Source organism: Pseudopodoces humilis, chromosome 2 (assembly GCF_049639895.1).
Source record: "Pseudopodoces humilis isolate 2021_Gansu_Grassland_sample_001 chromosome 2, ASM4963989v1, whole genome shotgun sequence".
In the NCBI taxonomy this organism is placed as follows: Eukaryota; Metazoa; Chordata; class Aves; order Passeriformes; family Paridae; genus Pseudopodoces; species Pseudopodoces humilis.
Window position 1 is genome coordinate 71,091,141 of NC_142201.1, and position 142,863 is coordinate 71,234,003.

At 41.0% G+C, this 142,863-nt stretch overlaps 5 protein-coding genes across 12 annotated transcripts in view; 3 read left to right on the forward strand and 2 right to left on the reverse strand.

Moving 5' to 3' along the window:
* The first annotated feature begins 200 nt into the window (after positions 1-200).
* Positions 201-49,348, forward strand: ZDHHC20 (zDHHC palmitoyltransferase 20). Of its 4 annotated transcripts, XM_088051111.1 has the most exons (14): positions 1,143-1,159; positions 1,429-1,469; positions 18,068-18,094; positions 22,928-23,022; positions 27,022-27,142; positions 28,490-28,559; positions 29,666-29,698; positions 30,516-30,636; positions 36,961-37,093; positions 38,663-38,789; positions 40,033-40,122; positions 41,235-41,350; positions 41,740-41,817; positions 43,975-49,348. In XM_088051111.1, exons 4-13 carry the CDS (start codon positions 22,963-22,965, stop codon positions 41,775-41,777), a joined length of 909 nt encoding a protein of 302 aa, XP_087907237.1. In that variant the 5' UTR covers positions 1,143-1,159; positions 1,429-1,469; positions 18,068-18,094; positions 22,928-22,962; the 3' UTR covers positions 41,778-41,817; positions 43,975-49,348. The 4 variants fall into 4 exon arrangements, with proteins under 4 accessions (XP_005516318.1, XP_005516319.1, XP_087907237.1 ...); XM_005516261.3 differs by lacking the exons at positions 1,143-1,159; positions 1,429-1,469 and adding an exon at positions 201-373; XM_014250167.2 differs by lacking the exons at positions 1,143-1,159; positions 1,429-1,469 and adding an exon at positions 2,518-2,651.
* An 814-nt stretch (positions 49,349-50,162) lies between these two features.
* On the reverse strand, positions 50,163-51,798 carry MRPL57 (mitochondrial ribosomal protein L57). 2 transcript variants are annotated; one of them, XM_005516260.3, is made up of 2 exons: positions 51,705-51,798; positions 50,163-50,637 (listed from the first exon to the last, which is right to left on the reverse strand). In XM_005516260.3, exon 2 carries the CDS (start codon positions 50,630-50,632, stop codon positions 50,321-50,323), a length of 312 nt encoding a protein of 103 aa, XP_005516317.1. In that variant the 5' UTR covers positions 50,633-50,637; positions 51,705-51,798; the 3' UTR covers positions 50,163-50,320. The 2 variants fall into 2 exon arrangements, with proteins under 2 accessions (XP_005516317.1, XP_014105647.1); XM_014250172.2 differs by having other exon boundaries at positions 51,581-51,712.
* Positions 51,799-51,837: 39 nt separating this feature from the next.
* On the forward strand, positions 51,838-62,629 carry SKA3 (spindle and kinetochore associated complex subunit 3). Of its 4 annotated transcripts, none has more exons than XM_005516757.3 (9): positions 51,838-52,026; positions 53,561-53,625; positions 54,517-54,682; positions 56,594-57,014; positions 58,642-58,745; positions 59,452-59,633; positions 59,836-60,051; positions 60,186-60,298; positions 61,134-62,629. In XM_005516757.3, the coding sequence occupies exons 1-9, from the start codon at positions 51,921-51,923 to the stop codon at positions 61,165-61,167; spliced, it is 1,407 nt and encodes a 468-aa protein (XP_005516814.2). In that variant the 5' UTR covers positions 51,838-51,920; the 3' UTR covers positions 61,168-62,629. The 4 variants fall into 4 exon arrangements, with proteins under 4 accessions (XP_005516814.2, XP_087908363.1, XP_087908361.1 ...); XM_088052237.1 differs by having other exon boundaries at positions 59,839-60,051; XM_088052235.1 differs by having other exon boundaries at positions 59,455-59,633.
* A 5,877-nt stretch (positions 62,630-68,506) lies between these two features.
* Positions 68,507-71,600, reverse strand: SAP18 (Sin3A associated protein 18). The gene is made up of 4 exons (XM_005516259.3): positions 71,487-71,600; positions 71,157-71,266; positions 69,647-69,769; positions 68,507-68,979 (listed from the first exon to the last, which is right to left on the reverse strand). Exons 1-4 carry the CDS (start codon positions 71,598-71,600, stop codon positions 68,823-68,825), a joined length of 504 nt encoding a protein of 167 aa, XP_005516316.2. The 3' UTR covers positions 68,507-68,822.
* Positions 71,601-98,113: 26,513 nt separating this feature from the next.
* LATS2 (large tumor suppressor kinase 2) overlaps positions 98,114-142,863 on the forward strand; it is a 48,719-nt gene continuing 3,969 nt past the window's right edge. The window contains exons 1-6 of the mRNA XM_005516258.3: positions 98,114-98,188; positions 102,348-102,920; positions 134,536-134,668; positions 136,558-138,095; positions 140,814-141,396; positions 142,011-142,193. Coding sequence (XP_005516315.1) covers positions 102,582-102,920; positions 134,536-134,668; positions 136,558-138,095; positions 140,814-141,396; positions 142,011-142,193 — 2,776 coding nt within the window. The 5' untranslated portion in view covers positions 98,114-98,188; positions 102,348-102,581. The remainder of the gene's footprint in view (positions 98,189-102,347; positions 102,921-134,535; positions 134,669-136,557; positions 138,096-140,813; positions 141,397-142,010; positions 142,194-142,863) is intronic.

Genomic DNA, 142,863 nt, shown 5'->3' on the forward strand with positions numbered 1-142,863 from the left:
GGTGATCGTGCTTTGGCAAGGGGGAGCTGGACCGGATGATCTCCAGAGGCCCCTTCCATCCCTAACCATCCTGCGATCCGCTGAGGCGTTCCGGCTCCCCGAGAAGGAGGCGGTGGCGGGCGCTGGGGCCGCCCCTCTCCCGCCCACTGCGGCCCGCCCAGGCCCGCCCGGGGCCGGCCCCGCAGCGGCGGCCGGAGCTGCAGCCGCCGCCCGCCCGTCGCAGCGCCGGCGCTGCCGCGGTGCCCGGCAGGGAAGATGGCGCCGTCCCACGTCCTCAAGTGCTGCCAGAAGGTGCTGGCCTGGGTGCCCGTGGCCTTCATCGCCCTGGTCGTGGCCTGGTCCTACTACGCCTACGTGGTGGAGCTGTGTGTGTGTGAGTGGACCGGGAGGGTCGCGGGCGCCGGGAGCTGCCGGCCGGGCGAGCAGGACCCTCCGCCGGCCGCCTCCTCCCCTGCGCCCCGGCGGGCTCGCTTCTCCCTGCGCCCGCCTCAGGCTTTCGCTCAGGCGGCGGAAGGAGAGCCTGCCTCGGGCGCTGCCTCGCTCCCGCCGGCCGGGTTTACCTGTTATCCTCCCGCCCTCAGGTGCCTCATGGCGGCAGGGTCCCGGCCCGGGGCCGCCTGTGGAGACGCAGGGAGCGGGTCCGGGGGAGGGGAAGGAGGCCCAGGGTGCTTCGTCTGGGGACAGGGACTTCCCGAGGGCTCAGCCCCTCGTGTCTCCTCGTGAGGAGTTTCCCCTCTATTTTACTGTTGTTCATCCTTCTGATGTATGAAATAACTCTTTAAGGGTGTATAGGAGCTTCCCCTCCCTCCTTTTCATTCAGAAGCCCGGTGCCGTTGAAGCATTATGAGGCTGGAAACATCCAACTTAAGCGGGCTGGGGAAAGGATTTAGGGCTTACGGGGTTTTGTCAGGCCGTATCCAGGCTTTCTGGACGAGGATTCGTCTTTATATAAATCTGACTTGCAGCTGATGTCGGTCAGGGTGATATTTACCCTTTGCTGTCTTCAGAAGGAAAGTTCAGTTCAGGAGGATGTTGGCTTTCTCTGGGCAGGGTAAATGGAGGGGAACCGTGATGTGCAGTATTCATCAGACTTGCTGAAACTTGGAGGCAGCATAGGAAAACTGAGGAACGGGTTTTACTGAGCATTTGACCTGTTTAAGTAAGGAAGCTGAAATGAAGAACCTCAAAAGTACTAAGAACTATTTTAAGCTACGTGTAGGTCTGTCTAGTATCTGTAGGTCCTGGTACTACTAGTTATTTGTGTAAACTACATGCTTTGATATCCCTAGCTAGGAAAAAAAAATTGCATTTACTTTATATCTGGATAAATTGGTATAGACAGCCTTCCATTATTAATAATCAGTTCATTTTTTCTGCAATGATTTAGTATTCTGGATAACTTCTCTGTATGCTGATGTTATTTCACAGTCTTTTGTATTTGGAGATCTGGACCGGAACGTGAGCCACTGGTAAAAATGTTATTTGAACTTTAAGTAGCTGTAAAATAATGCTTGTTGAGGTACTATGTGAAATGTTGACATGAGATACTTGCAAATATGTCAGTGTATCCAAACTTTCCAAATTACTTTTGTTTAGTTGTCTATGTGAATAAATAGGTTTTCTGGGAAATCATACTAAAGACTGTAAACTTTTGAAAACAAATTTGAGTCAGTTTATTGGAGGTCTGGGGCATGGCTAGCTGTAACAGTAGTCCTGAAAAGGGCTGTGTGAGGTTATAGACACATTTTACAAGTTTTCTGTACCCACTACAGTCTAATTAGTATGACAAAAGGCAGATTAGGGCTATTCTTAAACAAAGAACAAAACCTCAGGGATTAATAGACTTGCCTAGGGTCGCACAGGTGGTCTCTGCTTGAATTGGGAACGGAGCCTCAAGCTCTGAGTCCGAGCTTTGTGTCTTGATCACAGAGTGGGTCAGGACTAGGTGCTGGTGAATGATTTCTCTATCTTGGAGATAGAGAAGCTGCAAAGAGCTCTTCTGAGTTCATTAACGTTTTGTTTGTGTGAAAATTATTGAGAGGATTGGCTCCTGTTGATGCGAGAGCTTTTGCATCCGTAAGTCTGGTTTCTAGAAGACTGGCACTTTTTGCTCATGAATCAGCTCTGTTAATATCTGCACATACAGGCTCTTAAGAAAAAGCATCATTTAATAAGCAAAGTATTTACTGACTTCTGTTGCTGTCACTGAATTTTTCAGTTGTTACTTGTCTAAGTCATGCTTGATGACCAAGGATTTTATTTGTTTTGTGAGTTTTTTCTGTTGTGAGTTTGGAGGTTTTTGGCTTTTGTTTATTTTTAATTTGTTGAATTTTGTTTACACTCTTGAGAAATGTCATTTCACCAAGGGAGAGGAAAGGGATTTTGTGTTTGAGTCTTTCTGGCGTTGCGGGTTTTTTTCTTTGCATGCTTTTACTCTGCGGTTGAGCTCAAACCAGGATTGAGAGGATTTATAGCAAAATACAGGATTTTCTGTTTGTCTTGGCAGGTTTGTTTTCTTTCTGCTGGTGCTCCCTTTGATCTGTTTGTTTTGGGAACGACAGCACTGTGTACTGCGAAGAAGAGCAAGGATGTGCCTCCAGCACACGGCTAATGAATGAAGCAATGCTGGCCTTTGCCGATGTTCACATGGGGTGGGTGCAGAAGCAGGGCTTATGGCTTTGATAAGAGGCTGATGTGTCCTCGTAAAGGAGAGAGAAATGGAGGAAGGGAAGCTTTAGAAAAGAGGAGACACAATAGAAAAATTTGAGTAAATAGGGTAAAAGAGAAATGGAAGCCCCACAGACACCAGTGTTTTTTCAAAGCTTATTCTTAAAAAATCAAGAACTGTTCAGATGTGATACTAACAAGGAAACAGGAAGAGGGAAAGCCTGTATTTCCCCAATTATTACTTCTTTCTGGATTGTTTTTTTTTTTTCCTTGTAGTCCTTGGTCATTTATGAGAGGTTGGACATATATTAGTAGATCAAGTGGGAAACCAGGCTTAGTGTAGTATCATAAAGTAGAAGATGGTAAAGTTGGGGCTGCTTCTTTCGTCAACCTCACCCTTTTTCCTTTCAGTTTTACTTCTCAGTGCTGTTTGCCCCACCCTCCTCTGATGGGGTGCTCACATATTGCTCAATGTCTTTTGCTGTCTGGACTCAGGCTTCTCTGTAATTCACTCCTAATATGTATTTACTGGGTTATGCCTCTTCTATAACCCTAAATTATATTACTTACACACTGGCTGTGAACACTGAGGAGGACTGGTGTGGATAAGATGAAAGGAGACTCATGAGCTTGTCTATTGTTTTCCTCCCATGGGAACTGCCAGCATTTTTCTGTCTCTGTGAAGATGTTCAGCACTGGCTTGTTTAGACCACTGTTGCTGTGTAGTTGTGATCCATCAAGTAAATTAGCTATTATGCTAATTGGAAAGGTGAAAGCAGCCAAATGTGTGTAAATTGAGGGAATGTCAGCATATTGTAAAAATTCAGTGAATGTGTGTAACTGAAGGAACTGCAAAAGACTCAAGGCAGGTCTCCTTCAGAGGGCTTTTTTAAGTGTTTTGAAGTAGAAAAATCTGAATGAGGACTTTCTAACTAGGTTATTTCTTCTTTTCACACATAACTTGCCCAGAGCTCTGTTTGCTCTGCAGAGCAAACCCTAGCAATACATAATTGCTACACCTAGCAATACATAAAGGATGTTGTAAAATAGCTTTTTGTTCATTTAAAACCATTTCGTGTGTTCCTTCGTGTTATCAAAACATGTTTTGCTTTAAACATTGCTTTTGTAAACAATGGCTATATTATGCTGCTGCTGAATTGGACTGATTGTGTTTGCTTACCACATCCCTCAGATGCTTGGAAAGAGTGAAGTGCTTCTCTCATGGTTCACTTTCATTTATGGCTGACTTGGATCTTATTATCTATCCCAAACATTTTTGTAGGTGGTGGGCTGTAATGCAGACTGGTTAGAGGGTGGTCACAAGACACTTGTTTTGTCACATGTAGTCAGAGTTGGTGGGTGAAGTCAGCTCGTTTCTTACAGGCGATCCTTTTGCTAAAACACTTGCAGACTTTGGTAGTGCAGTCTTGCACTGAGAAAGAGAGGAGGAAGTTAACTTTGAGTTGTCTACAGCTCCCAACTAAAGTGTAGTGACTGGTCTTACTAAAAAGAAAAAAACAACTAAAAAATCCTGATCAGGTTAGCTTTTTACTTCTATACTGAAAACTACATTTTCTGAAAATCACAGTCCTGACCCTTCTGCTGAACCAGGAGTTTTCTGGATAATGACTTGTTTTATATATTTAGTGGGCTTGTGAATGAATGAGTGTTTTCATGTCTCAGGGCAAAATATGGAAAACTGATGTTGAGAGCTATGGAAGTAACTAGTTGTATTCTAGTATTCTTTTCATAGCATCTAGTTGCAGAAGGTTTGGGTTTGGTTTTTTTTTGATACAGTGTAATGTCTAGGGTTTCTAAAATCCTAGCAAACAAATCAGTTTGTAACTTAGAATGAATAACTTCTTGTTAATAGTACAAATTATACTCCTTGCTGTTCCAGGAGACTGCAATGTCTCTTGTCAGTAGGGAGTTAGCTCTGATTTCCCCAAAGCACAGCCCTTATGAGAAGCACATGGTGGTTTGTTGTAATGCTCCCATCTGAAGAGTCTGTTGCATAAACAGAGAGAAGGTAATTCCATCTGCCTCCTCCAAAAGAAATCTCTACTGAAAATGCTAATGAATATCTCTCAAGCAATGGCAAGGTGATACCAACAGCAGTTCTGATTTCAAGCTACAGAAAAAGCTGAAGTATCAGCACTGAGGTACAACATTTGCATGTTAAACATGTAAAAGGCATTCCCATAAGAAAAGAGGCTTACCTGTCAAGAAAAGGAAAGCAAATTAAACAGGTTAGATCATTAGTTAGTTAACTATGTTTACATGCCTCTCATGAATTTAAAAATACAGAAATTAAACCACTCTGCATACACTTAATTTTGTTGTAATCTCTCAGCAGAAGCATGATTATTGTCATCTTAAAAGAGAACCTTTTTTGTTACTATAGATAATTAGAATTCCTTTTGAGGTGCTCCAACTGGATGCAGATTATTGGAAAACTAAGTGCTTAGCTGAGGAGAAATACTATCTTCTATGGTGCCTTGCACTGTATTGGTCATACTAGTTTATAGGGACAGGTGGATGTGTGCTTTTTATATGAAAATGCGATCTGCTCTCTTGGCAGTCCTCTAATGAAAAAATGGTTTCAAGTGCAACAACCTGGTTTCTTGAGGAGTACCTTGTATCTGCTCTTTCTTCTGTCATCAGAAGGACTTCATCCCTCTTCTCCCTCCCAGCCTTCTATCTGCACTGCCCACCCCAGCCCCTGCATCTGCTAAACCATTCCTGCCAGCTCTGCAATAGTTGGCATCTTTCCTTGATCCCTAATTACCATTTGGTCAAAAAGAAGTGTGGTGCAGTGGCCAGTTTGGTGTTGCCTAGCTTGCTCAGGAGACTAGGCAGAAAACGAGCAGCTCTCTGCTCATAGGGAGTTTGGACTTGTCTCTTCTACTGTCCAGCAGCTTTGATGAAACTTAGCAGTACATACTTTGTGTATGTACTCATACACCTACCCTGAGCCTCAGCACTTGTCTGGTCCACGGGCAGGATGGTTTTGGAGTAGGGTAGAGAAGTGGCTTAGGGAAAGCAAGGAGCTGAGAAGTGTCTGAGCTAAAGCAGGAACTCTTCCTGTGGTTTTACTTTCTTGTAGCCATGATCACTCACTGCTGCAGGGCTTCTGATTACCTTTTAGATGCAAACTATAAAGCTTTCCTAGCTTTGAAAGGGCTTGGATAGCAAGAATATTTAATATTACGGAAAATAACTTCTCTCAAATTTTTCTCTGGTAACAGCAGTAGGAGATTTCTGTATGCCTCTAGAGTTAGAACAGTGATCTAAATATCACTTTCATTTTTAATCAGGGGGTTTATGTTCCTTCATCACTTATGAGTCTCTGTTTACCTAAAGACGCTGTGGATAAAAGCCAGAATTTCAAGCATATGTTTTCAGTAGACATTACTTTGAGGTCACTGACAGTACAGTGAACTTCAAGTTCTTCTGTCTGTTGAAATTTCAATAATTAAAAATTTGTTTTCTACTGGCTCATATTTTTATGAGTTAATGTAATATGCTCTTCATAATCAAAGAATTTAGAGTTAAAAGATGGGTGTCAGAGCTGAGTTCTCGTATACCTGTGATAGTTGAAATACTTGGGTGGCACTGGACCTGCTTTTACTCTTGGAACTCAAGACTGTGCCTGAAAATGGGAGTAAGATTCTAATTGTCTGCCTAAAATTGTGCCTGTAAGTGCTGAGGGCTCGTGCCGTTAATTTTTTACCCATTCAGTACATCACTGTTTGTTAAACAGTTTCCTCCAACTGGAAGAGTTTATGCTGGTTTAACAGGTACTTTCCTTACAAGTGTTACAAACTGTAGGTTCCTGAAACAGCTTTTATGGAGTTTTGATCTCAGTCATTAGCTTCTTCCAGCTGGTGCATAATCTTCTTGTAATAGGATAAGTATCCAATTTTTTCTCGTTAGAATGTATAAAATGTAAGAGAAACATTCAGTAAATTAAGCAGACCACTTTTTTTTTGTGTAAGCTGAATCTCCACCAAGGTTTGAGTCAGATATAAAAGGGATAATGAGATTGCAACAAATACATTTGTTCTTTTAGCTACTTGCCCAATATTACCTCCTTCTGCTGCCACTAAACTGTTTTCTATGGGATGTGCTTTACTCCTCGTCTCCTGCATTTAGAAACAAAGAAGCCAGATTTTTCCCATTCTTCTGCTTTCCTTCCTCCCAACAATCTTCTGTAGAGTACCTAATCTTTGACTGTCTTCCCTTATCTGTGCTAGAAGTTTCCCCTTTGCAGCATTTCAAGCCTCTGCTTTTCCTTTTTTCCCAAAAGACAAAATGGCTCACCTGTTCCTTTTTCAACTTTTCTTTTGACTCTTAAAATTGTCTTGTGAGACTATCAAAGACAAGTGGATCACAAGAACAATGTGCTTTGCCTTTGCAGTTTCTGCAGCAGTCTCTCTCATGCTATAGATGGTGCAGCATTGTCTTAAATACACACTGAGATGCACAAGTGAAATACCACACACAAAAGAATGCTGCTTTGAAACCCTCTCTCTGTAGATCATATGATTAAAATGGTTCCATGCTTCACATTTGTCTCCAGAGTTGGGAGATTTTTATGCATCTCTTGTGAAGTGCTAAGTACAGAGATAGCTGTTTGGTTGGGATTTTTTTCCTTTTTTTAAACCTTTTCGTGACAAAAAAAAAAGAGCTTGAAGTAATTCATCTAGAATTAGGCAAGCTGCCAGTGCAGAGAGAATGAAACATAGATTAAATTTAAGTAGCCTTGAAAGAAACAGACATTTATTTGAGGAGACCTAAACAGATAAGTTATTGTATAAGCTGGTTTGCAGTTGTGTGTGGTAGACTTAAAACTTACGTCAAGCACCTCATCTATTGCCTTGTCATGGGTGTGAATGGAGAGAACCTGTTATTGTACCATTCTTCATGACAAGTAGTCATTGCTTTTAGCTTTGTCAAGTTTGGATTTAAAAAAAGAGAGAAAGGAAGTGTATTTCCAAGTATTCATATTGCTTTGCAGTTGAAGGTTTTCACGTCCGTTGGTTTGTGACCTGCAGATCTACCCTGGACATTGCAAAGGAGCCCAAAACTTGGAGCAGAGTTTGGTTTCTGTTCTGTTTTGAAAAATCCCATGTGACTAGAACTCAAGTGGGTTTTTTTTACAGTATCTGAAAAAGGATGCAAGGTATGCATAGGATTTTTGTGGGTATGTTTTGTGTGTGTATATTTTTAATCTATTTAATCTGCTGCTCCTTAAGTTTCACGTTGGGGGAGTTTAAATAATTGTATTTTTAAAAAGTTTGACTTCAGCTTTGTAATTGCAAACAGAGATGTTATGGCTGTGTTCCATGGTAGATACCTGCTAAGATCAAGCTAAAGCAGCAAGTGGCAGAGAGTAGGCTTGAACTTCTGTAATAATTCGTAATTTAGACAAATTATAAATTTTGACAATGGAAAGCTTTAGGACCATTGACTACTAGATTCTGTTATTTTTTCTCTTTTGTGTGGGTATTTTCTGTTAACATCCTCAAAGCTGTAAACATCCAGCGTTTCTCACTACTTCCCACACTTGCAGAACCCTATTGCCAAGTTAAGAGTGGAAACGGGAATCTGTGAGCAGAAGCAATGGTCTGGGGAAGGTTTCAGGCACATGCAGAGCCTCAGGAGCTGTGCTTCCATGCCTCAGGATTTGTCGTAGTCTCCTACCACATTACAGTGCTCTCCTCTTGCTGCGCGCCTTCTCTGGAAGTCTTTAGACTTCTCTCCAGTCTTTAGCTGATGCACGCCCTGGTCCCATCCCAAACGAGGTTACTGTGTATCCACTCAAGAGACAACAGCTTTAAGCGTCTGGGCCAACTCACACCTAGTTGGAGGAGTTTAGAAGCAATGACACTCCTGATCTAACTCCTACAGCTCACTGTGGTCACTGACTTTTGTGTTAAACCATCAGCAGTCGTTTCTTGGACATCACAAACATTTGTTCCCACCTGAGTGCCACACTCGAGTACTTCACCTGCAAGCAAGGATGTTGTTGCAACTGTGTTACGGTGTGCGATAGCCTAGGGAAATGAGACAAGTTAATTCTCTTAGTAGGAACTATGCATGCATCAAGCCCTGCTTGTTTCTTGTTAGGCAGCGTGCCAGCCCTGCAGTGTTTTGCCCTGGGAGCCTTAATTCATCTCTGAGGGGCAGTAGGCAGGACTGTTCTCCCCTTGGAGACATTAGGATTTACAGTATTTCTTAGAGTCCTGATTTTATGCTTTCTAAAAACATGTGGTGAACTGTCAGGAGGCAGATGAGCTCTGAGGATTTATTTATTTATTTATTTATTTATTTGCTGGAAGCAATAGTTACTGAATGAGAACTCTTGGATGATAGGTTCTGCTCTTTTGTGTGCTTGCCTCTCTGTTAGTTCTGGACTAGTATCAAAGATTTAGTCTAGATGTTCTGAATATCCAGAAATCCCTTTGCAGTGGCTCATACAGTCTTTGTGCTGTCACTTTTTCATATTCCTAAGGAATCTGGTACTTAAATGAGACCTGGTGCAACAAAATGGTGTCTTCTGTCCTTGTTCTCTATTCAAAACTTTGTCCTTTTTTTTAGCAGTGTTTTTTTCCCCTCTGCAACACCGGGATCTTTTTTTATGTTCCTGGGGAGTTGCTGTTATTTCTTCCTTTTCGTAAAGAAACTAGAGGGTGTAGATTTAACTACCGTCAAGCTTTCCCTCAGGATGTTTCAGTCTAAGTAAGGTTTAATGTATAACATTTTGTTTCACCAAAAGAACAAGCAGCAAAGCCTCCAGCATCAAAAGATGGCATCATTTGTTATCAATCAACTTGATAAGCCATATATGAACAGATTCCCTAAATCACCATGAGCGGTCTTTAAACCTTTGTTTATACCATAAATATTTTTATAATTAAAAAAAATACTAAATATTTATTAGTATTTACAAGTCCAGTTTATTGAAGACAGGAATTCCCCGTCACTGCTCTCCCACAACTAATATACTTATTTTTAAATTATATGTTTTTCAATACAAAACTTCCTTAAAGGGCTGAGTCCAGGAGCTTGGCTTATTAATATCTTGATAGGAGTTAATGTAGATTACATTACTGCTGCTCTTTTGTCAGTGCACTGCTGGCTGAAAATTAGCTCTTATCATAGGTAGCTCCATATTTAACCTCAGGTGGCAAATACCAGTCCTGGCCAACATTGCAAACTTAAAACTTCATTTAGGGAATCCAGTGACATAATGCATGAGAGGAGGTCAGCTTGATGGGCAGTTTGATTTCTTCTGTTACTCAGTGGACTTGGTGATAGCAAAATCCTCCTCTCAGAAAACAGAGTGCCTAATACTTTCTAAGGAGATTTACAAGATCCTTATCCACAGAGTTTCACAAGGAGATTTTATCCTCACATTTGGGGAAACACTTGTTGCAAGCAGGGCCAGTAAGTAAACAAGGAAACAACTGATTTTGGAACAGTCTGAAGCCAAACATGGTGCCTGATTAGCAAAGCAGGTCCCTCCCAGCCACTGACCGTTCTCACTGCTGGGTGAGGGTTCAGGTCTGCAGGTCACAGCAGCTCTGTCTGGAATTTTTGTTCTCCTGCCATCATATATCACAGCTCTGTGGAATAGATAAAGACTTGCTTATTTTCATCTGTCTGGTGTGGAACTAAATGGATTTACTAATAATGTTGTGAGTCTTAAGTCAGTCAGCTTTAAGTGACCTTTATATTCAAGGCAGGTATTGACTGGCAGCCACAAACTGCAAATTAGTGTTCTTTTTTATCAAAAAGAATTGGTAACTTGTTAATTACTTGAAAAATACTGTTATGAAAATGTGTGTTGGTTGGGTGGGATTTTAGCTTGCTTTGGTTTTTACTTTAAATATACTGACAGTTTCTGATATTACCAGCAGAACACCTGATCTTGTGCAGGGTGTGGAAGACAGCGCTGTACAGCACAGTGTTTGTCAACACCAGCTGATTATCCTGATTGTCACTTCTATCTCTTACAAGTCTCCTAGTAGTGTCAGCTACAGAACTACTGGAATTATTCCTAACACAAAAAGTATTTTCACATGTGCAGATACTTGAGTGTAGTGTTACTATGAGCTTGATCTGGCCAGCCTGAGGATAAATACCGCTCCTTCAAGTGTAAATGTAACTAATTAGTGGTGTGGACATTAGCTAGCTCTACTCAGATGCTTATGAGTTTCCATGCCTTTCTGTCAATTCTTTCTTTTTTTCCTATTCCCTGATGTGCCAGAGAGCACAGCTCACTGACTGATGCAAGTAAGAGGTCTCTTTGTCTTTCAAGAAGAAACCAGGCTTTCTTTTGGCTCTCTCTGATAGCTTAAAGGCAATATTGGAAGCAATTTATGCACAGCACTTCCATGCTACTGAGCAATAAAGCTGTTACTGTTATGATAAAGCAGAATTTTTGGTAAAGAATTTAATGAAGTCCAGTAATATGAATAAGCAGCTGAAGAAAGTGTGTAGAAGTAATTCTAGGGTTTAAAATTCATCAAAATGCAAATAGAATAAGCAGTGTCAATAGTGATTAACTAGCCGAAGAAAATCAAGTTACATTAGGGGGTTTTTGAGCAATTATGGTAAATTGAAAGTGAGTAGTGGTTCTTGGGGAATAAAGCTTTTCAGGGACAGTAAGCTGGGTACATTGCTAGAGCTGAGTGCTACCTTCATATTTAGAAAAATCCTTTAGTTATTTGGCTGATACATCTCTTAATACTCTATAATTGGTGTGGATGCAAGTGTGGGACTGAGGCTGACCTGGCAACACTTTCTTCTGCATGCTGACCAAGCGTAAGTCTTGGTTTTTAAGTCTTTTAAAAAGTGCAGGCACCCTTGCTGAGACTATTAGGAGACCTTTGGTATAACTTTCAAAAATATTTTGTAGATGCAGAGGTAAGGAGCCATCTCTAGGATTTTGTGGGTTCCAGAAGTCAGCTGCCTTTGTGGCTATGTTTTTGAACTGTGGAAGTGGTAGCACAGAATTTACTGTTCCCACAATTCATGGCAGAAATCTTCCCAGTTGTCGTAGCTAGATTCATTGCTAAATGTAACTCAGTACCCAAGAAGTCTCTTGCATTGCTTATGTTAATTTCTGCTGTAGACTTTGTATTTATGCATATACTCTCTGCATTGAGGCTGAAAAGACCTTGGCTAAATAAAATGCTGCTTCATTATTGTGATAAGAGAGTATTTGCTGGGCAGCAAGCCTCTGGCAGTTACTTGTTCTAGTGAAAGAATAATGTTCATATTTTTTAAACCATAAATCATAATGATAGCTGGTAACAAATAACAGAAACATTCTGCAGTGCAGCTTGAACTGCCTTGTTTGAAATATTCATTCATTTTGCCCATCCCTGTGATAAATGCTTCTTTGAATCCTGTAGCAATGGGCATTGCAATCATGAGCATAGGAAATGCGGTCATAAAACAGAGCATCCCCCTTTGTACCAGTGTCTCTTCCCTGTCTGCATTTTCTTCCTCCTCCACATGCAGTACCTGCAGTGCCTTTGAAGGCATCATCTTGTGATCACTTGAAGTCACAAGGCAACTCTCTGAGTGCTCTTGCTGAGCACAGGCTGTGTGAGTTTGGGCTCTGGCTTGTGTGCTTTAAGGCATTGGTGGCCCTGGCAGCATATTTTTTCCCCTCTCATGACTGTGCATGACCCAGGACAGTGAGAGGCCACTTGCTGCCATTCTCCCTTCACTCCTGCGATGCCCTGCTGTTTGGGGTCACAAAAATCTTGTAGTGTAGTAGCTACCAACTTCATTGGTAGTTCAGACATGACCCAAAGTGTCTGCAAAGGTGAGTGCTCGCTTTTGCTCTGTTTGTCTGCCATAGGGGAGTGGGTAGATGGTTAAGAGGGGTAACTTTATACACCCTGCAGCAAGCGTTGTCCACCACAGGCCACACCTCTGAGACAAGCATCGTGTCAGACCTGGCTGATGGTGCACCCATGCTGCAGACCAGCCCCAGGCAGTGCTGCTGCTGAGGCACATGGTGTGGCAATGTGACTCTTGGTGCTGGCTCAGCACAAAGGCCTGCTGAGCCACATCTCCTGCAGCACCATTCTATAAAATGTTGCTTTCTGAATCCCCTGGAAGTGCACTGGGAGCAGAAGAACCTGTGTCCTGTTCCTGGATATCTGACACTGAAATATGTCAGTCTAGCACCATATGAAGATAAAACAATTCTAAGCTCATATGGCTCAAATTTCTGCAAAGAACATTCATGGTGGAAATTGAGTGTGTGATTCCTGGACCCCCACAGTCTTTTAGCAAGGACCTGGCAGCATCTTCCTGCGTTGGCTTTTGGCTACATGATGCTGTCAATTCAGTCATCTTGAATCATTTTTCTAAAACAACTCCCAGCTGTTAAGGGAGGAGAGCACCTAATGAGTGCCTGCCAGTTGGGAAATAAGAAATATCTCGGTGTGGGAAGGTCACAGGATTAAGGCTTTTAGAGAATAGTGCTAAGGTCTTTGTATTCTGTTGCTGCCCTGTTACAGAAGCCAAATGAGTATTTGCTCAGGGAAATTTACTCATTTTCATGCTTGTATCAGTAAATAAATAGTGTTTCTACCAGCTTCTTGGGAGTGATTGAGGTCTACATTTGCAAATAGAAATTATATAACCATAAACCTAAGTTACACTTTCAATAAAATGCCATCTTCTGAACAAATTAAATGTTGAGATGATGTCAGTGGTGCTTGCCTTTGCAGACAGGGCAGTGCCTGTGGGGGGTTTCTGTTGAATTTCAGTACTGGTAACTTCTGGAAATATGAGTGTGTGTATATATATGTGTGTATGTGTGTTTATTTATTTATACCCTTTTCATTAAAAGCTAAGAGAAGTTAAGCCTGTGCATCTGGTGAAGGGATGCAATTGCACTTTTATCACTCCTTCTTCCCACCCTTAAGGAATGTCAGCCAAAATGTGAATGTTACTTTGAAATTTATGGAAAGGCTGGAATAACCGAAGTATGACTCCTGCTAAGAGCCATCGTGGGCGAGGATGGGGAAGTAAGCATAGCACTTCAGTAACAAGATCAGTTCTTGTCCTTTGCTATACTTCTATATTAGTTAGAGTTGAATTTCTTCCTCTGCAAGAAATATATCTAGCTATGGTTGGAACATGCCTTTTAGGGGAGTAGGAAGATGTTATTGGTGGGGGAGGGGGAGGAGTTTATTCCAAGCTTGAAGGCAAATGTCTTGTCTTTTAGCATGCCTCTTGAAAGGTCTTGCGAGATCATAGGACCACTTTGCCTCAGAATAGAGAGATTTGTTTTTTTCCTATTATGCAGTGAGTTGGAAGATGCTTGAACACTTCATAGCAACCCTGAAAATAATCCTGAAACTAAAAGCAAACCAGCTCCCTAACATAATTTTCTTTCAGAGATGAGATATTCTGAGAGGTTTCCTTGAAGCAGCTTTAAGAATGCTCCAAAGCTTTCTGAAGTTGACATTTCTATCAGTTCACACTCCAAGAAGAATGCTTCCAACAAGTGACATTTTCCCCCAGTTTCATTTGTTATACAGCTAATGATATCCCTGTGTCTGCAGGATTGTTTCCTGTGATAAAACTGTAGGCTTCTGCCTCTTTCATTCTTGTGACATAGGTGAGATGAAAGATAACAGACAACAATGTGAGGAAGAGTTTCTAGGAAAGTGTAACCAACAACTGGGGTCATAAAGGAAAAAGTGTTCTTGTTGCCAGGGGTGATGCTATGTGTCTAAATCAAAACTAAGACAATTTTTTTCCTCTGTGAAAGTCAAATGTGTGATTTCTGTTTGTCCTCTTAAGTGGACAGTTATAAAGTACATTTGAATCCAGCCTAATAAAGGCTGTATGGTGCATTTTGGTGGTAGTGTTCTGTAGAAAGTGATCCCACATACTTCAAATTGTGAGCTTCATCTTGCAGGGACCCCAAAACATTGGGAAGTCCAGTGTGTAAGTAGCTCAATGGACCAGCTGACAGCGTGTTGCAGCTGTACATCTCTGGGCAAGCTGCAGCAGCCTGAAGTTCAGTGTAGGCCTGTCTACCTCTCTTTACAAGCAGGTTGGCTGCACTCCTTCCTTATACTGATTTTGGAAACCCTGAGGTAGCCAAGATAAAGCTCTGCACTGCAGTCAGACAGATAGGGCTTGTTCACTTTGTTCAACTTCCCTGGTGCTGTAGCACTGAGAGTTGAATCCTTTGAAAATCTGAGGCCATAGTGAGAGCTCCATGTGCCTGAGCATGCAAGTGCCTGCTTCTGAGCTCTTTTCAGTGAAGTAACCTGCAGCTTTCACTGTCTAGTCATGTTTTATCCTTCCCTGGCAATATCTTTGTAGAACACTTTAAGTCTTCTCGCAAAACCAGGAACTTAATACTAAGAAACAAATCCAAAGAACGTTTTTTCCTTTTGTAGCTGAGCAATAGACTGATACGGCAGTATATTTTAAAATTCCTCAAAAATCCTCAAAAGAGCAGCTGTTTTAAACCAGTTATGTTTCTGAATCATGGACAGTTTGTGTTGATTGCAGTGCTTAAGGCACTAACATTTGCTGATGCATCTATCTAGTGTATAGTGCTGTTGCATCCTGAGGTTAACATATAAATTATAAGCAGTGTTTATTTTGTTTAAAAAAAAAATAAATCAATAAGCAAAAAGGCACTGCTGCCTTGGGATTTTTCCCCCATCCCATGTCCCAGACAAGAAACCATGTTTCAAAAATGTTTGAAGTGAAAACAGTACTAATTTAGCAGAAGTTGGCAGCCATATCTAAACATCAGAAGCAGTAGAGGAGAAAAGTGATAGGGAGCAAACTTGTAACTACAGGCCAGGGATGGGGCCCACAATGGCAATGTCATGTTCTGTGAGGTTTTTTTCCCCTGATGTAGAGTTCAAAAGCAAGAATTGATTTCTTGATGGTACAAAGCTTGTTAGATTGTCTGCCTAGCAAATACTTAAAAGTCTTTTTTAAATAAAGATTGACTATTAACTTATATGAAGAAAGGCTTCACTTTGTAGTATAAAGATCCTGTAAAACTGTTCATGTGCCATCTGCTGAGTGAATTTGGACTAGTAGGCTTCATTTAATCTGCTTGACAATGGGCATTAGAACAGTGAAAAGGATAGAAGCAGTAACATTTAACTTGCATGAGCCTCTGAGACAGAAGAGAACAGGACAGCTTTTATTTCATCTGAGGACGTTAAGACAGGATGAGAATCACAAGCATTTCCATGTTGGCTTTTACCTCAAACTGCAGGTGTTTCTCAAATGAAAACTGTTCTACACAGTCCAATAACTGTGTTCTAACCTAAGGGACCTATGTGTGAAAGAGAAATTATCTTCCTGGTGCTGTGAAACTTAATTAATTTTTTGAAGGTTATTTAGGGCTCTTCTTGATGAAGTCCCACATGTGATAAAATACTATCCTTTTTTTTTCTGTCTTGTCTTGTTCTTGCTTGTAAAACTTGTTCATTATTCTAAGTCTTCAAACACCAGATTTGGCTCACAGCTTTGTTTTGTGCTGACAGCAGAAATGAGGTTACAAATTAAGGAGTACTTCAACCAGAATTACTTCCAAAAAGATTTCCTGGAGTTTTATAGATAACTATGTTCTCCCACCCCCAACAGAGGATGATTAAGAACTTTTTGTATTTCTTGTCCGAGGAAATAGGTATTTATGAATGAATGTGTGCAAAGGTGTTTACTTAAATTATGAGAAGCCAAAGTCAAAGCTAAATATAAAGTACTTTTAGTATTTTTTTAAGTTAAACAAATATACTCTGTATGCTTATTTTACTTTTCACTTTTTAAATAATTTTTATCTTCTTGCATTGTTGAAAACATTTTAGCTGGAGAAATAACACATTAGTAAAATTTTAAGCAAAAACACTCACAGGATTTGCTTTAAGAATAATTTGGCTTCTGAAGCATGCAGTGGAATTTCAGGCAGAAACATGGGAGCAGGCCGTGCAAGTATGCATAACTAATGTGAAATGAAGCTGTTCTTTAGGATTGACCTCCTTGAGTTTGAAGCCAACATCGTTATGTTCCAAATGGTAATTTCCTCCTCCTTTAGGTGGAAGGAACCAGAACCTTTTCCATTAACTTTGCAGAGGCTTCTGTGTATAGACAGAAGGTGGACATTTAATGGAAAGGGAGGGGTGCAAGAAAGAAGAAAAAAACCCTAAAACATGTCTGAACAAAAAGGGTCATCTATACATTGAGGTGTCATCTCATTATGCCTCTTGTTGCCCATAAAAAGAGGCACAGGTGCATAATACAGTTGCAGACCCTTTCCCTTTTAGGTATCTACAGAAAAATGACAAATGCCACCTCTGTAACAAAGCAGCCCTTCCAGAGGAAGTCTGCAATGCACACTCAAGCCCTCCAGATTTAAGAGTCTAGAGTGCATCTGGAAAAAGCTCTTTAGAATTTTTGCACAAGTTAATGACAGTAGAAATGTCAGAGCCGGGAGAGGGGAAGCAATGTGTACCAAGATAAACTGCAGGAGGCACAGTGTGCTCTGATAGGATTTTGCTCATGCTGGGGACCAGAAACTTAAATTTACTGTGTAAGATGGAATCAGGAAAGATCCTTTCCTCACTGAGTTTCAGTAAGTCAGTGTCCAAGGAAGAGATCAAGCGAGGGAAGGGGTATGAACACAGCAACTAACAAGTACAGCAGCTCTCCGTTCAGCATCATCCTTGAACTGATAAACTGAGAGTGAAGGTTTTGGAGAAGCCTGAGGGCAGGAAGATGTACTAGTCAGGCAGTATACAAGGTAGATCTGAACAATGGAATTTGCTGTTGGCATAAAAAGAGATGAGGCTATAGGAGATAAGGAGGTGGGAGAGGTTTTAACTATGCCTGAAAAATTCAGGTCAGGGAGAAAAAAAGCACAAAATACTATGTGACAGGAAGAGAGAAGGGAGAGAAGAAATTAAGGAAGTAGGTTATGTGTAACAGTTGCACAGGGATTTTTGTAAGAACTTTTAATTTCATTTTCTGCTTTCCAGTGGTACACCTGTTGGCCTAGCTCTTTACTCAGAAAAATTAGTTAGGTGCATATATGAAGGGGAATATGCATAAATTCTGTCTAATTATTGTCTGTGGAGTGTACTTACTTCATTAGCCCCAGGAAGTGCATCCCTTCAGCTCTTCCAGTAACTCACCAAGCATCAAGGGCTGGCAGGAGGAATATTGACTCCTGTTTTACCCTGGTGTCGGGTAGGGAGGCTCTGCTAACACCTGATGTATGCTTTGGAACAAGTCAACTACCTCATATATAAAAGCGAGATTGCTTTTAGCTAATTATTTAATTCTGTACAAATTTACCTAACTTTTTTTTTTATTTTTTCTCTTCCAGTTACTATTTCTTCAACTGCTGAAAAAGGTAATTTTAATTTTTTTTATGAAGACATGAATAGCTGCTTTGCATGCAAATCTAAGGGACATAGAATTGAAATGTACTCCTTTATGTGGAGCTCTGTGTAGTGAGTAGATTAGTGCTAAGAAACAAGGTAAATATTGTACATTTGAGTCTGTTTTGTTTCTAATAGCACAAACTTGGGATGATGACAAGACCTGTGACTAATGCAAGTAATGCAACTATGATTTAAGTTTACATTTATTTTTAAATGGGTACCTACTAAGAAAAAGGAGAAGAGAGAAGGAACTGCAGCACATGCACAATTCTGATTTCTGTTTAGGCCTATGACCTGAAAGATTTCTGGAAGAGGATGAGTTGTTGTTGTACTGCTTAGTATTTTCCAAACAGATTACCAAGTTCCTCAGAACACAATTCTTAAGGAGTAGTTAAAACTGTGCAAAACACAACCATTTCTAAAGTGGCTACACATTATAATCTTAAATTTCCAGGTCAAGTGTTTGAGGCCTTGTTTTGAGAAGTTTTAATCTTCATATTGGCTTTAGCAAGTGTATGCCGCAGTGGGTAGTAGTACACAGTGATAGAAATACAAACTAACAAAAAAAATTCTATCATATTGTTGCTGGAATATTTGTTTGGGAGTTCATTCCAGTTTAAAGGGAACATGAGCAGTGGATTAAGCATGGATTTGCACTTTAACTATCCACAGAGGCCTGTTTTGGACTGGTAAAAGCTCTTATCTCTTTATTATTTTGCAAAAGAACACTGGACTAGAAGGTAATCTAGCAGTTTTCTTCCTGCTGAATATCTACCAGAACACTGTAAAAAGAGGGAATCTTGATGGAATTTGTTGTTTTTCAATTTCCAATGGAGAGATGAACAAGTAGGAAAATCTTCAAAATAAACTATAAACCATTCAAGATGTCAGTTTGCGTTATGCCAGATCTTTTCCATCCCATTTTACAGCCGGGCTTTACCTTGACTTCACAAAATTCTGCAAGTAGATGAATAAGTTTTGCTTCCTAATTTCTTCTGGAAAGGCAAGATCCATTAAGGAAGTCTGGCAGAGCAGTGTTTGTGTTACAAAGATCTCTATTTCCAATGCAGTGCCTGTCTGACTGAAACAGGTTCTTCTGAATCTACCAGAGAAGGAAAATGCAAGATTAATTAATTAGAATGACAGTATCACTGGAACCTGTTAGACTCTTAATAACTGTCACCTGCACACAGCTTGCACATCCCATTCTGCATCATGGCATAGGCATCCTGTATGCATGAGTTGATCAACCATGAAAGTTGATTTTAAAATTACATGTGAAGTCTTTTTTTCAAAAGAAAAAAAGACTGGCATAAGTTCTCTAAAGTTCATATAAACTAGCTTGCAATAGCCAGGAATCAACATCAGAAAAGTTGAAAGACCAAAGTACCAGAAATATTGATATATAAATCAATAATATGCATCTTAGCAAGTGTGTTTTGCTCCATATTTCAGTGTAATAAGTACTGCAGTAAAATTATTTGAATATAATGGCAACTTTTGATTAAATCAGTGGTGATTTCTTCACCCCATTAAGGCTCATTTTTTTCTTTGTAATTTTATATTCTTGTCTAGTTTTATATCCATTAGGAAAGGGGAATAAAGTCAACTCTGAATCTCTGTTAACAGTGTTATATACCACTGTTATATATTATTGCCTCTCTGTAATCTGACTGTCTTGGAAGTAGTATTAATGATTCAGAAAAGAGTGTTAAGGGTAAATCTTAGGAGGGCTCAGCATATTTTTGGAGGATTCTGAGAGCATGTCTTAAGACACTGTCTTCCTGAGGCCATAAATTTGGTATAGTATGCATCAGTGCCTATAAAGAGAACTGACTTGCAACATGGCACGGAGAATCCTGGATTGCCTTAGTTTAGCCAGGATTTCCTTGTGACTGAGTTTGGCTAAACTGGCAGATACTGGGGTTTGAGGTTTTCGTTGTATTTTCCATCTAGCTTGTAATTACAAGAAAATGAGCTGACTAGGAATGAATCCGGTTTACATTTGAACTGGAAACAGATGCAAGATGCTTTAGGGAGTAGTCTGTAGAGGAGCTACTGATATCCAAAGTAGTGGGTAGATGGACCGGTAAGGAAAACTGTTAAAAATGGTTATCTTCCCTCCCTCTCATTTCCTGGGGAGCACTGACAGGACAGTTATGTGTAATCACGGTAGGAATGGCAGCATGGGAGTAGGAAAAGAAGCAAGAATTTATTCAGAGTGAAGCCAGTATGAACTGCCAATTGCAGGGTCTTTCCCTGGGTGGTGCCCATGACTGACTACTGACTAGCTCCTTGGCTTTTAATGGTTGTGACAGATTGCAAGGGCTCTTACATGAGGAGCACTTTAATAGCTGACTCTATCTAATAAATACTGGTAGCACTGGCACAGATCTGTACCCTTGACACAACCGGCCATGGTCCCTGTTAATCTATGTGTTTTAGGATCATTTACAGCCTGTGACAAAGCTTTGAGGTTCTGCTGTTCGACACATTGTGTGTGCACTAAAAATAATTCTTCAAAATAATCTGAATTCTGGGTGATTTTTATGGACAGAGTATAGCTGTTTACTGTGTAAGTTAGTTTTGCTGTGCCTTGCCCTCTCCCATATCTCATTTCCTCTTTCCTTCTATTCAATTTCTCTCGCCCTCTTCTCCACCAAAGTTCTGATCTGTGCCACTGATTCCACTCCAGTTTTATGTGCTTTTCTCCTCTCTTCCAAACCATTTTCTCATTCTTTAATGGCTTAACCACGTTGTGTTTGAATTTAGGGTATTTTTTTAATAATAGACAGCTTTAATTATACAGTGCCTACTACAGTAATATAAAAGTTCTTTCCTATCAGGAGACAGATTTAGGATGGCTTTAGAAAAGGGTTTTGTTTCTGGCAATTTCAGTCAGCGCCACAGCTGAAAATTTGCCAAGTCTGCCCATAAGGTTGGAGGAATCAGAGGCAAATGTAAAAAAAAATATTTCTCTGACGAAAGCTCAAATGCAGTTTGTTTGTTTTCATTGCAATAAACAGTGAAAATCTTGAAAGATGATAAGTTAAAGCCATGTATTCTGTGACTGTGCATAAGCATTTTCTGAGCTGTTGGAGGTTCCCAAAGTTTTAAGCCTTTTTTGCCATCCCTGAAGTACATTCTTAAAGGACTGCTTCTTAAAGGACTCCATCTGTACAGAAAAGTAGGTCAAATTTCCTACTTAACTGCAACTGAAGATAATATAAATATTTAATATGACTTCTCTAAGACTTGCTGTTCTGGCACAACTGATCTGTTTCCTCTTGACAAGTGATAAAAGAAACCATTAGAGGAAACAAGATTGGAAGGAGCTTCCTGGGTCATAAGGTCTGGATTTCTGGTCTTTAGGACAGCAATATCATGAAGACTCAGAAAATTTATTGAGCTCCCTCCTAAAGCCAGCTACATTTTATTTTCACTGTGACTGTAATAGGACTTTTCCAGCTTGTATTTCTCAGATGATTTGAAAGCAGATAGAAAATCTTTAACTTACATCTGGCATGACTGGAGTGCAGTACTCTCCATACCCCTGTATAAGGATTTTAACTGTCATTGATGACCAGTGTCTTCTGTAATGGCACAGTACTGTGCTGTTTCTGTTAGAAGTAGAAATTAAATTGAATTATGTAGGTCAGTGAGTAATCAGTTACTTTGTGATATTCTAGAACAGAATTACAGCATCATCTTTATCCAAAAAGGTTAGTCACTTACATGCCAGAAGTGAGGCTGTGAGACTGTGTTCAGTTCTGGGGCTTGGGGTTTTTGTGTTTGGGGGGTGTTTTGGTTTGTTTCTTTGGGGAGGGGTGGGTGTGGTTTTGTTTTGTGGGGGCTTTTTTGGGTAGTGTATTTTGGTTGGTTGGTTTATGGGAGGTAGGTTTTGTTGATTTGTTTTTCCTTCAAAATCTGCTTTGGAAAGTTCAGCAAGGCCAAGTGTAGGGTCCTGCACATGAGTCAGGATGATCCCAAGCACAAGTACAGGCTGGGCAGAGAATGGATTGAGAAGCAGCCGTGGGGAGAAAGACATGAGGCTGTTGGTTGATGAGAAGCCACATGTGGCTCAGCAGTGTGTGCTCCCAGCCCAGAAAGCCAAAGGTGTCCTGGGCTGCATCCAAAGCAGCGTGGGCAGCAGGGCCAGGGAGGGGATTCTGCCCCTCTGCTCTGCTCAGACCCCACCTGCAGGGCTGCAGCAGCTCTGGGGTCCCAGCACAGGGATCACATGGACCATATGGAGCCAGTCCAGAGGCAGCTACAAAGATGATCAGAGGAATGGAGCACCTCTCCAGCTGAAGGGAGCTTAAGGGAGCTGGGGCTTATTATCCTGGAGAAGAGAAGGTTCCAGGGAGACTTAATATCACCTTCCAGTATCTGAAGGGGACTACAGGAGTCTTGGGGAAAGATGTGTTATGGGGACATGGAGTGATAGGACAAGGGGAGAATGACTTCAAACTGAAAGAAGTTTGAACAAATTAGGTATTAGAAAGAAATTCTTTATTGTGGGAGTGGCAAGGCAGCTGTGAAGGTTGCCCAGAAAAGTTGTGGATGCTCCATCTCTGGAAGCATTCAAGCTCTTCTTGTGTACATATAATAAAAACATTATTTCCTTGAGGAAGAGCAGCCATCACATGGGGGGAGTGAGGGTGGGTGTTTATTTAATTTTTTTTAAGTGAACAGTCCTAGAGTGCAAAGTGTAGTTGTTTAGCCCTCCTCAAAGATCAAGTGGTTTATTTCTTGTTCTTTTCAGCTCTATTCACCAAATTCTTATTTGTATTTTATTGCAGTTGTCTATCTTGTAGTTTTTCATCTGTCATTCGTCATGTTTGTATGGTCCTATGGGAAGACAATTTTCACACCTCCTGCAACCCCCTCTAATGAGGTAAATATAATGTTAGGAAAATGTCAATGCCTTTTTCATAAATAGCTGAACTGTTTTCAGTGATGAAATTTGTTTGCAGTACTGCATGATTCACCTTTCCCTTCTCATTGTCTAAAATAGAACAGCATGACTGTATCATGAATGAAAATTATCAAGTTGCTCTTAAAATACCATATGCTTTGTGTAATGATATTTCCTTATACGAAATGTGTGTTTAAATCATCACAAGTTTGGCAGTCTTGTACAGTGCTATGCTATGAAGCAGCTTGCTTGACACTTGGAACTTTAAAAACTGATAAATGAAGTGCTGTGACAACATTTTTGTGTCCTTTTTAGGCAATTTTGACCATTGTTTGAGTAAGAAAGGGTGGTAATGCAATGTATACTTATGACCTGGAGGACTGAACCCACTTATTAGTCAAGGGTTAAGGTTTAGGAACATTGAGATGTAATTACATAAGGAAGCTTTATATAATAGCAAAAGAATGCATCATGACTGTAAGAAGTTTTGTTTTGAAAAAGAACCATATTCATTCCAATAAGCCTGAGATGGATTACCTTGTTTTCTGTTTTCTCTAATGTGTGTGTATGTAAGATTAAATATGGGCACTGAATTTAAAATATTGCACTTCTCTTCCTTGTTTTTACAAAGTTTTTAAACTGCCTAAACTGTTTGAGGTGTTGGTTGCTCTGTGGGGGTTGAATTTTTATTGTTTTCATCAAGATTGACATTCAGTGCTAATGTCAACCTTCAACATTCTTGAGACAAGTTATTCCCATGCTTTGAAGAAAAAGAAAACACTGCTCTGTAGTGCTTAATTATGGCTTAGAGATCTGTATGTTAAAGCTATAGAATATAAAGTGTAAAAAACAAAACACTATTCTGCTTTTTAGCTAAGGAAAAGTCTAAATATAGCTGTTGAAGGGTCTGGGGCACAAGTGCTGTGAGGAGCAGCTGAGGGAGCTGGGGGTGTTTAGCCTGGAGAAAAGGAGCCTCAGGGGGGACCTCATCACTCTCTGGAACTGCCTGAAAGGAGGGCAGGTGGGGGTTGGCCTCTTCTCCCAGGTAACAAGTGACAGGACAAGAGGACATAGACTCAAGTTGCACCAGGGGAGGTCTAGATTGGATATTGGGAAAAATTTCTTCACTGAAAGGCTTGTTGTCACAAGCACTGGAACAGGCTGCCCAGAGAAGTGGTTGTATCCCCATCCCTGGAGGTTTTAAAATATGTATAGATGTGGCATTTGGGGATGTGGTAGACTTGGCACTGCTGGGTTTATGGCTGGGCTTGATGACCTTAGACATTTTCCAACTTAAATGATTCTATGATTCTGTGAATTGCTACTCCTAAAAATTCAAAGGGACTTATCTTCAGGGTAATTTGGTCTTGCTTTTTTTGGAGGGATGGTTTTGGAGGAAAATTCTAAAGTTAAGCGGTTTAACTAGTTAAAATATGGTTGAAATGGTGTTATTCTAGATTTTATAAAGCTGTATGAACTAGAGCTGCTCCTAATGTGAATGCCTAGTAACTTTTACTGTCTGCTTGAATTCTTCATTAATAGCAAACTTATTCTGGCAGTACTTTTCCTGTAGATAGTGTGATGATGTAGCAGGCTTTCTGTATTCAGCAAGTGAAAGGGATGCCTTGGGCATATGGCATGTAATGAACTTTTTGTATATTAACTGTGGAGATAGATCAGATTTAATAAAATTTCTTCTACAGCTAGCTTTAAATGAAAAAAAGGACAAAAAAACCTCTCCCACCAGGACAACAGAAAAACACACTCAAAAATTTTTAAAAACCAAAAACCAATCAAATTAAAAACCCAGCACCACTTTTTCTGTTTCTGGGCAAATCCCTTCTGTTCACGTACTAGTGAGTCATTTATGCTGGTTGTACTTAAAAACAAACATGACTTCAGAATCTTTCCATTGTGTGAGAGTGTAAATGTATATATTTTTAGTTATTCAAATTGGCCATTCTTGCAAAACAAATAGCATCCTGTGATCTTACTATTGAACTAAAAAAAAGATTCTGCAGCTGCTGTTGTCTTAGTGTAATCCCTGTACATTTGTCCTAAGAAAGAACAATCAGCATTATACAAGATCCAGAAAGAGGAAGGAAACAAAGGGATTCTTTCTGTTTTCAATAAGAACTGCTGGAACCTCATTGGGAATTCTGTTTGCTGTGTGGTAACAGACAACTTTTGATGTCTTTGAACATATCCTGCTATTGTCCTGAGAGACTGTGGTCTCATAGCCCTATTAAGTTCTGAAATTAGAACAGAAATGTAGCTTTTCAGAAAACCAAAATCCTATCCAGGATTTTTGGAGTAATGCTATGATGTTATGTGGACAAATGTAAAAACTTTTAAATCTTGTCATTTGGTTCCTTTTCTGTGCACTAATGGTTTGCCTTGAAATGTCTTCTGGAAGGAGTGCTCATGTTTCTTGCAACATCTGCTTGATTGCAGGTCACAGACACCTGGGTTACCTAGTAGACTCACAAGGGTAGCAGGGATTAAGATGTATTGCACCACTGTTTGCTGGAATGATGCTTCACATCTGTCTTAAACTCTTGATGTGAGCATCTCCAGTTTTCATGCTTGAATAAGTATCTGAGTGATTAAATTTAAATAATGAGGTCAAACTCTTGGTGCTGGCTGAAATGTTAAACTTTAATTTCGCTCTTCGAATAGAGATTAATTCTAGTGTCTGGTTATTTAAAAGGGTATTATTTTAACATGTTTCATGTTTCACCCTTGAAGGGTAGGTAGGCTCAATAACTGGGATGATACTATATGTGACAGGAGGCTTAACTAGGTGCTGTGAGACATCTTGCTTGCATTCTGAGTTAGGAAATAGCACAGAGAAATTGCAGCAATGTCTTACTGCTTCCTCCTTGCTGTAAGTGAAGTCTTCATTGTTGCTTGCCAACTGACTGTAATCCAAAAGAGGAAAAAGTACAGGATGAGGAAAATCCATGTGAGCTAATCATGCACATGTTTTTGGTAGGAAAATACGATCATACTAAACCACACTGAGCCAGATTTTGTTCCAGCTGCACACTTAGCATTTTCCACTCTCTACCATGAATGCTTTGTCTATGTGTGCTCATAAAGAGGGCTCTTGTAGTCCATGCAGGAAGCTCAGAGGTTAGAAGTGCTTCAGAACAGAAAAATATCAAGAAATTGTCATTTCAGCCCCTGCTGCACAGTGCCTTGTCAGCATGCTGGGTTTTGCAGGGCTTACTGGTAAAAGCTGTTTCAGCAGATACCAAACTAAGTGTTTCAAAAATGAGTAAAAGCTCTCCAGGTTTTTCTGGTAAAGGTTTACATTTCAGTGAGGTTGCAACAGGAATGCTCATCAGGCTTTACTCAGAATTGTAGCACACTCTCAAACTGTATAGGTTTTGCTGAAGTTGCTTTCAATGCAACCTAAGAGTTTTGAGACTAGAGTTGACTACTCCTAAGTTAAAATTCCAGTTAAACTCTTCCAGCTTCTGTGCTGGAACTGTGAAGCCCACCACACCCCCCAACCTGTCTTTTTTTTCCCCCCATCTGTTTTGTACCCCTCTCTGTGTTAGAGAGGAAGTGGGATAAGAGAACATCAGTGCCTTGTAGCAAGAAAGGACTGTTGCACTTTCTCCTGTTCACAGATGACTTAATTTATGCTTATCAGGAATTAAAGGAAAGTTTGCACCTTAAAGCTCGCCCTGACTCACTGTTCCCTTGTGTTGAAGAGAAAATACTATAGATAATAGAATGGCAATAAAGATTATTTTCTTGAAAATACATCCAGAAATGAAACACACACAGAATACATCCAGAAGCTTAGGCTTTCTAAGGATGTCCTGTAACTCCTGTAGCGTTCTTTTTTTTTTTTTTTTATGTGTTGCTTTTGGGTCAGTGGATGGGGGCACCCAACAGATCTTTTTTCTGGAAAATAAAGTAATAATTAATATCTTCCTTCCTATCCATTTTCTCCATCCCTCCTAGTTCTGCTTGTCAAAAGCTGATAAAGAACAATATGAAAAAGAAGAGAGACCAGAATCTCAACAGGAGATTTTGAGAAGAGCTGCTAAAGACTTGCCTATCTATACGACAACAGCATCGAGAGGTGAGATATAAAGATAATTCTATGCTCCTGAAGTTGCTGTTTATTTATTTGTTGCCATCGAATGAACAATATATTAAGCACATGTTACAAATGCCATGATGTTTTGGTTTTTGTTTGTCCTGTTGTTTAATCCCCCTGAGAGAAACAGCAGTCCTTTTTCTGGGGTTCTCAACATAAAACCACTACTTGAAATTTAAAAAAAAATTATCTTCTAGTAAGAAGAGAAATTACAGCAGTTACCTCCAGCCGTGGCAATTAAAAATAAACACAGCAAAGAAATATAGCTTAGATAGCTTGAAATAGGGAAATTCAAATGAGTTGCTCAATTTTATAATCACTTTTATCCCCATTTAAACTTTTCTTTTTGAGCTGTTTTGGTTCTGCGTGAGAAAGAACGTACTTAAGATCTTAACATACTTTTGCAATTTAAAAACAAATAAATGTTATTTTATTTCCCATCTGCAATTCAGTACAAATCTAGTTATGGACTATTTCTGGATTTGCTTTTAATATATGTAGGCATTTTATTCCAATTTATAGATGAATGATCTGTGAAAGTGCTGTCTTATGCATGTGTCTTCTTTAAAAATTTATGGCTTTTATAGGCATATATATATATATTTTTCTCTTTCTTGAAACTAGCAACCTCGTAGAGTTTCCAAAAACATAAACTTGTCAGAATAACCGTTGCCAAAGTTTATTGTGAGTTTTCCAAACAAAGTCTAAGGACACCTGGCTCTTTTGAGTAGGAGCCTCCATTTAAGAGTCGTAGTCTTAAGTTCCTGGAGTGGTCTGGGAAGTTGTTGCCAGCTCTTATCAGTTCTGTTTAGCTATAGATGTTGGCTTTCCTCCTGCTTTCAAACTGCCTGTGCTGGTGTCTTATTTCCATTGAGGAAATCTTGAAGAACTGTTTAAAAATATCCAGGAGATGAAGAAGAACTGATTTACTGAATAGTCTGCTAGATCACTGTTTGATGAAGTGGATACAGAAAGCCAGTGCAGAAAGACTTGCTGAAAGAGTGTAGCTTCACAATGAGATGCCTTAGTACCCTGTGCAGGGGTGAAAGGGGGATCAGTACCAGAAGATGAAGGATGGGAAGACTGGAGAGTCAAAGAGAAAATGAAAATGGACTCAGTAGAGTAGTAATAGATTCTTTTGAATACTTTCATATGTTACATTTCTTTAAAAAATCAAAACTACATATCATATGAGATTAGGTGCATGACAGTCTGTGAGAATAGGTGTGGCAGGGGGGAAGCTCTTTTAAGATTCAGTTCATGTTAAGGGGGAAAGCTTTCATAAAATCAAGTGAGTTCTACTGACCTGACCCTTGCACTTAAATACAGCAATCAGATACTGTGATCGATGCCAGCTGATCAAACCTGACCGCTGCCACCACTGTTCTGCATGTGACGTGTAAGTGTCTGAATCTGGAATTACAGATTTTCTCTTTCCTGCGGTCATCACTTTAGTGTGTTCATGCCTTCAGCGGGTCAGTTCCTTCCATTGGTGCAATATTATGGTGCTGCCCTATTATCTAATGTGGCAGAACTTTTTAGGAAACCTGCTTGTAGCTTTTTAAAATAAAGCTTATATTTAAAAATAAATTAACTAAAAAGTAAAAAAAATCATAGATTAAAAGTAAAGAAAGGTAGGTCTGAGATACCAGCACCAGAAAAAGCTTATTATTGAACTGTTTCATTGTATCTTGTTTCTCTAGCTTTGAAACAGATTCATTTTGCTAAAAGTATTTATCTCAAAAATTGACAGTTATCACATGCCTTTAACATTTCAAAAACATCACTGTTACTCCCTGTTTTCATTGTGAATCATCAGAGGAGTCTGCACAGGCACTGAAGACTGAGGCTATGCATGACAGTTCAGTAGGCTGAACTTGAGGAAATCTCGTTAACTGAAAAACCTAATACACATCTTTTGGCTAAAATCAAATTTGTTAGCAAATACAATTAATGTCTCTGTGTCTGAAATGTCTAGTATCTGTCTTTATATTAAAACTGGATTAAAATGGGATGTGAACTATCCAAATTGCCCTTTGTGCTGACCTTTCCCTCCATTAGCTTTAAAAAAAAAAAGGCAAGCAGCAAACAAAATGCTAGCAAAAACAGCCCTAAGGTAGACTTAGTTGAAGTGAATGCCAGGTTAACACACCTTATCCACACAACCCTGAAAGATCCTCTGGATTTGTTTATTCTGCATGCACATAAAACTGGTGTGGCTTAATGAGCTGGTACATGGTGTTGCTCAGTAATGCTCCCCATGCTAATTTAGGAAACTTTCCTCATAACTCTTCTGAATCTCAGTTGGTCCTTTTGGGTGAAAGAACAGCTGCTGTAATATAGAGAATTGGTATGATTGAGAAGGGATTGAAAAAGATATAGTAGGGAAAATACTTGGAAAAAATCAATCAACAAAAAACACACAAAACTGTAGAAGCTAAAGTTGTGTATCTTAGAAAGAAACTATATCTTTTGTCTTAACTTGCTGGAAATTCTCTCTTTCAGATGTGTATTAAAAATGGACCACCACTGTCCATGGTAAGTTTTTTTTTTAAAAAAAAGTCAGTATAAGAGTGATGAATTAGTTGCTGCATCAAAAATGCACTTTTGAAGTAAACCTTGATTGTCACAGAAGTTCTTTAATATGTGGGAATATTAATATGTGGGAATATTGTTCCTAATGTGTGTTGGAGCATAGAGTTGTAAGCCCAGTCATCCAAACTGTGCAGTTTCTCCCTGTGTAGAGAAACCTTGGCATTAACAAGACCTATGAGAAAAGGCATTTCTTTATTTTGTTTACTCTGGTGGTGTTAGCAGGAGAGGAGATGCCCACTGCAATGGAGCCCACTGCCACATACAATGGAGATGATATGTATGACCCATTCAGACTCTTCTACAGTTTGTGTTCACTGGCAGTCAGTAAAAATATTATCTGCTGTCACTGTGAAAAATATTACTACCAGTGGCTGACTTAGGGGTGGTTTTGTAACCAAAGCTGCATCCACTGAAATTGATGGCGAGGTTCATGTTACTTTTGTGGTGACTGCAGTTAGTTTGTGGTGGGAATTGCTTCCTGTATGGACTGTCTGTATTGTAATGCTTTGCCAGCTCGTGTCCTGTCCTACAGTATCATGGGGGGCAAAATTTATGCTAGAGGCCCAGATCATTCAGCCTAAGAAATTTCCTTCAAAATAGTGGCTTAAAATGCTTCTGAAACAGTAGTGCCAGAGTGTTTTGAACATACCACTGACATCATACACATTTTTCTCTGCAAAAGCTGAATGTATTGTGGGTTTTTTGTTTGTTTTATTTTTTGTATACCTCAGTAACATTTTTCTCTTTCCCCTCCTTCTAGGGTGAATAATTGTGTGGGATTTTCTAACTACAAATTCTTCCTCCTGTTTTTAATGTATTCCTTACTGTACTGTTTGTTTGTTGCTGCTACAGTCTTGCAGTACTTCATAAAGTTTTGGACAGTAAGTTCTAAGGCTTTTTTTGGTTGCTGTTCATTTGTTTAATCCTGCATGTGTTATTGGAGGCTGCATCAGCATGTTGTCACTCACCATTTACTCTGTTCTGTGGTTCACTGTCATTAATGACATCAATCAAAGTGACTGAAGCAGGAGAACCTTATGAATTTTGATGAATTAAATGTATTACACTGCCCGGGATGAGTAACTGGGAGAAGGAGTTTTGATGAGGACACTGTGCAATTTCTCCGCTCCATCAAAATTGAGTGTCACAGCTCAGGTTTTTATGAGACCATGGGATACAGATACATAGGTAAAGAAAGAACTGGTCACATCAAACAATTACATATGTGTAGGAGTATATATATGTATGTATATATAAAAATATTGACAATTGTAAATATAAATAACAATTTTGTATCTTCTCAGACTTGTCTGTGGATAACTTGCTGCCAGATAAGGCAAATTAATTTGTTGGGAATTGTCTGAGCTCTGTTTTGGAGTTCCTACATAGGCATGTCTGAACTTCATATTAGTGGCTTTTATGATCTGGTATGAGTAGAATGCGAAGATATGTGCAGTGTGAATGCTATACATCTTCCCTGCAACTGTTACCAGTTGTCAAACAGTTAATACATATACATACATCTTAATATGTTTAATGACATTTATGTAAAGGCAATAATCCTTGTATGTCAGTGTTATATTGCTCCTATCAGTTTTGTTCCAGTCACATTCCAGGCTGAACAGAGTGCCTTCTGTGGTTGTTCCTTTTCATCTACAGAAACTTGTACAGAAACAGAAACAGCACACCTTCCTATCTCTAGGCTGAAGTGTTAGTGGCAGAATTCCCTTAATCACTTCCATTAATGAGCATGCAAAAAATTACTGCAAGTGGAAGTGTCTCAATCACATCTTTGGGTAAATAACACCACATATTTCTTAGATGCTGGCTGCTGTCAGAGTAACTGGGAAAAGCAGTAATTATCTGCAGCAGTAGATATTGATATTTGCTTTACTGGAGCAAAAGGTTGCTGCCATGTCAGGGTAAGAGAAGCTTGATCATGTATTCAAAATAACTGTACTTTGAGACAGTTGGCATTAAATAAGATAAATGGTGCAAAAAAGTTCATATTCATCTAATCTTGTGAGTCTGATCTACCAAAGTACTGTGTTTCTCTTAACCTGTCAGTTCTGTATAGCAGTATGTCACTGGAGATTAAGGAAACGTGGGGATTGAGCTGTTAGTATTGTGAGATGAAAGCCATAAATGTGTTTATCAGTCGTAGCTGGATCTTAAAAAATATTTCAAATTAAATAGTCTGATTCTGCTGTTCAGTCTTGCTTGGCTGTAAATAGTTAAATTTTCAATCCGTGAATGTGCCATTTCCAAACATCTGCCTGGCTGCTTTCCAGTGCTTTGTGCACAATTTCTAAGGAAACTGTAGATGCACTCTTACATATTTACCAGTCAGTGCTTGAGCAAAAAAAAAAAAAATGAAACAGAAGAATTTGCTTTGTTAGCTTGCTTTATAATCATTAGTGCAACAAAAAAGGCCACAGGACAACTGACTACGATGAACAAACGTTTAATACCAACATCTGCAGCAGGACTCTTCCAAAGCCCATTGGACACAATGTTGAAGTGGACTCTTGAACAGAGGAAATAAACTCAAGAGGGATTTTTTTTTTATTATTGATTCAGTTGTTAAAAATGCTTCCTGCAAGAATGGGCTACTTCTGAAATGTTACAATAGACAACGTAGTTCTGTACTTGCTTTCAATTCCGGATGCTTCCAAGGCAGAATCTAGCGATGGCCTGATCTTATCAGTAGAATAGGTCTCTGACTCACATTACTCATATTAAGTCACCCACTCCACTAAGCTGAGGCTCCTCTGATCTTATAACTGACTTACTAAAGTACATTTCCAGAAAGAGGTGGGAGCTCCCTAATCATGTGGGCTTGCAAATTTTTGTATGTCTCATGTACATAAGCTTTTAGGCAAGTGCCTCTTGGAAGGTTCTCTCCACATCTGTATGCAAACCAAAGCAGAATGCTGCTGACACGTGCTGTCTGTAGACTGCTTCAGTATATTGCTAATGCTCAGCTTTGTCTGCTACAGCATCAGGCAGATTGCTATTTGGACTTTTTCTGCTGAGACTGTCGAGATGCACAGAACCACTGAATGTTATATGAATATGAATGACCCTCAAAGATCATTAAGTCCAACTCTTCTGTAAATGGCCCATACAGGGATTAAAAACCCACAAGCTTGGTGTTACTAGGACCATTCTCTAAAACTGAGCAAATCAGTGTTGGTTTTTCCCCCCCAAAGCTTGACTATAGGAAATGTTGCTGTATACCTTCAGGAGGTAGTGCTTATTTTTTGCTTCCTCACAGATGTTTTTCAGAGACTGTGCAACAAAAAACAGTTGGATATATCCAGTGTTGGAAAGAAGTATGGACTGCTTCTTGGGGAATGTAGCCTGGGGGAAGAACTTGTAATGAGGTTGTGGAGGTGTATGTGCTAGCTACACAAATGTAGCAATCCATTGTTTTGCACTGTTGATAATACTTGCATAGAGACACGATGCTCCTACGCAAATACTTGGAAACATTGTGAGACAAGCACACCTACCAAACTCTTCTATTGAAGAAAGCCTTTGTGTTTCTCACTTGCACGTGCAAGACTTTTACACAGCATATTTCATGCTCTATGCAGAAGTGCTGAAGTAAGGTCTTGATTCTGTGCATACAATAGTGGAACGACTACAGTGGCTGGAAATGTTTACCACAGGCTTGCACCCTGATGCTGATGTTAAAATCTGGTTTGTAGATCAAGGGAATGTGACTGATTCCTTTTCTTATACCCATAACTGCTTTTTCTGTACCCATGACATTTTTATTTCTACCTCAGAGGTTGTTAAAGAAAAAAAATACCTGTTTAACCAAATGTATTTGACACAAACACCAGCACTGGCTGGACACCCAGTGCTTGATGCCTTGCTTTCACAGTACATAGTGGTGCTCCCCAGCTTATATATGTGTCTGCTCTTATTCTTGCTGCACTGACACCTCCTTAGAACTATTAGGTTTTCCAGTCATTTTCAGTGTCTTTCACTGTCCTCTAAATTAATTTTCAATCCTGAGTATAGCTATATAAATGATGTGATACATGTCCTGGGTGAATGGCAAGTGCTTCTGCAAAACTTTTGTTGTATTAACAGTAGGAGGGTAAAAAAATAGGAGTAGTTCCACATCATTAGTTAGAACTCAATCCTCTTGCCTATACTAAGGATGTAGACCAGATCTGAGTTTTTTTCAAAGATTAGGCTAGACCCTATCTACTGAAAAATGATGAACAAACCAAACTCAGACAGCACTTTTTTGTTTGAGTGGTTTTATGACCTGGTTCCAAATGACTTTGTGAAGGAGTTTGCAGGGAACTCTTGAATAGCGACTGGCTTCAGCCTATTGTGTGCTAAGTAGTCCAGATAGTGTTGTGCAAATTGCTTCCTTTTGTAAACTCTGCAGCTCTTTCACCTGCAAGTCTCTGCTTCTGTGCTGCTGCTGCTGAGCATAATGATTTTAAATAACCAATTTCTAAAGTTTCACTCTTTTCACATGAGGAGGCATGTGGACTGCTGCTAGAACACCACTGTGAAGAAGCTTGTTATACACACTCAAAGACTGCATGCTTCTTTCCAGTAAAAAATTGGCCTTTTTTGAAAGATGCTTCAGTTCTGCAACTGTCATTCAGGAAGTTACAACTAGTGGCTGAATCTAGTCAGAAGAGTAGTCAGAAGAGGTAAATGTTCCTTGGGGATCACACAGATTAATCATGCATAATTTAAAAAATCCTCCAGGTTATAGAGCTGGTTTAGGGAGATGCAAGTGAAATAAACTTAGATTTTCTGACCCACAGAAAACACAAAGACTAAGTTGCTGCTGCTCTTTCAGCATCAGAATAAACTCCTGAGAATTCGTTGTAGAGAATTATTTTGTTTAAATATGTGATTTCAAAAGAGTCATAGGAATTAGAGTTATAAAAATCAGTTGGGCAAGTGGGGAACACAGCAGTGTGCTCTGAGGTAGAAAGAGTTATTATTGCTTCAACGTGAAGCTTAGGAATAAGCAGCAACTGGAGTATTTTGCTAGGCTGGATTTCAGTGGATCGCAAACCACAACATATCCCTACTGCAGGTGGAAGAGGAACTGTTGCACAAATTGTCAGTAAATAAAATGGCCAGCAAGAAGGAAGCTGTACTTAAATGGCAGTTTAGATAGCTGGACTCTGCTTGTCATTTGCTTACTGTAGAATAATCTGATGGCAGCCAGCACTTCTGGAAACACTGTGTATATCTGCCTGACTCTAATGTAGATGCTTGGGCTCTCACTAAGCTTTTTCACATATTAATGTAATTTAAAAGCCATACATCTTGCCTCCAACAGATTAATTAAGTGCTAGCATCATAGCCAATACACCACTCTTTAGGTATAAAGTTTGGAACTAAAAGATAATTTGAACTCAGCTTTCCTGTTTCTTCCTTTGTTTTCTCAAGTACTGGTTCAATTTCAGGTGTTATACTAAAGATGCATCCTACAAACTGATTTGTATTGAAGGAAACTAGGAAGGCTAAAAACTGCACTGATTTGTTATCTGATCTTTTTTGAATGAAGAAAATTGTGCAAAGAATGGCAATTTATTTTTTATGGTTTTGGCTGAAATTACCATCTAATGGTAATGGTTGTGTTCTGAAGTCAGAAAGATTTTGTAATTAATAAACCATTACTTTATACCTCAGGAGTATTCTGAGCTTTTCAGACCTTTATGAATGGTTTCATTATACAGAATATTCACATAAACCTTACTTGTGTTGGAAACAACTAGTAAGCAAGGAAATTGGAATAATCATGCTGTCCAAGCTGGGCAACCACTTGAGTGATCTAGTCACAATCTGAATTCCAGTACTTCTGTGCTTCAGTAGAAAGTTTCATGCCTTGGAAGTTAGTAGTGGGCTCTTGCATACTTCTCCATTTTCTTGGAGAACAGGGGCTAAAGCTGCTGATGTGCTTCGGAAATTGGCACATCCAAGAGCACATTTGCACACCAACCATTTTGTTCTTAACAAAGCCTGTGCTGTTTTCAAAAACTCTGTCTTAACATAATACCAGTGTTTAATAAATTGTCTTTCTTTGCACAAAGCTCTGCCACAGGAAAGCTGCAGAGAATTGTCCTAAGGTAAAATCCAATATTGCTGTCATTATTTAAATATTGTTCCTACTACAATTTTTCTAGTCCAGTCATTCGTGGCAGGTGTTTACATCATCACAGAAGGAAGGAGACTAATAATCTGTTGCCTATGAATATAAGCCATGTACAGGGAAAAGGATATGACTATGTACACTTGATCTTAATTGAAATGTGTTTTAGCTTAAAAAAGAAAGCCAGCCATAGATAAATGGGTGTGCTGAATGTGCTAATGGAAAAAGTAATGGCAGTAATGCTAAGTAAATAGCTGAGTAAAAATAGCCTCTCTGGTTTCATAATGTTGTTAAAGGTCAACTGCTTGAAAGTGCTGTGATTTTGAGGATTCAGAGCTGAAATAGTATTCTTACAAATCCCATTGGCCTTTTGAAAGTGGAAGTCTGAAAATAGTTTGGGGTGGAATTGACAATCTGATATGGGTGGGAGTTGGTTTCTTTATGGTGGTTATACTGAAATTGTTTTTTACATAGATTTCTGGTGATTCACTTCTACCTGGTCAGATGTGGCAAATTTGTTTTGTTAGGTACATGCTGGTTGTTGCTTAAATATTAGAGGTCATCAAAAATTGAAGATCTATCCCATGTCTTATTTAGGACTTGTTCATAACAACCATTTCCCTTTAACACTCATTATATCAATTGAGAATTAGGTTCAGTATTATTAGCTTGTGGCAGGAATTACACTTTTTTTCCCCTTCAGAGGAAGTGACTTTGGACATATTTTCCCCATGTCTCTTCGGCTGTGGCTGCACAATTAACATTTTCTGGTACAGAAAATGTTTTGCCTTGTCCCCTACTGTGCATTTGAAAACCACGAATGAACATGTGCCCTCACAGTACTAAACATGATGGGGAATGGGTACCCATGAGATTTAAATGCTGTTGTTTTCCACATTAAGGTGACATTAAAGGAAAGCTGGGCTGCTGCTTTTCTTTCTTGGTGAAAACTGAGGTGAAAGACCTATAGCAGTCTGGGTGTGGCAGGAAATGTTCAGCAACAATACTGCCTTAGTTGCTAGGAAGTGTTAACATATTTATCTCTTTCTCTCTTTCTCCCCAGAATGAGTTGCCAGATACCCATGCAAAGTTCCACGTCCTATTCCTTTTCTTTGTGGCAGCCATGTTCTTCATCAGCATCCTGTCACTCTTCAGCTACCACTGCTGGCTAGTTGGCAAAAACAGATCAACTATAGGTCAGTTCATTGGGATATGGAACTTTTCCTTGTCCAGAAAAACAAGAATTCAGTGAAAATGTGAAGCCTACATGATCTGTCATCACATATAAATAGTTTTTTTCAATACTGTGCAATAAAAAGCATATTTGGTCAAAGTAATTAAAGGTGAAACAGATGGGAAAATTAAGCCTGTGGGGCATCCTCTGCTGGAGCCAAGCATTCAGATTCATGACTGTTCATTTCTCTTGTTGGTATTTTTGAGACATCTGAGGCACCATGCCTCAAATTTGTTGTGTTTTTAAGCATGAAGTACGTAACCCAGTTGCTACTTGCCACTCTGTTGTTCGAATACTTTGAGTAGCTAGGTAACCCCAACCAAATCAGAGGCTCTGCTGTACATGAACATGTACTACATTTTGAACTAGATACGAATGAGTATTCTTAAATCCTGTGAAAGAAAACTGACCTTATTGTTGGGAAGTGGCTTGTAAAAGTGCAATAAAAATGAAAGCACTGATGCGCATTTCCTAGATAATAAGAGATTCCCATCATTTTATGCCTAAACATTTTAAATGGCATTGATCAGTGAAACCAAGCTATATGCATTTAATTAAAATATTTTAAGTTCTGCTAGGAAACACTTGTGAGAGTGTTTTTTGCAGTGTGTGGGGGGACAGGGACTGATGAGTATTTCTACAACTGAGTAAGTCAGAATCTTTTATCTTTCATTGGAATTTAAATTTCTAACCTCAAAAATAAGTGGATTGATTAAAAGTAAAATAATTTAATCTAGAATTTTTTTGCTAGAATTTTTTGATTGGCTGACAGGAGAGTTATTTGAATTCTTTTGATTTTGACGTAGCTACAGTTATGGAATATTCACAATTTCTTTTTAGCTTTGAAGAAAACTTCAGCATATTCCTTACCCAAAAGTCAGTGGTCATAATGGGCAACACAATATTTTATCTGTTTTCTGGATCATGATCGTAAAAATACAAGATACTGGTATGGAGGGAGAGCAATGAGTCCTCTCAGTTCTTAGCCAAGGGTGTAACTGGACTGAGTAGAAAAATGGTGGTGGTTTGCTATAGTTCATGGTGTGTCTGTTTCTAATGTAATAGATTTCATCTTCCTCTGATAGCACGGGATGCTCTTAATTCAGCTTCCAAACTTGGCAGATGTGAAAAAACCTCTTCTGTATGGGCTTAGGTCCAGCAGTGCTTATGATAAATTACTCCTAAATGGGAAAATCTTCTGCTCAAAGAGGGCTGAAGGGAGATCAAGTCATCAAGAAATAAGGGATGTATGTGCCTATCTTTGGCATACTGATGGTACTTAGCTTTGTCTCAGACTTTGTTAAATGTAAAAAGTTAACAAGGTAACTGCTCTGTTTACCTGATTTTCTCATTTTTCTGGTTTTTTTTTACTCTGATTACTTGAGATTATTTTTTCTTCCCCTCTGCCCCCCATAATATACATCAAGATCACCTCACCTTGCCCAAAACTGGTTCCACAGCAGAGAAGTTTGTTTCTTTATGCTCCCTGACTCCCTACTGGTTTAATGAATTGCATGTTTTTATTTTACAGAAACATTCCGTGCACCCACATTTCGAAACGGTCCTGATAAAAATGGCTTTTCTCTTGGATGCAGCAAAAATCTGAGGGAGGTTTTTGGAGATGAAAAGAAGTATTGGTTACTCCCTATCTTTACCAGGTATTCAGTCTGAACAGTAATGAATTAGGGAATTAATTGATTTCATGACTTCCACCTTGCTTCCTTTTCTACTAAAAAATAAAGCACAGTGAAAAGCCAGCTTTTGTATCCTGTACAATAAATATTGGTGCAGGCAAAATGTGCAAGAGAAAACTATCATACTCCACCCAAGGTTTTCATTCAAAGACAGTGAGCTTGTTGAAAAGAGATTTTTTAAATGCAGAAATTTGGAAAGCTTTTAGAAGCGTATTGCAAAAATTGTACGCATTTTGGTGGTAGTCTCAGTGATTATAGAGCAGAAATCAGCAACTCAGGGGAGATCAAACAGCTGCATCACAACAACATCAGTTTAAAACACCCCCTCTTGCCCCTGGAAAAACTTGACGGCTTTCCTTTTGTTGCAGATGACAAATTAGGAATCAAAAGCCATCTAAGAAAGTGCATGTAAATAAGCAACAGAGGGGGTTAAAAATCTGATATTATGAAAAATGCTGGATTTAAAATGTCAGCTGAGCCAGCATTAGGGAGTTGCAGACAAGCCTGATGAAGCAAGACTGACATGCTGCCCACTCCCAGCACTATCAGACTTCAGCAGAATGAAGTAGGAACTGTGTTTCAACACTGCTCTTGGGGGACTGTGTATCAGGTAAAAATGTTGCTGAACCTGTTTGTGAAGCTGAGATCTGGTATCAAACAGCAGAGGCAATACCAACAGCTTAAGTTGACTCAGCTGTTTGTTCAACTACCATGTGATTAAAGACAGAAACTCCACTGTAGATGGCTCCATCTGTTTTGCTACCACATTTTATCCTGATAAACTTTAAAAGAAGGCTTAGCTAATTTCAAAATTCGGGGTGAAGGGGAAATCATGGCCACCAGAATGTTATTTATGATACAGCTTCTGAGGCTGTAAATACCAGAGAGTCTAGCCATGTGAGTATGCTGGTTTGGGAGATGATTAGGGCTAGAGTCTACTGAAATACATCTGTGTTTCTGAAATCCACAGACTTGTGTTGTGCATAGAAATCCATGCTCAGTGATAAGGGTGGGAATCAATTGAGCTCCAAGATTTAATTAACTGATCATCTGATTTAGTGGTAGAACTGCCTTGCTAAAGTCTGGAGTTCAGTACTGTGCTCAGCTAATTGATTCGAGCCTGTAGCCTTTGCCTCTTTCATGGATCCTTGTTCAGATCATTTAAGTCAGCTACCAGCAGTGATTTGTGTCTTTGTTTCTCATATAGTTTGGGTGATGGATGTAATTTCCCTACTCGTTTGGTAATTATGGATCCAGAGCAATTTGCAGTCTCAAGCCAAAATGATCCTGCCAAAAGGTAACTATAGCACTTAAAATTCTGATTTTGTACTGTTTAGTACTTATCTAGAGAAAAAAAATTGTCTCAAAGTTAGTTTCTTAATTCTCTATGCTTCTTGTCATCTTCAGAGTAAGTTTGTAAGTCTTCAGTGAAGGATAGAATGGATTAAGACTAAAAACTTGACTGTGTGTTGGTTTTGTTGTAACAGAGGACAAGGCTCTAAGGAAGCATTAATACAGAAAGTAAGAGAGCTTACTGGCTCTTAACAACAATCAGAAAATTCCTAGGGAAGACTGAATAGTCATCCATGGAAAAAAAAAAAGTTTTGATTATTTGTTTGTTTTGGGTTTTTTTTTCTGAAAGGCAAGGTATTATTTGTATTTCATCTCCTTGAGCATGCTTAAACAAGTAATGTTGAGATAGTTTACAAGAGAAGTAGATCTCTCATGCTGGGAATTTTAGCTCATTACTTTTATTCCTCCCAAATTTGCATGTTTTGTATCTTCAATGTATCTCCAAAGAGACAAGAGTCTCTGTGTGCAGTTTCTGGGATGTTTACATTTGCCACTTTAGAAGGCTTCTGCATAGTTTGGTGAATTTGTAAACTGAAGATTGTTGCCAAGAGCTACTTGAGTTACCAGACATTAGAGGACTGAAGGGCAATACAGAGAAGAAGTTGCTTCCAGTGCAACATAACCTGTGGAATTTACACAAGAACAGGACCCTTGTGCAAACAGCAAAGTATCCTTTTACATTCAGAAGATTGTTCAGAAGAAGGCCCTGGCATTTGCATGGGATAAGATGGCACTTGTTTGCTCTTCCAGATGGAACTGCATAGATTTTCTTTTTAGCTGTATGGCAGTGTTATTGTCAGGGTGCCATTTTTTATGTATCAATCCATGGGTTTTTTCCATTAGAAGTGAGTGGCCTGTGTCAGGTAGGGGTTTATTTTAGACTGATGACTAGACAAGCCTGTAGAGGAATTAGATTTGGGGGCAGGCAGCCATTTCCAGTAGGCATCATAGGGTTTTTTGTTGTTAGCTTTGCTTTTAGGTAACTTCACTATTCTAGAAATGTCTGAAGCAGCTATTGGTATTACAGAATTCCTGTTGACTTTGCTTATCTTTCAGCTCTGTAGCCAATCAGTCCTTTCCTGCTCGACCACTCAGTGAATCACAAAATCGGTTGCTATCTGGTGATTGTCAGTGGGTGGAAACTGGCCCTGAAGAGGAAAATGTGAAATCAGGTAGTGGTTTTGTTTGTGGTTCAGGTTTTTTTTGTTGTTGTTGTTGTTTTTTGGTGCCTAGAAAGACCTTAGGAATTGGCTGGAGTGATATAGAAGAAAATGTGTTCCATGGAACCAAGTCAGGATATTTAGAACTTAAGGCTAATTTGCATCCTATGTTTTGCTCCAAAATTAGTTATTGTGTTAAGGTAGTGGATGGCAGATGGATAGATAATTCTCACTTTTGCACTTCAGTTCTGAGATTTGGGATCTTTTATGTTTGATTAGGGGGAGGAAAACATTTTTTTAAAGTAGTCACAACACGGTCAATGTGCTTTCTGGTTTGAAATCTTTGCTATTTGTTATGCGAATCTGCAAAAACACATAATTGAGATTCTCTCACCTTCTAGGTGCAAAAAAACATATTATAGTTTCATTGGAAAGCTGATCTCAGCTAATTACTAACCAACCATCTCAATGAGAAACAGGTAAGACTAACATAACTGATTGCTGTTTCTGTACATGTATGAATAAAATTGATGCCTCAAAGTCAAAAATCAACTAGTCATGGAATGCAGAGGAGTCCTCTGATACTGGATGAGTAATAGCAAAGTCTAAACAAAATTCAGAGTGGCTGTTGAGAAGACAAGAATGGGAGTAATGCTGTAGTGCAGGAAACATGGGCTGGCTAGGCCTGGGATGAGTAAGAATTATCCTGTAATTTAGATTGAAGTGGGTAGTGCTGGATTTGTTACCAGAAAAGAATCTGATGCTAAATGCAATTCTGAGATGAAATGCTGTCTTGAGGAAGAGCTCCTTAAATATCTTCTTCTTAGTCATATATTGGTGGGCCATGTTCTGCACTTTAGGAAATTGCATGTGCACAAGGAAGGTCAGTAAGTGAATATAGCTCTCTGCATACAGACTGCTCTGTCACATTTGGAATTGACTGTGATCTTTTGGAATGTTTTTTGCATTAAAATGCCCTGTATGCACTTTGCGTTTAGGAAATACAGTGAGTGCTGGTGTATATATAAAACTTCTCTTGGTGTATTTCCAACAACTAGATTAGACTTCTTTTATATTGACTTTCTGCTGTGGTGAGCTTATAAGCTCCCATTAAGTCTTTCTGACTGGAAGAGAAACAAATCTTATTTGGACGACTAACAGCTGTAGAAGCTAGAGCTGAGTCATTACCCCCTGCCTCTTTTGATTTTTTTTTTTTTTTTGGTTATTGTGGGTTTTTTGGTGGGGGGGGATATAACTTTTTTTTTTTTATTAGAAAAAAAACACTACATTTGAATTTGGTAAGCTCAATAATTTTAGGATTACTTTTTTTTTCCCTTTTAATTTTTTTTTAAGGAGCCTTCTGACCTAAAATTATAGTTTTGGGAGAGGGTTGTTTTGTTTTCAAGGAAAAAAAAACCTTTCTAAAAGGTCTTTGTGGGTGATGGTGTGATGCTTGGGCTGATGATGTTGGTCAGACGGCTCAGTGTAAACGCATACAAAACCAAGATTAGACTAGTTAGTTAGGATTTCTGAAAAACCTATTCAACCATGAGAACTCACCAATGGAAATTTCCCTTTCCAACTTTTCTTAATGCTATATAAATGTGCAAAAGAATATCCCAAGCAAGGTGTTCCTTTCAGCCTCCAGCTATATAAAAGCTAATCTGACCTAAACAGGTTACGAAGGCTTTTCTGTTCTTCATGGAGCAGAATAGAAGTTTCTGAGAGCGGCTCATCCCAGCAGCCTTTGATAGGGTATTATAGAAAGATCCTAATCTTTCTTTCCACTGACCTAGAGAGAAAGCATAGATGACTGTCTTAAACTAGACAATTAATTTATAATAGTTTGAGATTAATTTATTTTCTATCCTCTCTCTCTTCCTAAAGTGAGGCCAGATTTAATAAAGGAAGAATTTGTACTTTGTGTTACACTTGCCCAAACTACACTAATTTTAGAAGTTCTATAAATAAAAGTGTATAATTGCACCCAATGCAAAAGCATTTGGATATGTATTACCTTGAATTAACTCTGTAACACATTGTTTGAACCATTCTGAGTTCAGTTGGATTTGATCACAGTTTAGGCCAAGGTTGTTAATTCCAGACCTGCATTTCTAAGCAATTCTACAGTAGCTATGAGATCCAGCATCTGTTCTATGCACTTCCATAGTACCCTGTAACAAGCCAATAATTGTATTTTTAAATTTTGGGCCTGTAACACACAGCAGAAGCAAAGTCATGGATTATTCTAGTGTACAGAGCTTAATTTGCAGAAGACAGACATACCCCAGGCTCACCTAGGCAAATACTATTTGTATCCTCACATCTATCAATTTAATTCAAAACTTGAATTGCCAGTCAGGGATCCAGGATACTTTAGACACAGATCAGTGGTGATAGATAGATGTTCTTAGCACTGATAAGCTTCTAAAACATAAGAAGTGTGAAACAAAACCCCACACCTCCCAGAAAGCTATTTCTGAGTTGAAGTTGCCTTAACTACTTACCTTAATCAGAAGTCTGTAAATCATATGACCCAGGTGCATTTGTGTAATGCATGTGTTTTTTCAAAGATGTGTTTTTTCAAAGCTGATTGGATAATTCCATTAATTACTTTTTTTTTTTTGTTTCACTAGGTTTCTGCAACACATTTTGAGCTTGAATATTACTTAATTTTGTTTGGAAGAAGCTGAGCAGGAAAAAATGGAACGTGAACATTTTAGGAAGAGACAAGAAATTCAAGTTTCTGCACAGTACAATGGATTCTTGTAAGCACTATTGCAGGGAAGTTAAGACAGATGCCTTAAGATTCTTAATGTGCATTTATGCAACACTGAATTATATACTGCTACCAAAGGGCCAGATCCAGAAGTGCCCTGCTTGGATGCACAAGGTCCAGAGTGGGAACTATGCATTTCTTTTATGCTGCAGTGGTGGGGGTAGATTGCAGAGACTCCTACCTCCTCATGGGCAAACTTCATACCTTAGGCACTGCAGAAGTCACTTCCATAGCAGGTCTCCAGAGTACAGAAGGAAAGAAAAAAGGAAAAGGAAGAAAAAAAAGAAAAAAAGTCAGCCTAGAGCATGGTCAGCAAGTCTGAAGTGGGAGTATACATAGTTCAGATGCCAGGTGATGGGGAAGGGACTAGATGATATCTTCTCCTCTCCTCCTATTAACCCCATGATCACAGCTCTCCAAGTCTTGTGGGACTGAGGGTTCCTTCTACTAGCTGTGCTTTGGAGCAAGGCAATGCCAACAACATAAAAGCCTTTAACTTGGGTGTTGCTTTTTTGCTATAGGGTTGAGCTTCCTCATCATTTTAACTTGATTTATTTAACCATACCAAGGACAGAGCTCAAAGAAGAAAACTTGTGTTTTAGTTGGAAAAAACATGGATTATTACTTTCCAACAATTGTCAGCATACACGGAAAAGGCAGTACAAAAAGGAATTAAGAATTACTGTATTTTCTGTTACTGTTTGCTGTGTTCTTTGTAAGGCAGCAACAAAATGGTAAAGTACCCCTGAGAAAAATCATAATTGCAGTTGTGTGTTGCTAGAAAATAGAACCAGCAGAGTACTGCTTTTTCCATGGGAGTCTTGATGGTTTATAAATACTGTTTTATACTTTTGTTTTATCTTTTTAATGAAGGCACAAGGTTTTATTGGTTCTAAAATACAAATATCAGGTACTTACAAGAAGATTAGTGTTGGATAATAGATCTATGTTAGCACACTGAAAAATTGCATCCTTTAGTCTCCCACTTTCAAGTCCAGTTTGAGTGATGCTGAAACTGCTGAAGACTGATGGCTTTGTGCAGCAATGTACGTATTCACAAAAGGCAAAATGTGTTTCCTGTGTGAAGAATCAAGCCCATCCCATCCTCAGCTCAAGACCTACAGCAAACAACATGGTTTTTTTTTTCCCTCATTCCTCTACAGAGAAGACTGCTAACTTTTCTTTGGGTGGTATTGGAATTTTGCACCTGGAAAATGTGACAAATGCTATTTTTCTGTCTGTAACTTTTCTGATGTTCAGCTGATGCTGATTACAAATAGACATGAGCCCTCTTGATACAGACTGAAGGTAGTAGTCAAATTGATAATCTAGTCCAAAAGAACCTGTTTGGTTTGTCTCCCAGACTGATTGCTACTTGAGTTAAATATGTTTATGATGGAAATACTAAGGTATCAAGTATACTGTAAGGTTTAAAATAAGTATTTTTTGTCTTTGGATATCATAATTTTTTCTTAAATATTAATCTTCTGGAACAAGAACTCTTTGAGAATCTATTATCATGATTTCACTGTTCAGTGTTCTTGAGACAGAAGTAATGGTCCAAACTTGCATGTTTTATAAAAATTGCAGAATGTTTCTTCAAACTTTGTACAAGAAATTTTGCATTTGCTAATTCCAAAACTTACAAAAAACGTTTGCTACACATTGATCTGAAAGGTCAATTTTCTTTTTCTTCTCAAGTGTTAAGTGAGAAGTGTCCATCTTAACATAAGCTCTCAGCAGTATCGCACCAGCAAAATTCCTTGGGGAAGATAACAGAGAAGGAAGACTGCTTGTTCAAATGGCTTGTTCTGAATACCAAAATTTGCAGCCCCAAACACTGGTGGAACTGTCATGGAGGGCCTGGGATAACATCTGGCTTTTACTTCATCCATGTATTATAGCTGAAATAAAAACAACACGTCCATGCATAGACATCATCTAGCAGAACTACAAAATGTCTATCAGAGTCCTAAGTATCACTGACTCGGCAATATGATCTCTGCTCCCCCCACCCACTCCCCAAAGTGCTTCATATACCCCCCCCCTCCCCCATGAATGTATGTATCCTGGAGGCCAACATCAGGAGAATTTGTTTGATTTCTCTAGTGAGGATAGTGAATCTACAGGAAAAATTGCAAGTAAACAGGCTGGACTATTTCCATGTGCATTTTCTAGCAAGTGCTGCTTTTCTGAAATCACTTCTTTGTATATCTGATGGACATTTTTGAGGCTTTTCATGAAAAACTGACATTTCTGACATGTTTATGCAGATCACAGGAATATTTTATCCTAGATTTTTCGTATTTGAGGTAAATAAAGGAGAGCAGTGGTTTTAGGATAATCCTGAGGTCAGAGTTACTGTTGGTGTAAAAGTAGGCATTACTGAAAGTCACTTTGACAAGTACAAAACATAGTAAAATGATTGAAAAATGATTCTCCCACATTTACCACCGCAAGCCCTTTTATTTTTTTTCCCCTAGGGAACTGAGACTAAGAGAAACCACAGGCTGATTTAAAGGAATTAAGTTCTCTAAGGGAATTTTACTGCTGAACTCGAAGGCCATTGAGTGGGATGGAGGAGTTAGGTTTTCCTGGCAGGCCTGGGCTTTGGGGGAGGTATCACGGCTAAGGCACCAGGATGATATCCTCTGCCTTTGGAGTCTGTCCTGAGCATTCCCTAGGCTGTGCTGTGCCAGGAAGTCCATGAAGGGAGCAGGATGGCTCTTTGGCTGTCAGTCTGCAAGCAGTCCTACGTGTCCCTAGGGCTGCAGGAAGAGGGTTGGTCATGAGATCAGAAGGGGGATGGATCCTGAGAAAACAACTGTTTAGGGTGTTGGGCTGTGTTGTACATGCTGGTTTTGTGCTTTAACCTACTCTGTATCAGGGAGTCTTAAAAATACCTAGGATGTCATTAAAAATAGCAGCCCTTAAGTTTTTAGATCCATTAAAGTAATGACTACTACAAGCCATACATAGTAGTTGCTGTAGGATAGTTGATATTGGCTGCAATTAGAAACAGCATTTGTGTTTCTTACTGCTTTTCTCTTTTAAAAAAATCTACATACACTCAAAAAAAAAAGGTTTTAAATTCCCAGTGTGAGGACAGAAGCCTGATGTAGGGGAGGATTTCAGTGTGATTTGTTCTCCATTTTTCTGAAATGTCTTGAAATAAACCTGTCCCTGTGAATATGAGGCAGGAAAATACATCAATAGAAATTACTTGAAACTACACAATACTGGGGTTTTTTTCTTACTCACAGAATGTCCAACACACACATCATTGCTGTTCCTGACAAAGGTGTATTATGGGAGGAGGGCAGGAAGAGGAATAGGTTTCTGTCATTAATTGACTTCCTACAGTATTATTTTGAGACTGTATTGATACCAGTCAGATGTGACTAAATGTGATTAAAAATCTCCATTTTAAGTAATCAGAGGGTTACTTTAGAGGAAGTTTGGGCACTTCTATTTTTAGTGATTTGAGTAGAAATCATGGTAACCTTTTTGTTAAAGCTGCCTCTTGAGTGTGGAATTTGCAAGTACCAAGCTACTTTTGGTATGTTATTCTTACAAACTGGTCCTGTTCTCCAGAGTGCTGAATACTTTCAGTTTTCAGGTACTGTTTCTTTCCTCTGGTCTTGTGTGGCTCTTCTTTATTAATTATAAATCATCTTTTGGGTTGGGATGAATTTCCATACCACTGAGTATGCACACAAAGATTTCATGATCTAACTGAAGTATGGTCTGGCTATAGCTAAGCAGAGCCCCAGGAGGAAGGAAACTGCAGCGTTTGCAGCAGCATTAGTGTCTGGCAGGCTTACCAAGATGGGCTGATTCTGACATAGATTGACCAAATATGCCTGGATCTGGAGCACTGACTGACTAGATTTTTATTAAAAGGTATATAACAACAAAATCATGACAGTTCTGGGCTTCATAGTTTATGTTCTCCAAGGACACCCTCTAAAGTTGTGTCTGACTGGGGCATTTGGGTGTGCATTTCGAGAGGCTCCAAACAGCAGTTACTTTTAGCTCACAAACATGTATTTTCACAGTACCTAAAAAACAGCGATATGTGCAACTTCAGAAGCTCTTCTATCCCTAAATGGCACCAAAGAGAGCAGGTGCACATGAACCAATTTAGTACTGAATGCATTTGTTACACTCATTTCTATCAATTTATTTTGTATATAGAGCTTTTTATACACATTTTTCTTAATTACATAACTGTCATGAAGCTATGAGTTGTAGTTTATTTTAATGCAGATTAAAACTGGTGTTTGGCCATTTGTTTTCTGAAGCTATTACTTGAATTTGTTTCCTATTAGGTAGTGAAGTCTGATTATGTTTACAGGATCACTGTCTTTGGTTTTGGGAGATTTCCCCATTCTTCCTACCCACCCTGTCCTAAGAAACAGAGAGCTCAGGCTCAGCAGTCAAGCAGATGTGTCAGAGATGAAGTATTTGTATTACTTTAATTATCACCAAAGCAGTGGGGGTGACATGCTGATCCCCTTCCGTTTACACTGCTTAGCTAACAACTTAAGACACTTAGCATGGTCCTCTCTGATTTCTCCTGTCCCTTATCCTGTTATCAGCTTTATTGTGGGAAACTTAAATCTTCGTGAATGATGATTTACAATCATGAAGCTATCCCAGGAAGAAGCAGCGTTCCTGCTGTTAAGTCTGTTCTGTTTTTAACTTAGATGAATGAAACATCCCTGGGTCATCTCTGCAGTTCCTTTTGTATTTGCCAGCAAGGGTCATCAACATTTGCACTAATCACAATGTCCCAGCTGTTCCTACTTCCACAAAGTTGTTTTTTTTAATTGTGCTGCCTAAACTTGTAATAAGCTGTATTTAAGTTTGGGATGACATGTAAAAGATACCTGTAATAATGATGCACTTATTGTATTTTTTTGTATGTTACAGATAGGACTCATCCTATGCAGAGAGAAAATGTTTCCATTTATAGTTTAATACTTGAAGTAACTTTTTGAAACGGGCTTTTATAAATGAATTAAATACAAAATCACATTGCTTTGCCTGGAAGTTTCTTCATGTTTTAATTGTATTTGCAATTTCCCCCTATATATACTTTTCCATTAAGTTCTCTTAAGCCATTTATAACCAATGAAAGTGCATTCAAGATTTTGTACATCAGTGTTCAGACTTGTTCATATTTCTCTGAAGTATAATTCATGTTTAATAAAAAAGTACCATTTTAAGCCTCTTTTCCAAAGTGGTATGGACTTGACACTTGAATTCATCAGTGAATGCAACATCAACTTAATAAAAGTATGTGAAAGAATCTGAAAAGTGCTCAGCTGTAGCATCTGTGTATTAAATCAGGGAGAAAAACTGCCTACCTGGGAGGCACTGCACCATTGCTCTTTTTTACACTCCAGCTGCAACAAACCTAAGATTACACTCACTCCTGACACATCTTGGAGGTCACTGGGTCTTGTGGGGAAATAAAAAGCCTGACTTGTGGCTAACTCCTATTCCTTCAGGTCACTAAGCCTGACTTAGAAGTCAACTGCTCAAGCAGGAATCAGCCATGTTCCTTTTAGATGAGGAACAATCTGTGTAAGAGAGCTGTAACACCCAAGCTGACACTGACAATGACACTGGCAGTTAAAATCAACAATTCTTTCCAGAAAGTTTTTCTAAAAATGGAAAATTCTATAACATTCCATGAATTCCAGCTTCATCCCCCTGTCTCTGCAGTTCTAGTTCCCCTTGATCCTTGGATGCCTGACTGCAAGTGTCATGTCATGTCTCAAGTACTGGTGTACACAGAACAATGCCTGAGGAAGGGAAAGTGACCAGCTCAAGCCATGTGGCCAGTACCAGCAGATGAGACCTTTCAACACTCCAGGCTTTCAGAAGGCAATCACTGAAGCTATAAACTACGTTATCTATAAATCACCACCCCTGCACCTGGTAACATGCTGTTTAAGCCCTGAAGAACAGAAGGTTGGCAGATGGTAGACAGCCACACAAAGAACTTCTCTAACAAAGCAATAATAAGAAAACATATGCTGTTCCAGAGGACTACTTTTAATGCAGCATTTTGTACACCACAGCAAAGTCTTATTTGTCACCCACCCTAATTACAGTGAATTACCATAATAGGTATGAGAGCAGATCCCACGGTAGTGCATGACAGGTGCCAAATATAAATATGCTGTATTTATTCAACATGTCCACTTCTTTGACACATTTAAGTGGTTTAAATGATCGCTGATGTATCTGTGCTCAGGAAACTTGGCTTGTTTCAGGCTTTTGAAAGCTTCCCACTTCGCACGTCTCTCTTCAGCGTTGTGTTTGTATTCCTGTTCCGGTGTCAGGTAAGGTTGGCTGAGCCAGTATTCATTCTCTGCTTCAATTTCCAACCTTCGGATCATTGCTTGCTTCATTGAAGTGGTAACCTGTCTTGGTTGCCTGTACTTCCCAATCCACTGTTTTCCAGGAATTCTCTTCCGCAGTAATACTGTTGTTAAAAACATTATGCCTTAAAACATAAACAGAAATACAAAATACTCATTACCTTAGGGACAAAAATAAAATTTTGACGAGATTAAAAGCTCTGCACTCACTCCACTGCCTCTTAGCTGGCCGGTTTGAAGTTTCACGCTCAGAACCTGGTACTCACAAACCATCACACACAGCAGGCAGCACAAGGCCACGTGCACTAGAAACTTAAGAATCAGAAAAGGGGAATTGAAATCTGTGTAGCTTAAGAATTTATTCAGTTATCCTTACACTGCAATTAAAACATATCCTCCATTAATTATTTAAGAAAAATCCAGTTACAGATATTCAAGAATGAAGGGTCCGCTTCCCTCACGCCTTCTTCAAATAGCTGTGTTGTCAAAACAGAGTATTTCCAGCTCTGTCTTCTCACTCCAAATCTGACCTTTCCTCAGCATTAAGTTTGGAACTACAGTCTCTCCGTAAGCTTATTAGTATGTAATTACCTAGTCCTGTATCCTGACCGAAGGAAACCTGGTTGGTAGAGAAAAACAATATCCTGAATTAGAGCAAGTGGCGTAAGCGGAAAGCACCACGAGACTCTGACAGAACACGCCGGGTGTAAGGGGCAGGAAAGGCCAAATGACGTTCAGACTTTACGCAAATGCTCCTCGTTAACCTGTTCATTAGTCCCAAACCCGCTAACACCCAGGTTATTATATCCCAGGTTATTATATCCCGCATTACAGGGGATTCCATCAGCTTTAGAGTCACAGAAAACGCGGAGTTGGAACGGACCCAACAAGGATCACCGAGTCCAACTGGCCCTGCACACGACATCGCCAGGAGCCACACCATGTGCCTGAGAGAACTGTCCAAACCCTTCACGAACTCTGTCAGCCTTGGTGCCGTGACCAACCAAGTCAGCCAAGCACTTGTACCACAGCGCAAACCAGCACTGCCGCTAAGGGAAGCCAACCCACCCCGTTCCTACGGTGCAGATACACGCCGGCATCCTCCTCTCTGGTCCGATTTAGAAGTGAAGCCGCGGGGATCCGCGGGGGCACCACCGCCCCAGTCCCCAGCTCCCCTCCCGGCCTCACTCACCGAGGAGCTCCGGCGGCGGCGGCGTCCCGCGCGGAGGAGTCAAGATGGCGGCGGGCGGGGGCCGCGGCTCTCGCGAGAGGCGGCGGTGGGTGGGGCCCGGCGGCACCAATGGGGCTCGCGCTGGCGGCAGTTTGAAGCCCCTCAGCCGCGCGCGCGGCCCGGCCCGGTTCGGTTTCGCTCGGCGCCGCCTCGATCCCGCTGCCTCCGCTCGGAGCCATGGACGACGTGACCAGAGGCTTCTTCGGCAAGCTGCGGGACCTGGCCCTCATGGTGGAGAAGGAGGTGAAGCAGCTGGAGCGGGCCATGCGCCGGGAGGACTCCGGTAAGGGCAGCCCGCGGCCATGGGCGGCACGCCAGGGCCTGGTGGCTTCGCAATTGTTCCTCCTTGCTCCTCTTGGGGCTCCTTGCTCGGTTTGCGTTCCCGCCTGCCACCGTTCCCCTGTGCTCCCCTGGGAGTGCCTTTGGTGGGCCTGGAGGTCAGCCTGGGAGTTGCCCGGCTGGGAATTGTTTGGGATCCTCCTCGTTATCTCTCTGAGCTCCTTTGTGGGTGTGTGGCTGAGTTTTTATCACGGAGAAAAATAGGATGACTGGGATGAAATGGAAATCACATTCCTGCTTCTCTTTCTTTTCGTGGATCGATATGGGAAAACATTTGCAGGGCACGGTCTCTCTCCGGACAGATAGCTCAGGCTTCTAATTGCGCTTATCTTGTCACGTAGCAGGCGCCGTCTTTTACACTATTTGCATTAGTCTTGGTTTCTAGTGAAACAAGTGGTGATTGCTGCGTTGAGTAAGTGAGCAGTGCATCTGCCCAAGTGCAAATACGAGGGGAGAATTCAATTTTTTGCTGATATTTGTTTTTCACTGGTCTCTATATTACTTTTTTTCTGATTTCGTCCAAAGCTCTTTAACGTAATTTTAACGTAAGTAATTCTTGACAGCCCAGGGACCTACTTGTTTTATCAATATCTGTCATATACATTATTAGCTGCAACATTAAATGGAAGCCTGGGCAGTGTCTCTGTGGAGTTTAACACACTGTAAAAAGAGCAGGTTTTTGCTGTGTAAGGTACCTGACAGGAACTAGTTCTCTTTGGTTTTGTCTGTACTGACTCTCTTTCTCTAATGTATGAATCCAACGTGTCTAAAATTATAGAAACAGAATGGTTTGAGTTGGAATGGACCTTAAAGGTCGCCTAGTTCCAACCCCTGTCAAGGGCAGGGACACCTTCCACTAGACCAAGTAGCTCAGAGCCCCATCCAACCTGATCTTGGGCACTTCCAGAGATGGGACATCCACAGCTTCTCTGGGCAACCTGTTCCAGAGTCTCATCATTCTCACAGCAAAGAACTTCCTCCTTATATCTAGTCTAAATCGTCTTTCTCTTAGTTTGAATCCATTCCCCTTGTCCTGTCACTACATGCTTTTGTAAACAAAGTCCTTAAGCAGCCTCTCTTCCAGGCTGAACAATCCCAGTTCTCTCGGCCTTTTCTTGAAGGAGAGGAGCTCCATCCTTCTAAACATCCTGGTGTCCCTCCTCTGGACTGGCTCCAGCAGGTCCATGTGCTCCCTGTGCTGGGACCCCAGAGCTGCTGCAGCCCTGCAGGTGGGGTCTGAGCAGAGCAGAGCAGAGGGTCAGAATCCCCTCCCTGGCCCTGCTGCCCACGCTGCTCTGGATGCAGCCCAGGACACCTTTGGCTTTCTGGGCTGGGAGTGCACACTGACAGCTCATGGCCAGCCTCTCATCTGCTAATACAGGAAATTGCATTTCCATGTAGATTGTTACTTTCATGCTGAAACACTAAGACACCTCTTTTGTTTTCTAAACTATTTTATGTGAACATGTGTCTTGAAGACTATGAAGATGAATCTCCACTAACAGTCTTGCTTGACCTCCATTGCCAAATCAAGACTCAGAAGGTAACATCTTAACTTGCTTCCTTGTTGAAAAATTACATGTGTGTGCATGTTCCATAGACTGATGGTTCTGTTTTGATCATTATGACACAATTCAACTTTGTTAGTCAGCAATTATAGCCCTTATTTTTATTCTCTTATCCCTAAGTCCTCATAATAACCATGGATGTTGGGATAATGCCCAAAAACTTGTGGGTGACCCAAAGTAGGTTAGCAATGTTTCTTAGTTTGCAGTCACTATTGTCACTCAGGTCAGCAAGGAACAAAGGTTACAAGGGAGTTGTAGCTGTGCCAAGGTATGAGGAGAATGACTGAGGAACAGCAGCCATCAACAAAAAAGATAAGCTTGAATGTTTTCCATGACCAGCCTTTAGAACAAAACCAATCTTCACAGAAGTTTCAGTACCTTCAGCCATTTAGTTCAGCTTGTGAAAAATGTTGTCTGTTTCTTATACAGAACCAGAAAAAATGGGTTATAGAAATGAGCAATATAGAAATAATTTAGTGATATTAAAAGTGAGGTTTACCTTCTCCTCTGCACTAATTCTTTGTACATATGGAGTAAGAGTCCAAGTTAATTGTTGTTATTTCATATTTTTCTGGAGTAAAAGCATATAATTCTCTTGGCAAGGTTACCAGTAAGTAGTTATCATATTGTAAACTGTCATTACAGTTACTTTTGTAAGTTTCCATGCACTTATGCCCTTTATATTCCTGGTATTCCATAGGTATATATGTCTGATGGTTTTCAGGTATAGAAAAGACCCAAATTCACTGCTTATCTTCATCTAAATTGCAGTTGAATACTTACTCCCAAAATGCTTAATGTGTAAACAACTACCATGGGATGATTTGAAAACCAGTATTTCTATATTCCCCTCTCTGTCCCCAAAGAAAGATGTTAGTACCAGTCTTGGCAAGAGTTACTCTGAAAAAGAAGCAATTCAAGAATTTATGAAGGCAAGTGAAACCTTGATGCAAAGAAATGCAGCACATCTTGGAAAAATAAGAGAGCTGTTCCAGAAATATGGCTACAAACCACATGTCAAAGACTCTACAGGTAATATTTCTTGTCAGTACAGTATATGAAGGAAAGTATTTTTATAAAATGTTTCTCTTTAGCTATGTGTATATTTCTGTTAGTCAGGAGATCAAGTACCTCCATGTCATTTGCTTTATAGCAATATCCAGAGGGTGAAAGATTTTGTTGTGATTGATAAATTTGGTTTGTGATAAACCAAAACACAAACACTTGGAATTAGATCTTCTGGCATGCCTTTAGGTGTGTTGGGTTTTGGGTTTTTTTCAGTAATAATTATATTCAGAAAATATGTTAGCAAGTATGTTTTTATAACCCAGAGAATTACACTGCTTCAGCTTCTCATGCATGAGGAAATATTGTAGATCCACCTCATTTGATTTGTATTCACATGTGATGGTTTCATTAAATTAAATCACCCTAGAGAATATCTTAAAATATGTGTTTCACAGCACAAATGGAACAAGAGAAGAATTATAGGAATTAGATGGCATGTGACAAGCAATAGCATCTTGATCCTTGGAGGGGAAGGAGGTCCTTAATCCAGTCAGAAAGTCTGCATACCACTGTCTGAAAAATCCAGATGTGCCAAATGAGTTAAAGTACTACACCTGTCAATGCAACACATACTCCATTTGGTATCAAGGGCCCAATCAGGCTTCAAAAAGCCTTTGACAGGGTCTTAACCTTCTCTGAGCATTATCCCAGTCATTACACAAAACAAAATTATGGTTGTGAACCATATTGATGCCAAGTTTAGTTCCTATAGCTGTTTTATACAGAGAGGGCAGAAAGCTCTGATTTTTATAGTACCTTTCTTCCTATACTCCCTTTGCCTTTAAAGAAGTCTCCTAACAGAGCTACAAGGTTAAGTTATTTAAGTTGTATTTTTGAGCTAAAAGTGTATCTAAAGACATAATACCACTGCAGACCAGAAGGTATAGTACTTTAAATAGCCTCCCTCCCTCTACCCACCTCACAGAATCAATTAAGTTGGAAAAGACTTCTGAGTCATCAAGTCCAACCTGTGGCCAAACACCACCATGTCAGCCAGACCACAGCACTGAGTGCCATGTTCAGTCTTTCCTTAAACACATCCAAAGACAGTGACTCCACCACCTCCCTGGGAAGTCATTCCAATGTCTAATTACCTGTTCTGTTAAAAAATTCTTGCGAATGTCCAACCTGAATCTCCCCTGGTGCAGCTTAAGACTATGTTCTCTTGTCCTGTTGCTTGTTCCCTGGGAGAAGAGGCCGATCCCTACCTGGCTGCACCCTCCTTTCAGGCAGTTCCAGAGAGTGATGAGGTCCCCCCTGAGGCTCCTTTTCTCCAGGCTAAACACCCTCAGCTGCTCCTCACAGCACTTCTGCCCCAGACCCTTCACCAGATTCATTGTCCTTTACTTTCTACATCATGCAGAAATGCACAAACATTTTGGTTTATCTAACTCCAAAAAGGAACAAATTACACGTTTACATATTTTTGCAGTGGACTCCTGTTTTTGAAAAAGCTGTCTCCTTTCACAAGTTTTTAGTTGCTGCTTCATAACCTTTCCTCAATACTGTTTTTCTAAAGAATGAGCATTCTAGTACTGTGTACAGTCTTTGCTCTTTTCCCAAAAACCTTTTCATGTCTGTGCAGGGAGAAAAATACACTTAGGTAAAAATCTTTGAATTTCATTTTCCCTAGAAATAATATTTACCAAGAATGAAATTCAGTAAATGTGTGACTTATAAATATAGCTTAGCCATATAAGCTTTTGATATCTGTTGTAGCTTCAGGTTCAGTGCTTTAAAGTGAAAGAAGGAATCCGGTTTTTACAACAACAAGTGAAATAATTGGAATACTGGGGAAGTGTCCCAATTTATTTTATAAATTCTTAAAACAAAAACTTCTGACATAATTTTTTTTTCATTTCTTTTCTTATAAAGAAGAGGAGGATGAAGTTAACGGTGAATCAGCAGTGTCTGTCCAGAATAAATCTGACGAAGAAAAAGCAAATGATGTATCTCACCTCTCTGCTTCTACAGAGAAGCCACCGTTGCCCAAAGACGCCCTGCATAACCCCGAGCTCTCCGATTTCGGTCTCTCACAATATGCTTTCTCCAGGCCTTGGAGCGCGCTGAGAGCACAGCACACAAGTGCGCGCCAACTAAAGTCAAAGCATGAGACTCCGCTAAAACTGCGAACACCCCGGGCTTTGCCCAAAACACCCAAGTGTAAGCTAAAGATGGATGACTATGAGTCTGCAACACCAAAACTTGAACACTTTAGCATGAGTGAACATACCATGTGTCTGAATGAAGATTACACGATGTCACTTATTCATAAAACTTCTCATACAATCAAAAAGTAAGTTACTGGAGTTCAGATTGTTTCTGTACTGAATTTTCTGTATTTTCTTCTTGCTAATCTAATGTCTTGCTCCTTTTGCCCATCTCTTTGTCTTCAGGTGGGTGATTATCTCTCAGGCGCTGGGTCCTGTGTCATTGAACTCCCTACACATCTTTTCATGTACCCATTGCAGTGCCAGATGCTGACATGAAATACATCTGGATGTGCTCCTTGCCTTGACTGCACCATAAGAACCTTCCACACACAATTTATTTACAAAGAGAAAAACACAATGTGATCTGTTGTTTTCCTTAACCAAAAGTTTGAACCGGGGCTTGTCTGCTGTAGATATTACACAGCCAGTGTAAAGGTTGCAGAAGCTTTATTAATATAAACAGAAAGCAGTTTGTAAAGCATTCAATAAATTTATAGAAGCACTGTACTGTTTCTAACATAAGCCCTGCCTTACAGTATATTCCTTTTGCTCCAGTCTTCTGCTGAAAAGACTTCTCTAGATTTTCACTGTTCTAATTATAAAGAAAAATAATTGCAGCAGTGAGGTCATGTGTATAGTTAATAGGTCATGTTTTTATAGGTAGTATTAGCAATTTCCATTTTGTTCCATTTTGAAAGCTGACAGTACCTAAATATTTGATATTCAGAGAAATTGTTTGGAAAACAAGGAACATATGCATGAAAACCACTCTAAAAATTCCACTGGTTCTACTCATTGTAAAAACTAAAAATCATATGGTTTCAACTACCTCTAAGACTTCAAAGACAAAACGGACTTGAAAACTGCTTTTTTATTTAAACTAAAGTTTGAGATGTGTTCATCTAAGTAAAATATACTGCTTTTTGGGTTTTTTTTTTAGCTTAGACATTTTGTAGAGAAGATCTAAATTTGGTTATGATAGTTAACATTACTTTTTAAACATTTAAAATAATTTTCTTTAAAGACACAGACTTGTGTGCAGGTTAGGTAAGCTTCCTCTCTGCCTGGTATTGTCTCTTAACTTCACTGTTTCACTAGAATATCTTGAATATGAAAAAATATTTTTTAAAATTTCTGTTTCCAGTGTTATGGAATTGATATTAAATAGCTTGTCACTTTGAAATAACTAAATTTTATTTCAAAATAATTTTGGTATCTCTCATTTTAAGTAGTTATGTAATTACTAAAATTACTTTAAAGCTCTATATATTTGATTAAGATAAACAATCTTATTTAAAGTTAAAAATTCAATTAAAAATCTTTTTGTGTTCACAAAACCCTTATTAATTTAAAAGCAAAAGATATTTCCTCTTGTACTATATAATTTCATAGGCAACAGGCAGTTCAAAATAAAACCCCTAACACAGAATTGATCATCTGTCCAACCCTGGACATCTGGTTTGGGTTTGTTTTTTTTCTTAATGCCTTAGATTGAAATCTCAGTGATTGATCATTTGTGCCTGGACTGAACATTTGCATAACACAAATTGCAGTAGAATCACAGATGAAAAAATCTATAAAAAATTCAGATTTGAGAAAACTAAATTTTTACTTGCATGTTCATGAATGAATACTAGAAAAGTGATTAGGTTGGCAACATTTCTTCAATTGTGACTTCTTCATAATACTTGAGAGCTAATTGGTTTGCAGGTTGTTTAAAAGAGGAGATGATACTGGAGGGAATTTGCCAGAAATGACAGTCAAGGAAATCATGGTTACTCCTGCATCAAAATCAAGTAAGAGAGCTGAGAATGGTAAGTTAAAAATCTATGAAAATAATATACATATGCACTTTTACAGTATGCATGTGTAAATGCATTGTAAACACATAGTTAATTTAAATTGTGTTTCTAGCTAAATATGGTTATTTCAGGGCAAGTCATCATATGAGTAGTAATGTCTAAAAAAACGTTGATGGCTTCTGTGAGAAAGTTTCTTACTCCCTATAAATTTTTCCTCATTCTTGTACTCATACATTCATGTACTCATTTGGAATTATGCAGAGGAATTGATCATTTTGTAACTGCAAATACGTTATCCATATTTGAAATAAAATTACTGTTTTGCCTTACTTAGCCTTTTTTTTCCGGAGAATACCCATTGGATCTATTTGAAGACAGGAAAGGAAGGGGCTAGCAAGACAGCAATTTTTCAAGAGTAGTGCTAAAACTTCTTTGAGAGGAGAAGTAGATTATTTTAAAAATCTTGAGACAAACATAGTGACAATTGAGTAAATGAGAAGGTAAATCAATGCTGATTTAAGTTGGGCTTCTCCAGCTATATTCAGTAGTGGGACTAGAACGGCTACTTTGCATTTGCTGCTTTTAAGGAATACTGTAATTTGGCTCAATCAAGCAAAATATCAACTAAAGTGATACATGTTTTAGAAAATGAAACTGGAACTGGTAATAGGAATATGTGTGTGTGTACTTCTTATTTTATTTTGCTCACCCTTGATAGCAGCAGCTGACTGGATGGCTTCTCCTATGGTATTTGTGTTCTGTACTCCGGATGTGAAGGATAAAACGAATAACACAGTATTATCAACGTCACCAGAGACAAAGGAACTGCCTCTTCCCAATCGTACAGCAACACCACAGTGTCCAGATTTTCATACAAGATGGCTAAAAGCAGAAGCTAAGGTAGTAAATAGCAATTATGTACATTTTCATACACTTTGTCTTAAGCAGATTTTAATATGTCAGCTTGGGATTCTTTTCCAATACTATTTTTTCTTATGTCACTGTAGAAGTTCTTTCTAATAGTAATTCTGTAAGAATATTTAGTAAATGCTTTACCTAACATAAGTAAATTAACTGAAGGCATTTAATACTTCTTTTGCAGCAGCAGGTAATGTCAGGGGGGAAGATTGAGTCAGTGACAAAGAACGATGCAAAAGATACACCATACAAAGAAGAAAAAATTCCGTTTGCTGCGAGCTCTGATGAGTATCTTAAACATTGTGGTGACCCTTCCCCTCCCAAACTGGAACACTATGACCATTTACTCAATACTCCTCCACCTCCAGAAATAACAAGGATACCAGATAATGTTCTAAAGGTTAGCTAATATGCTTTTCCCTAGCTAATTTTAATATCAAAATACTAGAATTAAAAGGGCCTAGTTCTATCTGAAATCCATCTATTTTGAGTTCTTAGGTAATTATTTTTATTCCTGTTTAATGTTTCCTATAGATGCTTTCCCAATATAATAAGGTATACTCTTCTAAAGCCAAGGAAACAGAGACCAAGGCAGGAACTACACGCTATGAAGGCAGTTCCACTGATTACTGCAACAAAGAGAACAGGTTTGATTACATTTTACAAACTTGGTTAAGTAATTTAATTTGTGGGAAGTACAAAGAGGCTTTAATGCACTTAGAAATTAATGTAGCTGCTTGCTTTTCTACTATCAAAGCAGCCCTTGTTTCTGTGACTAAATAACTGGGGTTTGGCATGGTGTATGGCTACCTGTTTATAAAGGACAAATATTATAGCTGATGGTGTGTTTGGATCCTCCCAAATTTTAAAAAAGAAAAGAAAAAAAAAAGGAAGGCAGAATTTTACTGTTGGTTTATCTCAAGGTATACTTTGTTCTGTGGCAATTAAAGCACCAGTGAATGTTTTCTGAGTAAATTTAGGCAGTGAAACAAAATAATTTGGAGACAACTATCTAAGTGAGAAATTATTTCACCCTTGTTTTGGTAAAGACAGAATTCTTTAAATGAAAAGCTACAATAAGTATGAGTAATCTTAGAACAATTGAATTATAGTTTTATAAAGAACACCATCAATTTGAATATAAAAAAGCTTTTATGACAACTTTATCAAAGCATACATATTCCTGATTCAATGTAATCTATATTATGCTTATTGATTATCTGTTAAACTTAAGAGTCTGTAGAGTCTATTATTTAAATAAGAGGTACAAGAAATATGTAAGGAACAACAACCCAGAGTGAAACTGATAAAAGTTGGTATCTTACTATACTTGGGAGTTGGAATCCATTTGAGTCATCTCACTTTAGCTGACTCTTTTTTTTGTTGTCAAAATAAAAAAGACAAGTTTTCAATATTTCTGTCTTCTGCTAATTAAAAATATGATTTAAATAAGCTCATGATTACATCTGGGTATATTTTCAGAGGATATCATGGAGTTTTCAAGACAAACATCTGAAATCAAACTGAAGACCATGTTGAAACTTTCACATTCATGGATCTTATCACCAAACCAGAACAAGTTCAAAAAGCAAAAGGAAATACTGATGGGAAGAAAGAGCCATACCGAGAAAAGGCTTTTTTAATGGAGAAAAATTCTTTATCCATTATGTGGATAAACTTGTTTGAACTAACAGCTTGTGCTTAATTTTCTATTGACATTATTGTCAAAATGTATTGAGGAGTTTTAAACATATGGCACTACAAAGAGGAATGAAGATCCATGTACAAGGTGGTACTTCAGTTGTTTGTTGTGTAGGATTGCATTTGCAGTAGGCTGTAGAGAGTACACTCAGGTTGTAATAAAAGGTAAGTCCAGTATATTGCTTTAAAAAGAGGATATCTCTGGCTGTTCTGGTGACTGTCATTTTAGGGCTGAGGCTGTCCTCTGGTACTTCAACAGTATTTGGTATCTTCAACAGAAACAAGTAAATTGTTTTGTATTGGAAGAGTAACTCTTGCTTTAGTGTTTAAAGTACTTCTGTGCTTTTAGTCCTTTCTGCGTTGCTAAGATGTATCTGACACATTCCTGCATCAGACGGACTGTTACCGCTCTGGCAGACAGGTATTTCCCATGCGGCTTCTTTATTTATACTTCAACGTTGTATCAGGTGCTGTGCATCTGGTTTCTTTGTAGCCCTAGAAGGTGACTCTTGCTCTACTGTGAACAATTTGAAAATGGGTGATTATTACTGGTTATGTGTATCTTCAGCTGCTTGGAAGAATTTGCTGGTAGGCCTGTAGGTGATTGCTTCCTCTCCTGCTGCTGCCATGTGTATTCTCTTCAGTGCTGGTGTCACTTCTAACCCTTTACTAGCTGACCAAGCTGAAGTTCTCAGAGCTGTTTGGCACTCTTTTGGTAGTCATAGTAACTAGGATTTTTTTCTACCTGCACTTTTTCTGTTTTCCACTAGAAAACCCAGCTCCATATCCTTGTTTGAAGCCAGTTTGCTGTTTCCAGTGTCAGCTTTTCCTCTAAGTGACTGAGGACTGTTCTTAGCGTTTGCCTTCCAGCTGATGACTGAAATTCTGTCATTTCTATGAGGGCAAACATGCAACACATGAGAGACTGTCCCAGGAGATGAGAATAAGTGGGTGTTTTTCTGAACTCAGCTCCACATTTTTTTTTTGACTCTTCAGGATATGCAAACATCTAGAGATTCCCACAAGTATTTCTTCATTTGCTTAGACTTGTCCTGGTTAAAACTTAACAAGTAAAGGTGCCTTTTTTCCTGCTATTAGTAATTTTCCATTATAAGCATACAACAAATTAATTGGAGAAAGTGATTTTTTACTAGTTCTGACCTAGGCACACTGTCATCGAAATTGATAGTTTCTGTTTAAAAGTGTGTATGTATTAGTGTGTCAGTCTGTGAGCTTAATTAACACTATTGGATACTAAATAAATCTGTCTCAAATGCTTTGTGTGTGCTATAAGAACACTTATTTGCTCTACCCATCCTCTTCAGAGAGTGAAGGCCACACCTGCTTCCAGCTTTTTCATAGATTAAAAACCTGGTGGGGTGAATGCTGCTTCTGAAATTTAATGGCCTTGGAAAGGCACAAAGTATTCTTGCTGCAGAACAAGAAGGTTTCAACCAGACAGATTTACCAGCACTAAACAGGAGGGATTTCACAGCCTGCATTTTCTTTCCTGCCCTGAAGCAAGCCAGATACTCTTTTAACATGAAATGGAGCAAGCAGCACTACTGTCCCAGACCTTGATGTATTCCCCCTGCCTTCAACTAATTAAATTCACAAAGGGCTTAGAAAAGTCTCTTCCCTAAACTTGAGAACAACTCGGCACTCCACTGTGTTTTCCTCCATTAGAGAGCTGTGGAGCTGTACCTTGCAGTGCTGAGGTTCTCCTGCAAGTCACTTGCATAATTTTGCTTGCCTATTAATATTTTTTGCTACATATTATTAACTAATAATTATCTTCATTATGACAAATGAAACCTTAAAATCTTCTGGTCTACTCAAGCTATTGTGACATGATATAGGGATGAGACTTTTTGGAATCAAGAAATTAAGTTGTGTCGGTTTTGTTTTTCTTGCCGGCAATATTACTCTAACACACATAATATTGTTGTTTGTATTTGTATTCTTTTTCTATAGGCAAAGCAATGCTCTGAGATAGATATAATCACGGCAGCAAAACAAAAACTAATTTCAGTTTGCTGTACTACATCTTTGAAATTCCTTTAGGTTTCAGGATGTCCTAAACAATAGTTTGAATAATGGCGGGGGAGGGCAGAAATGGCAGTGAAAGTGTAAGCACTGGAACACTGCTGAGAGAGGCAGTGGAGTCTCCTTCTCTGTAAATATTCAAAACACACCTGGATGCAATCCTGTGCAATCTGCTATAGCATGGGGGGTGGGACAGGTGGCTGTGTGGCTGTCTGAACAAACCAAGGATGTGGCCATGGGGCTGGAAGAGGGTAAAACTCTTAAGCCAGTGTTGCTGCTGGAGAAAGTTTCATCCAGCTGCACTCTAAACTTAATAACACATCAAACATCAAAGTGGGAACAATGCAAAATAACCTAAATTTTACATGTTGGTTTTTTGTGGGGTGAATCTCTTCAACAGCATTGGCCTGTCAGGAAGTGCCATTTGGATAACCAGTAGCCACGTAAGCAGCAAACACAGTGGTTCTGTAAGAGACAGTCATCACCTGGAAACAAGCAAAATTGCCAGAGAACAGTTTTGTGTTGCGCTTTATTTAGTTTAACTGGAGGCTGCTTCCACTAGAGCCTGTTTCACCAATTCCCTTGCACAGAATCTAGGGGTTATACAGTTTTACAATGGATTTCTTCATTTGCCAAGACACTGAAAGGCTAATTATTTTTGTTTTCTAGTTTGCCCTTCCCAACAGTAATCTCAAGCTCAGCTTTAGCCTGTGTGAGTGCTGGGTCAGATGTAAGGGAAGGGTGAGAAGGGGATCACATCTCCTAGCAGTGCCTGCTCTCAGAAATTTTGTGCTAGCCCAGCACAAAATTGCTTTTCAGTATTTAAAAACATCTGGGAAGTAACCATAAAAGCATAGCCTTTACTTTTCCTTCATTTGCTATGGTTCTTAATTTTTTTTTTCTTTTTTTTCTTTTTTTTTTAAGTATATCAAAAGTATCAGCTGACAGAACCCCCCTAATCCCATTTGTTGTCAAAGGAACATCTCAATTGTTCTGCTCAGGAAGCCCCTTAATAAGGTGGTCAGTGCTTCCTTATCTGGGAAATACTTTGCCTCACACAATCATAGGTCTCTCGGTGGTATGAAACTTCTGAGATGGTTGTCAAAGGGATAATTGACAAGCATTGCTTCTAGTGTCTCCCATTGTGCTTTTATTCATGTTTTTATTAACCACCAGAGTAATAATTGGACTCCAGGCTTCCTTGTTTTTTTTAAAGCACCATGGATGCTTTAAATTTCCTTTAAAATGTTGTATTTGCTTTGTTCCCTCTTGTCCCTATTCAAATGTTCCAGCACTCTTGGCAGTTGCACACACTCCATCAACAGCTGTAGCTGGTGTTGGATCTGCCTTCTGGTTTGGGAGTACCTTGTTGTTTCCCCATGAGACAATAATACAGATACTGTAGTGTTTCTAAGGAGCAAAGACAATATCCAGTGGCCACACTGTGGAATCACACATATATTTTCCAAAGGAGCACAATTTTCTGCCAGGAAGACATTGGTGATGCTGCCAGTACCAGCTTAAATGTAAGACTTTACACCAATACCTACTTTTTTACAAAGGGGCAGTTGACATAGCAGGGAGCTGACCAGATGCAGGAATTTCTTTGAATTTGTCTTGCCTAATGCAAGTTGAAGAGTTTTTTTAAAAAGTAGCACAAATGCATGGGAAATGGTCCATGGAATAAGATGCTCTGTCACACAGGCATTTATGTGGGAAGAGGTCAAGCAAAGCATAGTTGCAGAATATCCAGCCGGAAGGTGTTCAAATTGCTTCCACAGTTTTTGACATATTGTATTCCTGGCTTAAAGCCCTGGGGTTACATTCTCTAATGATTGCTTTCAAAATTGTTGTAAACCAATCTAGGGCCTTCTGCATGTTCCCACCTTTCCTCCCCCAGCTGCAGGTCCCACACTGTAGGTTATTGCTTGCATCACAGCAGTTGTGGCTGCAGGGAAATCCATTCCACTTTCCCAACCACTGGGAGCTAATTACCGTTTTTCAGGGTTAAATTGTACAGGGACTGCACTGACCCAAATCACTGCCTGCCTGCAAAAGCCTTGGCAGTTGTTGAGGCATGAGAAGGGAAAGGATGGGTGTGGGAGCCACGATGTCCTCCTTTCCTGGCTGGGTGAATCCTATCCTGTCTATCTAGCTGCTTTGGTAAGGCTGCCTAAAGCTGTTTCTCTATAATCACTTTGGTGGCAGCTGCAGAAATTCCTCCTCTTCACTACAACACCCAACACTCCTCACCAACTCCCCTCTCACTGGAACAACTTGGGTGGTTGTGCATGAATTGGGCTGGAGAGAACAGAGCTGCTAGGACTAACCTGGCACTTGCAAGAGGGCCCTATCCATAAGTGCAGCATTGGTGTGGTTTGTTCCTGCTTGTGTAGGCTGCTGTGGCTGGTGAGACCTATTTGAAACCTTTAGTACTTCCATAAGCATGTGCTTCCTGTCTCCCTTTCTAGCATAAGCCTCCTGCTCTCCAGAAATATTGTTACGGCAAAGGCAGTGGGGATGGGGCATGCTTTACCAGCTTTACCCAACCTGGACTCTACACAGCCTCAGCTGAGCAAGCATTTGAGGGCATTCAGGGACTGCTGTGTGCCTGGTACTCTTCCTCAAATGCCCTCATGGAAACCACTGTTTTGGTTTCCCCTCCTGTCCTCTAAAGCCTGGGCCAAGTGCAGGCCCCTGTTAAAGATCCCCAGGTCTTTTTAAGTCTGAAAACACTACCTCGTGTTTGCCTGAAGCACAGCTTGGGGAATTGACAGCTCAGCCAGCAGCTGGAGGAGCTCACCCAGAGGAGCCCTTGAGGCTGTCATTTGCACTGGATTTTCGTGCTGAGTGTTGAGGAGGTCAATTTAGGTTTTGGGTGAGGTTGTTTCTATTTAAGCCTGTCAGTTCTGTGAGATTGGAAATACCCCAGGGAGGGTCCCAAACACCCCAGCCCCTCTGACCCCAGCCATTAGGCAGTTAGGACCTTGCCCCAGTATGCCAGCCAGACACCTCCTCACCACTGGCAGGTGTTTGTGGCCAGGTGCACAACACCACATGGGTGTTTTGCAAGGCACATGCCACAGGGGGAACCGATGCTGGTTTTTTTAACCCATCTGAGTCACACAAAGTCCAGACACGAGGGCTTAGACAGCAGCAGATAATTGGATTGCTTTGGTTTTGGCAGGTTGAATCTTAGCTGTTGCATTACTTATAGTGCTGCTCTTTGAACACTACCCTCCCTGGTAGTCATCATTCACCTGCTCTGACACGACAGGATTTCAGAGACCTCCTCATTTTTCCATGCTTTCCAATGCAAAAGTGAGAACTTGCTGATAATGTTTGATGTGTTCCTGCTGCATCACAGCTGTTACTGCTTTTGAAGCAGAGCTGTAAAGTAAAATTTAAGTCTTCACAACTGCTCCAGTCAGATGGCAAACACAGAGGGAAGACTATGCTGCTGCCCAGCTTGCTGAAAAAGTGTGGGAGTTGTCCTCCATCTTTACACTAAGGAGGCAATCAACCCTTACACCATGACCTCTCCCAAAAGTGTTGCAGAACTTCTCTCAGGCTTGTGCTGCCACTGCAACCAGTGCTGGCTTTCTGATGCTGTAGTCTCTGTTTGTGGCCGTACATATGTATGTACCTATACTGGAGGGATGATGAAATCGGAAGGTGACTGTGAAAACTTAATTAAGGCCTGAGTATGTGGAAAAGAATCTTTTTTCCTCCTGTTAACTGAAAACCTGTCTAATGATCAACAGTGGCAGCAATATTTAAGTGAGGCGTTACAAGGTAATGGTGTGGGGGTTGTGGAAAAAAAATAGCATTTTTTTATATAAAAAGAAGGTATTCTTTTCTGTTTATTAGATTGAAAAAAAAAAACAACATTGGCTTAGGTGCATAAAATGAGGGGGGAAAATTAGAACTAAAAGTCAAATTTGCTTGGGGAAGCACAGCAGAGAGTCCTTCATGACAGGCAGGAAAGACACACCAGAAGAGACACAGAAAGAGGAAGAAGCCCCATGTATGGGAGCAGGGCAGCCTCCAGTAGCTGCTACTTTTTTAGGTAAAAAAGAAATTAGGGGAAGTTAACTTGGTTCTGTAGCTGGGTCTATTTGACTGTGCTGCACCCCACAGGCAGGATGTAAAATGCTTCTGGCCCTGCCAGGGAGCCCAGCTCACTGGGCTTGCTGCTGCAGCCAGAGGCCAGGGAACACAGGCTGGAGACCTGCAGGAGTGATCTGGATGTTTGTCTCTTGTTGGAGGCAGAGAAAGACGGTCCTCTGAGAAAGGACAGGGAGAAGGGGATGCTCGGAGAGACTCTGGAAGGGAGGTGGGGGTCTGGTATCACTGGCAGGGCATGGGCAGGAGAAGGATTACCTCTGTGAAGTGTTACAAGTCAGGAAACCTCTTCTGGAGAGCAAAATTGCAACTCCCTCACTTAGAACCCAGAGAAGGGGGACAGAAGAGAGTTAAGGCATGGGCAGAACTACCTCAGACTGAACCAAGGGACTCCTGAGAAGTAAAAAAGAAAAAAGCAAACATAGATCCCAGCTCATGACACAAAGCACATTTTGTCCTCAGCAGACAGGAACCTTTACTTCAGTCCTAGCCTCTGCTCAGGCCTTGGGTGAGGAAGGTGGAGATTCTAACGAGCAGTTACTGCTTCTGCTCCTGCCCGTGCCTTGCTCTGAGCACACAGGGGCTCAAGGTGCAGAAACCAAGCACCTGGTCCTGCCCACACCAGCTGGATGCTCCCAGTCAGCCAAGGACAGCTGGACCCTCTGCTGGAAGACCAGAAGCATCTCCCCCTGCAGTGACAGAGGGAATCCAGCTGGCAAGCACTGAGCTAAGTCCCACCCTGCACCACTTTGCTGGGACATAGGTCACCCCTTCTTCATCCCGCTCCTTAAGGTACCAGGCAACACCAGACACACCAGTCTTCCAGCTGCCCCATGGACAACTGAGATCCCTGAGCTACCCCTTCCTCCATTTTCAGATTCTAGAAACTGAGTGCTAAACACCCTCCACACCCCCCAGCACCATTAGTAACTTCTAACACAGAGCAGCCTCAAGCACTGAAACACCACTAAACAGTCAAAAGATTAATAACATCAATTTTTATTCCAAACAAGACAGAACTACAGAACACCTGTAACCCTCCTGGTCATATTTCATGGAAGTCTTCAGAACACTGGACACACTAACTTACTACTCAGACTGTAACAATTAGGGATAGGATGATGGTGCTGCTGAAGGGGTTTCTTCTAAACAAACTAGATGTTCATGTTTAAGGGTTAACTTCTACAATGCTCAGCTTTGTCTTCAGGTACTTGGCAACAAAAGCAAAAAAATAAGCCTGCTTTAGAACAGCAAGTAGGAGTAATCAGAATATGTAATCATACAAAGAGAAGTAAGACTTTAGTAAGGTCTCATGCGGCTTGATGGGGGTGGTGCACGATTCGGAGGGGTAATTGCTATATCCAAATAGTCTCCTATCTGGAATTTCTGAGACTGCAATGTCATGGAATCATCTGTGCCCTTCCTGCCCGACATGGTGCTGCCGATCTCCTTCACCCTGTGAGTAGCAGAGGAAAGGCAAATTAGTTATCAGTGGCCAATCTCTCCAGATGTCCAAAACAGGAACTGCACTGGTTCACAGCTCCCTTCCCATGCCACCCCCTGCACTGCACACATGTGGCTGTGTACTCAAAACACTGGGGTTTTTCTCTGCAGACCTGGGTGCATCAAGAAAAGCTACACCAACTGCTCTTTTTCACAGCACAGAGGAGCCTTCTACCCTATTATGTTAAATATTAGTGAGAACCCCTTACCCCCTGCCATACAGACAAAGCACAAGACCCCACCAGATTCCAAAGCAGGGTACATCCACTGGACACTGACAAAGATTAGCTCATATCATTTTGGAGGAGAAACACCTGCAACAAGATCACTGCTGTAACTCAGGTGCAAGACCTACCAGGAACAAAGCATCATCTCAGGTTGGAGGGCCATGTTCCAGTTGCCAATACAGCAACCACTGCCCTCTAGCACACAGGTTCATAGTTTTGGGAACACATTGACAGGGATAGTCACCAGCACAATTTAAGGTTGTAGCAGTCACCATACAAAACTTCAGAAGTTTGGTATGTGGATTCTGAACTTTAAATCAGTATTAATAAAGAACAATTTACTGTTCTGGTGCCCCAAGTATTCTATTAACTTACAGAAGAAATGTCATTTACCTATAGCCAGGCCTCTTGAGATCTGTAAAAACAATTGCAAAGTTGAAATGTGTGCCCTTCTTCCGTGCTTCTGGGTAAACTTCTTTCACTAAGCTGGTCAGCTCTTTCAGAGTTGCATCCATCCTAGATTAAACAAACAAATCAAAGTGCTTCACACTCTCCAAGGAACAGTAAAGAAAGCTTCCCAAAACATTTAAGATGGAATCAATATATTGCTACAACTTAACTATATGTTTCTCTGCCTTGGCCTACCTATGTCCACAGTTACCGATTGTAACACCTGGGAGAATTCACCAGGTAGGGCACACTGGAGGCAACATGCTCTAGTGCAAATGTGTCTGATTCACTGGAATATTCAGATCAATCTCTTCATCTCTGTATACATTTCAACATCTGCATCTCCAGGCCTCTCTGAAGAGTTGCCATTTAAACAGCAGGAGCCTTTTTTTTAAATACATTCACACAAAGTACAGTGTAAGAGTTTCCTCACCTAAGCTGACATGTGTATTAGAATAAGCTTATTAACTGTTAGAGGAAATGTAAGAAAAGCAGAAAAATAAAATAGCTTTCCATTTCTGTCCTACCAGGCAGCACTCCTTTACCCAGCCTTCAACCAGAGCAGGGCTAAAGCTCATGTCTAGAATTTCAAGAACAAAAGTACTCAGTCATCACAAGTAAAGTGTCTCTAATTATACAGACTGTGCACTCACTCCATGCTTCAGGCAACCAAGAAGCAGTGTGTTGACAGACAATGCCCATTCTGACTTCTGCAGATGGGAAACAACTCAGACACCACCAGCAGCCTGGACAGAGTCCATAAATCCCACTTAGAAGTAAATTAGAACTGCATGCTTTGGTATCCACAAAAACTGATTTATTCAACTACACAACCTATGAGTTACAACTCTGGCAAACATCATGCAGGGTTTAAAAAGCAGCGTAATTCCTTTTTAAAGGCATTATTCAAAATACTACAAACAAAGCCTAACATGTTTGCAATGGAGACTAAGGCAGTTCTCCAAAATAAATCTGAGAGTGATAAAAAGCAGCTCTCTGTTAAAGCACTGCTACCTGGCCATGCAAAAAGAAAACTCATTACTCCACTCTCAGAGGAGTCCGAGTTAAATCAAGAAACCATTCACACGTTTCGAGCCTTCTGGGACAATTACATCTACTGAATAAACGGAACAAAATATACGCATTAAAGGAGAACCTCTGCGTTGAGAAGATGTGCTGTGATAACCATCGCCACAGCACAAGCCACCGATTACATGCAGCAGTAAATAGGCACTTCAGCCGCACTAAATCTCAGTGGCTGAGCGCTCACTGCCGCGCAAAGCTGCGCTTCCAGAGCTAACTCCTCTCAGCTGCCAGGGCACAGCCATAGCCGCTCCACACCAGCAGCAGCGAAAACTGCTCGGAGCCTGCACAGCTCCTCCTGGCCCCTGGGGCCCAGGCGAGGCCCGGCTGGTCCCGCGCCATGGCCAGGCGCAGAGGAGGTGTCACTCACCAGGTGTAGATCTGCAGCTCGCTGGAGGGCACGTTGCCGCGGGAGAACTCGTCCATGCGGTGGTGCCGCCCATTGTTGGTGGTGAAGACGCGAAGCAGCAGCGGGCACGTCTGCGGGGTGAGGAGGGGATGAGAATGAGGATGGGGACGGGGATGAGGGCGAAGAGACGCAGGGGTGGGGATTACGATGAGAGGTCGTTCGCCACGCCCCCCCCCCCTCCGCCGGAGGCCTCTCCTCGTCACTACACCTCACCACTCCCCCCACCCCCCGCTGTCCGCCCTGGAGCGGCCGGCGAAGCGGCGCGGCACCAGCAGCCCGCACTCGGGACACCTTCTCGCGGTCGATCGGCTTCTCCGGCTCCTTCTTGATCTCCTCCTGCGTCACCCGCGACTCCACCGCCATCTTGCCGCGCCGCTCCCGGATGTCGCGCCGCGCGCCGCCCATCTCGCGAGAGCAGGGGCGGGGCGAGCCCGGCGGGGCTCCTCCCCCAGGCCTGAGGCACCGCCCTTCCCTCAGGGAGCCGCCGGTCTCGTACAGGGGAAAGTTGCACAGCGAACCGCTCTAAGAGCCTCAGGGTGAGATAAACTAGCGGGAAATCTACTCAGAATCTAGTTTCCCTTAATATTACATTTAGGGAAAGAGCAAATGCATACGCTTCCCATTTTCTTTTTTTTCTTTTTTTTTTTTTTTCCCACATGTGGAATCTTTTATTAGGTTAAATTTGAGTCTGCAGTTGTGTCTTACAAAATAAGGGAGAATATATAATATCTATAAAAGAGTACAAAATACGTGGTTTTGTGGTAGCTTTTTTTAAAATGTCGAGAGCTGCTTGTTACTCAAAGCGATGGGGGAAGAGGGGCTCAGTTGTTTTCACAGAATTTACTTTTGGATCACTTCCACTGAATTTATTTCTCGTTTTGAGAGTAAAACTGTAAAAATAATTACAGTTCCCTGTAAAAATAAGCAGAAGCGTGCTCTCAGGTGCAAGATAATCACACATCAGGGACTCAAAGATTTGCTGAGACTGTAGGAGGCTGCCCGCTCCAAACCCTGCTCGAAGCAGCATCAGCAAGGGCTGCACGGATTCTGAGTATGCCCAAGGATGGAGATCCCTGGGCAACCTGCTCCAGGGCTCAGTCGTCTCTGCAGTTAAAAAAAAAATAGAAACTAACAAAAAAGTTTATTTCTTTTGTCAGTTTGTGCCCTTTACCTCCGGTTCTGTTGCGGGACGTCGCTGAGAAGCCTGGCTGTCAGCCTCTGCTCCTGCCCCCCAAGTATTCCCATACAGTGAGCCGTGTCTGTGAACAATCCCAGCTCACTCAACCTGTCTTCGTAGCGCACATCCTCCCATCCCTTAAGCACTCCGTTAAGCCGTATTTGATGCTATATTATTGCGGTGTGCCTGCACTCCTCACATCATTCTCTGTTGGTGCTTGCAGCAGAGAACAGCAGTGCCACCGGAGCTGTCGCAGGTTGTGCCGTACGCGCCCCTGAGTCAGGGGGCTCCGGGTGCCTTTGGGCTGCTGTCCCGAGTGTAAGTCTAGCACCACAAGTAAGTATTTTAAGTTCTCCACCATGCAAAAAGCAACTGCTTGTTTAGGTGTTTTAAGTGTTGAAGTACCTGTGCTCTAAGGGTGATGTGGTTTGATTTCACTCTTCTGAACACTGTAGATGCATGTTTCAAAGGCATTATTTATTGAAAAAAATATTTAGGGGAGAAAAATATTATTAAAATATAAAGGGAGATAAATATTATAAAAATGCATTTGCATGTTATGTTTCTCTGTATATCATAAAAAAGAAAAAGGGTTATGAGTCCATACTACAAAAAAAAAAAAAAAAAAAAAAGCTCTTGCATTTCACTCTAATATAAGAAACAGTATTTGGTTTAAAATGTTGATTTATGGCTCACCAAATACAGGACAAAAGAACCAGCAACCTACTACAGTTGACCCTCAGTTTTTATTAACTTCCTTTTGTAGTAGTCTGGATAGTGTTGTACAGTTTTTAATCTATATTAAGTTAGAGAAAATCATCATTTTGTTACCATAGGCAATGAGTCAGCCTTGCCACCATTCGTGGATTTTGATTTCCCAGGCAACAATTCAGTTTATCACTCTAATAAAATTAATTATATCTGCCATGATAATACACACTTTGGGCTCAGTGTGTGAACTACCATTTCTGAAACAAAGGAATCTATGTCAAGTATTGTAAGGGAACAGCTGTAACAAATAAAGCACAATTCTGTTACAAATCTGAGTAGTTCCTTCTGTTAGAACTTTGTGATTACATTATTTATGTGAAAATTGACCCTAGTGTGCCTGAGTTTTACATAAATTAAAGCATTAATTAATTTGTTATGCATGAACTGTATCAATACAATTTATTTTCAGTCTAAAAATCTTAGACTCTTACATCAAGTGTTTGGAAGCAAAGGTTGAAAATTATTTGGAAATTAAAATGGAGTGATGTGGCTGCAGGGTGTGGGTTTTACTCAGGATGGGGCTGTCTGGTTAAACAAGGCATAACACCATAAAATGGGTTCCCACAGGTTTAGGCTGAGGTCTCATGTGCTGGAGTTGGTCCAACTGCTCGCTTTTGCCAGAGAAGGGGGATTTAGCTCCCACTGCTTGTGACAGGTTTTTCTCTCCCTTCTGCCAAGCATAACTCTCACTAGATACTTCCAAAAATAAGTTAAGTTCCCCAATTTAAGAGAAAATTATCTAATGGAGGCTGTTTCTCTCGGTTGATTTCACCTGACACTTTCTAAACTGATTCCACGATTGCTACACCTGGTGCAAGGCGAGGGGTGGGAAATGCATGTCCAGGAGCAGCTGGGAGGTGGAGGGAGAGAATAGGACTGGAGCAGTGTGTATCCCTTCAGTGTAGCGGGATGGTTGATTGCTTCACCCTCCCCTCACACTTCCTTAGGTTTTGGGGGGTAAGAGGTCTCCTCTGCTTGTTCAGGGACACTGTGTGCTGTGCAAAAAATGTCTTTACATGCAAACACGTATATATATAGGGTACACTGTAAGAAAAATGAAAGATCCCCGCTGAGGTGGTGAGGCTGGGTAAGACTGTGCATAGGAGCAAGTCTCCAGCCTTTGTTGTTGTGAAGGTCCAAAATATGATTCAAACTTTTCCTGTAGAATACCTGTAGAGTAGGAGACAAGTGGTTTGGAAGCATGAATTGCTCCTATAAGTATTGTTAAAACATGTTCTTAAGGAAGTGGTTATTTAAATAGCAAACTGTGAATTGTTTGTTGGGGCATCTAGGACAGGCATGAATGAGATGGCGAGTTGATGCCATTAGGATATGGGACCGGGCAAAGCTGCCACAGCCTTTAGAGAGGAGCACTGTGGGTCAAGGAGCCCATTGACCTACAAAGCACATACTGTGAGTAACTTTACTGTGAGTAACTTTCCCTAACTGAAAGGGAAAAACAAAAGAAGCAGCTGGTACTGGGCAGCTTAAAACTTTCTAGGCAGAACGGAAGGATTGTAGCAAATAACAAATGTCATTGGGAAGATACAGAAAGTAACGGCACAGCTGAGCCTGGGATATCAACCATGGAGGCAATCCCCCCCAGAAACTAGAAACATTGTAGCATGACCAGAAAAAGGAGTTCCAAACGTTTCAGACTCATGAATGTATCGAACGTGAGTTCAAGGAAACTGAATTAGCCTCGGCAGCAGGTTCCCAAGGGTCCCGGGACTTCTGGCTTATTGGCTGTGTTTCTGACTTCTTTATAACCAGGACAATACACAGCTCCTTAGTTTTTCTTCATTGTATGTGTATGCCATAAAGCCTGTTTGATAGAGGACTTGATCTTTATCTTGATTGTGGGAAGTTCAACTACCCTATTCTGGCAACAGCACAGTCAACTTTCAAACATCTTTACAATCAATTGAGAGAGCAAAGTCTCAAATTAGATGGAGCTTCTACTGCAAACCAACTTTAACTGGTGGAGGAAGAGCACAAGCACAACTTATTTGCAAACACAATCACTGGTATTTCCTACCTTTTGTGTCATAGTGATGTCATGGATGTGTTTTTATGTTCAGAATGCTCTGTATGCAGTAGATTTCACTAGTGTTTTAATTTCCTGTGTTTCGCACCAAAGTTAGTGTGAATTTCAAGAAGCCTGTAGTGCTGCTAGACAATTACACTGTTTTCATATAAGCTTCAGTTTCTGTTCCCTGCTTTGAATTTAGATGATTTGGGCTCACAAAATGCACCGTAACTCTTGGGCTTCTGTGGTCCTATTCAACCTGCCTGTGAGGCAGCAAGTGAATGAGTTGGTGCAGGACAGGCTGCTGGGGCTGGGTTGTAGGAAAGGACCCTGGCACTGGATGTGTAAAGCCTATAGAAACCCCTGAGACAGCATCCTGATTCAGGAGCACCAAGACTCAGCTACCTGGGAAGAATCTGTAGTTGTATATAAGCTACATATATGTTTTTCTCTTCTTTTCTTATTTTCTTTTTTTTTTCCTCTGCAAAGTCATCAGAAGGACTAAAAGTTAATAAAAATGCTTTGAAGGTGATTTACTGTTCTGCAATATTGCAAAATGGTTTAACTGCTAATGTGACAGTAGCACCAGTCAGGCTGTGCAGGTTTGTGCTCGCTCCAGGCACACAGGTAGTGTACGCAAGGCAGAGCCACTGCTGTTCCTTGTAAACAAGCTGCCTCATACCTGCCAGTGTAAGACCTTGAATAAAAATTGAAAGTCATTTGTGATGTTGCCAAATGTTACAATTCTGCCATTCTGCTGGAACTATTCCACATCAGGTGTTTCCTAAAAGAGTATCCTCAGGATGCTTTTGTTTCAGTTTCAGAAAAAAATATTCAAAGAATAATGTATTAGGCAGATAAACATTATCACTCACATATCTGTTACTTCTCTTCAATTTAGATACCAACAGCAGTTTGTCAGAAACCTGCAGTATCCACATACTTTTGAGAAAGAAATTAAATTTGTCAGGTATGCTTACTCCTGTTAGAAATACTCTCATAAAGCAAACACACAGGATTGAACAGTAATATTACAAAAAAAAAAAAAAGAAAAGAAAAGAAAAACACCAACAACAAACCCTGTGATTTATCTGAAGTCAGCTGAGACTAATATTGGACACCTGGGTATGTGAGGGATTCAGAAGGATGTCCACACTGCTCCTGAGCTCTGCCACAGGCCTGAACAAAGGAGCTGGGAACAGTGGGGATCAGTCTTGTTTTCCTTAGGGTGCTGCTTTCCACAGGGCAGTGATAAAGGATGCAGGATGTGACCTTGCCTGCATCCCCTGAGCAGTGTGAGGAGGGAGCTGGAGAGCCACAGCACTTCAGGCTGATGCAGTGCAAAACTGCTCACAATCTAAATCAGCTAAAGAGTACAGCTTATGCAAGAGAGCATAAGCAAAAAATTCTAATGACCACTTGAATTTCTCCTGGAGGGGATCAGAACAAACTGTGAGCTTGTAGTTGTCAGCAGAGGAAAACAGACTTCTGTTTTAAGTAAAGAAAAAATAACTCCTGGTCTGTCACAAACAGATATTTTCTTCTCTGTACAAACACCTGTGAAGGTGAGATGGTAAGGTGTGCTAAATATTCTATTGATTTTTCATGGTGGAGTTGTAGACTTGGTTACAAAATATAAAATTCAGGAAGAAATACTGCCAGAACCTAAACCTGGGTTTCATTAAAATGTGTAGTCATTTCTCTATAAAATACATCTGCTACAATATTCCAGAAATTTTAGACACACAATAGAGTAATAAACTGCTTTTATAACTTGGGTAATACTCTACCATAGATTCCTGATTTCCCCCCTACTGTTTGTCTGAAATTACCTCAGTAGAAAAACGTTCATACACTGTGAGGGAGGAACAAATGGGTTGTCATTTCAATAAGTGGAAGTTTTTTAAATTGTGTATGAGACAAGTTTTATAGAGAGGACAACCAATGCTGGAAGTTGGTCAGCCTGTAATTCACTGCAGATAGTTGGGTCAGCAGTGTGAGTCCCTGCCTGCACTCCCTGGGAGCTGTGTTTCCTGGTTTTCCTTCACTGGTCATCTCCACTACTGGAAGCAGTGGTGAGAAACCGAGCCAGTGTAAAGGTTTTCATTGCTGGTGCTTTCCCCAGTTGCAGATGCTGCTGCTGCCCACTGAGTGAACCGATTTTCCCTGGGGACACAGAGGCTGCCTGACCCAGTGCCCAGTGCTGGCTGCTCTGGGGCAACAGCGCTGTCTTCCAAGTGCCCTGCACGGCAAAGTCAGCATGTTTCCTTGTAACATCAGCAGCTGGAAGAGATAGCCTTAATATTGTCTTCCACACTTCCTGTGCAGACAAATCCATTCCCTGCTTGCTTCCTGGATTAATGTGATCCTATCCTTGAAAACGACACAAGTCTGAGAAAGGGGTGTCTCCATCAGATAGACACCTTCCTGTTCATGGTTTGGTGGGAACATTTCCATGAGTAAGTGTTAACAGATTAGGTTGATGGTTATTTCAGTATTTTCCCCCAAATATTTCTTCTTTTCCCTTCCCATGGAAGAATCATATTAAAGTACTTAACCTTTTTCTCCTGAGGAAGAAAACTCCAGCTGAGTGTACCAACATACACTTATTTTATATGCAGCTCCCTGGTTTCCAGTCTGTGGCACACACTGTTCCTATTGATAATAGTAAATGGATAAAGATCCTGCATGCCAAGAACAGATACTTCCCTCTTCATTTTCTGCCCCAGTATGTCGGATCTTAACAGAAAGAACCTCTCTTGTCTGTGGTATTTCACACTGATTCTGCAGTGATGAGGGTGCTGTTGACAAGTGAATCCTCTCTGGACAGCCCCAGTAAGAGGCATGTTTTTTTCTGGCTTCCTTCTGGGGCTCACAGAGCCCCACAGAAAGTTTATGAGAGCAGTGCATATCCTTCATAAGAAAGGATGATATTGTGCAAGCCATTACATATGTCCTGCTTCCAGAAGCATCATCATAAGGTGTCAAGCAAAACTTTTCTCCAAAATAAGTAGTTCCATGTGGCCAGCCTTGTCAAACACAAAGCAAAGCCCCAGCACCCTGAGACAGTTCAGCTGCCTTGCGGAAATATATTTTTTGCTTCAACAAGAAGATCAGAAAACAATTATCTTTCTCTTTTCAGTTTCTTTTGTGGTTTTTCTCTGAATGGCCACTGATGACAAAAATTTCTGGCTGCAATAAATTACCCACATTTTGTCCACAACACATAAAACCAAATTCTTTACTGAATGCTATGCAATATCAATTAACTCTAACAATCTTTTTAGAAGAAGGGAACTGTCCATCACTGGGAGTTTACAATATGTGATGGCTGAGTCCAGAATGAATTCTGACAGCTTGGTTGCCTCAGAGACACAGTGCTTAGTGGAAACACTGAAATAATCCTAATGGTAGTGGCAGGAATAGTGCCAGGAAAACAGAATGTGCTGGAGGCACAATGCAAGGCAGAATCACTTTGGCTCCTGCACACAGTAACTTCAAAAGTTCCTAGAAAATTTGTCCACACCTATTCCTTAGACCAAGAAAGAACAACCTCTCTACATACCACTGACAATGGTTATCAGCTGTATCATATTCCATTTTGCATGTGGCAGGAGGTGCTGGGGAAATTGCAAATGTAGGAAGTCTTGCTGCAGAGCAATGAGGGTCCACTGGGGTTGTAGACGAGCAATGGTTAGGGCATGGGAAGAAGTGCACACAGTGCCCAGGGTGCTGGCAGAAGAAATCACTGCTTTTACATTTCTTGCTGTTCCTATTGGTTCTCTTGGCAGAGCTGGTCGTGATGAGCTCTCCATAGAGTTGTTGCAATGAAACAGCTTGGCAAAGGCTTCATACTTAAAGAGTTTACAAAAATCTTGCTGCTCTTGCCTGGATTGGGTGAGGAAAGGTTCACACAAGCAGCTGTGCTGGCACATCAGTGACATCAGGACCAGAGAGGATGGTAATAAAAGGCATCCCTCTTGAAGCGGTGCAGTTGGAGTCAGAAGATGATATCTGTCCATAACCTGGTGCTTTCAACTGATGGGCTGTACGATATGACAAGTTATGTGACAGCATGACAGACTGTGTCATCTCAGATTCCTGTGAGCAGCACTCTTTGTTTGTGTTCACAAGTTGTGTAAGAAAGTGCAGCACTCCAAAAAAGAAATAAGTGCCTCACATGCTAAAGGGAAAATTCTTGCAAATGAAGAAAGGGGGAGGAAAGAAACTATTTAAAAAGAAGTGTATAGGAAAAAAATCTTGAGTTAATACTTCTTTACAATTAGCTTTATGTTTTGTTATCCCTGTCACAAAGCTAAGAATATTTCAGAATATTTTCTATAAAACTTCAGGGCATAGAAGAGCATGAGAAATGACACTTCTATACCCCTTAGATTAGATTTCTTCAATGTGAAGCAAGATAAAATAAGCTCTATTTTATTTAGGCTTAAGGAATGTAAAGGCATAATAATTACCAGCTGATACACCAATTAAATGCAGGTGTTCAGAGTTCTAAAAGATAAAGCATGATTTATTTTGACACTGGCAAAGTTATTAATTAGTTTCTCATAAGAAACCATGAAGACCAGTCAAAATGAGAGATTCATGAGCATCCATCCATCTTGGGCTGCAAATGAAGTGGGAAGATTTCTGTATTTGTGCTAACATAGCTGTAGTTGTTCTTTGAGCTGTGGCCAGTGGAGGCATTACACATTTTTCATTTTATGTTTAGATGGCAGATGACATTTTTGGTCAGCCATGGAGAAGTTCCTACTGCATTTGCACTCAGGGATTTTGGTGAATGCTTTTTCATCCCACCTTCTTTGAGCTTCCCGTCTTAAGTTGGTAATTTTTGGTGGCAGAAGGCCACCAAGAACAGGCTGTGCACCTGTTCCTGGGAGTTCCAAAGTTCATCCTCCTCCTGCTCTCTTATAGGCTGTGAGTTACACAGCCCTGTTAGCTCTGTACACATGCTGACAGCTGGACTGCAGGGGAATTTACTGTTTCTTCAGGCTGCCTGAATGAGTTTTGGCTTCTTGCTAGGACAGCAATCTCATGATCCCAGTCACCAGGATTGTGAGTGGCTTCATCAGTGGCTAGCTGGCGGAGATAATAGATGGGAAAAAGTAGTTGAAAGCAGCTGGTCCTTGGCAAAATTGAAAAACATCAGGTGCAACTGTTATTGGCCCTACCTGCGTGTCACTGATGGAGCAAGGCTACAGGGGCACTGCTGAAATGTGGGAATTATACTTTGTGCACACCGTTTCCTGGCCCAACCAGGAGCAAAGCCAAAACTATGACAAACATCAATGCAGTCTTTTGCTAATGTTATAGCTTTAAAAAGACTTCCAGAAAAGATGAGTCCTGCTCTCCTGACTGTAGCAATGCATACCTAGTCCCAAACCACCTTTTCTTTTGCTGCCAAATTATAAACAAAGCCCTCTGACTTCTGCGGGTAGTCAAGCTCAATATTTGATGAACATGTGAAAACCTTCATGTGAAAACACTGTAGTGCTGTAGCAGAAGAGGAATGAGACAGACATAGTGCAGGCAGGGTGTTCTTGCACAGGGAAAGTGGCCACGGCAAGTCCCTGGAGAGTTTGAGCCAAGGCGTGTACCTGTCCAGCCACACCAGCACCGCCACAGGGAAAAAACTGGGACATTAAAGTTCTCTCACTGCACAGCTGATTCAGCTCCTGCACTGTCCTCATGCAAGGAAATAACACATTTCTCCCCTGAAATGATTTTGTATTTCCCTGAAGGGTTCTTAAAATATCCATGACACAAAGCGTAAAGGAAAAACTGCTGGAATTTGGTCCTGCTGAGGGTAAGATAACAATGTGAAGGATATGAGGCAAGGTACCATTTCATTGTGCTTTACTAGTGCTTGTAATTTACATCTCATCACTTGCAAGGCCTCTGCTGGCAATATTTCCTTCTAAGAATAGAGCTTAAAGGTATTTTAAGAATTCTATTTGTTGTGCAATTAATAGGGTAACACTTTGTTCTAAGTAAAAAGATCTGCTGTTTTGAGCAGTAACAGTATTTTGCATGTAAAAAGGGGGGAATGGGGAATGTTTTATTGCCAGCACTTTTCCTTACAGGGGGATGAATCACTTACATTCTTGGCAACCAAGCTTAAATTCACAAGAATGCTCAGTTTGATCAACTTCCTTCAAAACACTAAGCTCAAAGTACGGAGGAAAAAAGAGAGAAAGAAACTTGGATGGGCTTGGATGTGGAAGACATTACAAGATAGACATCCAAGCAAGAAGACAATAAATCTAGTGTACAGATTGTTTTGTCCAAAGCAAGTCACTGACTTGCTGTTACAAGAGGGTCCAGTCTAAATTAAGAGAGTACTGGAAGGGAAAAGTAAAACAAGGAGGAAAAGAGCCAGAGCAGAGAAAGAAAACCCCTGCCGATCTGGCAGACATGGCGGATGTTGTGTCAAACATGGGTTTATTTGCTAACAAAACAATGTGAATTTTTCACAAAAAATTACCACCCTTCCCTCAGAATAGAAGATTGTGCTGAGAAACAAAATATGAGAATACTGTTACTTTAAATGAGAGTAAAGTGCCTATGTTCAGGCTGTTGTTTCACGCAGCAAAGGCTGAGCACAGGGTGAACCAAGTAATGCCCTCATTGCTCCCCTCCACCTGTGCAATGGACCCCACAGAGGAAGGGGTGGCACTGAAAATGGTCCCTTTTAGTTTTATTCTAATGGATCCTTTTTCAACTGGATTAGTTGCCTGGGCTGGTGTACAAGCAGCCACCTGTGGCACTGCACAATATACCCAAGTGTCACTGGAGGAGATGACAAGAGTAAGGGGACATGGCAGAGAGGGAATGAAGAAGCTGGACAGGCACTGCTACTGTGCCACCTCATTTGTGATCTTCTACACAGAGCTGGTCTAAGGGACATTTGGCCCTGCTGCACCCTTGTGCTCAGGGACAGTCAAGTGGCAGCTTTAATGAGACCAGCACTATTGCTTGTTGGCTGAAGTAAAAACAGCCCAAGCAAAACCCAAAACATTATTTAGTGTGGAATTTCCCTTTCTCTAGGTCATTCTGTGGTCATGCGAACAGCTGTGTCAGTATAAAAGCACGAGGGTGAGGAGTGGTGGAAGACAAGAAGGGAAGTATTGCTGCCCAGTACCTTTTGATTTTCCCCTGCTCTTCACCCCAGTGCTCTGCCACCCATCACCTGCAGTGCACACAGTGAAGATTAAGGTGACTGTGTCATGTCTTGCAGCCAGCAGGACAGGGTGTGCTCCCAAAATATATTTGGTACTTGCTGAACCTAATAAGGGGGCAAAAAAGTAATTGGGGAAGAATGAGAATGTAGAGGCCTAGGAGGGCTGGGCCAGGCCATAAAGGATAAGTGCAACTCAAAGCAGGACCCAAGTTACTGCTGAAGTGTCGGTGTCTTAATAACCTCAGCATCACACAGTAATTTTTATTGTGTGTCTTCAGGATCCCAGTTTCAGTATGTTTCACACTTCTGTCATGCTCTGCAGTGCCAGTGTAGTGAATCCAGTATTGCTCTCCAATTCTGTAATCAGATATGTTGCTTATATGTAGCAAATCCCACACTTTTGGGACACAGAAGGTACTGTGTATTCACTAAGCAACCACATCCCATTCATAGAGTAAGATCGCTGCTTCCTGGTCTGGTTTCCTGTACACAGATTGTACAATAGGTCAGCACAGGTCCTGGGGATATGTCCAGGTTTTCCACACGTGCAGCCTTCCTATCCAAGCTGAAGTACAGACAATCCTCAAACATCTGTGCGAGAAAATTTTCTGGGCAGAAAAAGAAAATACCTAGCAAATCTGGAGAGAGGGTAGCCCCAATTCAGAGCCTCCAACACATCATGAAACACTGGACCAAGCTCCCAAAGAGAAATGTAAGGAATCTTTGCACTGGAGTTTTTAAGACTAGACAAGTATCTGTCATAGTGAAGTCAGCCTAAACTAGATCCTTCATAGCCTTATTTCCTGTAAGAAACTACTAGTTTGACTCTCTGCAGCATGAAGAATGGCAAGCACAGTCTGTTCTCTGCTCTGTAACCTGCTCTCTCCTTCTCCAGCCTCTTGCTGGAATCAGTGTGAAACCCAGTGCAGACACTTGGGGCTGGACACTGAAAAAAGGGAGATTTGTATGCAATGAGTCTGTGTATTCATGCATGAGAGAAACTATGGCAGCAGTGGTGTTCCCTCATAGTAATGCAGAGCAAGACGGAAATGGGATGAAGGTTTTTTTAAGGTTTAAAATAAGCAGAACAAGAGCCAGTTGTTGTTTTGGAGAAGAGGAAAGCAGTTGATGTCAAAATGTTTCACCGACTTGGCAAAAATGCCAAGCTGGCCCTGCCTGCAGAATACAAGGACTTCAAAGGGCTTATCTTGAATAAGAATTGAGGGAGCCAGATCACAGTTTCCTACATGTATTCAGCTGAGGTTAAATGACATGCAAGGCTATATCCCAAGGGTGTGTTTTCCTGCTGATGCCAGCCAAGTTGCTGACACCTCTACCTGCAGGTTTTTGAGATCAGTCTTACTTGAGCTGCATAAATGCAGAGGGAGCTCAGTTTTGACCCAGCACCAGGAAGAGTGGGTCACATTCTTACAACTGGTCACTTCAGGAGTGCTGGTCCACGGTGGGAACACTGAAACAGATGGCAAGGCCCTTGCTCCAGCAGTGAGCCGGTACTCAGGAGGGGCGTGTGGTTCTTAAACAGGATGCAGGCTGAATAACCCTCCATTCCTGAAGAGGGTGGTCCCTGAAGGTCAGGGCTGCCTTCAATGGTGTGGCAGCATGAGAGGAAACTGCCTCAGAGGGTGCTTTCATAATGCTCAGACTATGAATAAATTCAGCCTGTTGTACTCTGGGTTCCCAAGTGTTACTCACAAAAAAATGTGAATAAGGAGAATAAGTTTAGGAAAAGAACAATTCTCCAGCTAAACTTTCTTTACAGGATGAACAGGGGTCCTCCTCCCCCCACTCTTTGTCTGATTTCAGACAAAGGGCTTTGCATCCTGTTCTCTTTGCTGCCTGAAAGGAACATATGGATTGTAGGTGATATAAACCTGGAAGAGCTTAGCTCACTGAATACCTGGGGTTGGAAGGGACCCCTTGATGTGATTTAGTGCAAACCTCTACTCAAGCAGGGTCACCTACAGCAAATTTCTCAGGACCCTGTCCAGTCAGATTTTGCAAATCCTCACTTATGGGAAGTAGAGATTTGCAAATCCCCACTTATAGAGGCTTCACATCTTCTCTGGGCAGCTGAACAGACAGGCAATGACTAAAGACCTGATGTCAGTACGGATAATTTTGACACTTTTCACCTTTATGGTAAATTATTAAAGTACAGCCTGAATAAATGTACTTGACATTCACTCGTTCTGGTGAGACTGGGTATAAAATTATGTGGACCAAGGCTGATCCATACTTAACCCAGCTGCATAATTCTGGGAAAAAGACGCCAAAGAGACAGTTGGGTGCTACATGGGATTAACACACTGAGGTCCCATGGGAACTCTCTCAGTTCAGGACAGGAGTAGCCATTCCTCCAGTCAGTGCTGTGTTAATTTAATAGTGTGTTAATTTAGTGGAAAGATGACCAAGGGTCTCTGAACCTGTTACGAGAATAAATCCAGAAAAAAAAAGAATTTTTTTCATCCTTTAAAACACGAAGAGTTTTCTAAGAATATTTTTCCCCTTAAATTCCAGAAGATGAGGGAACAGATAGGGTCATGCTTTCTGTTCCCATGCTTCGGAGCCAACACTTTACCCAGACCATCACTGTTACCAAGGCAGCAACACATTTCTGGCAGGAGATCTTATCTGAAATCTTAACAGAGGCACATTTAGGCTATTCAAGACAGTTCTATATTGCTCAAGTTAAAGTCAGTGAAATGTTTCATTCAATTAGTGAGCAAACACAGTCTGTCAGTTTCCTCTGTGCAGTGCAGAGAAATCTGTCTGCTTCCTCCCCAAGTACAGTATAGCATGTCTGAGCTACTGGCTACTGTAATTAGGATGGGGAAACCATTTATGTGGCACTATAAAGGTGAACTGGGTGTTTTGCAAGTACAAAAAACAGTAAAGAAGTTCCCAAAAATTCAGAGTCAAACGTGGCCAAGAAAAAACACAAGGCAATTGTCTCCAGGGAATAATGGATTCTGCAGAGATAAAGAGTCACCAGGGCAGATCTGAATGGAAAAGGGAACTCCTGGGCTGAATGACTGGATGTTACTCAGAAACAGAGTGATTTCTTTCCTAATCTGCCATGGATCTCATAGGTGACCTTCAGGAGTCAAGGGTTCTGTTCATGAGGCCTCCCTGTAAAACCAGCATCACTTCAACTCACTCAGTTTCCAAAATAAATGCAGTCTGTGAAAGAGAGGCTGGGAGAAGACAAGAGGTGCTGTGGCAGGATAGTATCAGGAGGCACTCAGGAAACGAGAGAGGGAACAGGGGCAAAGAAGAGGAAAAAATTCTGAAGAGTGCGGGGTCAGGAAGCCAATGGCAAGAATAAGAAATGAGATGGGATCCTTCAAGTGTAGGGGAGGAGAAGGTAGATTAACAAAGTTTTGGTTAGGCTAAAGGGAGTGCAGAAAACCTGAAAGAGAAGCTGTCAGTGAATTACAGTAGCTAAAACAGGTAATGGTGAGAGCACAGGGAAGAACTGTAGCCATGGTGATAGAAAAGCAAGGACCAGTTCAAAGAAGTACTGAGACAGAAAATAAAAAGCTTCAGATTAGGCCTTTCATGAGACACCAGTGGTGTGAAATAAAAGGAAAGAAGATAAAAAGTCCCTCCCTGGATGCAGAAATAAATAGAGGAAGTACAGAAATCAGATTTGAGAGAACTGATCTTTTCATATCAAATTGTGGCAGAATTAATACATAATAGTAGCAAGAGCTTCAGCAGAAAAAATTTTAAAAGCCACAGGAATCTACAACTGGACAGTCATGGACTAAGTAGATAATTTACCCTCTAGAAAGGTACAGGCAGAAATGATCAGGTGCAATCAGGAGAGGAGCATGGAACAATCAGCAGTGCCATATTTCAGGGGCCACCAGACAAAAGTCTCCAACTACACATTTTGTGTCACCCACTCTGGACACACACCTCCCCTCCTTTGTCAAGATGAGGATTCAGTGAGATGTTTCAAATGGTCATGATGAGCAGCAGTAACTGAAATTCCAAGTGGCCAAGAAAACACTTCTTGCATACAAACACAGTCTTTCCTTGCATTTCACAACATTGCACAAGGCTTAAAAAGTAATCTCCAAATTTGCACACCTGTATCACTGTGTACCCAGAGAATGGCTAAACAGACCTGGCATGCATTGAAATTCATGTCATAGCCAGAACCTGCCCTCTTGCTCCATATGCACCAAGGGCTTGGCATTGCAGAGAGCGTTTGAGCGTCTGGACTTATATGTGAATCTTTGAGAAATGGAAAATAGACAGAAGACTACTTTTGTTAGGATGAAGGGGGTACAAAGGAGCATGGTGAGAAACTGCATTAATTGCAGTACTTGAAGCAAAAAATGGCCAAAGCACAGAGAAGACTTTTAAAAAGGGAAAAAAAGGAAGACCCAGAGAACTACAGGCATGTCAGTCTCATCTCTACGCCCAGCGAGACCACAGAGCAGATCCTCCTGGGAACTATGCTAAGGCACATGGAAAATGAGGTGACTGGTGGCAGCTAACATGGTTTCACTAAGGGCAAATCATGCCTGACAAATTTGGTGGCCTTCTACAACAAGGTTACAACAGTAGTGGATAAAGGAAGAGCAACAGACATAATCTACCCGGACTTGTACAAGACATTTGACATTGTCCCATATGACAACCTCATTTCTAAAATGGAGAAACATGGATTTGATGGGTGCTCCACTAAATGGATTTGGAATTAGCTGGATGGTCACACTCAAATGCTTAAGGTCAACAGCTTAATGTCCAAAGGGAGACAAATGACAGTGGCCTTCCTCAGGGATTGGTGACTGGCGCTATTTAACAGCTGTGTCAGTGATGTGGCTTAGAGTGCACCCTCAGCAAGTTTGCCAGTGACACCAAGTTGTGTAGCGCAATTAATATGCTGGAGGGATGTTATCCAGAGAAACCTTGACAGGCTTGAGAGATGGGCCCATGTGAACTGCATGAAGTTCAAAAAGGCCCACACCTGGGTCAAGGCAATCCCAAGCACAAATACTGGCTGGATGGATTGAGAGCAGCACTGAGCAGAAGGATTTAGGGGTGCTGGTTGACAAGCATCTGGGTGTGTTTAGGCAATGTGCTCTCATAGCCCAGAAAGCCAACTGCATCCTGGGCTGCATCCAAAGCAGTGTAGACAGCAGGGTAAGGGAGGGGATTCTGCCCCTCTGCTCTGCTGAGACCCCACCAGCAGTGCTGCATCCAGCTCTGGGGTCCCCAACGTAGCAATGGAGTGGATCCATTGGAGGACCATGAAGAAGATGACCAAAGTGCTGTAGCATTTCTCCTATGAAGACAGCTTGTGAAAGTTGAGATTGTTCAGCCTGGAGAAGAGAAGGTTCTGGAGAGACCTTAGAGCAGGCTTCCAGTACCTGAAGGGGACCACATGGGAGCTGCAGAGACTTTTTATGAAGGCATGTAGCAACAGGACAATGGGGAGTAGCTTTAAACTGACAGAGGGCAAGTTTAGATTAGCTATTAGGAAGAAATTTCTCCTTGTGAGAGAGGTGAAGCACTACCTGCCACAAGTTTCTCAGAAAAGCTGTGGATGCTCCACCCCTGGAAGTGTTAAAAGGCTGGGTTGGATGAGGCTTGGAGCAATGTGGTCTAGTGGAAGGTGTCCCTGTGTCTCAGTGGAAGGGGGTTGGAACTAGATGATCTTTAAGGTCCCTTGCAACCAACCCAAACCATTCTATGATTCTGTGATTTGTAATCATGGAGATAGAAAAGCAAGGGCCACTCGAGTTTCTTTGCATGTTGTCATGAGACGATAAACAATTAGTTTAGCAATTAAACAATAGGTTGTGGTTCTGTGGTTTTATTCACTTTGATTTACAGTGTAACAATATTCCTATTCATGTGTTTATCACATTCCAAGACTTAAAGAAAACTTTACTCATATAAGTTACAGATTCATTATAACCAAAAATCCATATTTTAATTATTTGCATATCACATATTATTCAACCTACAGTTTACTGACAGTTTACTGCTGATGAATAAAAGCTACCCCTTAACATTCAGAGCCTTTCTTCTTTAATCCTGGAGTTTTCATGAGCTCTAGTGGAGTATGTAAAGGTAATGTTGAGCAGAGACTGAAAGAAAGTAGCTAGAAAATTGAAAACATGTTTAGGACTGCTGTGATGCTCTTTAGATGTGGAACTTTGTATTCCTGAAGTGAGCTAAAAGCAGTGGCTGGTGTGGGAAGTTAATTCAAAATAGATGTGGGTTGAAAGACTGTGTAGAAGACTAGGAGACACACGGTGATAATGATAGTCATCAAACAGGAGCACATGGTGAAGCATTTTTGGAGGGGAAACTCAGTTTCTATGCTGTTTTCATGTATATTATTCTGTGGTGATACTCTAGTAAAGCATTATGGAGAGCTGAGGATTTTTCAGTCTCCTATTGTGATGGATTGACCCTGACTGGATGCTGGTGCCCACCAAAGCTGCTTCTATTGCTCCCCTTCTCAGCTGGACAGGGAAAAGAAAATACAACAAAAAGCTCATGGGTTGAGTTAAGGACAGGGAGACAAAGCAAATTACAGTCATGGGCAAAACAATCTCAACTTGGGGAAAATAAATGTATTATCAATCAAATCAGAGTAGTATAATAAGAAATGAAAACTATTTCTTAAAATACCTTTCTCCCACTCCTCCCTTCTTAAATTCACTCCTGGATTTTCTACCTCTTTCCCCACAGTGGTGCAGGGGGACAGGGAATGGAGACTGCAGTCTGTTCATCACATGTGTCTCTGATGCTTCTTCATCCTCGTGAGGAGGCTTGTCACACTCCTCCCCTGCTTGAGTGTGGGGTCCCTCCCACAGGAGACAATTCTCCATGAACTTCTTCAACATCAATCCTTCCCACAGGCTGCATGACTTCACTGACTTCTCCAGCATGGGTCCCCCTCAGTGTCACAAGTCCTGTCAGCAAACCTACTCCAGCATGGGCTCCTCTCTGCACAGACTCACCAGTCCTGCCAGGAGCCTGCTCCAGCATGGGCTTCCCATGGGGTCACAGCCTCCTTCAGGCATTCCCCCTGTTCTGGTCTGGGCTCTTCCATGGCTGCAGGTGGATCTCTGCTCCTCTCTGGACCTCCAGGGGCACAGCTGCCTCACCAGGGTCTGCACCAGAGGCTGCAGGGGAATCTCAGTGTGCCTGGAGCACCTCCTGCCCCTCCTTCACTGTACTGTGTGCCTGTGGTGTTGCTGCTCTCGTGTTTCCTTACTCTTTCTGGCTGCTGCTATGCACCTTTTTTCCACCTCGTTTTAAGTCTGTTATCCCAGAGGTATTACTGATATCCCTGATGGGCTCAGCTTTGGCCAGCAGTGGGCGGGTCCATCTTGGAGCCAGTTGGCATTGGCTCTCTCAGACACTGCGGCAGCTTCTGGAACCTTCTCAGAGAAGCCATGGCTTCTGTAGTCCCTCACACCCAAAACCTTGCTATGCAAACCCAGTAGACCTAGACAGGGGTCCTTTCAGAATTTTCCTCAATGATATTTTAGGGGCTGTAAACCGGAACCAAATTTCAACAAAACTTTCTCTTTTATGTGGATGGTATGGCACATACAGATGACAAGTCCCAACATGCAGTTTTATGTTTCCATTGCCAAGGCCATGTGAAACTTAATCCCCATCTTTCCATCCTGCTTGTGATTATACCAATGGGTCAGGCCAAGTTATTTTGTTGATGCAAGTCACCCACCTCACAGATAATAGCAAATACTTCTCCTGGTTTTCTGGTATCCTTCTTTGCTGATAAAGCTGTGTAAACAAGTGCAAAGCACACAGGATTTTGACTCCCAGAGTACACAGAGGTGTGACTGTAGTTTTTCCTCTACACAGTATCATTCTTTCTCCCCCAAGAAAATATCTGAGGTTTGTTGACTGGAGCTTCTTATGCTGCTTTGAGATGCCTTGCCAAGTTGTATATTATCCTACTTCCTTCCTTCAGGAAATCCAAACAGTGGAGGCTTCCACTGAAGCCCTGCCCCTCACAACTGCACCACACAATTGCTCAGTCTCAGGCCCTCTCTTACAGCACAAGAAACATGGTGGCTCAGTGCTGGGCTCAGCAGGAGCTCTGAGAGCCTACCACTTCTGAGGACAGACCTTAAACAGGAGAGTTCTGCAACGCTGCTGTGCCAAGCCCAGGCGATGCTGTGAGCCAGCAGCACCACTGGGCAGCTCCATGCTGTCTTGCAGATATGGCAGGTATGCCGATGTAAGGCCAGCTCCATTGGCACAGTCACTGTGAAAAAACAGTTTACTTAGGAAAATGAGATGAAGCAATAGGCTTACAGCACCACTGGAAAATTACTGTGTCAAAGAGAGGCTAAGCAGCAAGGATCCGAATTTCTGCAGAGTAACTAGGGCAAGACCTAAGTCTTACAGTTTTGCCTTAAATCTTTGTGTCTGGGAAATAGCCTGGAACTGAAATTGGGCATCTCCTCTGACTGTGTTTTGCATACTTTTGTAATTTTGCTTCATTTTTAATGATGGTATGATCTAGTTTTTGATCATTATTTGGTAGATGAGGATTCTGGTTCTGGCTTTGCTGCTGAATTGCTGTGTTCCTTGTGAATGTTCATGCAGCCTAGCCTTGCTTCTCTCTTCAACTCCTCTGTCCATCTTGTCTGCAGAGATGTAATCTCTGCTCTGAAGAGATTGTCCCTTATTGTGGGTTTTGGGTAGCAATTGCAGCCTTCTGGTGTACCATCACATATAGCAAGATTAACTGGTATTTTCCCTATACCTCCCTGGAATGTTCTTGTTTAGTAGCTGTTCCACACCTGTGATTGTCATGCATCAGCATGGTCTTATTTCTGTTTCTTTTTTAATTTATGATTACTTCTGTCACCTACTTTTCTCACTCTTTGATGCAAAAGCAGACTTTTGAAAATAGAGGTAGAAATAAGTTTTTCATACTTCTATAGCTGACATCTACCTCTGTTTGCCTGTTTTCACTGAAGCCTTATTCAGTGTATCTGGAGTATTTGAATGCTTGTAGTTCAATCTCTTACAGTTCAACTTCCATATTTTATATCGACTCACTCCTTTTTCCTTGTGCATCACTGATGTCAGTCTGCAATCTGTCTAGTTCCCTGCTTCTGCACTGTGTCTTTTTCTTAGCCATGTACTTCCTTACCCATCTGTACTATTATTTTAATTGTCTTTGAATACACATTAATAGTGCTTCTTAACATATGCCATGGCTGCTATTTCTATTCCATTCCTTCCTTTATTCTGTTCCATGTCCAGTTTCTCTCAGCATTTAATCTGTTGAAATTCATTGCTGTTAATTTTTTTCACTTTAGAGCTGACTTAGTCATAATAACAAGGCTTACAGGGAAAGATCCAAGTCTTGTTCAAAGATCTAATCCAAGGTTCATTACCATGGTCACTATTTTCTTGATAACCTTCCAGTTATATTTCCCTCCTTTTACAGACTCTGTCAGATCCAGCAACATCTCAGAAGAGGAATGGTTTCCTCTGAGACCCACATGTAGTAGTCCAAACCACACATTATGCTGGGGACCCAAAATGTGTTCAACTGATATCTAATCTGACACTTCCTTGTCCTTTTCTGAAGTACCACTTTTCCTTGTAAGGCTTTTGATAAGGCAGTATATTAAACATGCTAACTTGTGACTCCATTCAAGCCTTTAGCTGGAAGAACCATTTCTATGTTTGTAAGGTGAGATGGTTATAATCCATCTAGTGTTATCTTCCAAAGGCGCTGGACTGTCAGCCTTCACTGCTGAACTCCTTTGTTAACATATTTATTCTCTCTGGCCATACTTATTTGTCCTTCCTTATCCATCCATCCTGATTATCCATCAGATTTCTCTGGTGAGATGTCTAGAAGGTGTCTTCCTAGTGCTGCTTTTGGGGAATGTGACATTTAGCTTTAGTGATGTTAGTGATGTTAATTAAATGCATTAATTGCAAGCAAGTAACTGACTGAAAATACCCATTTTCAGTAAAGTTTTGTTCACTGCTATTTTATGCTTCATTTGAATAAATGGCAGTCTGTCACATGAGTAATTTTTGTCTCTTATTCCAGGGTCTTATTTAATGGGATCAGATCTTTAAACATTACTTTGATCTTTTCCTATGTATGAGTTACTCATGGATAGAGCTGCACAGGGCTTTAATATTAGACCTTCTAAATAGGTACAATAAATTATCAGAGAAATGAACACAGCTTTCTTTTACATTATTGCTGAATTTTGTTGCTGGGCTTTGAGACATCAGTTTAACATAATGATAGGTCACAGAGAGATCTATTCATCCAGAGATTTCTTAGCCTTTCCAAAGCATGGGAATTACCCCTCTTTCCTTACAGGCAGGGAAGCTCAGGTGAAGTGAAACAGCTTGCTGTCAGTCCCAAAAGGGATGGGGAGTGGAAAAAAAGTTGATCTATGTTATCTTTGACTCCACAGACCTGGGTACCACCCCCTCACCCAGATCAACATGAAACTTTCAGTGGTGTATTAGCCTTCTGAAGCTTTGGATGGCCCCTTACAGCTGCAAAATGCCCTTTCACTGGCGGTGTGTGTGGGTGTGTGTGGGTGTGGGTGGGTGTGTGTGTGTGAGACTGTGTGTGTATGGCGCACGGGGAACTCCACAGGCTACATATGTGGCTCACTCCTCCCCATATGCCCTGGTGCTGCTTTTGCATGCTGTGCTCCTTTAGGAGTTTCCTAGTCCCAAATCCTTACCTTCATACCAGTTGCTCTGGGAATTAAAAAATGCCTCATTTGTCCCTTCACGACAGGGGTTCCTCACCACTCCTTAATTTTGTTTTTTCCCCCTGCACAGACATTTTGGGAAACTACCCTTGTCCTCACCAGTTCCAAAGCCCCTCATTTTCTGCAGCAAGCCAAGGGCTTTGAATACGCATTTGTTCCTCCCACACCTTTTCCTTCTGTCCGGAGTGTGAATCATTCAGAGCATGTGGCAGGAAGGATAAAGCTGTGATGGGGATATCGTTATGCTGGGAGATGCTGCTGTGCCAGGCCTTCAATGAAAAGATAATTGCAGGCTAGATTGATAGTTGCTGGATCTGGATACTGGAACAGCCCAGACCTGTTACCAGGACTTCACATGTCCTGCGTTACCCTTCTCTTTTTCTCCAGGATCAGAAGGGCACTGCCTAAAAACTTCTAAAATTTCCAGATTGGGTAGCTGTGTTGTTCAAAAGCCATCTGCATTGCATCTGAACAAAGTGATGCCATCAAGCTGATTGTAGGGACTTGAACACTTCAGCAATTCATTTCCAAATGGAGGGCGCAACTGGCTCAGCAGTTCAGCTCCAAATGGAGAGCACAACTGGCTCACACTGGCGAAATTCCACACAAAGTCCCGACATTCCTACAGTCCTCTTGGGCTCTGCTGGGCTCCAGCTGCAGTCAATGATTGATACAAAGTCTGGGGCTGGGAGCAGAGTACATAGGAAAGTGGGACTTGTGAAATTCAGAGTTTTGAACCTTTTGAACCTGTGAGTGCCGTAAAGGCAGCCTGAGCATCCAGAATGCCTTACCCAGTTAACCAGTCTGTGTGCAAGTTGAGGCAGTTTCCTAGTTGGATTTGTCCTATTTTGCTACTTTGTGCTGAAATAAAATAAATTTCTGAAATCCCAGGTCTCACATTCACTGCATATTTGCTACTCCAAAAGAGTGCTGTGATAGGTCCCATAGGCATATTCCTAAGGGGGGGAAAAAACATATACCTAAACCATATTTAGAATTTGGTTAGAATTTATTTTTTTTCACCTACTCTATTACTGAACCACTGAGCCTAACTTTGACCACCAGAAACGCAATTTTGCATCAGGGTTAAACATGTATATTATATTCACATATAGGCTGTGTTGTCTGTACTGAGCTGGACAACTCAGAAGTGCTGTTCCAAACTGGTCTTATGATGGTGATTTGGGAAGAATGATTCCCCAGTACGACTCTGCAAAGAAAATCAATGTGTTGAAGCAAACATTTCAGTGACATTGTAAGGTCTTTTTTCCTTGTACATCATTCATGTTATGTCACGCTGGGTTGTTCTAAACATGCCACTGATATTCTAAACAGGATGTCACTGTCAGCAAATTCCTTGTGTAAGTATGCTCATACATACATGTGTTAACATGTTCACTATTATTTCACATGTGTGTGTTCCTCCTTTTGAAAAAAACTAGCAGAGAACTAGGCATTGCTGATGATATTCCTGATTTACTTTTTCAAGTTTTCTGAATGGGTTCAAGCTTTTATTGGCAATTAGTACTGAGTAAAGAAAATGTTCATCCACCCACATCATAATTATTTGGTTGTTAGGAGTATCTTTAGCAGCATGATCTGGTAACTGGTTCCAAATACAATAAGTTTAGAAAGAGACACTGTGGCCCAGCAAACAGTGAAACAAGAGTACAAGGAGGGGATGAGGCAACACACAGCATCAGATGTCAGGATGGAGCTGCACAGAGCTCCCACCTCCCTCGTTGTTGCAAGTGGGTGGAAGGAGAAAGAATGTGAAATAGTGGATCTGTGGTTCTTCCCACTTGCCCACACGGCAAGACAGCTGCTCAGGCAATTCAGCAGGTGAGTGCTGTAATCACCACAGACCCAACAGCATCACTCACTGAAGCAGAGCCATGAATAAACACAATGACCCTTACTCACGGCTGACTATTATCTCATAGTCTGAGAGCAGATTTGCTGTGCCAAACAGCCCAAATTGTATTGTTCTTTGTACGGAGCATCTTTCCTTCTGGGAGGTGCCTTACTGGGGAGAAGATAGCTGGGAAGAAAGACTTGACAGTAATCTCCAAAAGCTTTACAAAGACCAAATCATGTTTTAACCGAATTGTTGTATCAACCTAGCTGATTTCAATTTCTGAATTGTATTTCTGAGGAACAGGATTTCCATTAATTAGGGTTTCTAAAAGGGTAAAAGCAGAAATTGTCTACAGAGTACCTACATCTATGGTGCACCAGCTGTATATGGACACTTTCTAGAGGATGGATGCAACCCATCTCACCTGTACTTGCTTCTCTGCCAGTGGGAATTCTATCCCAGGAAATCTGTGCAAATGCATGAAATTCATAAAGTGCTGCTGGCTGGAACCAGGAAGCAAAATAGTGTAGCTGAGTCTCATTCCCAGATGGATCGGAACACAATAGGAAAACAAACAATTCCAAAGGATAAAAGTAAATTAAAAAATCTGTTTTACCTAGATTTAATAAAGTGCTTAACAAGCAAATCTTACAAAAGAGTATTATAGCACAGAGTAAGCAATTTTTATCTTCATGCTGTTCCTTTAAACCAGCCTGAACTTTGCTGGGAAAAGGTCTCAAGCCATTGAGCAATGTCTGGTTTGGGCAATCGTGTTGCTATGCTTCATCGGATAAGCACAGCAGTAATTCAGAAAATGAAGCCATGCTGCATCTGTCATATCATTTAAAATTTACTTCAGTTTTGCAGGTATTTGAAGATTGCAAAACGACCCACATTTTCCTGTAATATTCTGCCAACACTGGAATCTGGTCTGAACCTAATGGATTTCCTTATCTTTAGCTTTCCAGAGTGAGGGGCTTCCTCTTTCCCCCCCACCCTGCCCTACAATGTATTCCACTCAGTGACACTATTGAAATTCTGACAGCAATTTATATACAGTAACTGACTGCCTTCAGATGAGACACTAAACAATTTCTATGCAGCATTCTTCTCATGGAATGCAGCACTCTATTCTCCTCCCAAACCAGCACTTTTATAAGCACTATATTTTTATAAGCATTATTCATGTATAGGCACTATTGACAGTTTTGCATGGAAGACCTTGAAAAAAAAAATTGATGATAAAGAAGTTCAGAGAAATGTCCTGAGACAGGACTGCCCATGAGTATATAACTTAGAAAAATAGTCTCCGTGGCTTGGAAAAGGCTGTAACTATAGCTCCCATCCTAGAAAGACAGTTATTATGGACTTCTCTTTATATGTACTTGCAGTCCAGTGGAAGACACTGGGGCTTGGTGCGTGATTAAAAGTGTCTTAACAGTTTGCAAGACTGACATTTTCCCTGCCAAACAGAGCAGCCCTACAATGAGCACCTCTCAGCTGTGCAACAGGATTTTAAGAATTTTGAAGAATTTCAGGACTGCAGGTTTCTTCCATGTTAATGATCTAAAGATAAATGCCTATAGGTAAGGAAGTTTACTTTCTTATGTTTTTTATGCTGTATTAATACCCCCTGGTTATGATTAGCATGCATATCTGTCATGCTGAGGGGTCAGAACCAGCCTCCCAGATCCAAACATTACTGCACTTGGGAGTGTGGGGATTATTTCTCATTGTGAATTGTCTTTATTAGAGACCAGAGAAATATCTAAAATCGTATTATTCCTGCTTTCATGAAAAACAGCTTCACAGGGGGACTTTATCACTCTCTAAAGCTACCTGAAAGGAGGTTTAGTGAGGTGGGGGTCTGTCTCTTCTCCCAGGTAACAAACAGCAGGAAAAGAGGAAATGGCCTCAAGTAGTGCCCGGGGAGGTTTAGATAGAATCCTAGGAAAAGTATTTTCTCTGAAAGGGTGGTGGGCATTGGAACAGGCTGTCCAGAGAAGTAGTGAGGTCACTAGTGCTGGAAGTGTTAAAAATGTACATGGATGAAGCACTTGGGGATGTGATTTAGTGGTGAGCACACTGCTGCTGGGTTAGTGGTTGGACTGGATGATCTCAGAGATCTTTTCCAGTCTTAGTGAGTCTATGAATCTGGTTCCAGGTACCTCCATCCATAACAAGGTAAAATATGAAGTTTGCATCCAAATATCCTTTGCAGCTTAGTTCTGCATTTTTGTTCCAGATGTGAATTCCCTGTCTGTCCTCTGATAACTCATAGCTCCATCGTCTCCTCAGCATTATGAAACAACATGAAAAACAAGTAAACTCAAAAAAAACCTCAAGCAAATCAGAAACCAAAAGGAAACCCCAAGTAGGCATTGATAGTGTTGTCACTTTATGTGCCTGGTTAGTCCTCGATTGAATGGATACTGGTAGGAGTAACAGTTATCAGCACAGACCCTTCAATTTAAATGAGTTTGGAGCATGGGATGAGTGGAAGAGCACTTCCAAGCCCCCTGTCTTGTCCAGAGAAGCTGTGGATGCCTCATCCCTGGAAGTGTTCAAGGCCAGGCTGGATGGGGCTCTAAGCAACCTGATTTAGTGGAAGGTGCCCTCCATGGGCAGGGGGTTGAAACTAGATGGTTTTAAGGACCCTTCCAACCCAAGCCATTCCATGATTCTTCCCCAGCCCATTTCACCTCAGTAAGTGGAGGCAGTGCCACCCGTCTCCCGCCAGGACCCAGCCAGGAGTTGCTGTGACGCGGAGTGGGTTTTATGAGGGGAAGGAGTGTCATTTCTTATTGCCTGTACACCTACGGACGGGCGCCCCGAGGGGGCCGGCGGGCAGAGGGCAGGCGGCCCCCGCCGCCTCGGTCCCTGGGGGTGCGCCAGCCCTTCCCGGCCCTTCCCGCCCTGGAAGCCCCTCCCCCTGCTGGAATGCGCCGGGAGGGGAGTGGAATGACGCGGGCGCCGCGGGGTCACGTGGCGCGAATGGAATGCCAACAATGTAGCGAATGTCCCGACTGCGCCCCGCACTCGGCGCCCGGGACGGCCAAGGGGGAAGATGGAGAGCGGCCCGCGCCGCCGCGGCCGCCGCCGCCGCTGAGCCGCGCCGTGCCGACCCCCCGAGGGCGAGCGGCGGCGCCGGGCGCCCCGGGGAGGTGAGCGAAGAGGGTACGGGGGGCGCGGGCTCCCCCTCAGCCCCGGGTGGGAGCGCTCCCCATCCCCCAAAACTGCTCTGCGCGGAAGGGAAAGTCCTGTGGGGAAGCGGGGGGTGCGGGTGAGCGGAGGTGGGTCGGTCCTCGAAGTGGCAGCGAGCGTCCCGTGTGTGAGTTCCCTCGTGGGGGCAGCCTGGGCGTCCTGCCCGCACTCTCCGACATTTTCCGGGCACTCGTGTGACAGCGCAGCCCAGCCCCGGCCGAGCGGGGTGGGGGTCCGCCTGTCCGAGGCCTCTGCCCCAGCTGGCCGGAGCTGCTAATAAATGGCCGGAGTTTATTTTGGGAGCTTTCTGCCCACGAAGGGAGTGGGGGGAGAAGGGGCTCCCGGCGGTACGGGGAGTGGGAGGCGACCCGCCGGGGCAGACCTGCAGGGCGGGTGTCGCAGGGAGCGAGGGCCCCGGGGAGCCGGCCGGGGCATCCGGAGCCCGCGGGGTCCCGCCTGGCCGCGGCGGGGGCCCCGCTGTTCCCAGTCAGCTGAAGGTCACTGCCAAAGCCCAGCAGCTCGGCACCCTCTCCGCTGCCTGGTGAGCGGTGTGCGTGTTGAAATAGCCCTTTCCCCGGGAAAGGCACTCGCGCAGATGACGCAAAAAGGGCTCGTTTGGAGTGTCCGGGCTTTGCGGTCACTCACTGCCGGGCTGCTGTGGAGGGGGAAGGTGAGCTGTTTCCCACAGCCCTGCGTTGGGCCAGTGCTTGTGGCTGGCAGTGGGACACGGGCACAGAGTCGCTTTTGGACAGTTCTGTTAGCGGGAGGAGAGGCAGAATCGTTTTAGGGAAATCCCCTTTCCACTTTCCTTCACTTCCACAATGTGCCCACTTACAAAGAGAAGCACGGTTTGTATAATAATAAAATTCCTGACACGCTTCCCCCCATCGTAGACCTCCAATACCAAGTGAGCAGTTCCTCCTTCCTTGAACTGGTAATCCAAAAAAGCCCCCAAAGCGATCCCTGTAAATTCAGAGAGGGAAGGAAGTTGTAGCAGTTTCTTAAAATTTTACTCCTTCCTATGATTTCAAGTTCAGCCCACTCCAGTGCCTGCACAGTTTACAAGGAAGCAGCTCACCAGCTCGGGTGAGCTTTAGTTTCTTGCCTGTGTCCCAGCTCCACAGAGCCACTAGCACACGCAGCCTGTTGGTGAAGGAACAGGAGAGTGAATAGGTAGTGCTGCTGGGACAACAGACATCAGCATATAATTTCAGTGTGTTATTGATTGGTTGTTTGGTTGCTGACAGAGCAGCTGTTGGTATTTCACAAATGAAACAATCAGTTACTCAAAAATTGTATAACTTGATGTAATTAAAGTAATGCTGCACCTGCTTGAAGTGTCATGTCTTCAGGATAATGGACAAGCTTCTAATTAGTACTGAACATGTAACATTTTGGAAAAGAGCTTAGAACTGTTTAGTCGGAATGGCTAACAACTCAATGTCTGCTGATGGCAGGAAAGCTATTGATACATTCGTGCTGCAGGCAAGGTGCAGATTAGAAGGATTTGAAGTTATCCAAATCCAGATGTACAGTTAGAAATGCTTAGACAGAACAGGACACACACTACATATCTTTTAAAGCATACAACCGTTTTATTTTTTTTTCCTGAAAAATGCAAATCACAGGAAGATATAAAAAAGCCAGCAGCTTGTCTTTTCTTGTAAATCATCTGTAATATTTACTGTTCTTTTTTTTTTTTTTTCTTATCTTACATATTTAGTTAAAAAAAACCCCAAACCTGCAAAATATGAAACAGGTTTTCAGCTAGCTCCAATACTTACTGCTGTTGCCACTCTCATCCATATTATCTAAATGAGCAACATTTCTTTCTAGTTTAAGCAGTATTGTAGATGTAAGCTGAGGAAGTTGCCAGCTGCCTTGACCCAGCATTATTAGACTGGAACTTAGGCTAAAGGTCACAGAAGTTCTTTATGCGAAGCATGTGTGTAAGTGGGAAAGCAGTCTTTTGCTACAAAAAGGTGGGGGGCTTGCAAGCTTTCCCAGTGTGTCCCAGGCCTGAGGATTGGCACAGGGACTGAAAAGGAAGAACAACCCAGAGGTCTAAACCAAGCCATATGGTGCCTGCTGCTGTCAGGAAAAGAGAGACAATTATAGACCAGTTAATTGCTCTGTATCTTCTAAGCACTAGCTAGTTATGATGTAATCCAAAGAAGGCTGCAATACTATTGTGTTTTATTTTTTACCAAGTCAGTGTATTATCTTTTGCTATATTCTGTCCAAGTAGAAAAAAATCTGTTCTTGAGATCCTGCAGTTGCTTTTGTCTTCACTTGGGACAATGAAAGCTTGATCTGTTACTGACCAATAGCTGGTTTGTGGAACCATCAAGATCTGGATGAACAGCTTTAGCACTTCCCTTAAAACAATTGGCAAATGTCACTGCCACTTCTCTGTGAGTTACTATTGCAGGGCATTCATGGAGAGCACTGTATGGAGGAGCTCAAGACCTCAAACACATTATAGGTGTTTTTAGCTAATGGAGAGTTTAAATCCTAACAAAAAACATTGACTTGAGTTGATCTTGAGTGATTAATCTGTGCTCCTGCAGTTCAGACTGGTGAACCATCATAGAAGAATCTGGGGGTCTGACTGCACTGTTGCATTCCAGATCTTGGTTGTAGAGGAAAGCTTGAAGTGGACTCTGTCCTGATGAAGAAGTGGTGGTGGGCTTCAGAGGTGAATGTGTCCTAATTCTGTTTGGCTTCACAGCAATAAGCTGTTTGCTTGGCAGTGAGAAATGAGGGTAAATACATGGAAATGGTTGGGTTTTGGGAAATGCTACTGCTATCACAACAAAGAGTTTTAAGTATGAGCATGGGAAAAGAAAGAACAATGCTTCCCGGAGAAGCCCTTTTCAGTGATAAATGTCCTATGATCAAAAGTGAAGCACCTTTAAAAAAAAATCCAATTGACTTCTGAGTGCCAGTGAGAAATCTACAGTGTGTTACCATCCTCTGTATTTGCAATTTGGAAAGAGCTGAGTGGAATTCTTCCCTTACCAGCAAGGTGGTTGGAGCACCATTCAGAAGTTGCTTTGCAAGTGCAGATGGCAGCAGAAGAAGCCAACTTGCATAACCAGCATCAATAGCTTGCATTTCTGATTAGGCTGTCTTTTTAATCCTGTTCCAAGTCGTGTTCCAAATGCACCATTATTTCATGTTTGTATGACGGTGATGCATAAAGATTTAGTTAAGGTAGGATTCCTGTTGTAAGGAGATTCTTGCTGCATGGAGATCACAAGTTGTACAGTAGCTCAGCTGTGCTGCATAGGTGTTCTCTGTTGCATGTTAGAAGAGCTGACATGAAGCAGAGAACATAGAGCTGTCTCAAAGTCTTGTTTTTCTGTGTTGGGATGCTATAGGATCTGGTTCTTCATCTTCTGCTCTTACTGTGTAGCTCCATTTACCCCTCTTTTCCCTTTCTTCCCTGTAAGGCACAGCTAATGAAATATCATATACCCTTTCCTCTCTTATTTCCCCTCCCCCCCCTTCCTTCCAATTCTGGTGAGAACTGTTACCTTCAGGCTTTGCTAAGTTATTCACATGGAAAGGCAAAATTTCTTGTCGTTCTGTTATTCACTTTGTTATTGAAATACTAGAAGTCACTATGGTTAGAGTCATCAATATTTCCATTATAAATCTCTTTTATAAATTTCTGAAACTGTGCTCAGCTAGTGTAAAACAAACAAAATCTTAAGTAGGGGAAAAACATTTCATGAGCATACTCTTCCCTAATTATGAAATAGGATAGGCTTGTCCAGAATTCAGTTATGCAATTGGGCAGGAAACCTGCCACAATTAGGTACTGTAAAATTCTTAAATTAATTTTTTTAAACCTTAGTTTGTAGGAGTTTTATTTTAATTTATTTTGAAAATTAAACTTAAAAGAAAAATGAGTTATTTATTGGTTTTGTTGAGAAAGCCTTCTAGAATCCTGTTGAAAACAGATAAAGTGAAAATCATTAAAGGGTATCCAACTGTGACAGCTTAAGAGGTTAAACTGATTCATTTTCACTTGATGAATTGTCATGCTGTCCCTTCACAGGCATTTAAAATATCAAATTAATTGAATGTACTTTTAATTTTCTTTTGTTTCAGACACTGTCAGTCTGCAAAATGATTCCACAGATTTTAATTTTCAGTAGGAAATGTGAAGATTGTGATCTGAAGTAAAACATTGGCAGAAATCTCTTGAGAATTTTGCCTTTTATTCTTCCCTTTGAAGGATTATGTTTACAAGAAATTGATACCATCAAGTGACACTTTTTTGAAATAATTTAAAAGAAACAAAGAATAAAGCTGTATTTATGCTCAGAGAAAACTGGATCAACAATGAGGCCAAAGACTTTTCCTGCTACGACATATTCTGGAAACAGCAGACAAAGGTTGCAAGAGATTCGAGAAGGTTTAAAGCAGCCATCCAAATCTTCAGGTCAGGGACTGCCGATTGGAGCAAGCAGTGAAACTTCTCTGGACCCTAAGATTTTAATAGGGAAGGATGCTGCTAGGCAGCAGCAGATGAGACAAACGCCCAAGTTTGGACCATATCAGAAAGCTCTACGAGAAATCAGATATTCTCTGCTGCCCTTCGCTAATGAGTCAAGCACCACAGCAGCCGTAGAAGTCAACAGGCAGATGCTCCAGGAACTGGTGAATGCAGGTTGTGATCAGGTACGTATGAGCTGGGAATGGGGATTGGCACTGCGGTCAAAACAAGTTTATATTCTGGGCTGAAGAAGGGATTTTGATGGTGGCTTTCACCAATCATGGAAAATGCACTGATTCTTCTGGCAGTCGTATTGCTGTATGAGCAGCAGAGCAGATGGACTTACTGGGGACAGACGTGCCTAGTGTGGGGTTCATTTATGTTAAAGACAGTCATGGTGACCTCTAGGATTCTTCTGTGATTTCCCCAGTTGATATATGAGACTGAACAGGGTAGCTTGTTTCTTTTTGTTTCTTCATTTTCCCTGCAATGCTTAGTAAAAAGTCTTAGCTGTGAGTAACAGGGTGGAATTTTGTCTAGCACATCTAAGCCCAACTTGCTGTCAGAAATAACTGTAAGAAATGATAGACACAATATCTAGTATTTGAAGAATCTCACTTGCTGCTGGCTAGAAGCAGGAGGGTTTGGATGGATGTTGAACTGACTGCAGTGATTCTGTCCACACATTTTCTTCTTTTCTCTCTCTGCTTCTATTAGGTAGTAGCACTGCTCAGATCAGAGACTTGATGTAGAGATGCTTTTTTTTGTCATCGTGGGATTGATGCTAGAATATATTCTTGATTCAAAGACCTTTCACATGGTGCAGAACACAGTGTTTTTATATTGAGCTGCATTCATATTGCTTGTGCTTCTAGTGTTGGTGTCAACTTTCATCTCTGTTCAGAAGTAGTTCAAAATTTTGCTTTTTAGAGAAAAAATGCTGGTTTGGGTTCAGATTCTGAGTGTTGTAGGAGCACTTTTTTTCCAGTGTGATTGAATAGCAGTTGTTGACAAGCTGAAACATTTCCATTTATAGTCCTTGATATGAATTGGAAAGATTTAAAACCAAAGTGTTTTCAGTGGCCTCTCCTTGATTTCAAAACTTAGCCCCCATTCACTCATGGCAGAATGTGAGTCTCTTGACTCTCCTAGACTATATTCTGATTCTGTATAACAAAACTAACATCAAACATTATTATAAACAGTATAACAGTATGCACTTCCCTGGAGCTAGATAAATATTAATTAGTGCTGTTTCTATGCCAAAGAGTTTATGCTATACAAGATAATCAGAGGTAGAGTAGATTACATATCTAATAAGAAGTGCTGCAGAACAACTAAACACTTCCTAGTCCAGCAGTGAACCAAGATGCTGTACTGAATTATTTAACTGGTGGAGCCAAGGATTTTCTTTGATCTCTAGTACACCATGCAAACAGTGTTTTTTAGAGCTCTAGCCCCTAAATTTCCCTAGCTGTTTAGGATGGGAACACTCCCTGTGCATATGAGCCAAGGTTAAATGAGCACAGCTGGATTCTGGATTGGAAATGCACATTTGGTAGGTTACAGGGACAAATCGTTCACACACAGAACTTGGCTTGTTGGACTGAAATCTTGGAAAGTGCTTTGAGCACACTACAGCACAGTAATGTTAAACCAGTGTATAAAACAGAAATACCTGAACACCTGTTAAAATGTCTTGGTATTCAAAGTAGTGTAATGAAGTATATGTGTAATTTTTTTTATATATGCAGCTATTTTGACTTCAGTGTTGTACAGTGTTATTGCTGCTTCTAGAGCATTGAACCCAGTTCTGACTCTGATGTGGAGATTTTTGCTCCTTAAATTTTCCTCACATTTTTGGTTGGGCTTTTTTTTGCCCCTCCTCATTGACCATGATCCTTCCATCCTCCCATTTGTTGTTTCTCCCTAGCTGTGACTTGTTGCCCAGCAATGACATTATTTGGCCTGGTCTTTAGGTGTGTTTGGCACTCAGGTCTAGGCTTAACCAGGATCACATTTGGCTAGAGTCCAAATAGAGGTTTCAAGACTGGAGTCCTGTGAATAAAAATGCTGGGCTTCCTAGTGTGAATCCAGACCACATGAAGATTCACTGTCCTGAGGGGTTGTGAGTGAGTGGAGCTTCTTGAGATGATGTGAATGGTATCTGACCTTGGAGGTGGCATGGTGTAGGGGGACAGACCTGATTACTACCTCTAGATTCTTATTTTCCCCTTGGAGCCTGAGCTGTTTTGAATGAGATATTGAACTTTCTCATATCATGTATGTATTGTAAATCAGTGATCCCAACCTACCCTGTCCCTGCTTATGAATCAAAGCCTTTGATTCACAAGTCTACCTACCCTGTGCCTACCACGTGGACATCTTCTGCAGACCTGTAGACACTTAACAGATCTCTGATTTAACAGAGAAGTTAGGGCAAGCTAATTTAGAGAAGTGAGGGCAGCTTCAGTTTCTTTGGGAATGTTTTTATTTACCTCTGAACACAGTGCTCGTGTGAAGTTGGTAAATGGGCACTGAAGCCCACACCCAACCTTCCTGTTTCAAAAGCCAGGAGCAGCCATTTTTTAGGTTAAGGATTTCAGTCCATGAACAGCTAATGTTCTACTTGAGCCTTCCACTAGAGCAAGCCTTTAGAATACAAAATCTTACCTCTCCTGATCCTGCTTCATGGTACACAAATCAGCTGTTCAGCAGCTGTAAGCATCCTAAAGCATCTGGCACTTTGTCATGAGAAGCTTTAATCATGAGCATTCTAGGAAGCTGTGAAGTAAGAGTAGAAGGCTATAACACTCAGTTTGATCTTATGAAAACTCCATTTTCTACCTGGATTTGGGCTGATGCTTTGGTGTTCTAGATGGAGCACTGAGAAGTAATGCTAACTTTGTGGGAAATGTTGTGGTGGACACCATGCAAGGATCAGGATTCTTCTGCAGTCCATTTATTAGGCCACAATAAGGATTTTTTGAAAGGTGAAAGGAAGTAGTGACAATTGAAAAGAATTTTAGAGGCTAGGGAAAGGATACTTCTATTTAATACTATTACTAACTCCACTCATCTCTCATATCTATAGCTTTGATTTTAACAACAACTATTTCACATCCTACAAGAGATGTTGCTTATTGGGGTTTGTAGCTCCCTGTTCTGCCTAAAGTGACTCTTAAGATGAAATTTATTTTATTAAATAAAAAGGAAATATAACATTTTATTACTTTATTCTTTCTCTATGAAAGTCCTACACAGCCCGGAAGTTCATTATAAACCAATTGGTAGACTTGAAGTATATGAAATGCAGTGTAATTCATGAAGTAAATATCAAATTCTCATGTCTTTCTGTTGCAGTCATCATAGGTGTTACATGTGAAAACAGACTTTTTTTTTTTTTTAACTGGTTAGGAAGTTGCGAGTATTCTTTTAAATCCTGTTTTCTTCCAGAAATATTTATTTTTCAGACATTATGTAGTTTATGGTTTTATAGTGAAATCTGGTCCCCTAAACTTAATGGGGACTTCACTGTTGAACTGAAAGAAGCCACAATTAAATTTTTTTCTTTTTTAAGAGATAAAAAACAAAATAACACACATAATTAGTCATTGTTTTTCTGAAACAAATGGAGCAACTTGTCTGTTGTTTGCTTAAGTCATTTTTGCAACAGTAATTATTTAGTGAGTCTCAATCAAAAATAATTAGTGCAGCCCAAATAGTTTTGAAACTCACAGAACATGACTGCAAAAAACCAGACCTTTTTCGTGGTAAAAGCTTGAAGCCAAAAGCACACCTAATATGCCATTCTTCAGTAAATAGAAGTCCTTGGGCTTGGAAGTGTAACCTGCAGTCGGTGTGGGGGGACAGGAGTGTGGAGCTTCTGTCCTGTGGGATGGTAAACCACTGGAATCACCTGGGGCAACTGGGTGGTGTTTGGGGTGTGGTGGTAAATGCAGCTGCTGTTGTGGATTGAGTGTTTCTAATGAATAGATGCAATTGAGTGTATGATCAGTGGCATTCCAACAACCTGAATGGGCTGTACTGTACTTACTGTACTTCCTTAGAGCATAAACAGCCACTGACATTGTAATTCAGAGTGGGCTGCAGCAGTTCTAGATGAGCTGTGGAACATTACACACTTGTCACTTCTGTGGATTTTTTTTTTTCCTTTCCTCAAGCAAACTTTCCTTTGAGCAAAGGAAGCCTTTTCTGGATGAAAATTTCTAGACATGGTTTGTTTGGGCAGCTAAACTTTTCTTAAGAAAAAATCATGTTTTAGGATTTTTCACCAGCTACATACTGCCAGTAACATGCTATCTGCCGTACAACTATGAATATGTGAAGTGGGGAAGTTCTTATACTTTATTTTCTCCAGAGGCTTTTATGAATATCTGGAGTAAAACATGTACCCCCATGCCAATATCAGGGTATTTTGAAAGGCAAGACCTGTCCATTAGTTACTAATTGTTGTATTTTTTATGGAAATGGAATGCTGTCTGTGGAACAGTGTAATGTGTGTAAGAATATCAAGTTGACTACCTTGTCCTCAGTGTTATGCTGAATTCATGAGATTCAGTTTGTAGAAGTGGGGTGGGGTTTTTGATTGCTTTTTTTTTTTTTTTTTTAATTCCTCCTTGCATTCCAGGATTCTTTCAATCTCTTCATCATGGCTTACATTCTTTTTATTGAACCCATTCGGCAAAGATTCTACCCTGGTTTGGGAATGCTGATTGGTTTCAGGTTTTGAGGATAGGGAATAAAGCATTTCTCTCAATACAAACAAATATTTGCAGTTCTTTAAGTGAGGAAAATTCTGTTCTGCCAAATAGAGCTTGGGCAAAAAGTCCATTTTTGCGTTTAGCATGTATAAACTAGTATTCTGTTCTTCCTGTTCGATATAGGTCACGCTTGTCCACCTATGATCCATGTGTCCTCGAGCAGTGTTACTGAGCAGTAGGACTTTCCACCGTATTGTTGGAGTGATGACAGGAAGCAGATACAGTGTAGAGTTTTGTTTGGCTAACAGATTTGCTGAAGCTTTACTGCAGTAAAATATCTGTTGTGATGTATTTGTTAAGAGGACAAGTCTAAATGGACAGCTTGCCTTCAAGGTGAAGGACAGCAAATTTTGTAATAGCAAATAAGAGACTTCATTTCATAATATTGGCCTGTCCTGTATCAAAATTTTGTGTTTGCTTGAGTAAACTTTATCTGTGTTAGGAGTTTTGCCTGCCCAGCCACTTAACAAAACCTCCAGGATGAACAACTTAGTCATCTTCTGGACATTTTCAGTCCAGATTATTTGGTTAATGAAAAATGACTGAAGAATGAGCTGTTATAAGATTGCCTGGGGTTGTTCTGTGGGACTTAGGTTAAAGGTGAGGATCACAGAATATTTTGAATTGGAAGGAATCCACAAGGATCATCAAGTCCAACCCTTAAGTGAATAGCCCATACAGGCATCTAACCTGTGCCCATGGTGGTGTTAGCATCATGGTCTGAGCAGCTGAGCTAATGTGGTGCAAGTCATTACAAGCTGTGCTGCTTGTAGAAGTATTTTGAGTTACAGGGAAGATAAAAGGGATGTTCAAATGAGGGCACTCACTGCTGAATGCAGGAGAAAGGTTTTATTTTAGCAACTGGAATAAATCTGATAATTCAGGCCAACAGTCTCTTGGGTGTTCCATTTGCATCCATCATTTGAAGGTAAGTTGTTCACTCTGCCTTCTCTTTATGAGATGTATTGAAGGCTTGTTTCATAACCTTTTCCTACACATTTTTCTTTCTAACCTCCCTTTTTGGTTTCAGTCTTTCTGAGAGATTTCCAGTGTAATGCAGTGCTCTTCCTTCAAAGCATGTAACGGAATGTGTTTTCCCACTAATATGTCTGAGGTTAGCAACTTAAGTAATTTCAGTTCTTAGTTGCTTCAGAAAAAAAGTGAGTCAGAGCTTTCCAGGGGCTGAAAGCAAGAGGTGGAGATTGCTCTTCAGCTGATAGCTTGACACCTTTCTCTCCTAAGCCCTTTCTCTTGTCTCCAGTCTTCCTATGTTTCTGTCACTTCTTGATGATACTGGCTTAGTGAGCATACTTAGAGTCTCTGTGTCATGACACAATTCCCACAGTGTATTTGAGTAGGTGCTCTTGGTATTGTTCTGTGTGAGCATTGCTTGGAATATGCTTGTCCTGCAGAAGGAAGAAAAGTATTTTCCCTTGAGTTTTTGTGGTGGTGGAAATATCTATTAACAGTCATAAATGATTGCATGTTCTCCTTCGCATGACAAGATTTGGCAGCAGAGCAGTAACATTGCACTGAAAAAAAGTATTTTGAACTCTGCCCTTAATTCTTGTTAGTATTTTTTCTTCTTTATCAAACTATAGAATAAATTACATCTTGGTAGTAGGATTGTGTTTGAAATGACAGGACGGGAATCAGATGCTAGACTTCAGCTGTAGATAAGTGTGAATCTTGAGTTATCTTAAACTTTCCTGTTACTCATATTGGATAAACATTCTAGAAGCTTGGGAGTTAATATAAAAACAAAATTTTATCTTGCTATAACAGGGTACAGGATTCATTTGCACTGGATACTTAAATTGTATTTATTAAAATTTAATTGCCAGTAGAATTTTGAGCTATGGTTTTTTATTTTTTTTTGTGAGAAAGGAAATTACTTCTTCACAGTCACTAAAAAATCTGCATAAGCATTTACTTTAGTCTCTGAATAAAAAGCTCTTGTGACCAAAACTGAAGACTGCCATTATTGTTCTAACAGGAAGCTGATATCACAATAGTAGTAGGGTGTAACTGTTCCTTTTGCATTTTTTATGTTGTTCTCAGCCTAAATCTCTGCTGTTCTTTCAGCTTGTATCTGAGAGGAACCAGTGTGATTTCATATTTTATGCTGAAACTGAAAAATAGCATCTCTGCATTGGGAGAGGGATGTGGTGTGTTTTTTGCTTGTCTGTGGGGGTTCTTTTCTTTCTTAAAGAAATTGAATGACACTTAGAGAGATTTCTGTGGAAGGACTTGATACAAGACAGTCATGCTATGGCATGCTATGGTCTTTAGGGGTAGGTCAAGGTGTGCATTTAGAACTTAGCCTAGGAATGTTTTTAAGTAGTTACTAAAGTTACAGTTAAACGAATTAAAAGCTTATTATTATTTTATATTATATATACAATATATTATTATATTGAAGTTGCTAATTGAATATCAGTACAATGAAAATAAAAATTCATTGCTACTCATGTGATATGCAGGTATGTGCCATACTTCTGTGGAGGGATTTTTTTTTTTTAAATTGATTTTTTTTTCCTAAAGCATGGGCAAATAGACACAAAATAACATACAATTACATTCGTTTTTCCTCAGTTTTTTCTTGCTCTACCCCCATTTTGAGCAGATCACAGTTTGTTGGTGCTCCCATGGGCCCAGCATTCAAGTTCTGCTTGACAGCTGCTTGTGGTGGCAACTCCTCTAGAATGTCCATGTCCCATGTGTGTTGACTGTGTGTCCCCCCTAATCTCCCATAAATCAGGCTCCAGTACTTTGCTCCTTCGGGGCTGCCTGCCTCTGTGACTTGCAAATGCTTGTATGCAGTGCTGTCTGAAGTAGATGAGATGTGAAAGAGCCTTTCAAATCTTTTTACTTGGTGGTGCCAGCTGCTGTTGTTCCCATGTAGTGGATATGTCTATTAATTCCCCATCATTGCCTTGAATCACTCTTAAGAAACAGCTGGTTAGACCCAGGTTTTCCTTTCTTTGACCCCAGAAAGAATTCTGAGTGGATTACAAGCTGCCTGTGGCTATAGCTACTCTAGAGTAGATGTTCCACAATAAAGTAGTGCTGGAACAAATGGAATTTGCACTAGTGAAATCAAGCAGGGACAGACATATGATCACTGTTTGCTTAAAGCTACAAATGTTTGTGTTAATTTGGGCTTTAAACTTACGTAGGTTATATGTATAGCATGTGAAATACATCTAACTTCTTTCACCCTTTTTGCTTCTGTTCATAACCTAATTGTGAGTGTAGATTAGATCTGACATTTTTATGTTGCTTGGAGCTGAGGCTTAGCGTGGGAAATGCTGGCCCTTATTTCTAAGTTTTTATAATTCCCTAGCTTTTTGGAAAAAAAAAACAAAATTAAATTTAACAATGCCTCTGATTGCCATATTAGAAGCTGAAGTTACTGTGGCATTGTGGTCTGTGGTCTTATCCTAGTAGTAGCAGTCTCATGTTGTCCAGGCTTGAGAGGGATCCTAATTTCCCATCTCCAGAAGATGCTTTAACAAAAGCCTGATGAAAGTCAGCTAGTCAAACTCTTGCTGTCTGCCTGCTCTCACATCTGCTGCACATCACCCAAAATACTGTTGCTGATAGAAATATTTTTGACTTGATGTTACTGAGCAGCTTCCGTTGAGGTGGTTCTGACAGCTCTGATCTTGGTGGAGTCTCCCAGTTATGGCTGCAGCACAGCAAAACTGGTTTGTTGCTAATGATCTTGTCCTCCCATCTGGGCAGTGACTGGCAGTTCACAAGAAACTTCTGGGTTACAAACTGACACGTAGAAATTTGGTTTCATACAAGCAATGCATGTGTGCATATATATGTATTGGGATGACTGCAGTGTCTGCATGATACCAGCTGTTTGTGAAGAACTTAATCCACAGGATTTGGTACTGCATTGAAGAATTATTTTTCAGTCTAAGGAAACAATATTGTAATGTTTGAGGCTATGTTCTGCTTCCCTGCAGTGTTAGAGGTGGATTTTTCCTGATGAGAAACTTGTGCTCTTCATTTTGAGTGAATCCAAGTAATTAAAAATATTTCTCTAGGGAGGCAAAGAATGAAAAGAACAAGAGAGGATATAAAAATACTTAAAAAAATTTATTTCTAGGTCAGTTAATTTTCAGAAGGCTGAAACCAAAGTACGCTGTGTACCTGTAACTTCATGAACCAGGTAATGGCCATGGCAAGGACAGTCTGTGAAAATAACTCTGTTCTGTGCTGCTGCTTTGTCTTTAATTGTTATCAGTGTATGTATCCATGTGTGAAACTTACTGTGATACACATGGTCACTTACACACTTAAAGAAATAGAGAAATACAAACACAGTGGGAATTGGGAAGATGGTGAGATTTAAATATATGCTGTTTGAATGACCAAGCATTTTGCAATTATTTTCTGTAGCCTTCATTATTGTCCTTTTCCATATCCTTCATTATTCTAATACATGATTTGTAAATTCCTCATTTAATCCAGAGCATGCAAAGATGCAGGGTGTTGCACCTCACACGCGTAAAATTCTAGGAAGAAAACTGCTGCTACTGGGTGATAATATGGTTAAGTTTCTGCCCTTTGAAGAGACTGACTTTAGAAGGAGAACTTGCAGTGTAAAAGTACTCCTGTAAAAGTCTTTATATGGCTACGTTTGGATTTTATCCACCATTTGAATCTGTTGGACGGGGGTTATTTCAAAACAAAAGAAAATGTCACAGAGACTCAGAGATCACTGTTGCTTTTCTGCAGCTTCATTCCCTCCCTGTTTTGTTTTGTTTTGTTCTCCTACCATCAGTTCTTATCTTCCGGACTATTCAAGTCTGTACCTTCCTTTCTCTACCTGTTGTCCTATTGCATTGCTTTTTCTGCTCCATTGGTTTGAATGACTAATATTCAACACCTCCTACAGGCCTTTCTCTGTGTGCCTCTGAATACCCTAAATGAGTTGATTTTTATTTTTTTATAATTGCAAATTACTAAGGAATAACTCTTTTATAGACTTGAGCCTTTAGTATAAAAATAATTGATGTGACATGTTAAAGAATCATAGATGCAACTGTAATGTAACTTTGCCAGCACACCTTGTATGTTTTCATTTCTGCATCTTTTCTTCCATTCAGTGTCAGGGCTTCACAGGCTGTGCTTAAACCAGCCACCTGTCCAATTCATGCTTTTCTTCCAGCATTGCCACAGTTGCTATTCATTCCACCATCCTGCCAGATGTCAGCCTGATAAAGATGCATAAAATCCAATTCAATCAACGTAACTGGAGCCTTTGAAATACTAATTTGTGTGGGGTATCCTTATTTAAAAAAAAAAAAAATCTGGTTGTACCAATTAAAAATATAAAAAGCTGTGGTCAAAAGACAGAGACGTTTGAATCAAGATAAATTCACTCCATATTGGGCTATTTTTGTTCTGGCACCAAATGAGTGCTCCTAATGATATGCATTACAACTTGTTGGAGCCTGTTTTTTCTGGTTGTCCAGAACAGTTCGATTCTATTTCAGATGATCTCTGTATTTTGGATGATCCCCTGATTGCCCATGTGATCTGTGCTGCCTAGACATGGTAGCAACCTCCTGGCTGTGTGCTGGAGCAGGGTGGAATTTTTCTCTTTCTTCCAGCTGCTTCAGTGGTTGCTATGCTGTAAACTCACTTCCATCTCCTTCCTGTGATCATTTCTTGCACGCTGGCCATTTCTCCTGTTTAGAAAATATTTTCATTGTATTTTTTAATGCAAGCACTATGTCCATTGAGTGCTTTCTGGAGGGTTTTCATGATGAACCTGTGAAACATGTGGTGTTGTGGTCATGCAAACAGTGGAGGGAAGCTATTGGCGCAGTATCAGTGCAGCAGTGCAAATTGAAGACCTCGAGCCTAGGAATCTACAAGTGGGCAAAGGTCATCAGTGTCAGCCAGGACACGTGATGATCTTGCTCCCCATACTACAGGAGGACCTCTCTTGGAAGCGCCAGCAAATTCGAAAGCAAACCACAGGAATTTTCATTTGCGTTGGTGTGCCTCCCCCCGCCCCTCATCTCTCTGTTGCCTGAGAAGTGAACCTTCAGGGCTCTTAACCGCATGAAAGTAGCTAGAAAAAGTATTTTTTCAGTATTACTTTGGTGCTGTAAAATCATTTGCAACAGATTTTTCCAGGAACTTGTTTTGTAAGTGTTAGAAACTGGTGGAGGTTGAGAACTTGCTGTTGCAGGCCCTGCTCCTCACTCAGGCAGAAATGGGTGCTCAGATTTGCTGCCAGGGAGAATCTGTTGCCCCCCAAGCTTGGAACACCTCTGCTTAGGAGGGAGAGTCTGGGACATAGCTCTGTTTTGGAGGCAGAGCTGCCTTCTCCCAGATTCCTGGGAAGGTCAGAGTGTCCTGCTCTGTGTTCAGCACCTCCAGGAGCACTATTCTGGGCAAATAGTGCTACATGCTTAGCAGGATTTCTTGGTTTTTTACAAAGAACCATTTCTTGCTTTGAGCAGGAGGGTTTGTGCTCCCAGGCTCACCACTGTGTAGTGGCCTATGAATTCAGTCTTCACCCTGCCCTACACAGGCCAATGTTGATGCATCAGCACAGCATCTACACCTAGCTGGGGTAGGCCAGTTTTCTTAGTTTCTGCCATGTATATAACTTCCTTCTCTTACTCCCTCCCATTAACTTAGGGAAGCAGGACCATTTTCTAGTGTTAGACAAAGCCCTGAGTCGAACTAGTGAAGCCCTCCTTGCACACAAACTATTGGGCCCATGAATTTGGGGAAACTCCTGCCACCAAACAGATAGCTAGTTTCTTTTGCCACATTCTCATAGTAGTTTTGTGGTTTCCCAGTCTGAGAAGAGGCTTTGTTTTTTGCTTTTATTTTTCTTTCTTTTTTCTTTTTGACTCATAGATCATGGCAGCTAATGGATAGAGGAAGTATTGGTGTTGAGGTTTTAACTCTGACAGGACAGTGATATCTGATAATGATGATGGCCAGTGGGAAATGTAACAAGGATGAAGCTCCTGCTAAAAAGCAGGAACTGGGTGTGTGAGCAATGAGGATGATACTTGGCATTTACCTGTGGGGAAAGGGCAGCTGGGTCTCAAAGGTGGTAGTGCTGAGCTTAACCATTAATAACAAACTGGTTGTTTTAACTGGAGTGTCTGGCTTGAAAAGATCATAGGGTGTTAGCAAAGCCCTTCTCTTCCACTCTGCAGGGTGGAAGAAGCAGCAGCCTGAGCCTGAACTGCTCTCTGTACACCAGGGAGAGCAGTGTGGGGCTCCCACCACAGTTCCCCCAGAGTGTGCCTGCTGCTGGCTCTAGCTGGCATCACCGCAGAGGTGCTTTCCCCACCCTCTCAGTTTACTGAATTTAAGAGCTCCAGGTTACCTTGCATTATTCCTTCCCACCCTCTTTTCAGTTTTTTGTTTGCTTGCTGTCTAAAGTCATATTTAACCCCTCATTCTGCCCACATGCTCTGTTCACAAGGCTTAATTGTTTTTCTTACCTTCAGGTAGCACCCTCCTCTATTCCAAATGCCTGGTTTCTGTGGTTGTTCTTGTTTTTGAGAAAATAAAGGACTTGCTTTTCATGTAAAAATAGCTTTATTATTTCCATATGCAAGGAGAAATCAGGGCAGGCAAGTTTCCAGGTTAGCCTGGAGATGGGGTTGAATAGTGAAACCCGCTGCTCCAAAAATGGGCTGGAGCCGGCAACAGTTCTCGATCTGCTGAGCAAACCTAACTGCCTTGGAGGGAGGCAGGATCCCTTTTTTGGGTGCATATACTTCATGCTGGTATTTTGTTTCGGAGAGGAGTCAAGCATTGCCATAATGAGCATTTTATTCTGTTAAGTGGTTTTTTGTTTGTTTTACTGTTTTCTCATTTCCCAGGTTCTTTTGGTGATTGTAGGCATGAATTTTGCATAAAGGATTACAAAGGAAAGTTTCTTAGGGCGTAGTTCTATACTGCAAGAGTATGAAGACGTTTGCAGGAGCGGTCTTGTTCCAAGATTTTGCTCAGTTGGCATCTGTACTTTGGATTTTGTTGTCTGTGGTAGACTTCTTGTGAATCTTATTGCCACGTATTTCTATATTTATGTGAATTTGATATGGATCTTTTTCATCTTTGTACTTTGCTACGTCATACTTTTACTTCCTTCAGACATGTTTTAGAGGTCTTTTTAAGGCTTTTAAAATTAGTCAGCTTGAATTTTTCCTTTAGCTTCACAAAAGTCACTAGAGAAGTAAGAAAAGCACTGAAAGGGAATTACAGGCAGCATCAAAAATGTTCCTTCAGAACAGAAAAGCAGATTTAACATGAATTAAAAACTCAACTCTGTTTCAGAGTTGCAAAAGCTCTTTTATTCACCAGAGAAATGTTAAAGCTAGTAATTTTTGGCATAGTATCGGTCAGGGAAGCGTGACAAAGTGCAGTGGAATGCACTGAGCTGTGATCCAGCTTGTAGCGTTATATGACTTTAAGTGTATGGAGCATTGCAGGAAGTGCTACAGGGGGATGGGAAGGCCTTTTAATTTCATCAGCTACTTAGTAACAGTGTCCTCCTTCTTCAGACCCGGCCTGCAACAACAGGGAGTCCACCTTGGTTGCTTGGGTCAGAAGAAAAAAAGTGAACTTTTTGCCTGCACAATCTGTTCAGGACCTGTCTGTTGTCTGAGCACTGCTGTGTAGAATGCAGTGAGATGAGAAAGTAGTGTGAAAGAAGAGCAGTGTGTTTGGGATTTCAGACTGACATATAAACTGGGATTGCATCCCCAGCCCCACCATGAATATGAAGATCCCTGAGCTGAATTTCTGCCCTCACTGGAATCAGCTGTAAAATTCCTAGTGATTTCATCAGGCCAGAATTTTGCTGCCTATTTTGAGCAATAAAAGAGTCCTCCTGTTTCACCAGTACACACACATGCTAAGTCCATTTACTTAGACTTAGGGTTTGGCACAGATTTTGGCCTTAAATGGAAGTATGTTCAAATCTCTTTAATATTGGTAGCTTGGATTTCAGATTACATGGATGACTGAATAACCAGTTATAATAACCAGCCAAGATATTCCTGTAACTTGTAGCATACCTGGTATTTTCCCTTTCTTCTCTAAATTATGATGTCAGTGTTCACAGATTTTTCCAAGCACTTGTAATGACATTATAAAAAAAAATGGTTGTACCTTTCCTAGCATGATTGCATGTTAGAGACTGATAAAACTTTGGTGTGATATGGATGGTATTACCAGTGTAAATAGCTAACAAGAGTTTTACTCTTTGCTTCAGATTTCACATTTGCATTGCAATGATAATCAAATAAAAAGCTACCATTTCAGTCTGATATTGAGTAAAGCTGTTTGGTGCAACATCATTGTAAAAAATTAGGTCTCTACCCAGAAGATATTACAAGCTGGATTGATTTTTCTAGGGTAGAGATGTAAGAAGGCTGCAGTGCAGAAAAGATGAAAGGATAATGACGTTCAGTGGTTTTATTGTTTGCATAGAGATCTCTGTCATTCTTACTGTCTTCTTATTTAACATTCTACAAGAGGAGACCTTGAGGTTGTACTGAAAAAATGGCTAAATGTTCAGTAAATGAGTAGTCAGCTGGTGGGATGTCCCAGTCCATACTCTTCAGGTTGGAAAGAATGCAGTCACTTGGCAGAGAGGGAGCATTGTAATATTCATTGAAAGCTCATTTGGCTTTTAGCACATAGATCCTATTTAAAATTTAGGCTGTCAGATTATTACAGTTTAGGGTACTTATACTCTAGTTTCCTGGCTCTAAACTTTTGCAGAGAAAAGCTGCAAGTTGAAAACTGACTATTAAAATTGATATACAAGAATCGTTATAGTCACTCAAGTAATGGGCTACATATGGAACTACTATGGCTGTATTACTGTTTTACTTTGCAAGGCAGTACTTCGGATAGTTCCAGCAATCTCAGCTATTGCATATTCTGAAGCACAAATCCTGCCCAAATTCAGGTTTTCACACATAGTTTTGTATGTGTGTGTATATATATGTATGCACATACTTCTAAGCCTGCCTGTTATTGGCCTCTATGGTTAGTTTCAGAAGATAGTGGCAGACACCATCTTGATTAAAGGTAATTAGCCATAATGCCAACAATTTTAAATGCTGATGGATGCCTTGGAGAAGAGGAATAGACAGTTACAATGCCTGTTACAGGAAGCAGATGTTGGCCTTGGAAGCACATCTTGAACATTGCTGTTCAGGAGTCACTGCATCTGTGATGCTGCATCTCACAGTACTGTCCAAGGCAGTGTGCACACAGCTGGAAGCCCAAGTAAGTGGAAGTGAGGAAACCATTTCTCTGAAGCTGTAGAAACTACTCCAAGATGACCTCTCAGTGTAATGTGAACCTGATCATCAAAATACAGGGAACCATCTCCATGTATCATCACTGTGGAGGCTTGGCTTTGTTTTGCACTTGGCATGCTTGAAGACTACAAACACATATCTTCCATGAACCTGCGGTGCGCTATGATGCAGGGACATATTTAACAGTACTTGGCAACATGCTCGCAAGTTCGCAATGGGTAGGAGAACTGTCTCCACCCAGTTCTCTTAGAGCAAGTTTAAGAGGTTGAAACATGATTGCCTAACCAGGCATATGTCCTTACCTTTGGCAACTTTGTCAAACAGGTGCATAGAAACTGAAATCTTTTCACTTCATGCAGAAATCAAGACATTCACCTGTGCACTGCTGCTCATTGTTGAATCTTAGCTTCTGGAACTCTGTCGTAAGAATCCTCCCTCCTATGTCATGTAGTGTTGGGCTTGTTACTGCTAGTGTTACTCCATTAAAGCATAGACTAGTTTTCATTACGCTTCTGAAATACTCAAGGAGAGTATTGCTCAGTGTGGTTTTGCTGTAGGCCTCAATTTTAAAAATGTTTCCTCATGGAAGAAAAGTGATCGCTTGATTATTTTTGTTTCTTAATATATTGCACCCTTAAAGATCTTAGAAGAAACACTGCTGTCTTTAAATAGTATTTGTGCAACTCAGCATGGGCTGTAATAATAATAATGATGATGATAAGAATTACAGAACCACAGAATGGGTTAGGTTAGATGGGACCACAGTGGGTCATCTGGTTCAACTTTCCTGCTCAAGCATCCTAGAGCACATGGCACAGGATTGTGTCCAGACAGTTTTTGAATATCTCCAGTGAGGGAGGCTCCACAACTTCTCTGGGCAATCTATTCCAGCGCTCAGTCACTGTGCAGTAGTTTCTCCTTATGTTCAGCTGGAGTTTCTGTGCATCAGTTTCTGCCTGTTGTCCTACTGCTTGGCACCACTAAGAGCCTGGATCCATCCTCTTGATACCCTCCACTTTATGCATTTGTACACATTGTTGAAGTCCCCTCTGTTTTCTCTTCTCAAGGCCAAACAGCCCAGCTCTCAGTCTCTACTCAGGAGAGATGCTTCAGTACCTTACTCATCTTTGTAACCCTCTGCTGGACCCCCTCCAGGAGCTCTGTGTCTTTGTCCATGTACTGAGGAGCCCAGAACTGGACACAGCACTCAGGTGTGGCCTCACCAGGGCAGAGTAGAAGATCAGGATCTCCTCCCTCAGCCTGCTGGCACTGCTCTTCCTAGTGCATCTCAGGGTCCCACTGGCCTTGGTCACAGGGACATTGCTGGCTCATGGACAGCTTGCTGTCCACCAGGCCCCTCAGGTCCTTCTCTGCAGAGCAGCTTTCCAGCAGGTCAGCCCCAGCCTGTGCTGGTGCCTGGGGTTATTCCTCCTCAGAGCAGAACTCCACATTTACCTTTGTTGAATTCCAGTTCTTCTCTGCCCATCTCTCCAGCCATTGAGGTCCTTCTGAAGGGCTGCACTGACCTCTGGGGTATCCTCCCAGCTTTGTGTCATCAGTGAACATTTACCTAATGATACTGGGCCAGGTATTGAACTTAATAGTAGTAATGAAGCATGAAAAACAATTGGCAGTTTTCCTATCAAATTATATAGGTTGGAAGCATTGGAAAATAAGAGTCTTCTAGAAATTTGAGTAAAGGCTTGAAGGAGAGAGGTGAGGAATAATGATCCCCTGCCAGCATTACTGGAAACTACTAAGCAAGTGTGTCAACACTAAGTGACTTTTTCCAGAGAGTATATCTGTTTGAACCTTCTCAAACTCCTTCCTCAGACTTCAATTGTGAGAGAAGGATGAGTAGAACCATGTCCAGTGCTCTGCTTTCCTCCCTCTCCTTTGTTTCAGTTTAATCAGGTTCAGACTTCTCTAGAGTTCAAAATACTGTATTTTCATAAGAAATATAGTTGTTGTGGAATAGGTCCAATATATTCTAGAGTGTTAGAGGGTTTTTACTGGCTTGATACAGTGAGATTTTTTTCCTTCTCCTGAGGTTTAAAATTACTTGTCTAACATGTTGATTTATAGCCTGTCATGTAAGACTGTTTCCCCTTAGCTATATCTTTTTAAATGATCGAATGTATTTCTGAAAAATGTCCTAGTTTTGCCTTGAAATATTAGGTGATAACTGCACAAGAAAAGGAGGGATTAGCTTGTTAAACTTAGTATGATACTAACATACAAAATACAGCAATTAAAATCTTTCTTAAAGTAGCACAGAAGCAAAAAAAAAAAAAAAAAAAGGTAGAAAGAAAAACCTTTTGGTCTGAGATATCACAAGCATATTTCCTTCACCTGGGAATCTTGTAGGCTGGTGTTAAAGAAGAAGAGGAGACTCCTGGGCTGGAGCTCCAGGAGAGCAGCTTTTGTTGCTCCTGCCAGAGCCACCCGTCTTCCCTCTTGTTTCTCCCCAGTTCATTCTTGCAAGCTGTGCCAGCACAATGTTTGTAGAGCTGAGCAGTGACTGATCAGAGGAGTAATCCAGGTTAAAAATAACTTTCTGGGGATGATGGGAGGGATGTGAGCACAATTGAGAGGTACGACAGGGGGAAGGCACAGAAAGCAGCAGAGAAATTGAGAGTGGTGGCATCTGCCTTGGCTGTCAACCACCATCAGAGGAAATGCCGAGAGAAAGCTTGTCCTTGCACTTACATGCTCTCCTCCTTCCAGCTGTGCTCCAGAAAGGGCCATCTGCTCCATGCTGTGTTATCTCACTCCTCCTCTTGCCGAGGTCTTACTGTCCCAGCTGAGCTGCTGCTGGAGTTAACCCTAGCTGTCTTGGGACAAAATGCTTCAACAGCTGAATCACAGGTCTGTGCTAACCCAGCTGGCTCTGGTGGCAAGTGTGGTCAGGCAAGAGGGAAGCAGGCAAGACTTCCAGCACAGGGAGAAGTGACAGGCAGCCAGGGACAAGACAGAAATAGTTTTCTGCCAACACACTTGCAGCTGGAACAGCTACATGAATAGTAAGTCATGAATGCTAAAAGTAGTGATGTTTTCTACATTGCTGTGCTGATTTCGTTGATGGCTTGTGGCAGGTTTGTGAGATGATACTAATGTTAAGGAGGTGGCATTGAGGATAATCTTCTCAGAGGATTTATTTTCTTACAACAACCCAAAATACATCTCACAGCTTTTGCATGTGGAGTGGAGTGAGAAAGATGCCTCTTCAGGACTCTGTGTCCTGACTATTAAAGTGTGCCACTTGGCTGGTAGCCATCAGAAATAACATTGAGGTGGACTGAGTAAAGATACTGTTAAGGACAAAAACAAACAAACAAACAAACAAACAAAAAAAGGACAATTTCAGAGATAATGTGAAAACCTAGAAAGAAATAGTTTTATATTTTCATGTATACTCTTGAAAATAATTGCACAATAAAAACAAAGCTGGATGACTTAGTTGTTTAAGTTCCTTTCAGTTCTGGTCAACTCTATCTTATATTTCTCCCCTACTCTTCTGTGTTAAGCTGGACTTAGATTCCTGCTTACAGTGTTCGTCTAGGCCACTAATTAAGGCATGTGTTACTAACTGGCTTAAATTTCTTTTTCATTTATTTATTTGTTTGTTTATTTATTTCTACACTTCTCTATTCTCGTGGGGCACAGTAACAGAGCAGTGGAGTGAAGCATTATCACAGAGCAGTAGTATTTTCTTCGTGCATCTCATCAGTTTTGGGGACCTCTGTGGGCATTTCTCCCTCCCCCTGGTAGCTCCTGATCTGAAGAAGATGCAGCTGCTCTCTTGGGGGAATTGTTTACCTCTCTGTGGAATCTCGTCCTGGTCAGCTATGTGCTAAGAATGTGAATAATTTTGCTGTGGCTGCTTTACATGTAAAAAGCCAGACCTTAAGATATTTTATCCAGCTGAGGCCTTTTTTTCTTTCTCTTTTTCTTTTTTTTTTGCCTCTAACTCTAGTAGATTTGAGAGTTTTATCTTGCAACTGCAGAAAGTTGTGGTAACTTTGAGTGTTATAAAGCATTTAGTACAAAGAGATATTCTTGTAGCCTTGAAAATCATTAAATGCCAGTCAGTGCTGTCTAGCAGTTCTTACTTTTGGAGCTGTAGTATATATATGTGTTTATGTATTTGATAGAGTTAATGAAACTAAGTCAAGAGCTGCATGGAGACTTCTGGCAAATGTCTAATGAGATCCCTAGTGCTGCAGTGTATATCGCATTACAAGATTGAGCGTATTGATTTTAAAATGTTAAAAGCTGAACAAATGCCTTTTTTTATTTTTGAATGGGTGTTTGGGGGGGAAAAAAGAAATACAGCATTACAACTAACACATAAAATTCAAAAATGCCAAGAAAAATTTTTAAAATAGTATTTTATGTAAAAGTTTTGCCTCTTCCTACTCTAAACAATAAATACAGGAAGTTGCCTTGCACAGCACTTGCATTCTGTGTGTAAGTATCTCTACAGAAAAATATTAGGAATCTTATCTCAAGATAAAACCCAGATGTTTCTTCAGTCACGTGAGGTGTGCTGTGTTGCACTGGGAGGCTGAGAGAGAAAGTAGCCTTCATTTGTCTCACAGTAGAGCTGTATTTCTCAGATATATTCTTTCTTTTAGACTCTGCATTACTGCTTGATGTCAGTTGGGGTCCCATTGTGATACAAATCCTCAAAGGAGAGAACAGTTCACTGGTAATGCATTCCAACCAGATATCCTGGAGGTCTTATAAGTTCTTTTAAAGTACTCCCCAAACAAAAATTAGGGGAGCCAAACTCTCATAAATCTCTAAAGGCCATATCAGGAATACACTGGAAACTTGTTTGAAAAATTGTTAGTACTTGACCTTGAAAATGAATGGGCAGCTTAATTTTGCTGTCTTCACCTGAACTTTCCTTGCCTTGGAGGTTTTAAAACAACATTTCAAAGTTCTAATGGTTTAAAACTGAACAAACCACCATATAATGTTACAAAAAAAAAAAAAAAAGCAGGTAGAGGAATATCACTTTAAATGTTAAAATCTTAAGAAGTAAAATAACGCTTGTAATGCCTTAAGTAGGTAGCACTCAGTAAAAGTGACAGAGGCACCATTAACAGGAATAGGTGCAAAATTTTTACAGTTTGTAGAGTTGAATCTGGAGAAATGCAATAAACAGTACTAATGCATTGCAAATTTGCAGCAACACATAACTTTGTGGGTAACAGCTGTCTCTGGTAGCACAAAAAAAACCTCTTCCAGTCTTTGACACAATTCTTTTCTATGCTTTGGGGCTTTATTCCCGGACAGCAAACTTTTTAACTCATCTTGCTGAATATAAATACCCAGTTTACAAGTTCCTCTTATCCAATTTGTCTAAGAAATTATTTGTAAAGTCTGTGAATATCTGTGAAAATCCTATTTTCTACATAACTCAAGATATATATCTTTTTAGTAGAAGGAAGAACAATGGGAAGCCCTCATCTTGGTGTCTGTGGCCATTGAAAAGAAATGCTATTGTTGTAAATGTATTTTTGTAAATGTAATAGTATTACATTTAGTATTATTGTATTATTGTAAATGTAATTCCAGCCAAATGCATTTTTTGCTAATGAATGAGTAAAAAAATTAGCAAACACATCACTTGCTGCTAATGAAGAGGAATAAGCTCATCATGAAACCTTAATTGAACTGCTATTCTATCCAGCTTGATTTTGTCACCCTGATAGAGTAAGAAACTGCTGTCTCCAAAAAAAGGAAAAAGGGGAGAAATGTGTGCTAGCAAGAAGGGGTCCGTGCTATCATTCTCACAGCTCAGGATGTGAAAAGAAGGTCTAAGGGAGGGCATGGATGGCCTACTGATCTTGCAATATGCCCTGGCTGCTAATGGGTGTAAGTAGTAATACCACAAAATATCTCCCCTGAGAGAAAGAACATGAAAGAACCCAATTCCAAGAGTAGAGTTAAATGACAAATGGCCTTTGCATAGCAAGGTGCTGCTTTTGTGGGAATTTGTCTTCTTAATGTATGTAGTGATTTAAGATTCATTGTAGCAGGAATAGGTATAGTTTTGGTTTTTATCTTTTAGGATTGCACACCTTGAGTGTAGGGACCCTCTTCTGGACTCCCAGAAGGTAGAGTAGGAGGTTCATTTCTTATTCATGGCTGGATTTCATACATGAGGATTTTGGCACACAACTGGCAGTGAAGCTGTCCTGGAGCACCTTTCTGGAAACAAGAGTGTTGTTCTGCTGTGTGCTGCACCTTTTCCTCAAGGCTGAGCTCAACTCTGCCTCAACTTTGAAGATGCCTTCTGAGCAAGGCTCTTTGCTATGTTCTGTGTGTGTTGAGAGTTTGTGAGATTCCAGTGGAATCAATAAACTTCTGAAGGCAGCTTGCTATGACTTTTTTTTCCAGGAACTTGTATAGGTTCTTTGCTGGGTGCTGCAGTGTTATTAATATCCTCAGACTAATATTTACATTGGTCTTAATATCAGCATTATCAGCATTGTTGGCCGAATTTGTGTGTTTCACTAGGCTGAGTCAGACAACGGCAAAGTGGAGGAATTAGTCTGGCTGAAGTCTGCCCATTCTCTTGGGTGAGAAAACTTTCTGATTGCATTGGCAACATGCACAGCACCTTTCCTGCTCTGCTAATTACTTCAATGTGCTTTATGAAGAAGTGGTAATAAAACACTTCCTGTGTGTGTTATTTTTATATTTTCAAGCTGAATTCTGTCTTTAAATTTAGATTCTGGATTCATTGCTGCTTTCTGGATGTAAATCATGCCAATCCAGAGGAAAGTTTAAAACCAAATGGCAACTGGGTTTTTGAACCAAGATTTTGAAGATTCTTGCCCCGTGCATACCTTCCTCCTAGTTATAAAGGCTGTAACACCTGATATTGTCTATTAGCTTTTGGCAAACTCTGTGCTGCTCAGTGCTGCTGCTGAAGGGGTTGTTTGCTTCTCTTTACATCAACTCAACTGCTTTACTGTTAGGATAAAGAAAGCAGAAAACAGGGAGATGGGAGGTGTGCCATTCAACACTTTAGTAGCACAAATTAAAATCCAGAGACTTAGTAAAATACTCTCCACTAGCTGTGAAGAAAGGATTCTGTGCCACGTAGAAAGGATTTGCTTTGGAGCACTAGATAGATGACTTTTGTTCTTTGTGTTACAGTTGTAAGCCTCAAAGTCTGCCCAGTGTTGGGCTTGGTATGAAAAGGGGATGATGAGTGTGATCACACCCCTAGTTATTAAAAAACGTGAACAAAAGCCTGGAAGGGGGTCTCAGTGAACATTACAGATTATAGTGGTGCTTGATTTGAGTCAACTCATGAGCTTATACTTGAATTTGTTTACCAATTGCCCTCTGTTTCTTTTTTCTCAGGGTTCAAAAGCTATTGTAAGATGTTACCTTACCTTTGCAATACTAAGGTGTGGATGAGTGGTGATGTGCCTTGCCTTGTGGGATCAGGAGAAGCTCTTAAGCCACAATGGTTAATGCAAAGCATGTGGCTGAAGAACTGTGTGGCAGACTCTGTAAACCTGCCAGTGCAGAACTTGTAAATACTGCTTATAACTTGATTTGCCTGACTGTAAGGTTTCTAAATTAGCACATAATAGTGCTCCTGCTCCAGTGCTAAGGATTAGGAGAGATTTGTCCAACTTTCTGTCTGTTGATGGACCCAACATGGGTCATTTGGTTAGACTTGAACTCTAAATAGTTTAAATAGCTCTCCAATGAGTGTACTTAAAAGAGTAATGAGGAATACTTATGGCTGTATATACAATTGTTTGTTCTAAATTAGAAAACCTTTTCAAAATAGGATTCTTCTCTTGTGTCTATGTAGGGCTTAGCACAGTGCAGAAGGCTTTGGGGTGCCATTACACAGTAGAAAGGATTTTGTGCAGTTAGGAGATAATTTGAACACTGCAGATGTACAAATACACTTTTTTTCCCTCTTCTTTAGTCTATCATTAATGTAAATCTGACCCCTTTGAATTTTGGAATATATATAGTCCTCGAGTACGACATGTGTTCAAAATGGAATGCTATGTGCTTGTTCCTTACAACTCTCTGCTGATGTGGGATCTGAAGCGGTGTGTTTTCCAGAAGGGGAATTGTCTGTACTCAGGGAACTACTATTGCTGTTGGCCAGGTATGATTTCTAAACCAGGAGTGTGTGCTCTTTGAAAGGCTGAGAGAGCAAGCAGTTGCCTTCAGAAAGGGGCATTTGAGCCTTTGAGGTAGGCAGCAAATCACCATGGATCCTGGATGTTTACAGTATCACTCCCTTCACCAAATATCTGGGGAAACAAGGCTTGTGCCATCAGCTTTTCAGACACTGATGTGCTTTTTCTAAGGCTGGTGTGGACAGGGAGAACAGGTTGTCACTGTTCCTCAGGTTTATCTATTAAGTTGCCTGCAAGATGAAGTTCTCTGCACCCTGCTTCCCTTCCTCTCATGCCTATGTCCTGGCTGGAAGAGAGCAGCTCAGGTCTGTTTTTCCTTCCCAGCCTACTTGAAAGAAAGGGAAAAAAAAAAAGTGGTATTCATGGTGGTTCTTAATTATTTTCACTCAATTTATTATTGTTCTTAATGTTGTGGTCTCTCTTTCCTTGCCTGTTTCTTCTTTCATGGCACTTGAGCTTTGTGTAGAGGACAGCTTTGTTACCTGGAGCAGGACCTCTTCCAGCTTTCTTCAGCCTTCCCCTTTCCAAAAGCTTCCCTTTGGCCTCTCCCTTTCCAAATCCTTTCCAGAATGGCTGATGTGCTTCCAGAAACAATTCAATAAATGTATATGTAAATATAATTAAATTACGCATTTTATCTGACTGATGACACAAATAAGAGTCTTAATTTTTGCATATTGCTTTTAGGGGGCTCACTTGAAATCAGATTAACTTAAAGAAAATAATCTACAGACCTGTGCACATTATGTAATACCTGTATGTATGTCAGTACATACACACACTCTCTGGGACATCAACAGGAGTTGTCTGATGAAATTTTTTGATTGGATTTGAAAATAGACATTGCAGTGCACGTGTGTTTTCTCTTTAAACAGATTGCATCTCTTGCATAGTTCATCAGAACTTCTTGAAGTGTTTACATATGCACCCTTTGTCTGGAGATGCCTTGTTATAAATACTTCATTTTACAGGCATTTGTTTGGAAATATGTTGAGCAGCCGTGCTTGGTTTATTTCCAAATGTCTTAACTTTGGGACTGTGGATTGGCTTACAGCCTGAAGTTCATAGCTCTCCTTTTCAGGGGAAGAACCATATTTGAACACCTCTTGGAATAGAAGAACTATCGTGTAAAATGGGAGGTGTCCCCCGTGAAACACCCATGGCCAAACACACTGTGTCTTGCAATGAGCTGTGGTGGGGGAATGGGCTACACAGGCTACACTATGCAACAACAAACAAATACCAGGAAAAAAATTAAGTTCTATGCTGCTAGGTAGTATAAGTTGCATAGTGTTAAAAAGCATTTTGATGTAACTGGTACCTTCTGTGTTATCTCACAAGAGGCTGTGTCATATTTCCAGTTGCTGTTCTCGACTCTTTTTTCTCTCTTACCCTTTATAAGTTGGTGAAGGTGTTATGGTAGCTGCTCTTTGTAAGTACCCTGCTGCTAAATCTATATAGCACTTTTCTTTTCTTGGAGGAACTTACACAGCTTTGATTAGTCACCAACTTAAGCAGAAGCAGCTGGGAAAAAAACAGTAGAAAAGTCTTTTCTGTGATACATGTGAAAGAACTTTGTATTCACTCTAGGGCTAGGAAAATATAAAACCTAAAGTGATAGATTTCAAATGTTGGTATGACTTGTCTGGTTCATTTGTTTGATTTTTAACCATCCAGAGTTGTTTTAAATCCTAAAAGGTATTAGAAACTTTCTTCACCAAAAGATAGGTTTTGTATGTGAAAAAAAGTAACAAGATGATCTAGTTACTTTTGTTCTATTTTGTCTCATTCCTTCCATAGCAATAGCAAATACAGCTATGGAAGGAATACAGTTAGACATCAGGAAGAATTTATTCACAGAAGGAGTGATTAAGCATTGGAGTGGACTGCCCAGGGAGGTGGTGGGGTCACCATCCCTGGATCTATTTGAAATGGTGATGTTCACTCAAAAGTTGGACTCAATGATCTTAGAAGTCTCTTGCTACTCTAGTGATTCTGTGATTCTGTGGAATGTGCCGTATTTTGTGGCTTTGAGGATTAAGGTGATTTATTTCAGAGTTGGTTTGTGGTGGTCATGATACAAGTGTTTCCGTGCTGGGACCCAGTAGAATTGACACTTCAGTCCTCCAGCATCTTTGTGCCTAGCACTCCAAGTTGCATATTTTGGTCTGTATTTAATTAACTTACTTGAAGAATAAGTTATCATGCTGTCATAAACGAAGCAATAACAGGACCCAATTGTACTGAATGCTGTACAAAGAGAGTAGTAAATTTATCCATCTTCTGTAGGTGACTGGCTAAATAAAGACTAAAAGTGTTGGAGGGAAAACAGAATGAGCAGTGGCATAGCAATGACTGTCACATTAGATTTATTTTTATTTGTCTTTCTTCTGATAGGGCATCTACCAGAGTACTGTATCATTCACAAAATCCTCCCTCTGTCTTTTGCACATACTCCCTTTGTTAGTTCTGCAAATATCTCTTGAAAATGTGTATAAAAACCCATCTGGTTAAAGTTGTTCCATATCTGCAATTTCCCATTCCTAATTTATAGTCATGTATTTTTTTCATATGTTGATGTGATTTAATTTAGTGAGTCTTATATTTTGTCATGTGTCTGTATTCATTTTCTGAATGCCCAGTTTTATGTATTACAGTGTGTCTCCTCTGCACACTTTCACTCCTGGTAAGCCTGGTATGAAGGGGGATAAAAAGGAAGGAAGCACTCTGACAATGTGAGTTGGGAATGCACAGTCAGTACAAAGCAGAACTAGAGCATCCAGCTAAAGTAATGGATGACCTTCAGAGATGGAATGGCAGCAGAATTGAAAATAATTCAGGAGCACAAAAGGTAGAAATGCTGGAAGCAAAAACTGAAGGCCAGGGTTAAAGCCCCAAGTGACTTTACCACAAGGATAACTTTTCCACCGCTGTTGGCACATCATCAAGAGTGGTGTGTGCAGCTCTTAGCAAAATCATGTCTCAGTCTGATCTTTCATGATACAGAGATGGGCTACTACACCAAGAAAGGGAACAAAAATCCCATTTGAAAAAAGAAAACAAGTTCAGCTCTGGAGGTCAAGCTGCAAGAATCTCTTAGGATGAAGGAGGCTCACTGTGTAGGTAACAGCAGAACTGCTGTGAAAAGACAAAACTGAAATCAGAAGTAATAAACTGACCCTTCATAAACTAGGCTGAGAGGGAGGTTTATTACTGCCTAAACAGGATAGCTTTGGAGGAGTTTGTAACAGGAGCAGTGGGGGCAGAAAACCCTTAACTAATCATGGGGTAGATGCCCATTAGGTTCTGAATGGGTCACATGGTTTCAGAATGGACTAAGTGATGCCGTGGCACTCAGTAGGTTTCTGCCTCTGCTAATTTCCTCCTGATTTTTGATGCACTAAAACTGAAAGGCACTAATGATACTCAGGATAATGTCTTAATTATGTAGCTAGAATATTTTAATCAAGGTTATGGTAGACATGGGAATTTATGTGCAAAATTTAGCCCCTGATGTTAGCAACCTGAAAACAGGCAAAACAAAAGTAAAGTACAAAATTGGATGAAGTGTCCAACTAGAGAATTACAGAGAGAATATTGCAAAATAGGTTTCTCTGTTCTGTGGGGCTGCAGCAGTTCTGATAGGGTACATTGTACACATTGTTTCCTGAACTGCTTGGGTTTTGCGTGTTTAAAACCATGAATGAAAAATCCTACAATGGGGGGCTATCACAGAAAGGCTTGTAATCAATGCTGGATCATCTCTTTTGGCATGAGCTTTATTTTTTGCCCTTCTGCAGGAAACCTGTATCTGTTTCCTGCATCTGTCACCCATCCTTTTTAGTGAATGGAAAGCAAGTAATTAATTTTTGTTGTTGTTAGCAATTAATTACCCTTGCCAAATTCTGGAGGACCTATTGTCTCCTTCAGACACAATGTTCTTGGGAAAAAGTCTTACTTATTGTAACCTCTTGTGCAATCTTCACTTGGATGATAAATACATCTTGGCAACGAGGAGCTTTCTGAATGAAAAATGTTGCTGGACAACCCTGTAGTACAGCAAGAACGCAAACCTCTGCCAATGCTGGTGGAGTGCAGCCAGGCGGGAGGGTAAAATGGGGAAAGCCTTTCACACTGCCTGCAGAGCACAGAGATGAAGTCTTTATATGCACACATCCAAATATCTGTTTACCATCAAACAAGGATTTTTCCTATTGAGCATCTGAGCTCAAAGGTGGCCTTCCTTCAAGCAAAATCTTGAAATCTGTTGGAAAGCTGCCATCTGCCAGTGCAAGACTGAGGAAGTAGCAGAGAGCACGTGGACCATGCAGCAGTCAGGATTTGGTAGCCCACTGTAGGAATTAGCTGGGAAACTCCACTCTCCCCATTTTTATTATTTGAGTCCACAAATCTTGGATCCTGCAGTTTCCTCAGTCTGTTTTGTGGTTCATGGCCTGACTTTGGTTTTCCATTAGATCTGTCCAGAATCATAGCTGACCACTGAAACCTCATTTTAATATTGCAGCTGTTACATTCATTACAGTGTTGTTAGAGTTAATTGTAAGTGCACATTTTTTGGTAAATGCACATTTTGTAAATGTACACATAAATGTAAATGTACATTCCCCCCTGTAGCTCTTCACTTCTACTTTTTCTGGTTGATTTTTTCACCAATACTTAGTGAGTGATGTCTGGAAACAAAAAGGTGCATAATAGCCCTGCACAGAGAGATGTTTGAATCTTCCAAAGGGAGGGAACATAGAGAATGAGTTGGGAGTTCTCCGTTCTCTTGTGGTTTCTGTGCACATTGCCAGTGGCTGGTGTTTCTCCGTAGGCCTGGCAGCTGCTGTGGGGCAGCAGAGCACAGCCAGCAGCCAAGTTTCTCAATCCATACTGCGGCTGACAGCGTTTGGCCTCGTGAAAAGGAAACAATCTGAAGCAGAAGGCCTGATGCAGTGTACCTTGCAGTTAATGGAAATCTTTGTTGACCTCAGTGGGAGCTGGACTTGATCCTGTGCCTACTTGAGTGTTTTGGCGTTGGCTACAGCTCCAAGTGGCTTTTTTTCCCTGGCTCGTTTCTGATTCCTTTTTTTTCCTTCTCTTTCTAAAGTGTACTTACCTTCGAGTGGTGTAAAATCAAGACAGCTCCATCCATGTCACTGTAGCTGGGCACTTTTATCCTCACCCAGTGTCTGTCCTTGTTTCCTCAGCCCTTCTACTGTATTGATTTGCAAGATTTTGGCATTGATTTCCCTCCTTTTTGAGCCATTCTGCTGCTTCTCACAAACACCTTCCATCTCACTTAAGCCTCTGCTCTCCAACAAGTGTAATTGTTTAATCCATCTTCTGCCCTTCTTCCTCAACTTCAAAACAGTCCTTATATTGTTTTCTGGCAAATGCAGCCCAGGCCCCATCCCCAGCTGCCAACAGAGAGCCAGCTTCCTTCCCCTTCAGCAGGCCCCTGGAGGCCAGCCCTTGGCTACCTCATGCCAGCCACTCTCCCTTGCTCAGCAGAGCTCATCCCTGTGTTACACATTGGGAGGAGAAGGCCACTGTGCCTCAGGAGCCAGTAGCCCACCTCAGGCAGAGCACACTCTCTGTGATCCTCAGCCACACATCAGGATGTCTTCTGTCCCTAAGGAAAAGGTGTTGGAAGCAATGGAGCTCTTTTCAGGGGACTGCCAGAGAGAGCTGCGGGCATGGACAGTGGCAATGGGAAAAATGATGCAGAGGAGGACAAAGGCTAGCTGCAGCACTGCTGCAGCTCCTTGTTACCCTCCACTCTCCTTGAGTATCACACGCCCCCAGAGGGATTTGTCTCCTGGGTGGAGAATTGTGATTAATTGTAATTTACCTCTGAGGAAAATATTTTTCCATTTGTATGTGCATTTTTGGATTTTTTTATATTTTTGGTCGCTCTCAATTTGCTTGGAGATGATGTGAGGTTTTTGTACATTAGTATCAGAAACTGGGGATATTGTGTAGGATGCTGTACAGGAGAAGAATCAAAAATCAAAAGAAAGGGGTTCTTTTGAGCCACTTCATTTTTTCCAGCAGTAATGTAAATGCTGAGCAAACAGGTGTGTAATGAGGAAACACTTTAGACGGTGGGAGCTGACCTAATGAAAGATGAGAAGTGGGGAGCTGGAGCACGGGGCTGCTGTTGCACTGGGGGCTTGAAAGGGTGAGATTGCCCCTGACACACCTGCTGGTCCCAAGCTCTTGCTGGCCTCTTATGTTATCCAGCTGTGCACAGTGGAATGTGTTGTGCCTGTTCCCTCACATTATTCCCATAAAGTTTAAACATGAATCTCCTAAACTATGCTGAAGGTAGAAGATGCAGCTTCAGGAAGGCCAGTGGTGTTTTTACTGTGCTTTACAGACACAGGCAATGGTAAAAGATGAGAAAGTTACAGTATGCTTTCAGAGATAATATCACTATGGTGGTGATAAAAATTTCTCCTATTTTGGCCCCTTTGAATTGTTTACAGCCAGCACAGATCAGAGAGGGAGAAATGGACCATGTGGGATGCTTTGTTAATCATTAATATAATTGTTACCCAACATCCAAACCAGCCCAAATGTGCTTATAGAGAACATTTAATTTAGGAAACTAAGACTTGTGACCTAAGGCTAGATCCAGCTGCTGTAAATGGGACAGAGTATATGTTAGCAACAATGTGAAACAGGGCTGTGAAGCCCAGAGTCCCTGGATGATGAGAATGGTGAGCACTAGGATATGACTTTGCTAATACTTTAGAAATGTATCCACAAGAAGAAGAAAGAAAGAGGAAAAAACATTGTGGGAAATTCTTTCCTTCATACATAATATTTTTCTGTTGATTTAAAATTGCCCTTAGTAATGTGTTGATGCCAGTGAAGTAATTCAGCTATAGGAAATATGAAACCAACTACTGCCTTTCTATGAATTATGAGTCATAAATTGTATGGAAAATATTCAGCTTGCTACAGCTATTCCTCAAGCAGAATCTCTGACTAATGAAGAAACTGCTGCCATTTTGGGGGGAGTAGGAGGGGTCTGAGTTAAGCAAAACAAGATGTTAAGTGCCAGCATGTGGCTCTGTGCTAAGTGTGAATTTGTGTCATCTGAGATGGGCCTCCCTTGCTAAACAAACAATTAGCGGGTATTTGACTCGTACTTGCCGTTCAGTGCAGTGAAGCTGCCCTTTGCTCCAACTGGAGTTCCCGAATGCCATACAGTGCCCAGAACTGACCCGTGGGAGAGCCATGCACCAGTGCCAACCCAGCTGCCACATCTGCAACCAGTCAGGCAGGCCAGAGAGGCACAACCTCCATCTGATTCAGTGCTCAGTGGGCAGGCTGTAATGACAGAATCCCCCTAAAAATAGCAGTAAAGTGGCAAGAGAACAGGATACTGACATTAGCAGGCAAATCCTTGGTGGTGGCATTCCTTTCATTCAGCTTCAGCCATCGAAGAGCTGGGAGTTCAGTTCAAGTTAGTTCTCTAATCATGTGTTACTAAGGTTTATCTCCTTTTTTATCTATTTTATGCATTGCCTTTTGGAGGTGATTACAGAAAGGTCCTACTTTTGAGGTAGGTATCCAACTTTCGATGGGTGAAGTTCTGTGAGTTCAATTCAGCATTAAAGCTCTGGATTTCAGTTTCTCCATCATTTTAGAAAAGACCATGCAGCCTCATGAGGATTTGTGAATTTTGTTTTGCAACCATACAGTTGCTAGAGTTATTCAAAGGTGTTTAATATACCTGAGCTGTAACTAAAAGTATAAACAAACTGCAAGGAGCTGTAGAGCAGGAGTAGCTAACCATGGTTGCGTTTGAAGTTTAGCTGGAGCATTCATATTTGCCCCAGTTTTAGTTTTCAGGCTGTGTGTTTGGCACCCATACTAACTTCTCAGTGATGGACACGTGCCCAATAAAATACATCTAAAAAGACTGACAGTGTAGCTTTCACTTTGGGATGCCCAGTCATTTTCCAGACAAATAGAGGATGATGTCCCAGATGTATTGAAAACAGCATTTTTTCTTTCTTATTTACTCTAGTAAGTGGAAATCAACCCCTGCCTAATTAGCTTCTCTGTGGTATTTGTGAAAGGGTAAAGTTTTTACTGTGTTCAGGTGTGACTGAAATGCTCTCAAATACTAACAGCTAAATTTTCATTTCATCCAGTGTGAAACTATGCTGTCTTTTCCATACTTGATTCAAAGACTGTTTTAAGGGCTCTCGAAGTACATGTTTTAATTTGAGGCTTCTTTAATTGCCAGAATCTGGGTAGGTTGTGCATTTTGTTATTTTCTTCTTGTAATTTTTGAGTTGGTAAGGCATGCAAATGCTTTCAAAATACCAAGTCCATTTGGCTTCAGGCAGCTGTGATCTGGTATTTAAAATGTTCCTATTAATGTAAGAACACTTACTGCTTTCCAGCTTGCAGTCTATCGCTTGGGGTTTGTCACAACGTGATTCAATTCTTGTTTGCTTTGTACAGGAGATGGCTGTCCGAGCACTGAAGCAGACAGGGAGCAGAAGTATTGAGGCAGCCCTGGAGTATATCAGTAAGATGAGCTACTTGGATCCTAGAAATGAACAGATAGTACGTGTAATTAAGCAAACTTCACCAGGTGAGCATGTTGGTTTGTTTTTTTTTTTAATTGTGTTCTTCTTTCTTGCAATAAGGTAGTTTTTAATGTAGGGTCATTGCTGAGGGGAAGTGTTGGACAGCAGTGTTCCACAGCAGTTTTGTTGGAGATGGTGAAGTGAACCTGGCCTTGCAAAGAGCTGCTTCCAAAGAGCTGCCTGTGTACACATTCAAAGTCCACCTTCTTAAACAGAAATCTGTTGTTCAAATCCAAATATTCCCCCATTGGACCAGAACAGACTTACTGGTATACAAATCTAGGGGGTGGACTTTGTCTCTTGACATCAAGATTATTTGCACAGCTGAATTATGTGTCCCAAAAAAGGACAGTTATTGCTGCTACTTTGTTTTGTGGCCTCTGATAAGGGAAAGCAAAGTCAGCTTGCCCCCAAGGCTCTACATGAATCCTGCTGATAGAGATGACAAATGGGTCTTATGGCTGCCTCCCACTTCCAGGTCAGAGTAGCCACTTTTCAGGATGCTTTGGATTGCCACAGCCTCATCAGTGCACTGCACTGTGTCCCAGCAGATGAGCTGTCAGAGGTGGTGTTGTAATAACAGCCTCACTAATGCTGGCCTTGTGTTATCACAGGAGAAAGCGCTGGCAATTATGGAGTTCATTTTAAAGATCTCTGATCATTTGTCCAACCTGATTCCATTTCAAAACATTGCATTCTTTATGGTGTTGTTCAGTGTGGTGCACACCCTCAGTGTGCAGAGAGTATGCAGTAACCTGTCTTAATACCATGCATGTCCCTGTGTGTCTGTAGGCAGCAGGGCTTGCGTGTCAAGGTCAGGAGTCAGCAGCTGTGCTCAGGTGTGCTGCATCTGGCCCAGCTGGGACATGCTATACTGCAAAAAGGTTGTAATCCACTCTTCAAGTCTGTTAGTTCAATATGACTATTCTTAAAGGCTTTGTGAAGTCGGGATTTTAAAAGGAAATGGTTTAGGCATAAATGGCCACGGTCCTGTGATTTGTGAGAGCTAAAGAGCCAGAAGGGGAACAAAAACATAACAACAGCACACAGTCTGCCCTTGTCTTTTTAGCACAGCCAGTGCTTTATACACCTGCAATTTGTCCTTAGATCAAAGAACTGATGAAAAGTGCCGTTAACACTTCCACTGTAGGAATGCTGCTATCTTGTCTCTGCACATTCTTCAAGCTAAGATTAATATGCTGACACCCTGAAAGATTTTCCTTCCCAACAGATGGAAGATGAGTAATATGAGGGGATATTCTGTGTCTAACACATTGGAAGGAATACAGGACAAAGTGTATGATGCCTTTGTTTAAATGAAGGAGAAGGAAAGAGGGATTTTTGAGAATGATGGAAGAGAGAGAGATGTAAATAGAAAACCAGTGTGAGCAGGTGGCTCACTGTGCAGAAGATGAACTATGTGATGGCCTAGTAGTTTATGGCAATGTTGGCTTTAAGTTATATAGAAAAACCTTCCAGAAGCCTTTTTCCTCCCATTGTTGTACTTAACATTCTGCTCTGTAGCTTCCTCCTGTCTGAGAGCAATGACTGCTAATCCTGGTCCAGCTTTAAGAAACAGGCTGTTGAGTAGTCTGATGAGTTCATAGTTAGGGAATTTGTGCTTCTATTTTCATGATTTGATAGGACTCCCTGATGATTCCTGGCACAAGCATTATTGTGAGCCAGTAGCTCGTTATCAGTAGGAATTCTTGGGATCTATAATTTTAAATGCTCAGAATACTTAATTTAGATTTTGAAAGGTATTTTTATAACACATACTCCCTGAGCAGTGTGCATGTGTGTGTATGTACGTATGTATAGATGCATGAGTAATACAAAGTAATTGGTTCACCTGAATTGTTTGCTAACATTCTTCTGTGTTCTTTTTATAAAGGAAAGGGTATTGTGCCAAATAATGTAACCCGCAGGCCAAGCTTTGAAGGATCAAATGAATCTTTTCCGTCCTACCATCAGATCGGTAATGCAGCGTATGAAGGGACAGGCTTTGGAGCAGAAGGTGCAAATATGCTTACTGAGGTTCCAAGGCCATACATGGACTATTTAATCTCTACTTCTCAGTCTTCAGCTATGACTGCTCCTGTGCAGCGACCCTCTGGAGTAGGCACTCACAGCACACCAACGAGTCATCAGCAGAAAGCATACTCTGCAAGTATGGAGTCTTCTGTGATTAATTATCCAGTGGCTAATCACAGCAGTCAGGCCTTGCAGCTGCAGGTGTCCCATGGCTGCAACAGCCAACACTACAGCAGGCAGCACATGATGGTGCAGGGGGAACCTATGGGATATGGTGTTCAGCGGAGTCCATCCTTCCAAAACAAGATGCAGCAGGAGGGGGGATATGCCAGTCTCCCAAATAAAGGGGGAGTTGTGCAGAACAATACTGGTCATGCATTTCAGCAGGCGCCAGCAAGCCTGTATATCTCACATTCTCATCACAAACAGACAAGTCCTTCTTCTCATCAAATGCATGTAATATCCAGAGGTCCAGCCTTTGCTAATGATTTTTCAGACAGTCCACCACAAAATCTATTAACTCCATCTAGAAATAGCCTAAACATGGACATCTATGACATGAATAATCCTCAAGTTCAGCAGTGGCAGGCAGCAACACCATCACGCAGAGATTCTTTACAAAACCCAGGAATAGAAACATCTCCACGGCAACATGTATCCTTCAGACCTGATGCCGCTGTGCCGAGCAGAACAAACTCCTTCAACAACCATCAGCAACAGCCGCAAGTGACAGTGTCTATGAGACAGGTTCCTCCAGGAAAACCCGATCCTTCCATTACGTCTCCAAACACAATCACGGCAGTCACATCTGCTCACATCCTCCAGCCAGTGAAGAGCATGCGAGTGATGAGACCAGAGCCTCAGACTGCTGTGGGACCTTCCCATCCTGGGTGGTTGCCTGCACAGGCACCGGCTGTGGATGGCTTGGAGATCATGGAGCAGCACGTGCCACCGCCTGGAGCAGCTAATGCCTACCAGCTAGATGTGGATTATGGTAACCAGGAACTGCGGTGTCCACCCCCACCCTATCCCAAGCATTTGTTACTTCCTGGCACCTCTGAGCAGTTTGATATCAACTGCTTGTGCATGGGCGTGGAGCAGACTTTGCGTGTGGTTCCCAGTTCAACAAGCAACAAGGCTGAAGAGAGCAGTGAGCGAAATGATAAAGGCAGCAAGAATGCTAAAGCTGAAAAACCAAGCAAAGATAAAAAGCAAATTCAGACATCTCCGGTGCCTGTGCGAAAAAATGGCAAAGATGAGGAAAAGCGAGAATCCCGAATAAAGAGCTACTCACCTTTTGCCTTCAAGTTCTACATGGAGCAACACATAGAGAACGTCATAAAGACCTACCAGCAGAAAATTAACAGACGGTTACAATTGGAGCAAGAAATGGCAAAAGTAATTCTTGTTTTGTTATAATAAAATATAATAGGGTCAAATTGATTATTGCTATATTTAATTTGTAAAAAAAAAATTGTAAAGGTAGAATCCACTGAAGTAGTAGGTATCAGACACCTCCCTATATCAGACTATATCCACTCAGAAGTGTGGATTCAGGTCTGGGAGGCTGTTTGAAAATCCTGAGATGTGAAACTGTATTTCTTTGTACCAGAAAAGTAAAATGAAGCAAAAACCCCTCCATATTATAGGTAATAACTTAGAAGGCAGGCTTGAGGTTGAGATAATTCTGGCAATACTTTGGCAGCTCTTGCAAAATTCTTTGGTCTAGTTCTTTCTCACTGTTCCATGGTTGCTGTTCATTCACCAAAGCCATGGTTCAGCTTGGCAGTCATGGTGCCATATTTTCAGATGACTGTAATAATTGACTGAAAGTTGTCTGTTGAACACATGTAAGTAATAATGTCATGCAAGTAACCATCCTGGACCAGCTTGAACTGATTTTGGGACCATTGCCAGAACTTGTTCTAGAGGCAGGTGTCAGGGAGATGCATTTTGTGTGATAGAACTCCTTTCATGCCTAACTGTAGCTCTCAAATCCAAGCTGACTCTCTGATAGTGCTGCTTAAAACAAAGCTGCCAAGCTCTGATGGTTGGTCTGCCAGTTATGTTTTAATTTTCACTTGTGGAAGAGGAAGAGGGTTTTTTTTTTCCCTTCCCAGGCATGACTGGAATATGGCTAGTCTACTTTTGCATTAAAGGATAAGCTCTAAGGAAAGCTGTTATTAACACATAATGGGTAATAATTAACTACCCAATCTTCCCTAGCACAGTCAGTTTCCAGAGTCAATTGATTCTATGCTCACATTCCACCAGAAAATGCAGGAGTTTGTTTGTCGAGGTTAGAATTAAAAGAATATTCTTGGAAAATCTCTTGAAACTTGGCATTTTATTGACAGTTAATAGTTTTGTCCTCACTGCAAGTACAGGTTGTAGTGTATTGCATGAGTTTAGTGAATATTTTCCTGAGACTGAGATAGGGAATGATCTCTAGAGAGGTATGTCTGCATCTAATTGTGCTAGTTCTTCTCTTCTGACTCTTCAGCTTTCCCTCATTGGAGATAATTCAAGTATCAAGAAAAACAACTCCTTCCCCTGTAAACCTTATCACTGACTGAAAATACACATGCAGAAGGTTTTGGCTATCTTAATACTGCATTATTCTAGAATTAGCAAGAACAGAGCACACTCATTATTTTACCCTAAAAAATAAGTATTTCCTTTATTATGGATTGATGTAGTTATCTTTAATTTTAAAAATGGTATTCCTTGTTTTGATGTGGCTGTTTCCTTCAGTCTGAAGCTTCATCCTACCTGTTGTGCAAGTTTCTGTAGACTTCCCCAATCCTTTATTCATACAGATTTAATTTTTATACCATGGGGATCTCATTGCATCATCTGGCTGCCTCCGTTCATCTTTAGATACCTAGACTACAGATGTGAAATTAAATCAGCCTGAGCAGCAGCCCTGCGGGTGTTTGCTTGGGTTTCTAGCCTGCTAATCAGTCAGCTTCAGCCCCCTCCATCCTCCCAATGGTCTCTTCTCACCACACACTGGTCTTTCTCTCCAAAGTAGTTCAGTTGATGCCAGTTAATTCAGCATTTTGGAACTGGGGTGTTCCAGCAGAGAGAAAAGAGTATGCTGCAGGAAGTGAGTTGTCAGAGCAGCCTGGGGATAAGCCATGGGGTTTCTGCTGGTGGAGGCCACCAGTGGTTCTCAGCAGAGCGCCAGACACTGAAGTTGGCAGAGCTGGCACTCTGTAAGCTCTGTCTTGAAAGGTGGGGAAAATCTGGTTGGATCCTGCTGCTTCTCTCTTTTCCAGGAGATTTCTTCCCACAGTCCTGTGAAATGTTACTTGCAGTTACTGGGAGGCTCTCAGGAGATAGGAGGTGGACAAGTCAGCTGTTCTATAGCTTGGGTGCAGAGGGAAAATAATACATTTAGGAGAGAATAGCACCAGGGTCTGGGCTGCAGTGGCTGAGGAGAGACAAGACCTGAGGATTTTATGTACATACCTTGGGAGGGGGAAAAGAGAAGTTTATAGAAGAGATGCTCAGGAGATCTAAAAACCTTGAGAGCGGAGGTTGTATATGGCAGAGGAAGAAACACAATTTCTAAAGAAGGTTCCAAGGCACTTGGGAATGTGTAGGTCAAAACCAGCTTTTTAATTACAACACAAACCAAACAGCACCCAAGGTAGGAGCTGTTAGTGTGAGTTGCCCTGGGGAAACATTCATGAACAAAGTGAACTGCTGCATGTAGGTTTAAGTTTCAGTTTAAATTAAGCTGGGCTTAAGTGCACATATGTGTAGTGGAGTGCGGTGGCAAAGTGCACATTTGAAAGGTGTCAACCATGGTTTGTTATGTTGTAGGCCCCTCTCTGACAATATTTCCCCATGCCTTTTTGTTCAGCCAAAAGAGACAGGCATACCAATCTCAGATATTGCAAATTCAGGCAACAAGTTTGGGCACAGTGAGTTTTCCCTTTTTTCAGAAATACCTCAACAGACAGACGAGAGAGTATATCCCTTATGAATACATCTTTTCTGGTTCTTGGTTAATTTCTCTGAGAAATGTGTTTTGGGAATGCTCATTTATTTTTCTCTTGCTATGAATATAACAGTACTAGCTCTTGTGGTTTGCTTTCCTTTGTAAAGGCAGGCCTCTGCGAAGCAGAACAGGAACAAATGAGGAAAATTCTCTACCAGAAGGAGTCCAACTACAACAGACTTAAAAGGGCCAAAATGGACAAATCTATGTTTGTGAAAATCAAGACTCTGGGTATTGGTGCATTTGGAGAAGTATGCCTGGCCTGCAAAGTGGACACCCATGCCCTATATGCCATGAAGACGCTGCGAAAGAAAGATGTGCTGAACCGGAATCAGGTGGCTCACGTCAAAGCAGAGAGGGACATACTTGCTGAGGCAGACAATGAGTGGGTGGTTAAACTCTATTATTCCTTCCAAGATAAAGACAATTTGTACTTTGTGATGGACTACATCCCTGGCGGGGATATGATGAGCCTGCTGATTCGGATGGAGGTCTTCCCAGAGCGTCTGGCTAGATTTTATATTGCAGAGCTCACTTTGGCCATAGAGAGTGTGCACAAAATGGGATTTATTCATCGAGACATCAAGCCTGACAACATTCTGATAGACCTCGATGGGCATATCAAACTGACTGACTTTGGACTGTGTACTGGATTCAGGTGGACTCACAATTCAAAATACTATCAGAAAGGTAATATCTTTACCCTTTTTCTAGGATGGTATTGTGTTACATGTTTTGAAACAAGCACTTCTTGGCAGAAACACCAGATCAGGAAACTGGACAGTCAGTGGCAATATAATGTGTCTGTCTCTCTCTGACTCACTCAATTAGCTTGTTTCCAGTCCTTTTGTTTCCAATACTGTTCAAAACCCTGTCAGTAATGTGGCTATCCACTGCAGCAGCAGTAATTTTTCTGTTGGTACTGGTTTGGAGGGTCTCTTGTGGTGGTGAAATGATTTAATCACAGATTTGGAGTAGTCCATATGTCTCCTGCATGTGCTATTGAGTACTGATGTCTGTTGGCAAAAAGGTCATAAACAATTGGTTTAGTTAAGTATACTCCGTAGTTCTGTGTCTCCCATATGGAACTATACTTCCTTGTGCTGAGACAGAGACATTTTGTTGGCCTTTTTGTATGGAAAACCAATTGTGAATGGGAGGGCATAAAAAAATACCTTGGGTTTAAAGTTTACATGCTGTTCTTCACTGAGAGTAGGAGATGGCTCTGGATCTGGGTAAATACTTCTTTCTTTGTGTGTTGGGTTTTATGACCATGAATGTGAACTTTCTCTCCCATTTGAAAGGGAGCCATACCAGACAAGACAGCATGGAGCCAAGTGATCTTTGGGATGATGTGTCCAACTGTCGATGTGGAGATAGGCTGAAGACATTGGAACAAAGAGCTAAGAAGCAGCACCAGAGATGTCTGGCCCACTCATTAGTTGGAACCCCTAATTACATTGCTCCTGAAGTCCTGCTTCGTAAAGGTAGGTAAACCTATATTTTATTCCTGTTTCACAATTTTTTTTATTTTTTTTTTCTCTTGAATAAGCTTACTGCTTTGGAATATTGTCATTCTGAAGGCCACAAACACTTAGCTCAGATTAAGGAAAACTCCTCATGCTCCAGTGTTTAGCATCACTTCACTGACACTGGGGGTGGCCACACTTTGTTTGTGTAATGTCCACATTCTGAGGCCTTCGAGTGAGGCTGGTAATAAATGTATTGGATCATTTTAATGGTGATATTTTTCAAGTATAAAGCAAATTATCTGTGCTCATGGAGTACAACTCTGACCCCTATCAATTTTCCACAGACCAGTAGACAGCTGATAGTTCTGGATCACCGATTCAGATAGGCCACTTAAGTGTGGATGATGTAAACTTGTGGAAATACGGCCTCCGCATTCCCAGCTGTAACCTGTAGAATCCAACAGAAAGTTTTCCACAATTTAGTCTGGAACCCTGCATTCAAAAGCTTAGCTTGAGGAATTTGGACAGTGCTTGGTGACTATCCATGCAGAACTGACATGGTCACTGTAGTAAGGAGATTAGGTGTTTAGAGTTGTCTGCAAGCTGGATCCTAAGCATAATCTTCTCTAACAGATTTCACATTGGATCCTATATCATTTGATGACACAAATTCCATTGAAATCAG

What these genes read in the sequence shown, in the direction of transcription:
- ZDHHC20 (XM_005516261.3), top strand. Translation starts at nt 256, where the DNA reads ATGGCGCCGTCCCACGTCCTCAAGTGCTGCCAGAAGGTGCTGGCCTGG. An exon ending in ATGGACCACCACTGTCCATG is followed by an intron (nt 29,699 to 30,515) that starts GTAAGTTTTTTT and finishes CCCTCCTTCTAG; the next exon opens with GGTGAATAATTGTGTGGGAT. An exon ending in CAAAAACAGATCAACTATAG is followed by an intron (nt 37,094 to 38,662) that starts GTCAGTTCATTG and finishes TTTATTTTACAG; the next exon opens with AAACATTCCGTGCACCCACA.
- MRPL57 (XM_005516260.3), bottom strand. Translation starts at nt 50,632, where the DNA reads ATGTTTTTAACAACAGTATTACTGCGGAAGAGAATTCCTGGAAAACAG.
- SKA3 (XM_005516757.3), top strand. Translation starts at nt 51,921, where the DNA reads ATGGACGACGTGACCAGAGGCTTCTTCGGCAAGCTGCGGGACCTGGCC. An exon ending in AAGTAAGAGAGCTGAGAATG is followed by an intron (nt 58,746 to 59,451) that starts GTAAGTTAAAAA and finishes CACCCTTGATAG; the next exon opens with CAGCAGCTGACTGGATGGCT. An exon ending in TACCAGATAATGTTCTAAAG is followed by an intron (nt 60,052 to 60,185) that starts GTTAGCTAATAT and finishes TGTTTCCTATAG; the next exon opens with ATGCTTTCCCAATATAATAA.
- SAP18 (XM_005516259.3), bottom strand. Translation starts at nt 71,600, where the DNA reads ATGGGCGGCGCGCGGCGCGACATCCGGGAGCGGCGCGGCAAGATGGCG. An exon ending in GAGCTGCAGATCTACACCTG is followed by an intron (nt 69,770 to 71,156) that starts GTGAGTGACACC and finishes TGTTTAATCTAG; the next exon opens with GATGGATGCAACTCTGAAAG. An exon ending in CTCAAGAGGCCTGGCTATAG is followed by an intron (nt 68,980 to 69,646) that starts GTAAATGACATT and finishes TGCTACTCACAG; the next exon opens with GGTGAAGGAGATCGGCAGCA.